The sequence below is a fragment of the Ochotona princeps genome, chromosome 6, assembly GCF_030435755.1.
Source record: "Ochotona princeps isolate mOchPri1 chromosome 6, mOchPri1.hap1, whole genome shotgun sequence".
Lineage (NCBI taxonomy): Eukaryota > Metazoa > Chordata > Mammalia > Lagomorpha > Ochotonidae > Ochotona > Ochotona princeps.
In genome coordinates this window covers 39,596,398-39,740,576 of record NC_080837.1, presented here as the reverse complement: position 1 = coordinate 39,740,576, position 144,179 = coordinate 39,596,398, and the positions used below count along the sequence as shown (strand labels likewise).

Below are 144,179 nucleotides of genomic sequence, written 5' to 3'. Positions count from 1 at the left end.
CTAAGCCAATCTGAAGCCAGGAACCACTAGTTTCTTCCGATTTTCTAGATGGGTGCAGGAGTCCAAGGAAATGACCATCCTCCACTATTTTCCCAGGCAGGGAGCTGGATAGGAAATAGAGCAGCTGGGACCAGAATCGGTGCTCATATGGGATGTTGGCGCCAAGGGTAGAACTTTAGCATAGTACACCATGGCAGTGCCCTGAAATATGCATTTTTTAATGAAGAAAGTAATGAATTGGAATGGAAGATTTTCTGCTTCATCATAAGTGCTAAAGCATCAATATCAGTAGAAAGTGGTATTACATGGCAGTATTGCAATACAAAGAGCAAACATTGAAAAACTATGCAAAACAATGTATGCAAAATCACTATAAATAAGTTAAGCTAGGCGATGAAAGAGAATGAAAACACCTTTGAAAGGCAAAATAAACAAATAGAAAAAACAAATAGAAAATTCATAATGGAAAAATTAGAAACAATTTGACTGTCCTAGAGTGGATGAATTGTTAAATAAACCATGGCACATTCACTCTATAAAAGACTACTGAGCAATCAAAAGGAACACACTGATGATGCTGCACACAACAACTTGGATGAGTCTCCAGGGAAGTTCACTGAATGAAAAAATTAGCCTTAAACAGTTCATACTATTGATTCCATGTCTACATCATTCTTAAAACGATAAAATTATAGAAATGGAGAGCATAGCAGTGGTTCCCAGGAGCCAGGGTGGTGGGTAGACAGGGAGAAAGCTATAAAAGGGTAACATGAGGGAAGCTCATGATGGATTTTGTGTCTTGTATTTTTTGCATCTTGACTACAGTTGTAGCCACACTAACCTACTGAGCATGTGATAAAATGCATAGCTGTAAACACACATATGCTTACACCCCACGTAAGCACCTGCAATTGAGAATATAAACAAGGACTATGGAAAACCAGGAAAAAGGTAGACAGCATCCCTCTGTATTACTTCTTCCATTGCAGGTGAATCTCTAATTACCTCATAATGTAAACTCCACATATATACTTTAACCTTTCTTGGTATATTAACATTCACATTCCCAAAGCATAGGTGTATTCTAATGGCACCAAATGGAGACAATGTCTTTATCCGAAAAAGTACTTCTAATGACTGCTGCTTTTCAACATCTATGATAGACTCAGGGAAAAGATATTTTTATTCAGGCAATGTTCAAATCTCACGACACCGGCAGCTGCCTACTTACTCCACCTACACCATCTTCCTTTGGTAGGTTGAAAATAAAAAAGTCAGTTCTTATTCATGAAGAGTTGTGTTTAACCTTGCCTCTCTTGGTAGCTAGCAGTGTATACATTTTCCTGTGTTGTAGAGTGAATCCTAAACAGAAAACTTTTTTAACTTATTCTTGCTTGAATATGAAAGCAAAAGCCTGTCCCAGAAATGTCTGTCTAGGACCTCAAAGCCTGAGAAATAAACAAGCTGCACTGAAATGGGTGTGTAAAAGTGTCCTCCTTCCCCTCCTCCTTCCGTGTATGGAGGAGTAAAAGCTTTTTTGTTCCTGTTGACAATCAATCAACAAATATTTACAACCTTCTCGGCAAGCTTTTCAACCATTACTAAATCATTAGGGAGGGCTACAACCTCCTTGGCCCTCTAAATGCATTAGAGATTCAGTTTCAGAAACATAAAGCCACACACAGTTAATAGAGTCCCCACTTTGTTCTCATACTTCAACTGCTGGTAGCTCTTAAGAATCAATTTGTGGTTCTGGACAAATGGTCTGTACTAGAATGGGAGCTCACAATAGAAGCAACAAGAAAAAGAGACATGCAATTAACAATTCAAGTTACTGTTAAAATACTGCTCAGTTATAGTAGACCATTTTTAAACTAAAAAATAAAAAAAAAATAAGTTGAACTCCATAGTATACATTTCCCACTATTTGTACTTCTTTTCTGAATGAGTAAAAATGTTCTGCAACTATTACATTTGATCTTTTGCCTTTACCCATGGACCAAGTAATAAATGATATAAAATGCTGATTAATTTCCCTGAATGTGTCTCAGTGGTTCAACAGGTTAGAAATGTGGTGCTCATTTGCAAGATCATGTTTATTCTTCCAAGAGTCTGTGAGTCCCAAAACTGAGTACTTAAAGCCTCTTACTTAGAATGTGGAGGATAGGGTGTACACAGGTACTCTCTCTACAGTCTACTCAATTTTCTGTAAGCCTAGAATTTTTCTTAAAAAATTAAGTTTTGGTGCAGGTGCTGCGGCATATCAGAAAACTGCCTACAGTACCAGTGTAATATGGATACAAGTTCAAGTCCCAGCTGCTCCATTTCTCATCAAGCTCCCTGATAATGCACCAGGAAAAGCAATGGAAGATAATAAGAGTTTGGGCCCCTGCTGTCCACGTTGGAATACCTAAATGTAGCTCCAAGCTGTTGGCTTTGGCCTGGCCCAGCTCTAGTGGTTGTGACCATTTGGGCAGTGACCCAATAGATTTAAGATCTCACTCTCTGTCTCTCTCTCCTCTCTCTCTCTCTCTCTCTCTCTATATATATATATATATATATACACACACATATATAATTTGAATATATATTATTTTAATATATATTCAACATTACTTGAATATATATTCAATGTTATTTGAATATGTATTCAAATAATATATATTTTTTACACTTGATCTTAGCCAAAAGGCCGAGAAGTGATATAATATATATTTTTTCAAATAAACTGATTGATTAAAATTCTATTAATTGAAAAATAAGCAAAAATCTTCACCAGGAAACAAAGTTAAGGCTATAAATACATCTGAACAACTTTCTCTCCTGTGCTGATATACCAGATCCTTTCAAGCAAGGATAATTAAAACTTGCCTTCTTGTGTCCCCCTAAATATGCTACTTCTGTTTTGGAGGACATTTACTGATAGAAAATAAATGGCTGCTGAAGGGAAACTGAGGATTGTCAAGAAGATAAGGGGACAATCCAGGATGTTTGTTTAGAACCTCACTCCAGAGGAGAGCGTGAAGGGACTGGTTGACATAGGACACTGTAGGGAGAGAAGAATTGCTGAGAAAGACTTGGTCAGGCCTGATCCTTGCCTTCCATCATATAAAAATGGCCACATATACAGGAAATGAAGAAGAAAGAAACATTCTGCATTGGCAGGTGGGACCTACAGTCATCAGAGACTAGGTAGACAAGACTGACAAATGGATTTGTGGCCCAAGGCTGGATCAGGAAACACCAGTGTTGCCAGGCCCAGCAATGAAGAAAGGAGAAAATTCTGTGGTTCTCAAGATTCCATCCTTCATGGATTCCCCTCCCTGTCTGAGAAAAGGAAAGAATTGAATTGAGATAGAAGTTCCCACAGGTCATGGGCAAGGGGAGCAGAAAAATCAATTAGTTACAGTAGGGCATCCCAGCTGTATCCCATGACTGGTATGGCCCGAGGGAAATACCTGTTATGTAAGTAATCACTGAACTGATTCACCAAGTCATGCAGTGTTGTCAAATCGCTGCATCCTTTGTCATAAACATCCCCACTCAATTTTTTTTAAGTAAACCTACTTTCAGAGAGTCAGATGATGCAACCCATTTCAAAGAGAGTATAAATGGGATGGTACTACCATGTGGCAGCTTCCTCATTTTCTAATCCTGAAAAGACTTCCCGGGAGCATTAAACCAATTAGAATTGAAATCCTGAGATTTTTGCTTTTTCTACGATATACCCGTTTCTAGTGTTCAGTAAGAGGATTTACTCCTAAGTCTCATCTATATATCCATAAAATGAAGATAGTATCCCCAGAAAAACACCCACATTTCAGCGCAACAGATGACATATTAGCAGCCACATAAATATATGTGTGGCTCCCGGCCATATAGGGTGGAGCTGAGGACATGAGAGACCAATATATAATCTGAAATCTTGAGCTATCAAACTGATTGACACGAACTTCTCAGAAATATCAGATAATTCAATTTCCCCAATCCTAAAATGACTGGAAGGGTATGGTCTTGTAATTTACTATCATGGTTCATTGCAGAGGAAGCAACATTTGGGGGTTTCCACAGTTCTCTTACAAGTCAGGGGAGTGAAGATAACACTGGGATTCCCAGATGAAACCTCAGCAATTGAGCTTCACAGGGTTATATAAGCTATTTCAAATACTTTGTGGAAAAATGGGATAAAAGATAGGTTTATTTTCATGCAAAATAATTCAAAATTTATATATTAAAGGGAGAATCTTCAAAGAAGTTCATGGAAAATGTATATCATGAAAATTTGTATATGGCTTTCAAAAATGCTGCACCAAAATATCTTTTAGATGCATTTTCCACAGACGTTTTTTAGGTGCCCGCATGTGTAAGATATTTGTAGGATGGCCAATGAACCTGTAATGTGAAGAAGAGAGTTGCAGATCAAGTCCAAAGGGCTCATTGTTGTTCTCTATCCTACTTCCCAAGATAAAATTAGGATAACAAAGTCATAGGCCAAATTACAAAGTCAACTCTTCCGAAGGTTCCCTACTATGTCCAACAGATGAATTATGTTTTCCAATAGGTTCTATCCTGTTGCCTTTAAATGAACTCAGTTCATTTACGCAAATGCTAGGAGCACAGGAAACACCCGTCGGCCATAGGCATTCACCTCTGGAATTTGTCTAGACTACTTCCCTTAGAGAGATTAAGAAATTTGCCCAAGATTACACAGCTGGTAACTGGCAAAACTGGGTTTCACACCTAAGTTTGCCTAACTGAAGAGACTTGTGTGAATGATGGCATTGTTCACTCGCTTCCAAGTGCTGCTCCCTTTAGGAGAAAACAACACTACCAGTGGGTTTGACTGGTGACTGGCCCCAAGCTAAGAGCACCTGTGCTTTAAAGGTTAATAATACAACACACAAAGAATCTCAGGCCTGTGCACCTCTTCAATTTTTGAAAGTTGTCATTGTTTTCTCTGCTAGGAGAAAACTGTTCTGCCTATATTTTATATTGTCCAAGTCATTAGTTACTGCATCAGGTCAGCTGTTGTGCAATATGAATTTTTTAGGTTCATGACCATTTTACTGAGAGTTATATGGATTAAAAGAGTAAGAAAATATTTCCTGTTCTCCAGCAACTCAAACCTTGGGGGCCAGGGATGAGAGTGCAAATTGCAAATTCAGACAGTAAGCAAAAACATAGATAAACTGTTATCCACCCAGGGTAAGACAAATGTCATTACAGAAAAAATAAGTCCTAAGGAAGGCTAAGAACTACCAAAGTGATATTTTTTTAGAATGTACCAAGGATCCATTGCCATCAAGTCAACCCTAAGTTTAATTGATAATACTTGTACTTCAGGTCCTTTGTCTCAACAGAAGCTGTCTAAAAAAAGGTCCTGATTTCCTTGTTATTCCCACTAGCCCCTCCCTCTTCTATTTTTATAGCAGAGACGCAGAATTCTCTACTGCTGTGTTGTTTTTTTTCCCTGAGCATTCTTAACATGTTAAGACTTAGTTCAGATCTTTCTGAGAACAGGATAATTGGTAGGAATGTGATCAAGGGTGCTATTCAGTGGGAATGTACACAGGATTTACGTGGCCAAATTGTGTTGGTTTCTGTGGCATATCTCAAGTCATGTAGAAGCAGTTTGAAGATTAATGCACAGACAAAAAATTCTTTTTCAAATTGCTACAGCAATATAGTGAGGTTATTCTCTCTGCTGAGCTTGTGTCAGCATTTCCAAACTAGGCCTGTTTTGTCAAGACTCTAAGACTTGGCTGTGAAGCAGAAATTCAGGAGAGAGTAGTATAGGACCATTTTGATTAGGTGCTTGCAAGTTTTCACGTCTGTGAGCTGTCTACTCATTATTTGATAGTTAACAAAGGTTGCAAAATTTTGGGGGACTGGTGTTTCTAAAAAGAAATGGGATTTCCTGGTTGACAAAGAGGACAGGATAAAGTATTACTACTTATGAGTCAATTCAAGATAAATCACTTTGGGCCCTGCGTGGTAGCCTAGTGGGTAAAGTCCTCACCTTGAATGCGCTGGGATCCCATATGGGTGCCGGTTCTAATCCTGGCAGCTCCACTTCTCATCCAGCTCCCTGCTTGTGTCCTGGGAAAGCAGGACACAATAAAAATAATAAAGATTTATTTAAAGATTTATTTTTATTGGAAAGGCAGATAAACAGAGAGGAGGAGAGACAGAGAGGAAGACCTTCCCTGCGATGGTTCACTCCCCAAGTGGCCGCAACAGCTGGAGCTGAGCCAATCCAAAGCCAAGAGCCAGGAGCTTCTTCCAGGTCTCCCGCATGGGTGCAGAGTCCCAAAGCTTTGGGCCATCCTCGACTGCATTCCCAGGCCTTAGACAGGGAGCTGGATGGGAAGCGGGGCTGCCGGGATTAGAACCGGCACCCATATGGGATCCTGGTGCATTCAAGGTGAGGACTTTAACCACTATGCTATCGTGCCAGGCCCATAATGAATTTTTTTTTAAGTTTAAAAATAAATAAATCACTTTGTTTCCTAATAATTGTATATGAAACACCTTTGGGTTACATAAAAATGGAAAACATGATATTTTAATCTTCATTTTTACAAACTATGTGAAGGTGTTAAATGTCTTGTCTGATATTTACTAGCCTTTATGGACTCAAGCATTAAGCTACTCTCTAAACTCCAGCATTAAAGAAAATTCTGCACACACTTCTCACCTTGAAGCAGTGTATTGCACTCCTGATAATCGATTACTCAGAGGTGAGAGGTACCATGATTTCCAGGCAATTACTCTAAGGCTGGCTTCTATCAAAAGTATGAGGGGAGACACTGTGGTGCAGCAGGTCAAGCAGCTGCTTCAGATGGCTGCATCTCGTGTCCGAGAGCCAGTTGGAGTCCTGGTTACTCCCACGTCTGATCCCAATTTCTGTCCTTGTTCCTGGGAGGCAACAGATGATGACTCAAGTGCCTGGGTCCCTGGCACCAAGTGGCAGACTCAGATGGAGTTCTGGCTTCCTAGCTTCCACCCAAACTTGCCTGGCTTTTACTTGCATTTAGGGAGCAAACCATTGGGTGGAAAAAGTCTGTCTCTCTCCATGTGTCTCTGCCTCAGGTTCTTGGGGCCCTGTACCCACAAAGAAGATGCAGAAGTAGCTCCTGGTTCCTGGCTTTGAATCAGCTCCACTCACTGTTGTTACCATTTGGGGAGTGAACCATAGAACGAATATTTCTCTCTCTCTCTCTCTCTCTCTCTCTCTCTCTAACTTTCAAATACAAATATTATAAATGTTTTTGTTTTAAGTTCAGTATAAATGTAAGGACTGGGAGCCATGGTCTAGCCAAGCTGACACATAAAATTAACCATCATAGGTACCTGTAAGTAAAGTAAATCACTGAGGCTTTTGATGCTTCCAGTCTGGAGAGATCAGATTTCTTTATCCTAAAAACAGTGCATCTACTCCCATAGATTCTCATGGTATCTCTGTTCTGAGACAGCTCCTCAACTGAGATGGTTTCTGAGTAGACAGAACAAATCTTACAGGAGGCACACGTGGGCTCTGTGTTCTCCATGATTCCTGCTTGCCACAGGGTCCGTATATCCCACAACCCAGAGTCAAAGAACAAGATACTCTCTGAGTAGTGGCTGAGAGATTCCTTCCTTGAATGTTTTCCGCCTTGGAAGAATAAGAAAAGAACTGCTTGCCTGTCAAGGAAATTCCCTAAGAGAAACATTAACTCTGGAACTTCAGTTTCAACCAGGAAGTTATAAAAGCCAACATCTGAGAATTGAAATTCCCCCTCTACATTCATTCATTCATGAAAAACGAGGTGCCAATTCATAATTATTCTCAGATACTAGCAATCTTTCTAGAAGTAGAGGGATAGAGAACAGGCAGGCAGAACTCCCTTCCATTGGTGTATTTCCCAAAGAGAAGTAAGAACCGGGACTGAGATCGGCAGAAACCAAGAACTGGTGATTCCATCCAAGTCCTTCCTATACTTAAGCCATCACTGCTGCCTCCCAGGTCAGTGTTAACAGTAAATAGGAACAGGAATAGAGCCAGGACACAGATCTGTGCACTCTGACATAGCATGTTGGCATCCCAACCTGCAGCTTACCCACTGCATCCTGGAAATTCTTTGCTCTTGTTGTTCACATGGAGGCTCTGTTTTTCCTGTTGAAACATGATGGATTAGAAATTAATGTGAGGTCCGTCGTGGTAGCCTAGCGGCTAAAGTCCTGGTCTTGAAAGTGCTGGAATCCCATATGGGCGCCGGTTCAAATCCCGGCAGCTCCACTTCCCATCCAGTTCCCTGCTTGTGGCCTGGGAAAGCAGTCGAGGACGGCCCAATGCATTGGGACCCTGCACCTGTGTGGGAGACCCGGAGGAAGAGGCTCCCGGATCGGCACAGTGCCGGCTGTTGCAGTCACTTGGGGAGTAAATCATTGGACGGAAGATCTTCTTCTCTCTCTTCCTCTCTGTATATCTGACTTTGCAATAAAAATAAAATAATTTTTTTTAAAAAAAAGAAGTTAATGTGAAGTCCCTATCACTCAGGAACAGAGATTGTTATGCACTGAATTGTGCCTTAGCAATAACCATAGATTGAATCCCTGAGAAAGAGTCTGCATAGAGCATAGTGGTTTGGAATGAACACATTTGAATTCTTATTCTTCCCAGCAGTCTCATCTCCAGCCACTTTTTCTGAGCTTCAGTTTTCTTATTTGTGAAATACAGTTAAAGGCAGGAGCTATTTATTCTAATGATTTAATAAAATATAGAGAATTTGGCACAGTACATGGCTCAAGGGAAGCACAGATCAAACAACGCAGATCAAAAAACAAGTTGATTAAGGCTTCCTCTTACCAGTTCACATACCATTGTACAGAGGAAAAACATAACATAAAATGACAGTTGATAATGGGAACAGTTCATAAAGAAGGAAAGCGTATAATAATGGTCTGAAACCCACAACACAACAAAGCATAAATAACTCTTGCATCCAGGCAAGGCAGGTGGCTTGCTATCAGTTATAAGCAGTCTGGTTGATGTGGATAGAGTTACAGGTCTTCATGCCAGCAGAACTAGATGGCTCACTCAGAGTGTCAAAGAGTGATAATGGCTAAAGAAAGCCATTAAAACATGATAAAACATCCCCGGGCTAGCAAAAAAAAAAAAAAAAAGACAATCCTGTTGAGGTCCCAAGAGCAAGACAGAGTAGTTGTGGGAGACCTGCACTGTGGGAAAACGCCCCAAGGGAAGCAGTGGCCTTTACCAGAGTAACACAGCCACCATGACCTGCAGCCTGGCAGGAAGGGGGCAGGGAATTGGCTGATCTACCTCTGTTTCCTGCTGTTCTCTGATTTCTTGCCAGTCCCTCCCATTAGCCAAATCTAAACAGAAACCAGAGACAGGGTTAGCCTCGCTGATTTTTAGTCCATAGTCAACAGCTTCATGAGATCCAGAGTGGAGAAAGGCTGAGTACAATATCTGTAGGGACACACCCAGCACAGAGGGCAATAAATAAATGATAAAAAGAATGTACTGTCCCCTAAAAAATGGGGGATGGAGGGGCTGTGAGAACTCATATTAGAATTAAGATTAGGTCCAACTGTAGACTTATCAAGGCAAAAGCAAGCTAAGAAATCCCTCTGTCTCCTCCAGTTCCTTAATGCAATATCTTTCTCTCTCTCTCTCTCTCTCTCTCTCTCTCTCTCTCTCTCTCTCTCTCTCTCTATATATATATATATATATATATCGATTTTTTTTTGGTTATTGGAAAGGTAGTTTCATAGAGAGAAGGAGACACAGAAAAAAAGATTGTCAGATTGTCTGCTGGTTCATTCCCCAAATGGTAGCAATGTTTGAAGCTGAGCCAATCCGAAGCCAGTAACCAGGAGCTTCTTCAGGGTCTCCTACATTGATGCAGGGTCCCAAGGCTTTGGGCCGTCCTCCTTTGCTTTCCCAGGACACAAGCAGGGAACTGGATGGGAAGTAGAGCAGCTGTGACATGAACCAGTATCCATATGGGATCCTGGCGGTTGCAAGAGGATTTAGCCACTGAGCCATAGCACTGGGCCCCATACATATCTCTCTCTCTCTCTCTCTCTCTCTCTCTCTCTCTCTCTCTCTCTCTTTCTATCTGCTGATTTCCCTCAGGTGCATTTCTGAGTCACTAATACCTGGTTCATGTCTGGGTGGCTGCTCTTTTTCCCTTCAGCTTTCTCAAACTTTAAATCATTTTCTACAAGTTTTACTTCCAAGTGGGATCCAGTGACCTTATTGTACTATCTCTCAGGACAAGTCTGACTTGAACTATCTCAGGATATATAAATACTACTCAGAAAAAGAGAGAAATCTTGTTTCATGTTTAATCTCCCTGAGTGTTCTAATTTCTTTTCTGTGAGAGTTATTGGAGACTAATGGGACATTGATCATTTTCATCTTGGAATGTATTGCAAAGATGTTGACTTTGGGATCCAGTTCCCTGGCCTCCACCCCACTGGATATGCACTCCAAAATCTTGTTGACATTAATGAATAGTTATGTGTGCACAGCACAAGCGTAAGAGAGAAACAACTGAAGGGTCAGAGTAGCAATTTCTTGTTAGAAGAAGCAACAATAAACTTTGACCTACAAAAGAACCAATGGAGTAGCAATGCAGGCTTCTTCTTTGTTGTTATTCTATAGGGAAATATTTAAGTTCTCCTAATTAATAGAATCTTCTGTGCATCACATTCAGAAGAGCTTTTCCCTTTCAAGAAGGAATCCAACAGCACAGCAAACATAGGCATTTTTGGCGGCATTTCAAGCCATATTTATTAACTAAGTGCTAGGGTGGAGGATGATTTTCTTGCCAACAGGATTCACAGGACACAGCCTTGAAAGCACGTCAAGGAATGAACCATTTTTATGACAAGCACAATCACTGCCTGTAACTCCAACTTAGTTGGTGCTGTCAGCACTAACCACATAAACCACAGACTAACTGAAGAACTTCAGGCACCTAAGATTAAACACAGTCTCCCACTATTAGGAGGTTCTGGGCTGATCCCCAGAGCCACTTGAGCCTAGAGAAAATAGCAGCTGGTCAGACAGAGACCATTTCCGACTTCTGCTCACCATTTTGGGCACAGGGATCTTCCTGCAGCTAAACTCCCTTGTATCCTGTTATTGGAAGAGTATCCTATTCGCAATGGCCCTACTTCACTCCACATGTCCTTTGCAAGAGAATATTTCTGGAAGAAATCCATTGACCCAAAGCAGAGAATAAGAAGCAATATGCTAGGTAATGAAGACATAAACACTTTTTTTTTCTGTGCCTCTCTCTCTTCTGCCCCCACTTCAATCCACTTCTCTCTTCCTGCAGAATCAGAACCCTTCTTTCTCTTGGAGACAACAGCTCTGCCACCCTCCAACTGCTCCCTGGTAGCCTGTGATGATGAGGTTGGAGTAAAAGGTAGTTACAAGGTTCATGTAAGGTGACAAAGCTGGCACATGTTAAACACTTAGCATTATACAGCCACCCCTAAGCGTGCTCCAAATCCATCAGTCATCATGGAAAAATTAGAAGCTTTCCTGGATCCCTGCCTTTCCAAGCAGATCTTCTGAGCTCCTAATGGGCTCCATAATTCAGTGTTGAGAATAAAATCCTAGACCAGCAAGACTTCTCTGTAACACACTGTCAGGCAACTTGGAACAGGCAGAGATGAACAAGTCAAAACAATCAGCAATTTCATTATGGGGAAAAGACTAATCTTGAATGGTGCCCAAGTCTGACTCACATTGTCAATTATTATATATGATCTGTATGAGCAGGTCATTTTCTCAGTTCACAGAAACATCTGTGTATTTCAGTGGACTAAGCTGTACCCTGTCCACTACCCTCCAGCTGTTTTTGTTGTGGATTATGTAATTCCAATGAGTGATGCAATAGTAAGAATGCTTTCTACCTGTACATGTCGGTGCTCAATGATTAGTGCAACAGACTGGATGGCTCAGAACCTTGGATTTCAACATCCAATAATTTGCTTTGTGACCTTGAGCTTATTACTTCCTCTCTCCTGGCATCTGCTATAAAAATGGGGAAGTGCAAATATCTTTGCTTCTTTCATCACTGGATCTGAAAATGCATTGTAATTAGCATGAAAACAAGCACTGGCACATGAGAAGGAAGCCAGAGAAATTCAGAGTAAGATTCTTGGAACATAGGCCGTGAGCATTATTAAAAATTCAAATGAAAAGTGCCTTTTTAATTTGCCTTTGCATTTGTCTGTGTGAGAAGATATATTTTTAAAAGGACTTTGGGTCCCAGTGCAGTAGCCTAGTGGCTAAAGTCCTCACCTTGCATGCACCAGGATCCCATATGGGTACCGGTTCTCATCCTGGCTGCTCCAATTCCCATCCAGCTCCCTGCCTGTGACCTGGGAAAGCAGTCGAGCATGGCCCAAAGCCTTGGGACCCTGCACTCGCATGAAAGACCCAGAACAGGCTCCTGGCTCCCGGCTTCAGATCCACTCAGCTCCAGCTGTTGCAGCTACTAGCTAATGAACCAGTGAATGGAAGATCTTTCTCTCAGTATTTCCTTATTTCTCTATATCTGTCTTTCCAATGAAAAATAAAAGAAATCTTTTTTTTTTTTTAAGATTTGTTCATTTTTTATTACAGCCAGATATACACAGAGGAGGAGAGACAGAGAGGAAGATCTTCCATCCGATGATTCACTCCCCAAGTGAGCCGCAACGGGCCGGTGCGCACCGATCCGAAGCCAGGAACCTGGAACCTCTTCCAGGTCTCCCACACGAGTGCAGTGTCCCAATGCACTGGGCCATCCTCGACTGCTTTCCCAGGCCACAGGCAGGGAGCTGGACGGGAAGTGGAGCTGCTGGGATTAGAACGGGCGCCCATATGGGATCCCGGGGCTTTCAAGGCGAGAACCTTAGCCGCTAGGCCACGCCGCCGGGCCCAAGAAATCTTTTTTTAAGAGGGACTTTGAATTTGCCCAGTGATGTGAAAAACAGAAGAAGCAGAAAGAGAAGTCTAGGAGAAAACATTGTATTTTATTGAATGAAAATATATTCAATGTTTATCCTATTCCATAGAATATATTAAGTAGGAATTCATATTTTAAATACAAAAGAATGACACTAGAAAAACACTAGGAAAAAGACTAGTGACCATACAGAGGCTCAAAAAGTTTGTAGAAAATGAAATCAAAGCTGGTTATTTTGGGATCTGCGCCAAGGCATAGTAGACTAAACCACTGTCTGCATATTGACAACTCATGTCCCGGCTGCTTCACGTCGGTTCTAGCTCCCTGTGAATGGCTTGGGAAAGCAGCAGCGGGTACCTCCAGACCCTGGGCCCCAGTGCCCAATATGGGAAACACAGAAGTTCCTCATCCTGGCTTCAACCAGGCATAGCTTCAGCTGTTGCAGCCCTTTGGAGAATGAACTAGGGGATGCAAGATCTCTCTCTCTCTGTCTCTCCTTCCCTCTGTAAATCTGCCTTTGAAATAAAAATAAATGAATTTTTTAAATAAGTTGTTTCTTTTGGTGCAAAGTTTTGAAATCTATGAATATTTTCTTAATATATGAGATGTTCTTTAAAAGTCAATATAGGGCTCGGCAGCGTGGCCTAGTGGCTAAGGTCCTCGCCTTGATCCCATATGGCCGCTGGTTCTAATCCCGGCAGCTCCACTTCCTCTCTCTCTCTCCTCCTCTCAGTATATCTGACTTTGTAATGAAAATAAAATAAATCTTTAAAAAAAAAAAGTCAATATAAAGGGCCTGGTGCCATGGCCTAGTGGCTAAAGTCCTCACCTTGAACATGCCAGAATCCCATATGAATGCCGGTTCTAATCCCAGTAGCCCCGCTTCCCATCCAGCTGGGAAAGCACTTGAGGATGGCCCAAAGCCTTGGGACCCTGCGCCCGTGTGGGAGACCTGGAGAAAAGTTTTAGGCTCCTGTCTTTCGAACGGCACAGCGCCGGCCATTGCGGTCACTTGGGGAGTGAATCATCGGACGGAAGATCTTCCTCTCTGTCTCTCTTCCTCTCTGTATATCTGACTTTGCAATAAAAAAATAAATAAATCTTTTTTTTTTTTTAATTCAATGTAAAAGTCCTGAATACAAAAATGACCAAAGGACATGAATAGGCAGGAAAGATGCAAAAGACCAATCAGCACACAGAAGGATGTTTGGCCATTTTCACAATTTTGTTCTTAAGATCTATTGGAAAGGCAGATGTAGAGAGAGAGAGACAGAGAGGAAGATCTTCCTTCCGATGATTCACTCTCCAAGTGACCGCAATGGCCAGTGTTGTGCCGATCCGGAGCCAGGAGCCAGGAGCCAGGAACTTCTTCTGGGTCTCCCATGTGGGTGCAGGGTCCCAAGGTTTTGGGCCGTCCTTGACTGCTCTCCCAGGCCACAAGCAGGGAGCTGGATGGGAAGTGGAACTGCCAGGATTAGAACTGGCGCCCATATGGGATCCCGGCACGTTTAAGCCGAGGACTTTAACCAATATGCTTGGTCATAGCGCCGGGTCCCCATTTTCATAATTTTGAATATAAACTAAAATAATGTAGTTGTACTGATTTTTTTTTTTTTACTTATCTGAGTGACAAACATTTGAACTCTTCTTACTCCAGTTGATGGAGGATGATTGGCATTCTGTATCCTTAGATATTCTTAGAGGTAAGACTGTAAACTAGCAGAAATCTCACAAATGGTGAAATATATTAAAATTCTATTTATGAATTCAAGGATATTTTGTTTCTAGGATTTTATTCTAAAAGTATACAAAAACTATTCATTCTAACAAAAGACGTATGGAAGCAGCCAGACTGTGCAATAACTTGGACCATTAAAAGTCACAGTTCAGGGCCCCACGTGATAGCCTAGTGGCTAAATCTTTGCCTTGTATCTGCCAGGATCTCATTCATGTCCCTGCTGCTCCATTTCCCATCCAGCTCCCTGCTTGTAGTCTGGGAAAGCAGTAGAGGACAGCCTAAAACCTTCGAATCCTGCGCCCGGGTGGGAGAACCCGAAGAAGCTCCTGGCTCCTGGCTTCGGATCAGCTCAGCTCTGTGCATTGTGACCACTTAAGAGTGAATCAGCTGACAGGCGATCAGGCGATCTTTCTCTGTCTCTCCTTCTCTCTGTACATCTGCCTTTCCAATAAAAGTAAACAAATCTTTTTTTAAAAACGTCACAATGCATATCAATATGTATTGACAATGCAAGCTGCCTAGGATATACTCTCAAGTGAAGAAAACTGTCCTCCCATCTAAGATTAAGAAAGAGAATTACCATAATGTTGAGAAGTATGTGTGTTGCTTAAATGGATTTTTCCTATTGTCTTAGAATCTAAGCTGAGGTTTCAACATTGGCAATAATAGGTGACACATTTCTTCATATTCTAAATAAACTGATATATTACCTGCTGAGAACTCGTGAAAAGGTGAACAGACCTAACACAGTGACTCTTAGGTCATTTCCCTCCTTTGGTTGACCAAGTGGAAGAGAGCAGAGTTTGGTAAAGTGTTACTAGCCTGAGATAGAACTCCATGGATTTGTATGAGAAAATAGGCCAATAGGGTGCCAAGAAAGTTGGAAACAACTTTTTGGAGAAAATAGGAGGAACTCATTAGAGGGATAAAATCATCTCATCTTCAGTTCAACTCTCGCTAATCTGCAAAAATTCAGAAGGCTTGCTCTATGCCACTTGTCAAACAATTTGTTAAGGGAGCCTGGGATGAGTACAACTTTATTTCCCAGAACTTCAAGGCACAAATAAGAGATCCTGCCTCATTCCTGGAAAACAACAAATGCCAGAGTATGGCTGAAATTACTTGTTATGACTTCAAAGAAAAAGGTTGTGGTAAGACTTAGCTGTTCTTCAAGATTTCTGTAGGACAAAGATGCTAACCAATCACCCAGGTAGGTAGCCCAATCAGCACTATCTTAGAGGGGGAGGAAAAAAACCTTGCCCAGGGGCGCTACCTGCTGGGACAAGACCACTGCAGCAGAAATATTTTGTGACAGATGGTGAACTGTAAGAGCATGCTTGAGGCAGAATTCTTACAGGCTAAGCTGGGAGAGTGCCTCCCACAACAAATTTAGAAAACAGTGCAGAATCCCTGATTAGGGTGGGAAAGAGTCACTGCACACAACAGAAGTCTAGTGTTAAGTATCCCCTACCCGTAGAACATAGACGTCTGATTATGCTGCACCTGGTGAGCAAGTCCTTGTACTCCTGCCTCTTATGCCAGCCCCTCACCCAGTCCTGAAGAAGCCAGGCTCAGTGTGGGATCCAGAGGAAAAGCCAGATGCCGTATCTACCTTTCATTTTGCAAGTTTCTGAACCAGAGCCAGTCCTAAACTCAGAGAAGGGGAGTTCTGAACAAATGTGTGAAGGAACTTTGGATTTTCACCATACTGACCTTTTAAACACATTTTAAGAATGAAAGAGTGCTATAACATCTAGATGTGTTTGGAAAATCCACAGGGTTTGCCCAAGATAACATCAAGGGCTGTGCAAGGGGCCTTGCAAGTGGCTTTAAAGGGCTTGGATTAGAAGAGAAAAGCTACTTTTCTGATTTCACCACTCTTAGTCTAGCCTATTTGATATAGAAATTACATGAGGCAAACACTACTGGGGAGATAAACACAAAACTGTGAGCTGTGCTTACTCAAGATGTGTGCTAGGACGCATTAGGAAATGTCTTTATTTTCATCTGTACTTTTTGCATTTTTTATGACAAACATAAATTGCTCTTAAAATTTAAAGGTAGTGAGCTAATGCACATTTTGTAGCCAGATGCATTTATGAAAACTCTGCTTGGAGCACATGTAGCATCTTTCCCAGAATGCCACTGTTCACCTTTCACACAGTTAGCTACTACCTACTTCCCTTTCTTGGCCTAGTTAGCTAGTAGTAGGTGGAGTCCTGTGGCCATCTAACTGGCCCTACAAGACGTCAGAACCCTGTGGCATCTTCCTAGTGAATTGTGCTAGAGAGCAAATAGCCCAGAGAAGACAGCACCAGATGGCCATGGCTATAGCCAATCAGTTTCATCTAACCAGGAGCACCCCGAGGGCATCCCTTTGGTATTAGAAATTTTTGTTTGGCATCCTAACATAAATGGCCTATCAGAAGGAGTTCCCAGTGCAAAGAGGCTCAGACCTGGAAAGTTCTATTTCTTCCATTGGGATGCTCAGTCATCCGCTTATCAGTCATTCCACACATAAAAACCCCCAATTTTAAGATTAGCTACATTTACCACTGTGAGATAGAAAAAAAAATTATTAAGGCATGAGAGGAGAGCAAGTATTATGGTACAGCAGATTAAGCAGCCATTTGGAACACCCATGTGTCCTAAAGGACTGGCAGTTTGCATCCTTGGATCCTTCACTTCCCATCTAGCTTCCTAGTAATGCCCCTGGGAAGGCAGCAGATAATGGCCCAAGTGCTCAGCTTCCTGTCATCACGTGAGAGATCCACATGGAGTCCTGGCTCTTGGCCTTGGCTTGACCCAGCTCTAAGTGTTGCTGGAATGTTTTACTTGAACCAGTGAATGGATAAATCCTCCTCTCTCCCTTTTATACAAATTAATACTTTTTAAAATTCTATAATCGTTTCATATGAAGCCAATGGTGTATATAGTCTATATGTTCATAAACAATATGATATTGGTAAGTTGTTGTTTTCCTAGCTACTCACCTAGTGGCTCCATTGCAGAGAAAAAATGCAGAAAAGCCATCTCTAAGGCTCCAGTCATAGGCAAGCATCTCATATCTTTGAGACAGTAGCAAAAAAGGATAGATTGCTTAGTTTGCAAACCTTTGTCCACCATTTACATAGAAGAAACTATGTAGATCAGTGTCTTGATGCTTTACAAACTATGATGACAGAGCCACATAATCCAGGCCTGGAGGGAGTGTGGAGCAGCTAAGGACCTCTATCCATTTGCTCCAGGAAATGCTGAAGAGACTATGAGGAAAATCAGGGTATGTGTTGCTACCTTGTCAAGCCCCCAGCTGACTGGGTGCCCTTTTGGGCCTAGTATTCTTTCCATTCCAGCACCACTGTAAGGTACCTGCTGGCTTAGAGCTTCTCCGTAGCTGTCTCAGTCCTGCAGGTTACGCATAAAGAACGTCAGAAATCCAAGAAAAGCTGAGAACAAAGGATGAGGAGGACTGTGCATGGGAAACACCTGGAAGTGAAAAGTACAGCGAGAGAAAGGCAAAAATCAGACGTCACTTCTAGTAGTGGCTTCAATCCAGTTCCATAGTCTGAAGTCAGAATGACACAAGTATCAAGTGTGAGATAGTCAAAGGAGATTAGGTGACAAGAAAGAGTAGGTCAAGAAATAGATTCTTTTTAAATTAAGCTTTATGCATTTATTTTTATTTGAAGACCAAAAGCGAGAGAGAGGCCGAGACAGAAACAGAGATTTCTGCCTGCTGGTTCGTGTCCCCAAATGCCCACAATAGAAGTTGGGCCAGACTGAAGTTGGAACCTAGGACACCAGCTGAGCCTCCCATACAGGTGGCAGGGGCTCAAGCACATAAGCCATCGCCTACTGCCTCCCAGAATGCACATTAGCAGGAGGCTGTCAGAAGTTGGGAATCCAGGATTCAAAGTCAGGCACTCCAGCATGGCTTGCAGGTAACCTAGAGGGCTTCTTGGCAACTGTACCAAATACTCATCCCAAGGAGTAGAAGTTTTTAAAAGGAATTTGAAACAGAAGCAACTCTGCTGGATCATGCCACTGAGCCCCATAATAAGTAGCTAAGCTAGAGAAAGGGCTAATGGAATAATTAACCTGGATTTTGCAAAGCATAGATGAAGTTAAAAGTAGATCCTAACATAGGTCTTTCTGGTTGGTTAAGTATCACCAGACTTCTGAGAAAGGAAACTGCACAGACTAAAATTTAACAATTAATTAACAATGCAAAAGAGCATGCTCTGAAAGGTAAGAACAGGAAGCACTCCACAATCCTATAAATTATTCCTGCTTATTGAGTGCTAAAAGCACAAGTTCCAGACACATATAAATAATATATTCAGATAAATAATTGAAAATATAAGGAAAATTACATAAGCAGGAATCAAATCTATACTTAGCAAAGGCCCTGGCTTTTAGAAACCCTGCATGTTATGCTTCTCACTAAGCCCCAGCACCTTCTCCAGGAGAAAAATCAAGATCAGAGATATTTCCCTGTTGTTCATGGACATGGCCATAATATAACATTTCTCAGGTTTTTAATTTCCCCATGGTTGGGGGAGGGCTGAGGAAGAGGAAAATAAATAATCGAGTTTTTTTTTCATTTTTTATTATATTTTTAAAAATCTTTATATAGTTAATTAGGATTAAAAGGTTCAAGGGCTATAAGAAAGTGAGCAAGACTATTATGTCCATATTGTTTCCTTCATGTATCTGAGGTAAAAGGGGATATTGAGGGAGAAGCCCCACCGAGTTTCCCACCCACCCCAAGTCCCTGATGTGGGGCGTGCTCTGAGATACTTCCTCAAGTGGTTTTGATAGTTCACCAGTTATGAATCACTGCCAATTTCTCCTCTCCAAGCACGATGAGGTCATTGAAGAATCCACTGATTGACATAGTCCATCATAGAGTCTCCATTTGCCCAGTATTTCGCTGCCAACATATAGCTAAGGTGGTTGAATGACTTGTTCTGTCTTCTGTCTTTTCTTGGTTAGGGTTCTGAGTCCGGCAGTTCGATTGGGGAGATCCCCAAAGAAACTTTGTCTGAGGTGTTCCCAGTCCAGATTCTTGTATGTACTAGCAAGTACAGGGTCCAGCACAATCCATTGCCCCGATCAGCTGGTGGTTGCAATTGCTGGGTTGGTTCTGTTTTCAGTCCCGACTTCCACTGGAACCAATAGGTGTTGCAATCCAGCCTGGTTCTGCCCAGCACACACTCAGCGCTCGCATAAACCAGGGGGAGCTACAGCCCAGTTGGAACGACCCACAATAACCCCCATCAGGCCCTCCTCTACCCTGGTTTGCCAGTGTGTGTAGCAGACTAGTCCAGTCTGTCCCACATCCCATTTGTCTCTCGTACATGTTAATGGGTATTGAAGCTTTGTTCCATCTAACCAGCTCAACTATCCAGCCCTCACAGATGCTGTTGGATGCCTCTCTGTCTAGCCACCCCAGCCCCTGTCTAGTTTTGTTCCCTCCCGTGGAAGTGGTAACCCAAGAGGGAGGAGCCCACTATTTCCCTCCCAGGTCTCTCTCACTCCCGGATTATGCACTCTCCAGGTGGTGCTGTGGTTTGACTTGACAGAATTAGCCCCCAGTGCCAGCTTCTGCCAGCTAATACTGCGACTAAGCCCCACCAAACCTCTCCCACTCTAAGTTTGGTTTGCACCTGTAGGAACAATCAGCCCAGCCTGGCTCTTCCGTGATCCAGTCCACATGAGGCACACAAGTATTGTAGCCCTGCTTAGTCTGGTCTGCCCCCATCCCAGCTCACACTCTCCAGTGGGAGTAGCTGACCAGCAAGGGAACCATCCCTTATACCCCCTGCCGGCTCTGCCCCCTCCCTTCCTGGTTCTCACGCATACTGGATGGGTGCTGCGGTTACATCCTGTACAGGCAACCTCACCCTGGAATTCCATATTGTGGACTGGTTTTTGTTGCAGCCGAACCTGGCCCAACCCACACTCTGTTCTGGTACTCAGATTTGCCAGTGGATGGCGTGAACTGATTCAGCCTGGTCTGCCCCCGACCCATGCCAAATGTATGCCAGTGGGAAACTTTCCACGGCCTATTCTGGGCTGTTTCCTACCATGCTTCTTGTGCTTACCTGCAGGGTCTGTGTCCTGCCAGAGGAGTTGCCCAGGCTCTTCCATCAGAACCTCTCCCAATGCCAGGTTTCTCGCATACCAGTGGGTCCATGAGCCAGCCCTACTCAGTTCACCTCCTGTCCTAGCAGGAACAGTGGTGTTTCCTGACTGACCTTCAACCCAAGCTGATTCTTGATCTTGGATGTTTCAGCCCAGCCACAGCTCATCCATAAACACATACGGCTCACACATGGTTCAGTATGGGTTGATACCCAGCCTAGTCTGTCCCACATCTACCCTGGTCCTCCAGGACACCAGACGGTGTTGGGGTCCAGTCCGGCTTGGTGCGTCCAGTCCCAGTCCATACTTGTGCCAAGGGAGACTACAACTGTTTCCTGATCAGAACACAGCCCCCATGCCAGCCCCGTGCTCCTTGGTGGGAACCTCAACCCAGCTAGGGTGTCCCCTTAGCTCTCCAACCTGGGCCTGTTCCCAACCACAGATCACGTGTATGCCAGTGGTTGCTCTGACTCGGCTTGATTCAGCCCCTCACCTGTCCCAGCCTCTGCCTTAGACAATGTGTCTTAGCGTCCCTGACTCATGCAGACCAGTAGGTGCAAGAGCCTAGCTCGGCATTAACTGTGCGCTATCCTGATTTCTAGTTTCGCTTGTGGGCTAAGGTTGGCTCAGTCCTGCCCAGTACATCCATTCCATTACCAATCCACACATTGTCCAGCTGTTGGAGCTACTTTGCCCAGCTTGTCCGACCCCCAGGTCTGGACCACATGTTCAACAGTGGGAGCTATGACTCGCGAGGGGAGTTTCCCAAGTCCCTCCACTTGATCCACTCCCGGACCCAGTTCTCATACATGCCATTGGGTTTTAGGCCAGTGCCTGGCACAGTCTGGCCTTCCAATTGGCCTTGTATGTGCTGGTGAATGTTGCAGCCCAGCCCACTCCACACCCTATTCAGGATGCACCTTTGGGTGCTGCTGCCTTGACCAGTCCAGACTGTTGTGGGTTCCTTTACCTGTGATTGATGGCAAGCTCCTTGGTCACACCCCAAGCCTTACTTTTGCATGAACTGGTGTTTGGTGCTCAGCACTGTTAAGTAATTACAAGTTCTTCAGAGGAAGAGTTACTGTCATTGGGAGTCTTTAGGATTGTTTCACATCCCAAAAGCACTGTGGGTTCAACCTGGAGCTACCTCAGCAGCGATTCAAAGAACCAAATCCCCAGAGCTCCCCGGACAGGAGGCCAGCAGGTGGAGTCTTGTGCCAAATGGCGCTCTGGCCGCCTGGGGACAGCTCACCACGTGCATGTAGTGGCTGGAGTCGGGATCCGAGCAAGATGCCCCGTCCTGAGACCCACCAGCAGCTGCTGGAATTTTAAACCCCGAGTTCTATAATTTCTTTCGGTTCTGCCAGATTATCTCCATTAAAAATTCTAGAATATTCATTAATTAAGATTCTATTTTTACCTATATTCTTCAAGATAATTATTTGTTTTAGGCTTCATTTTCAATGTTTATTGCAAAATTCCCCATTATAAAATATTGATTCCTCTGAACATCCTAAACATCTCTGAATTTCAAGATTGTAATGCATGGCTTGGTCTATTTTTTTTCTTTGTTTTTTGGGGGTTTTTTTTTTCATATTTTTGTGTCAAGTTTGGCCTAAGATTAAGCATCATTTCTCCTAGTGATATTGGTAATCTCAGGCTGCCATATTTTAGCAAAAATATACACTGCTTCTACAATCTTCATTCATGAATTAGGTAATTGTTTCTGTCTTCTTGTGAAATCAGCTTGTTGTCTGTCTCATCCACAGGAAGAATTTACATGGTGCCAAAATCTCTGATGTAGATTAAGTAAATGGGCTTTATTTTCTAAGTTGTAGAAAATACAAAGGGGTGTGTATTCTTTCCACTGTCTTCTTTGCTCTAGCAATGTTTACGCGTCATTTAGAGGACAAGTTATCAAGTAGTCATCAGTAGGCTGAGATCATGAGAAAAGGTAAAGCTAGTCTCCCAAAATCTTCTTCCATAACTGCTGTATTTAAAGTCCAAGAAAATAGTTCAATCACAACTATCATTTACTGAATGTGGGTCATGTGACGGGCACATGCACACATTGTCTCTAGTCTCATGAGAATTTGGTAAAGTAGATGTTATCAGGAAATTGAGTCTAAAAGAGAACTCAGTTGCCTGTGGCAAATAAGAGATGGAAAAAAAAGTTCCATCTGGGTCTCATCTGACTCCAAATTCAATGCTCTTTCTGGTATTCTCAGTATCCATCCTGAGATCTTTCTTCGCCAACACATTGCTGTGATTAAGCCCACAGGCCCAAGAAAGCATACAATAGAATCTGAATCTTTGATCTAAAAACTACCAGCTCTGAATCTTACAGAAGATTCTTAGGTTCTTTAAACCTTTGTTTTTGTCACCTGTCAGTAATATTGTACTTACACATATGTTAAATTATGTAATATTCCAATAGCACAAAATATAAAAATAAACGTGTTTCACCATTTTAAAAACAGAATGTATATGTGGACTTTAAAAAGTCTGAAAAGTTTTGCCTTAAGATATCTCTTGAAAAGCAATTCTGTTATCTGCAGTAGAAAAAAATCGCATCTAACCTAAGGTTGATGTTAAAATCATTCTGACTTCAAAAAGTGGATCTAAGTCAAATAAGAGTAGGAAATATGCCTTAAATTATCAACTATCAATCTAACACCGAAAACACTACATTGTTCTTATACTATCTAGAGCTTACCCTTAGTACAGAATTATTTGTAGTGCTGAAAACAAGACCCAAAAGTCGTTGAAATCTCATGCAATAGTAAAAGGATTAAATGTGTCTTTGATGAATGATATGTAAAGAAAAAAAGTCTTTAAAAAGAACCCCCTCTACTCATATCTAACCATCAACCCTAAAAGGCCATCATCGCTGTGATTTCCTGGTCTATGACCTCTTTGTCTCCAACTCCATGCTCCGATTGCAACTGTCACTGAGTCACACAGCCTGCTCTAGGCATGGAGCCAATTTGATTACAACAACTGCTTGTGTGACAGAGAAAGGTAGTTTTAGGGCTCTAGCAAATGGTTCACCCAAGTGTATGACTCTGGGGCATAAATTTTGACTGTCGCAAGATGGGAAACAAATACCCATCTAATCTACTAAGCCCATAACCTGGAGAATATACATGAGCACACAGCTTTGAAGCAGAATGTGGCAGGAATGAGCAGAGTGATCATGCTTGCAGTAATTAGATGCAAGCACAACTATATTCTTCAAAAGCACTGTTCCCATGCACTCAACGTATGTGCAATCATTTCTGTTTTCCACGGTTACAATTGTGGCTTGTTTATTTTTGAATCTCAGGTGTATGTGGTATGTACGTAAAAATACATAATTAGCTGAAGAAGACTGAAAATAACCAAATCAGTAAGATACAGAAAGCTTACTGCTAGGTAACCTTTCTAGCCCCATCCACCCCAAAATCTGCTGATCCAGCAAAGAACAGAGAGCAGGATGCAACTCTAAGTACACTTTCATTTTTAAAATTAAAAAGCTTACTTAATTTTTTGCTTAGTTTAGCTCCATGGAAACCAAACACTATTTAAAAAAAGAAAAAACCTCACTAAACAATACAGTGTTCTACTAACATGGTTAAAACAATCAAAAATTTTGTGTGCAAATAAGGAATCCTGAACATTGTTATCTGTGTAGGACCTCACTTCGAATTTATTTTGCAGGACCTCACTCTTGTGTTTCTCTATTGTCTTCTCTCTTTTTTTTTAATCTGGAATGTAATGTGGCACATTAAAATTTTTCAACTTTTAAAAAGAAGTAAGCTTGTTACTGTAATACACCTTTTTCCCGGACTCATATAGCTTTGTTTCCTTTGTGCAGTTTTCCCAGTCAATCCTTATTAAGCAAGTATATAGTTAGGCACTTGTGGGAGAGAGAAAAAATCATTTAAGAAATAGCAATAGTAGCTGCAATAAAAATGCATGTTTCTAAGTCTTCACTTCAATGTTAGTGTATACACGTACAGTCTCATTTAATGGTTATAGCAAACTTATGTGGGTGTTTTTTGTTGTTATTTCCCACATCACAAATGAGAGAAGTTAGAGAGATTAAGTAATTTATCCCATTATCTGTGTAATAGGTCACAGCCACAGCTCTTCCATCCTAGAGTGTTTTCTTGTTCACACACAGAGGTAACACCAAAGGAAATGTACCTTCTTACTCTATTCATTAATTTGAATGATCAGTGAGATAAGTGTGCCTGAAACAATTTGAATGATTCTTAGGGAATACAGATAAAAAAAAAGTAAGGTGGCCCAGGCAAAAGACCACTGTATAGTGAAAAAAAATTAACCACAAAAACAAAGCAAAATTGAGTAGGCCCCAGGACATAAATCCCATGCCTGGAAGAAGTTGCAATTTCCAGTCACCCCCACACTTCCTCCCTCTAGAATATTCATCTCCTGGCTCAGCCAGATTTTTTTGTGTGTGTGCTTTTGTTTTGCAGCTGTGAATCTTCCCCAGGGCACTCTGTTTTCCATAGATTTCTTGGCCTAGTAGAACTTTCTTCCCTTTTGGTTGAGTCAAAGCTTAAAAAAAAAATCCTGCTAAGAAAAGAGAAGGAGGAAAGGTGAAAGTAAGAAATCAAGACAATAAACAGGTATATTTGAAATTAAGAAAATTGGTGTTCACACATATCACTTGTTTTTTTGTTTTGGTTTAATGTTTTAATTTTTTTGCTCTGTTCTGCTTCCTACTCTTAAGGAAAGCCCTCAGAAATCATCTATTCAGTTTAGGAGCTTTAAAATTCTTTGAAGGTTTCTTTGTGTTGCTTGTGATGCATGATTTTAGTTGATAATGACAAGACAATTGAAGTGCTTTTATCATCAGTCTACTAAGAGGTTTAGAAATAGGGCCCTTGGTTAGTTAGGAGCAGGATCTCCAGCAGGGCTGCCTCTCTCAGATGCCCACCCAGCAACCTTGAAACTGTCCCGTTTCCATCATCCGGAGGCACTTCCTCCCCCCATCAGTCCCCCACAGTCTTTCCTACACTCACAGTTTCTCAGGTAGATGCAGCAAAAGCCTCAGCTCCAGGGCAGCAGGACCAAAAGGAGGTATGTAAGTTACATGGGAATACTTGAGCTGGAATCCTAAGTGACTGACCGCCTGCAGAACGTTGTGACCATAGGCAAGTGCCTCAACTCTTCTGGGAAGAGGTTTTCTCACCTGTGAAATGGTGATGAATAATGGTAACATCACCTTACAGAGTGAGAACTGAGTACATAAATACGGAGGTGAAGCCATTTGAGCCACGACTGGCACATCCATGTGTTACATAACCGTAAGCTGCTGTTATTAGGGAAGTTATTGCGTGCGAAAAAACATGAAATGAAGACTTCACCACGCTTCCTAAAACACAATGCATCAGCACTCATGGAGTCACTTCGTAGTTGATGGGTCAGCTTGGCGTTTGAGACAAAACAATGGTAAACAGCCAAATGTGACAGAAAACTGGAGTGTCCTGAAATTCCCAAAGTCCACATGTTATTGTATTCCCTTTGACGTGATGTGTCACCTGGAAGAAAAGATACCCTGTGTTGGTCATTTTCTAGATATTGCTATGACATTGCGCAAACACAGGGATTATAGGTCAAATTTGCTGGAACAATCTTTAGAGTTGGTTCGTTAAATGTTTTCAGTATCTTATTGTCCAGTCAAGTTCAATGGCTTCTTAGGAAGCCATTGAATGAAGGCAGAGCCCAAGATGCTGGACTCTATGTTTGGTATATGCTTGCAATGAGGGAATCTCAACTGAACTTGAACTGTGGTTATGCAACAAGGTGGAGGACTCCACCATGGATGGAGGGTTTGGGGAGGGGTGGGGAGAATCCCAGTACCTATGAAACTGTGTCACATAATACAATGTTATTAGTGAATAAATTAAAAAAAATGTTTTCAGTATCCTCAATGACAGTCTTTTAACTATCCTTCAGTCCAACAAAGACATTTTGGAAACCCTTTCAGAGAAGGCAGGTTGAAACCTAGTCCTGAAGTGAAGAGCTCAAATGGGCTCTTCTTGGAGGAAACCTTAGGAAATTGTGATATCTACCAACATTGTAAAACACTGGTGTAAATATAATAGAAACATGACATCATTTACTTAATTCATCTCCTTTTCTTGAAGAATTAGGTTTAATCTGTGTCTTCAGCAGTAAAAATTATGATGTGATGACCGTCTTTACAATAGCTACAATTTCTTGTATGTTTTCCATGTGCCAGTCACTATGCTACATCTTTATTTCCTTCAGTCATATTCTTGAGAGCCAGAATTACTAAGATAGCTTTCCTGTGCTTTTAGGACTCCTGACACCCCTTGCCTGGCTGCCACTCCAGAGGTTTGTCCAATGGCTGCTTTTGAGGTTAACTCTGCACTTGGAGATGGGAAACACTGCTGGCTATGTTACATGAAGACTTGCATTTAGCTGCTAGCTCGGTAAGCACCCTCAAACAGTGGCTCATTCAAGAGACAGTAAATATACAACACAATGTCCTGGCTTGTGCATCCTATCTTAGCGGCTATTATTGTTGAATGTAGCATTCCTGAATGGTTGTTTCCAGGAATGTCTATCCAGAATCTAGCCACAGGGCCTGTCTGCTGTTTCTGGGAACTGGCACATTTCACATGCTGTCTCTTTTAAGGGCCCATCAAATCAGAGTTGTCTTTGCGAATCAAGGGAACCCAGAGCAGTGGGGAAATCCTAGGCCCGAAATCAGTTTTGATAGTAGTAAATATGAAAATGTTCTTATGTGAAACAAGCAAGTGAAAAATACACACTAGTCTATGGGCCCAAGTAATCAAGAAATTAAACCAAGCCTAATAAAATTAAGTGGGCATTCTGGAGTCATCCTTTAGAAAGAAAGAGAAATGACTTTTCTTCCCATCCTTCTTTTCTTAGATTTCCATAGAATAAACCATGTAGAAAATTCTGAATAATATGCATGATGCGTTCAAACCATAACTTAGCTATGGGGGAGCAGAGAGCAGAATTCAGGAGAAAAGGGGTGCCATTTCTTCACATAAGACAACTTTGAGATTTTTTTTAGGTACTGATAGAATTTTTTTTAAAGATTTATTTATTTTTATTGGAAAGTCAGATATACATAGAGGAGGAGAGACAGAGAGGAAGGTCTTCCATCCGCTGATTTACTCCCCAAGTGGCCGCAACTGCTGGCAGTGCGCCGATCCGAAGCCAGGAGCCAGGAACCTCCTCCAGGTCTCCCACGTGGGTGCAGGTCCCTAGGCTTTGGGTCGTCCTCAACTGCTTTCCCAGGCCACAAGCAGGGAGCTGGATGGGAAGTAGAGCTGCTGGGATTAGAACCGGAGCCCATATGGGATCCTGGTTCATTCAGGCTGAGGACTTTAGCCGCTAGGCCATGCTACCAGGCCCCTGATAGAATTTTTTTTAAAGATTTATTTATTTTCATTGGAAAGGCAGATATACAGAGAGAAGGAGGTACAGAGAGAAAGATCTTCCATTCCAAGTAGCCACGTTGGCCAGAGCTGAGCTGATCCAAACCCAGGAACAAGGAATCGCCTCTGGATCTCGCATGTGGGTGCAAGGTCCAAGCCCTCTCCTGCTTCCCCAGGCCACAAGCATGGGGCTGCATGGGAGGTAGAACAGCCAGGATACAAGCTAGTACCTATATGGATGCCAGTGCATGCAAGGCAAGGACTTTAGCCACTAGGCTACTGTGCCAGGTCCAGATATTTTTATATGGCAACAGCAACCCATTATAATACCAACATTAGGAAACAAAGCCACCTTATTCCCAAAGAAATGGAGTTAATTTATGAGCATCTCGAAATCATCTGGAATCTGTAAAAAAGTCAGAAACATGGCTATTCACCTCTGGATGAAGCAGAAGGAAACCACCTGCTATCAGGAGAGAATTTTGAAGTGGGGATGGATTTTATATATAGTAATCTTCTCAAATCTTTATAAGAGCATAGAGTAGGCCTTATAAATAATCTCAACAGAGACTGCCTAATCCTCACTATTCTTTTATACATTAAGAAACCAGGCACAGAGACAGTCGTGTTACTTAGCAAGCAAAAGCAAAGTGTAGTGTCTGAACCAGGGATCAATTTAGTGCCCATGTCTTTCTTTTCTTCCCCTGTTGACCTTCCCAAACAACTCTGAAAGAATGCTTAATCTGTACATTGAGATGTTCTTCCCTGAAGACAAAATAGTAAATGGAATATAGTAACTACTGAAGTTTTTTTTTCCTGTTTTCACTTACAGTGTGCCTCTCATGCGATGAAAATATCCTTCTCCTTTCAAAAGTCATGTATTAATTGTATGTCTCACACTGTTGATTCACTACATGGGGATCTTGGAAAAGCTAATGTCAGAATCAACTGGCAAGTGTAGCAAAGCAACAAAGAGAGGAAATGGAAGAATTCTTGAGGTTTTGAGTGAGGAATATTAGGAGAAGTGATAAAACTGCTTAAAAGAAAAGGGGTTGTTATGGCTCAGCACATCAGGCTACAGCTTTGGCCAGCCACATCCCATATCGGAGTGTCTGGGCTCAAGTGCCATCTCTGTAATAGATCCAGTTTTCTGTTCAGGCACCGGTGAGGCAGCAGAAGATGGCCCTAGTGTTTGAGACCCTGCTGCCTGTGTGAGAGACCAGAATGGAGTTGCTGGCTCTTGGCCTCAGCCTGGCCCAGTCCTGGCCTGTGGTGGGCATTTGAGGAGTAAATAGGTAGCTGAAAGATTATTTTGAACTACTGGCTTTGGCACAGCTTAGCTGGGGCTATTGCAGGCATCTGGGGAGATAGCCAAGTGGTAGAAGAAATCTCTGTCCTGTTTTGCCTTTCAAATACATAAACATTTCAGAAAAGAGAAAGAAAAATAAAAGAGCTATTAAGCCAAGAAATTATCTACTAATTGAGGTGAAAAGAGTTACATTCAAAGTATTTTAGCATTCCTTTCATTTATTTTTTTCCTTTTATTTATTTATTTATTTATTTATTTATTATTTTTAATTCATTAATTACATTGTATTATGTGACACAGTTTCATAGGTACTTGGAGTCTCCCCACCCCTCCCCAAACCCTCCATCCATGGTGGATTCCTCCACCTTGTTGCATAACCACAGTTCAAGTTCAGTTGAGATTCCCCCATTGCAAGCATATACCAAACATAGAGTCCAGCATCTTATTGTCCAGTCAAGTTCAACGGCTTGTTAGGTATGCCCTCTCTGGTCTGAAGACAGAGCCAGCAGAGTATCATCCCGATCAATTAAAAGCTCCAACATACCATCAGCAAAAATTTACATCATTATGGAATTAATTGACATAGTAATGAGTAACCAATATGTTAAAAGTAAATGCGAGTTCTTAACCACGAGGATTTGTGTGAAGGCTACAAAAGTGGTCAGATGATAACAGCCTGCATTGACAGGAAGCAGCTCGACCAGAGCCGACTTGAAAACGGAAGACGCTCCACTGGAAGAGCTTCTGCAGCGGGACCAAAGGCCTATTTTCACTCAGGATACCAGAGAATTAAACAAAGGACCATTTTACTCAAATGTGTAGGTAAACCCTGGAGAAAATAGACGGAATGGTCAACACTTCAATAATCCTAGGAAAACTGAGACATAGAAACTTCCTGCTGTTACTTAAAATTTGATATATTTCACATCATGTTTTAATATTCATTTAAAAAGAAGCATTGCATTAACCTACTATTTCTCTTGATTATTGAGCTCCTCTCTACCCTGTCTACATTTTGAACTTGAAGAGCCTCACTTGGGCCAACACTGTGGCGAAGCAAGCTAAACCTCTACCTGCAGGGCCAGAATCCTGTACAGCCAATGGCTGAAGCCCCAACAGCTCCACTTTTGATCTAACTACCTGCTAATGGCCTGGGAGGGCAGTGGAGGATGACCCAAAGCCTTGAGCCCTGCACCCACAAAGGTGACCAAGAACAAGCTCCTGGCTCCTGGTTTGGAACTGGTCTAGCTCTGATTGTTGTGGTCCATTTGGGGACTGAACCGGCAGATGAAAGATCTCTCTGTCTCTTCTGTATAGCTCTGCCTTTCCCATAAAAGTAAATAAATCTTAAAAAACAAACAAAACGGGCCTGGCAGCGTGGCCTAGTGGCTAAAGTCCTCACCTTGAACGCCCCGGGATCCCATACGGATGCCGGTTCTAATGCCGGCAGCTCCACTTCCCATCCAAGCTCCCTGCTTGTGGCCTGGGGAAGCAGTCGAGGATGGCCCAAAGCTTTGGGACCCTGCACCCGTGTGGGAGACCCGGAAGAGGTTCCAGGTTCCCAGCTTCGGATCGGCACAACACCGGCCGTTGCGGCTCATTGGATGGAAGATCTTCGTCTCTGTCTCTCCTCCTTTCTGTATATCCGGCTTTCCAATAATAATAATAAATCTTTAAAAAAAACAAACAAAGCAAAATGAAACAAAACAACAACAACAACAAAACAGCCTCACTCACCTTATTTTAGTCCCCAACCTGACACAAAGCATTAATCTGCACAAGTGGTGAAACCAAGGATATTGGTTAGAAGTAGAATAAGGGCAAATTACAGAAGCTTTAGCAACATGTTAAACCAAATAAACTGAATGGCATATTTATATTTGTCATTCATATTCCCTAGAGTTCCTCACTCGGCAATAGTTGTAACTTTGCATTTTCAGTTTTTTTTATTGAATAATTATGATGGAAGCAGCATTGGAAAGGAATAGAAAGACCATTTCCTTAGGATTGTGAGATGAAGGCCTTTGTAATGGGATGCTGAGAAGGCTTCAGCACCCTGTAGTGGCTCCTCCTTTTTATCTTTATGGACAATGAGGGACCAGAAGCTCCCATCGCCACCCTGCCATAGTGTGTCAGTTTCATGGATGAGAACTCTTAGATTTGCCGACCACCTGTGAAAAGAAAACATCAACTGGTTGTAAAAAAGATGCACAGAGGCTTTTATTTGAGATCTGCCCTTGGGCCTTTACCCTGCGCAGCGGGAAAGAGAAGGGAGAAAGATCTGAGGAACTACAAGGGAATAAAGGCAGGTAGCGGGACATGTGGGAGGGTTTTATACCCCTTCCAACACGGAAGCAGGCACTGTCTCTGTTTAAATCCTCATCATCGGCTGGCTGGAGCCCTGCTAGTCCAGTGACCTGTCTGGCTCCTGTGGCTCTTTCCGGTTCTAGGCTGAGGCCGGGAGTGATGGGTTGGGTCTGAAGTAAGCAGTCTTGAAGAACCATATTCTCCCATCACTGATGTGTCATGTGGTGTTAAGCGTGAATGGCACCTGGGATTGACATCTAATACTGATCAGACAAAAGGTCACTTATTTTTTGTTGTTGAGTTATTTATTAATTTGAAAGGCAGAATTACACACACACACACACACACACACACACACACACACAGATAGAGAGAGATGACCCTCAACAACCAGCTACAGCTAGATTGGTCTGAAGCCAGGAGTTTCTTCCAGGTATTCAACAAGGGTGCAGGGACCCAAAGACTTGGGCTGTCTTCTGCTTTCCCAGGCACATTAACAGGAAGCTGAATAGGGAATGGAGCAGCTGTGACTTGAACTGGTGTTCATATGGGATAATAGTACTTCAAGTGGCAGCTTAACCCATTACACCATAACATTGGCCTCAAGAAGCCACTTCTAATGGAATAGCTGAACAACCATGAGTTATCCAGGTCTCCTGCTCTGCATATACAACAGAGCAGAATTAACTCCTGTGGTTCCAAAGGGGTAGAAGAATCCCAGCAGCCTCATAAAATGATGACCCACCAAGATAAGGTAGAGGGAGAAATGTTAGAAAGAGGGAGAAATATTTGTTTTCACTTATTGTTTATTGCAGTGATTTTAGCATTTTATTTTGAAGTATACTATAAAGAATATCATGTATTAATGCAATGTAATTTTCACCTCGACTTTATTTTGGTTTGTATTCAAAAATTGGCAATAGGGAGGGATATATTTAGTTTATTTTAATAATCATAAGAATAAGAATAATGAAGCTGGCAGAATCTTTTGGGTCAAATAATACATACATTTGGTCAGAATCAGAGTACATTAATTCAAATTCCAGTCTTCTTCTCACTAACTAATATAAACTTAGGAAAATTAACCGTTTTGAGCCTTTAGTTTCTACACCTACTAAATGGGTATACCAGCACATATAAAATAGTGTATATACAGCCGAGCATAAGGTACTTAAAATTTTAACTAGTACATAAATATGAAGCACTATTATAAAAATTGATTTTCTTGGAATCTCTATATAAATATAGAATACTTTATAGAATACTTTATTAGAATATATATATATGAGGCACTATTTAAATCTGTGCATTTTTAAAGATAAAGAATATTCATCGCAGTATTCTAGCCCAATTTGTGGGGGGTGACAATTATTCTTTAGACAATTTCAGTAAAGGGGCTCCTTTCTTTTCTTCTATTATTATTCCAACAATACCTGCTCAGTTTCACCCATGACTTTGTACAGACACCCAAATGCCATTCACAAAACCCTTCTGCAGGATAATCCATGATCAGATGTAGAAAATTCTGGCAAGAAATTGTACCCATATGTACTGGTTTGGTACTTCTGCTTTGCACATTTTAAAAAATGAATGTCTTGGCTTTAGGCCAGACAGGAAGGAGTCAGAAGGAAAAACAAGTTGGCTGGACAGAAAGTTCCACCTGTCCTTGTATCTTTTTTAGGAGTAAGGTCTTGTGTCACAAGGGAAAAGCTATTAACTTTAGCCTGGGTACTATTATCTGCTGGAACAGCACTTCTCAATCTTGGTGTCACTGACATTTTGAACCAGACAATTTGCTTTTACAACTGTCAGTCCTTGGTTATACTCCTGGCCTATGTCCACTGAATGCCATGGACATTCCCTCCCATTCCTCCAGCTGCGACAACTAAAAGTATCTTCTGACATCACCAAATATCTTCGGAAGGAGGTGCAGTCAATGCTGGTTGAGAACCAGTATCATAGGATGGACACCCACTATCTTTGCTCCACATAATAATGAATTAGGAAATTCAAATCCGTATTTTGATTCTTCCAGAATATTTTTAAGGACACAGTTTGCAAGTATTTGGCCATTGGTTTGTATTGATTCTAACAATACGAATCAGATGTTAAATATTGAGCTGATATAACCCTTCTTTTACAATTAACAAATCCCAGAAGTACAGTACATAGTTATGACAGGGTGGCTGGGCTAAGGGCTAGGATGAAGATCAACTTCAGAACGCAGTGCATTTTGTTGGTGCCGATATGCGCATGCTTGTTTAGCTGGTCATTGGACTAGTGGCATGAAGTAAGGATAGAGGGCAATTTTTCCATTTCTTTGTTTCTCAGGTCCTGTTATTCATCCTCCCTTCTGTTTTTCCTCCTTTATTTCTCATGTCTTTTGTTCCCTCATCCATGCCCTTCTTATAGTTTCTTTTCCCCTGTTACTGTTTTAGTCAAACACCAGACGGCCTGGGTTGGAGTCAGAGCTCTGCCACTTCTGGCTGTGAAGCCTACTCAAGCACATTTAACCCCACTGCTTCCATTTCCCAACCACAGAAATGGAGAGGGTTCTGACAGAGGTATCTCTCAGTGAGCTTAGCATCAACACCTGTGAATCATGTGAAACAGAGCCTGGCACATGGAGTAACATCCAATAAATGTTAGCTATTATGTTTTTATTCACTTCCTCTTTCAGGGAAGAGCAGACACCAGACTTTCATACAGAAGAATCCAGCAGCCTTTTCCCACTTGTGTTTACCTTTGTTTCTTAAAGATTTCTTTTATTTATTTGAAAGAGTGACAGAAAGAGGGAGAGACAGAGATCTTCCATCTGCTGGTTCACTCTCCAAACGACTGTAATAGGTAGGGCTTCGACAGGACAAAGCCAGGGTCCAGTAATTGTGTCCTAGTCTCCTATAAGCTCTTTGCCATCTTCTGCTGCCTTCCCAGGCAGAGTAGCAGGGAGCTGAAACAGAAACAGGATAGCTAGGAACTGAACTCCCATATGGGACACTAGTACCATAACCTACTGTGCCTCAAGGCTGTCCCCTCATTTATGTTTATGGACAGAGTTATTCTACATAACTGGCTTGGGAGGGGAGAAAGCCATCCCTTTGATAACTGTTTGGAATGATGCTGCAGTAGCATCTTTGTCCTTGTGAAGCTATACTGGGCAAATGCTAGGAGAATTGTACATCTTTCAGTGATAGAACAGAAGCAGTGCCATTGAATTTCTCTCTGAAGTCAATGTTTCATTATTGTTAGTCTAGAAACAATGTATAGGGAATTTTTGTGTGACTAGGAAAATAGCAAATATTTACATTTTGAAAAGCTTTCCTACACTCTTTAATCTATCACTGTTCTTAGAGAATATGGTGAACCATTGATAAGAGTGTTTAATTTCATTGTGGTTACTTTGCAGCTAAGAAAACTTAAGGCAAAGAAAAATAAATCCAAAACCAGTAAATTAAAGAATTCATTCAAGAAGAAACATGAATGAAATTAAACACAGTGATTAGGTAAATGTAAAATAAGACAATAGTAAGATGCTATTTTGGCAGGACATGACATAACAAAATTTAAGAAATTGTTAATAGCCATATTACACAAGATATAAAGGAGTACTCTCACATATTACTGGTAAAAAAATTGTTTTTAAGTAACAATATCTTTGGAAGATAATTTGGCATCACCTTTCATTATTTAACATGTTCATTTTTTTGACCTAGTAATTTCACTTACATAAACTTTTGTCAGAGAATCTTTGCCTTTGAGTGCAAAGATAAAGGAACCTAAATATCCAATAAATTGTTTCTAGTATGAAAATAAGTGGCCGGGCCCGGCGGCGTGGCCTAGCGGCTAAAGTCCTCGCCTTGAACGCCCTGGGATCCCATATGGGCGCCGGTTCTAATCCCGGCAGCTCCACTTCCCATCCAGCTCCCTGCTTGTGGCCTGGGAAAGCAGTAGAGGACGGCCCAAAGCTTTGGGACCCTGCACCCGCGTGGGAGACCCGGAAGAGGTTCCAGGTTCCCAGCTTTGGATCGGCGCAGCACCGGCCCGTTGCGGCTCACTTGGGGAGTGAATCATCGGACGGAAGATCTTCCTCTCTGTCTCTCCTCCTCTCTATATATCCGGCTTTCCAATAATAATAAATCTTTAAAAAAAAAAAAAAGAAAAGAAAATAAGTGGCTAAAAAGCACCAATAATTGACACTTATTTATAGACAAATAACATATAGTATATTCACATTATACTGTATTACCATTTGAAAGAGTGAACATTGCTATTCAAGTATATATGGCATGTTAAAAAGTAGAATTACATGTAAAATGTGTTATATTATATATGTAAATATGTGGACAAGAATCTGATTACATATTTTAAACTTTAATAGTGGTCAACTTTGAGATAAGTGGCTTTGGAGTCCTCAAGTTTTTCTTCTTTCTTTGTGAGTTAGAGAGACAGGTTAGATTTCTCTTCTGTTGGTTATAACTCAAATACTACCAATAGCCAGGACTAGGCCAGGGTGAAACCAAAAGATGGAAACACAATTTGGGTTTTTCATGCAGGCACCAAGAACCCAAGTACTTGGACCATCATCTGTGGCGCTAATACACTTTCCCGGGTGTGTATTAACAGAAAGCTGGAAGGCAGAGAGAAGCTGGGACTCAAACTGTCATCACTCCAATATAGGATGCAGACATACAGAGCAGTAGGCTAACCATGGTGTCAAATACCCATCTCTGTGCCAGTATATAGTATATATAAATGCATATAATGTATGTGTGTATATATAGCCATCACTGTTGCTTCCCAGGATATGCGTTACCAGAAGCTGGAGTCAGGAACCATTGCCAGGCATTGAATTCAGACACTCCACAGTTAGACCCAAACCCTGCCCCTAGTGCTGAACTGCTACATGGAGTCAAAAGTGATAAAAGAGGCTCCTTGAAAACGACACCTGGATGGATAAAATGAGAAGCAGGACAGTCTTGTGTATTGAGAGTTTATACAAAAGGCAACCACTCCCAGTCCTGGAGCTGAGAATCAAAGCACAGTGCAACGTGCAGAAGACTTTTTCCCTCAGAGTGTTTAGGTTTTCCATGAGGAGAGTGCTGAAGTAAGCTAAAGAGGAAAAGGGTATGCACACGCACATATATTTGAATTATATATGTGTGTATATACATACATATATATATATATGTAATTGAAAACAAAGCAGCTACATAAACACCTTCTGGATCACTGTATGGAATCAGATACACACTCCCAAGACAAAATGAGACAGGCATTGGTGAAATGAAAGTCAGGTGTTGTTGAAGCATCTGTCTTCATCTTCCCTGGGCAAGTAGGAAGAAGGCTGGGGAGTGGCTAGAAGAGCTTCAGGCTATTATTGTGTTCTGGCCTTGTTACTACAGAAATGTATAATTTCCTCAGAAAAATAAAAAATTTACCAAATCTGACTTATTTCTAACTTGTCCTTTGAAAGCTGAAGGTATACAAAGAGACTACCATTAGCATTTTTTTCTATTCTCGTTGCCCTCAAATACATGAAAGAGGCTAATTTTAAAAAAAGATTTATTTTATTGTTATTGCAAAGTCAGATATACAGAGAGGAGGAGAGACAGAGGAAGATCTCCCATCTGTTGATTCACTCCCCAAGTGGCCACAATGGCTGGAGCTGCAACAAACTGAAGCGAGGAGCCAGGAGCCTCCTCCGGGTCTCCCACATGGGTGCAGGTTCCCAACTTGGGCCATCTTTGACTGCTTTCCCAGGCCACAAGCATGGAGCTGGGTGGGAAGCAGGGCCACCGGGATTAGAACCAGCGCCCATGTGGGATCCCAGCATGTGCAAGGTGAGGTTAGCCACGAGGCTACCATGCTGGGCCCAAGGTGAATTTTAAGGATGATTTTTCACGTCACCATTCTTATTTATGTTTCACAATAATGTTTTATGGTGAGTCATTTGCAGTTAGTTCTCTATTTTGTGGAAAGGCAAAATTCAGTTGCTCCTAGAACATTTTATTCAAATAACTCCTATAAAATAAGATACAAAATAAATAAGTCAACGGAGTAATACTTCTGATATAGATTGCTTACAAGAGTTTGAGAGCTGGACCTAAACATCATGCTCTAATGAATTCTAGATGACTCTAACGGTTTTCTGAATGTTGTCTAGGTCCTTTTCAAGTACTTTCAGTTTAATAAAATAAGCATAAATGTCAGAAATGAAATAATGGAAAAGAATGAAAATGAAGAAATAAAAACAAGAAATAACTGCAAAAATCAAGTGAGTTATTTTTTAAGTGATTTTTCAAGGATATTTGACATTTTCAGTATCTGAAAAATAGAAAGAAATTGAGATCAAACATAAAGTTCATAAATTCAGATGAAGGTATATCAGAATTCCAAATCTCCTTTCTACATGTGAATTCACAGTATCTCCAGAGACATAAACTCAAAATACAATCTAAAAGTTGTCCTACTGGAGGAATTAAATTATTATTATTATCACAAAATAAAAAGTGCCTATCATATATCTTGCTTTGTTAGGTATTATAATTTGATACAGGAGTATTGAGATACTATAAAAACTTGGATAAAGTGGATAATATTGACATTGAATAAAGACATAGACTGGTATCACAGAACATATCAAGAATAATTACATTGCTAAGATGGCAGAAAGCTATTTTGTTTTCCTTAATCGAGTCTTACAAGCTCTTTGGCAAGTATCAGGAAAAATACTTACAACAGGCAAGGACAATAAGGCTAGTATAGAAAGGCTGTTCAAAGTACAGGACACAGCTTGGCAGGGGAGCCAGAAGGAAGTCTTCGATGACCCAACAAAGGAAGGAAACTTGAAATAAACAAAGATTGGCTGAAACCCAGGAGGCCATGAGGGTGTGAAGTGTTTTAAGGCTTTTTGATAAAGAGCTTTAGAGCTCAACGTGGTATTTGCTGGTAGGAAGGAAAGACAGTAGCTGGTTAGGATGTTCAATCTTATAGGGAATAAAAAAGCCTCTCTTTCCAGTAAGATAAAGGCTGGCTATATGTCACTGATTGAAGTCTCGGGTCATTAAAGTTTTAAATATGGAAGTTTTCCTTTTGGAAATGATTTTTACTTTATTCTATAAAATGTTAAAAAATAAACCTAGCATTTAAAAAATGGACACATATGGGAATCCTAATAATCCTAATAAGATTATTGTCATCACGAGGTGGATGTCTGGCACAGAGGTTATGATAACTGTCTGCATTCCATATTAGAATGTCTGGTCTTGAGTTCCAGGTGTGCTGCCAATCCAGGTACCTACTCCTAGAGATGCTGGGAGGCAGCAGCTGATGGCTCTAGTCCCTGCGATCCATGTAAGACCTGGACTGAGTTCCTGAATCTCGGCTTCTGCCTAGTCCAATACTAGTTATTGTAGGTTTTGGGGTGTGAACCTACAAATGAAAGACCTCTCTGTTTCTCTTTGCCTTTCAAATAAATAAAACCAAATCTATAAAATTAAAACTAACGTGTCATTAAGGAAAACCAACAGCATTTAATGTTGTCACTTGCCCAGGAGTTAAGTCACACTTCATTTTGTTTTATCTAAATATTTCCTTTTGGTTTTCCACAGCTCCTTAACTAGAAGGGTAAGTTTCTAGAAAGTATGCCTTCTCCTTGAACCTACGTAGTTTTGTGGACTCTACCACCTGCATGAATGAAGATCTTCAAGAGGTTTGTGGAAAGGGGGAATTAGAAGGTAAATATATTTTGGTGTGAGAATTTTAAAAATCCGTGCAGTTTTCTCATACACATTTTTATGAGTTTTTTTCAAGATCCTTTGTATTTGCAGTCATCCTCTTGCCTTTCGATTGTGGTCAGCTCCATGGAAAGTACAATGCAAGTCTTTTAAGAGCCCTTCAGTGGGGATGTACAGAAACACAGGCTGAAGAGGTGTGATGAGGGCCCATGTCAACGGAGATGTTGCTACAAAGCGGTAAGAGGAGGGCAGGTTTGGCGTTGCCTTAAGGACCTTTCTCTTTGGGGAAAAATATTTTAAACATACTGTCATTAGCTAGAATTGCCCTCTTACCAGTCTTTAGTCACTGGAGAAATTCTTCAATTCATAGTTGTAAGGGATGGGAAGTTCTCAATCTTAAATTTCCAAAGCAGGAAAGGCAATCTGTGGGGTAAAGTTCTTGGTGTGTTGAGGGAAAGCCTGGTTTACCTGTGCCTTTCTTGCCTTGTGGGAACTTCCTGCAGTTAACTCTATGATCTCTGTTATTTACCTGTCTGTCTTTCACAGCACTCACAGCACGCAGGCACATGGTAGGTGTTCAGTAAGTCACTGATGGTAAATAAAGAGACAGCAAAACAGAAGGTTTCCAAGAAAGTAGAGAAGTCTGAGAAAAGAAGGAATGGGAAGAACAGTCTCTTAGGGCACAGATTCCCGGTTGGTGGTGCCAAGACTGCAGGGCGCTAAGCGTGAGGCATGGGCTTAATCCAGAGGTGGGTAGAGACAAGGTGCTGAGCGGTCAGCCTCAAAGGAGCATAAACGAAAAACCACCACTCCTGTTGGGCCTGGACAGTGAAAGGGATGGAGATAATGGGACTGGGGACACTGGAGGCTAACCAAGCCTGAAGAACAGCACACTCAGGCAGGATCAAAAAAGGACTCTTTGAAACCTAAGATGATTGAAGCTTTCCTGTGCAGATGAATTGCCCAGGGGACAATTTTTTTTTTCTTTAAAGCAGGTAAGGAGGAGTCTTTGTTAGCTGAACTTGGCGATGGCTGCTCCTGCTGCACACCAGGAACCACTGCCTGGACACTAACATGTGTTTCGACATGCTTTCAGGTACAGCTCTGCAGTTCTGAGTAGCAAGGATTCACAGCGTTAACCTTGAGAATTTAAGGTTTTTCATAAATAAGTCAATGAACTTGTACTTCCCAAAATAGATTTCATCTGTGGGTGTATGGAGGCATTTAGTTCTGAAAGTATCCTCTCTCTTACCCTCAGCTAATAGCAAGGAAGAGGCCATTTGAAATACAGATGGAAGACAGTGGCCCAGTTCAAGGCAGGAATTACATATTGGAGAGCTTAAATGCTGTTACAGGTCTACACTGATCTAGCCTCTGATCTTTAGTTCTTCAGTCTCTTTGTAAGTTGGAGTTAAGTATAATAATACCTGCTAGGCAAGGGTGCTGGGAATTTCTGACAGGCATTACAAATTTTAATTTCCATGTTTGTGGTACAATGGTCTGTGAAGCCATGGTCTGTGATGCCAGCATCCGGTACTGAAGAACTGGGTGGAGGTCCAGCTGCTCCACTTCCGAGCACATCCAGCTTCCTATCAATGCACCTAGGACAGCAGAGGAGGAAGACTAAGTACCTGGGTACCTGTCACCCACATGAGAAACAGGCTGGCACAGCTCTGGTCATAGTGGCTGTTTGGAAAGTGAACCAGTGGAAGAAAGATCTTTTTCTTTCTTTGTCTTTCCCTCTGTTTTTCAAATAAATAAAAATAAATGTTAAAAAAAAAATCGAAGTTCTGTACAGCAGCTAATTATTACTCACTAAAAGACAGGCTAAAAGACAGGTTAGCACCCTACTTCAGATGAACTCCATGGATTGTGTAGAAGTTTCTGTTGCTCTAAATTGGTGGTGCATGCACATGAGACTGGAAATATGCAGTGATGAATATTTCAACCCTTCCTATTTCTTGTAATGAAACATAACCTTTAAAGAATGGGCATGCTGAAGCCATCTGGGAGAATGATGGTCAGGGCGCAGTGCTTTATTTAGCAGTGTGGGGTCTGGTAAGCATCCTCCCTGCTAAGATTATACTGAACATAAAGGAAATCACAGACTGCTCATTTCCCTTGTACTGGTCGTTATCTTGTAGAAACTTCCTGTAAAAGGCAGTTAGAGCATTAAAAGTAAACTGATTTCACACTCTCCGGATACTACCAGACCAACAATTGCAGTCCTTAGGGAGAAAAAGAAAATAGCCTGCCTATTCTTTCTACTTTGTATTAGTTTGGAAGAACATGGAAACTGGAGTGATGGAGAAACAGACTCAAGGCCAGAGGCAAGGAAACTATTTAGAAACATGGTTACCATTTAGTAATTCCATTGAGAGGCAGAGCTCATTAGCAAAGAGCCTGGTTCCACTGAAAAAAAAATTAAACAAAGTATAGTACAGCATGAAAATAGAGTCCTTTGATCTAGGCACGTATTAACTACAGTTTTCAATCAATTTTAAGAACATCTGCTAGGGAGTAATGGCAAACGTAATTTTAGATATAACAGTGTGCACTAGTATAGGTACAATGAGAACCCCAAATCTTGGTATGGCCAACTCTTCTTTCTGGCTGCTTAAGTGTACAAATATCTGCTGAGAGGTGATAGTGCATGCCAGTGTGTGTGAAACAGCAAATTGAAAGAGCATTAAAGTCATAATGGGAAACCACAGGGGAAGCCTGATTCTATCAGAATATCAGTCAATACCCCTTCATTTATATTTATTTGAGAGAGAGAGAGAAGGCTTTGGCATAACATTGCACCTGAAAGTTTTCCATTGCTTAAAACCAATGCCACCGGGGCAGGAATCGTGGTGTGGTTGGCTAACCTGCTGCTTGGGACTCCAGCATCTCCTAATGACCACATCCCTCCTCTGCTTCTGATCCAACTTCCTGCAAATGCACACCTCAGGAGGCAGCAGATAGCAGCTTGGAAGAGTCTTCAATGCAACTGTTGGCCCCTGGCCTTGGTCTGGCCCTACCCTAGCTGTTGCAGGCATCTGAGGAATAAGTTAGTGGACGGAAGAGCTCTTTCTCTCATCCTTTTGAAAGGAGCAGATATATTGGCTCCACTACAGACCAACTGATTGCAATCTCTGGACCGCAGTTTGGGAAACTGCATTTTAAATCAGTGTTCCAACTATATTTAGAAAACTTTATCATGCAACATTTCAAATATATAATGTAATGTGAATAATAATGAGAACATCCTATCGGTTTATAACCAATGTATATTTACCTATATCCCAACCTGCTTCTCCTTACCCTGCTGGATTATTCTGAAGTAAACTGAACTATAATTACCTGAAGACATTTCAACACACAACTCTGAAAGGTAAGAACTTAAAAGCACCACAAACCAACACTTTTAGAAATCCCTCATTTTAACTATTCAGATTTTCTCATATTTGAAAGTGTTCAAATCAGGGAGCACTAAGACAATAGTAGACAGTACAAACTTCTTCAATTCAGTTCTGATTACTTCTGAGTAAAATACTCGGAGCTCTAACTACACAAGTCTCTTTTGTAGACACTTGGTAAGATCTTACACAACTGAAAGAATGACAAACATACTATTACAAAGAAGGGCACCAAAGTGTTCTATGAAAAGCACAGCAAGTACCAGTGATTGACTTGGCATCCCAGCCACGCAGATAGGAACCATCTGAAAAGCAATAATTTGGGCTGTTGACCGTATCTTGCTGCTTTAGGTAAGCAATGTGTGTAAAAGTGGCTCGCACAGGGCCCGGTGTAGTAGCCTTGTGGTTAAATTCCTCTCCTTGCACATGCCGGGATCCCATATGGCACCGGTTCTAATCCTGGCAGTCCGCTTCCCATCCAGATTTCTGATTGTGGCCTGGGAAAGCAGACAAGGTCAGTCCAAGGCCTTGGAACCCTGCATCCACGTGAGAGACCTGGAAGAAGCTCCTGGCTTTGGCTTCAGTTCGGCTCAGTTGTGGCCATTGCAGCTGCTTGGGGAGTGAGTCAGTGGATGGAATATCCTCCTTTCTGTCTCTCCTCCTCTCTGTGTATCTGACTTTCCAATAAAAATAAAGCTTAAAAAAAAAGTGGCCCATATAACACCTGGAACATGACAATCAAGCTGACCTCCACTCCCTTTCCCAAACCTGTATGGGTGATTTCCCTGATGCACTGGAACATCAAACAGCTGTAAATCTTCCAGAGTGAAAGATGTATGTGATAAGTGACCAACTTTCTTTACACACAGTTAATCACGGTTATTGCAGTAGTCATTTGTTCATGGAACACCACGGATCTGGCCATGTGTCAAGCAACGGTAGTACACAGAAGCTAGCCATGGGTGTTGACTGACTGCAGAAGGCGGAATGCTCTGCATGAACCTTCAGAGCAACTGCTGTCACTTCGCCATTGACTTCTTACCATCTCTATTTTATACATCACGGTAAGAGCTACGACTTACTGAGTTTTTACTAGAAATTGTTCATCTCTTTTAAGTGCTTTTTGTGTATATCATCTTATTAGTATCTCAGCTGTATAGTTTCGGTGCTGTGAGCCATCATTTTACACAGGCACAGGGTAACATAACCAGGATCGTGGTTTTTAAGTGATGGGATTCAACCCTACACCTTCAAAGATGTTAATGAAAGTACTGCAAAGCAAAGGTAGTTTCAGTAGTCCCAACCACACGACCTTCACAAGAGCAAAAAAAGGCAGGTTTAGCGGTCCCATCTGACTCTTTATTCCAGATCACTGCAACCATATTGCCCCCCACCCTTTACCCAACACCAACATTGCCCCTTCCTTCCTCTGAATGAGAACGCTATTGCTAAGCCAGTTCCATAAGGAAACCAGCAATCAGCCTGATGGTTTTCGGAGCTAACTGACTTAGCTTTTCCATTCATTCTTCAAACAATCTATGAAGCCCAGCTCCGTGAGAACACTGTTCACAGGCCAGTGCACCCACTCTCCCCAGGGCACGGGCAGATGGGAGCTGCAAGGCAGACTAGGAGTGCTAAGCGTTGGGAAGTTCTTCCCCAGGAATCATTCACCTTCTCAAGACAGGATGGGCAGCAACCTGCACACTCAGATCGCACAGACCTGAGAATGAAGAAAAAGCATTGTGCACTGACTCAGCTAGACTGGCACCGGGGGACATGGGTCGGAAACTTGAGAGCGCTAGGGACTCAGTCGTCCAGGCAGGGTCATGTGTAGGCTGACTTTCTAGGAAGCGAACAGATGATAGAATCTGCACAGCCAGGAGCTCCAAGTTGTCTGGGCAGACATACCTAGGTCCAGCCTACAACTTCAGCAGGTTTCTCTGCAAAAAAAAAAAAGAAAAAACCTTTCGTGATGAATGCGTATATTGTCCTGTAACACTCAATGCAAAGGTGACAGCTGCCAATGCAATAATCTTTCTGCCTCAGCTTGGAGCAGTTCGTGCAACAGAGGCATCGCCGGTGCTCTAGTTATGCAACCTCACTCGCAGCGGGAGTTATTTCCTGTGCTTCTGGCTGCGCCAGATTCCTGTAACACGCCTACCCTGGGCTTCAATGGAAGCCGTTCTCCATTAACAACCATTCCAGCGTTGGGAGATGAATGCCCTGCACAGCATACCCCCTAGCGCAGTAGGAATCCAGGAACACAGTACACACAGACACACACACACACACACACACACGCACACGCACTATGCACTCAGCTAGGGGACTGCAGCAGTGCAATCAGAGGGACAGCAGGAGGAGCTCTCCTTGCAACTCCCTGCCGGCAACCCCCCCCCCCCCCCCGACTAACTAAAGATGAACTCGTGCCAGCTCCATTCTTTACAAGCAAAGCACTCTCACACAAACACAGCAAAGAGTGGCCTCCAGAATTTCCTCCCAGAACACGCTGTGTTTCCAGCCTGGCCGCTCCAGCAACCCGGACAGCACCAGCCGAGGAACGGGGGAGCCGCGCTGCAACAATGCACCCTGGCCCGCAGCTCCCCGTGCAGCTCCCACCCCCGCCCCCCTCCGCGGCGTGCCAAGAGTTTGGAGCGCGCGCACGCACACTGAGCGCGGAGCCTGGCGTATCCCTCCGCCTCCCTCCTCCTCTCCCCGCCCGAGCGGCTCGACATCGATTTGGGAAATGAAGGGAGGAGGGGACTACTTTCCTGAAACTTGCTATGCTGCACACGACTTGGAGTTGCCGTGATTCGCCCGCAGGCCGCAGCTTTCGGTCCCTCCTGGCTGGCCGGGCGCCCCTCCCGGCTGCTCCACCCTGCGGCCCCCCGCGGGCAGCCGGCTGTCGGGGAGAAGTCGCCAGGGACTACTTCGCCTCCCGCTCCCCGCGGGCGCCCCCGGCTCGGGCAGCAGCAGCGGCGGCGGAAGGAGCGGGCGGCGTGAGCGCTTCCGCCGCCCCCCTCGCGGCTCCCCTCCTGCGGGCGTGAGGTGCTGGCCCCGCGGAGCTGCCGCCGCCGGTGGGCACGGGCCGGCGGGGCCCTGCGGCCGCTCTGCTCCCGCTCCTCCCCCTCCCGCTGCGCCTCGGCAGCCTGCCCCGCACGCCCGCCCCCCTCGCCTCACGCGCCCCGCCACCCCTCCTCCCGCTCAGGAGGAGTCCCGGCTGGAGCGTGTCTGGAGGAATCCGCCGCCGCGGGGGCCCCTCGCCCGCTTGTGCTCGTGTGTGTGAGGAGCGACCCGGACGCCGCCGGGGTACGAGCAGCGAGCGGCCCGCGGCGAGGCGGGAGATGGTGGGGTGGGCTCTGGCAGGATCGCGTCGCCTCCGCCGCCGCCGCTGCTGCTGCCCGGAGCCTGGGCTCGGTACCGCCCCGCCGGCCCCCACCGAGCGCAGCCCTGCTTCCTCCTCGCCGCATCCCTGAGGGAAGCGCCGCCTCTGCTCCCGGGTTCTGCTCCTTCCTGGCCAGACCCCGCGGCGCTCCACCCGGGTGGCCGCAGGAGCAGCTCTCCAGGCTGCCGTTGTTGCTGTCTCTCTCCCTCTCCCCCTGCCTTTTCCCCGTCTCCCCACAACCCCCCACCGCCTCGGATCCTTCGGCTGGGCGGCTGAGGCAAAGGGGAAGAGGCTGGGGTCGCCACGGGGAAGGTTGCTGCCGCCACCCCCCTGCGGGGGTGGCCGGGGTTCCCGGCTGGGGGGGCACCGTTCCAGGTGAGGCATCCACCATGGTGAGGCCCCTGAGCCGCTGTCCCCGCGCCCCCCCGGCCGCCGCTGCCTCCTGCCCCTCGGTGCTGCTGCTGCTCCCCCGCCTGCTGTTGCTCCTCCATCTCCAGATCGGATCACGTTGAGGGAAAGATGAGCGAGGAGACGGCGACTTCTGACAACGAGTAAGCGCCTCCTTGATCCTGATTGCTACCCCCCTCCTCCACTCCTTCCTCTGCACTCCCCCCAACCCCCGAAACCCCTCCGAGTCTTCGGGTGTCCGAAAACTTGCGCCCCTCGAGGGTTGGAGTCGGTGCGTCTGCTTCTGGAGATAACTGATTTCTTGAGCCATTTTATTTCATGGAAGCAGTCCTCCGCACGCCCTGTGTATAGTTGCTTGCTGCTGGGGAAGGGGGTGTTAGGTGTTGGGGTGCTCTGGCAGTGGCACCTCCCTGAAATGCAGTTCAGGTGGACGGATCAGGAGAGCAGCGGTGAACCCACCCGTGTGCCTGCTAAATCTTTGGCCTTGTCCTCTTTCGTTTTAGCATCAGCCAGCATATCTCGACAATCCAGTCTGCTTCCTTTCTAGCTGTTTCACTTGGAAACTAATGTGTGGGAGCACCTCCTGCAGCAAACTGCTCTTGAATCTTAATTCGATGAGTCAGTGACTCTTAAATGCCTATTAAGCCTTCACCCCACCCTACCCCCCCTTTTAAACTTATGACCTGTAAGAGTCCTGTAAAGAAAAATCTATAGATACAGATATATGTAGGGAGATGTTGAGCTGTTGTGTTTACCTTTGGGCGTTTTCGACTTGTGTTCATCGAGAACGTCCAAGAAGTCGGAGTTCTAATTTTCACCCTGAGCCTGTGTTAAAACACGCCGGTTCTCGCGGATGGAACAGAATTTAACGTTGTTTAACGTGGGGGTGACTCCATCAACTTCTAGAGCATTTTAGCTGAAGTTTTTAGTTATTTTGGGCTGTCCTCATGTTTTCCAAACGGTTTGCCTTTTAAACGTTGGGCTTTCACGTAGCAGCTGCCTGGAGGAATAATGGTGTTGGGCACAGTTTTCTATTGAGGAGGGGCGTGATTCTCTGCAGGATAGTCACATCTGTTTTCTTTGTAATTCGGTTTAAGTTTTGTTTGTCTTTGGTGGGTTGGAAAGAGTTAACTGAGTCCGGACTCGTCCTTAGAATGCATTCCTCTAAATAAAGTGCATTCCGCAAGTCAGACCTTTTTGTGAAAACTTTAAAAAGTCCAACGCCGAGGTCTGTTTAACATAAAATAGCTAGGAAAATGCCAAGCAACGTCTGCCCCGCAGCCCCTGTTCCAGAGCGCACGCTTCTGCCGGGCGGGCGGGTGTACAGGAGGTGGATTGCTGCAGTGCCAGTGCAGCCTGGAAGCAGAAGTGGCCGCCATGTTCTCTCTCTCTTTTTGTGAATCGCCCTCATTTGCATAGCACACTCTTCATTCATAAAAAAAAAATAATTAAACATCCATCACCTTGGACATCTTGAAAGAATTTCCCAGCCAAAAATTCAAAGCTTGTTTGTTTTCATGTGGGTGTTTGAGTTGAGGAAAGCAGGAGAATTTGAAGTTTCAGATTAAAATTTAAAAACATACGCACACACAAACAACTACCCCTGTTCTGAGAATGTTGACACAGTTATGTGGGAAATATCAGTTCGGGGAGGTGCTGGGATCACGTGACCACCTCCATTCATAAAATACCTGGCTGTCCATTCACAGTGCTGTACACTGTCTCCCTGCCTTCCGCAGATCAGACCTACTTTTAGGGGAGATCAAGAAGTCTAAGATAATACTTGGTTAAGAGAAAAACTGCTGAAAATACTGAACACAGTGACGGTAACTTTTATTAATGGTTTTCAAACAAGTAGCTTGCATCAAAAACTTCAAGTTTTATTTTACAAAGAAGAAAGGATTGATTCTAAGTTTAATTCTAAGTATTTGATGTCTCCTGTGGCTTCAGATAATAGGACAGCAAGTGATGGTATGTGAATCGACAGAGGTGTACATAAGTTCTGAAATGCATCCTTGGCATAGGAAAATTCAGAGTCCAGGTTTTATATGTGGTAATATCAGTGGATGCTGCTGCTGTTCTGTTAGGCTAAAAAGAGAATACCACTGGTTTAATCTCCAAGATGCTGATGTTTAAAACACCAAGTGGTGATTTTTCACTGGGAGGGTTGGTGTTTTTCTGTCGTTGTTGTTTTAAATTCTAGATATATTTAGTGTGGAATAACTTGAAAATTAATTCATCTAGACTTTTATAAAACCTTTTTACAGATTTATCCTGTTAATAAAATGATTCCTTAGGAGCTTTGTAATACTATTAATTTTTGTAGGCTAAGAACAATATTTCTAATATGATATTTTATATGAGATGTTAACTGTATAGCAAAAATGTCTTGGAAATTACACTTAAAAAAGAAACTGCCTTACATTAGACAGTGAAGTGCTCTTTTGATGATCAGTTCTACCAGAGCTGACCTTGTATGCTTGTGCGTTGGCCAGGCTACAAAGAGAGAATTTCTTTAGAATGAAGCTTTAAATCTGATAATTTATATTCCCTATCTTTAGTATATGGAATGATGTTTGGAGTGGAAATTTATTATTTTTAATGTATATTATGAAGAAAAGGACATGGCAGAAATCATAAAAGCCCTGCAATAAGTAGGAATTTATTTGGACTTTATACATATTGATTTTAAATAAAAGATCATTTCTTTGAAAGTCAGAATTAGGAGAGAAAGTGGTATCTTCATCTACTGGCTTAATCCCCAAATGTCTGAAAGGTGGGAGCTGGGCAATCCACATGGATTCAGAGGCCCAAGGACTTGGTCCTTCTTTTGCTGTTTTCCAGGCATATCAGCAGGAAGATTGGAAATGAAGCAGCCAGGACTAGAACCAGCACTCAAATGGTGTTGTTGCCATACTTAACCCATTAAGCCACAGTGCTGGGTCCTCATGTGTGTTTTTCTGGTGTTTCTGTAAGCCACAGTTTGTAGAGATTTTATTGCAGTAGAGGCTGTTAATGCTCTTCAGTTTTTCTTTTCCACCCAATTGCAGTCTTTAAAACAAAAGTCACCAGTTTTTTGGAAACCATTAACCTTATCTGGAGTTATTGCAGTTAAGTCCAGTTAGAGATGTACTAAAGCACATTGTTTGAAATTAGAGAAATAGGTAACACCTAGAGGGTGGATGTGGGTATATATTTAATCAAGAATTAGCAGAGGATCTAATATGTGGAAGGCTTTTAAATCACCAAACCAAGAATGAAAGGAATAGGATGAAATATTTCATACGTTGTTTCAAATTTGCATTTATGAGTCTTTTCAAAAGACAGTAAATAAATGTATTTTATTGCAGAATAAGTGTGTCGTAAATAGGAACTAACCACACCTGTTTTTCTTGTATTAATAGAGTTTTAAACATTTAGAGACATACTATCTTATGTAAGGGTGTTTATCCTTTGAAGTTGAATAAAAGTGACTCTTGATATCCTTTTGCTAATATGGATAAAACACTCAGAGAAGTGAAATGGCTGAAATGTTCAGCATTTTATCTATTATGCTGACATTAGCCCGAAGTACTTGCCATGTCATGAGGAGGCTTTATAATGGCAAATGAAATTATGATACTTTTTAGAGTTAGGTTGGAATTAGTAGATTTATGATAAGCTTGGTGTGGTGTGATCTGGGTCTGAACAGTTTTTTTTTTTTTTTTTGTGATTGTGTCAGGAGTGTATCCAGTGGTGAATTATTCTGAAGGTGTGTATAAATATGTATTTACTTTCAGATGTCATGTCTGTATGCATTATACTAATTTATGGATGCCTGGAAAGTGTTGTGGGAGTGAATGAAAGCATTGGAAAACTCTCTTAACTGTTTATATTGATGTAGTAAATACATAGCAGAGTATTTGCTTATATTTCCCAGTAGATATGTCCTAGATTATATCTGCTTCATATTAATTTCTGTCTGCTTTCCCACTTGAATCTTTAGGACTTTGAATTTTTAAACAAGAGGTTTTTAAAAATATTTTTAAGCTTGTATATTTATTTGAAAGTCAGTTACAGAGAAAGGTTCACTCCTCAGATAGCCAGGACTGGACGAGGCCAAAGCCAGGAGCTTCTTCTGTAGGGTCTCCCATGTGGTTCTGAGGGTCTGAGTACATAGGCCAACTTCTGCGTTACCCAGGGTCTTAGTAGAGAGCTGTATTCCGAAGTGAAGCATGCCAAAGTTGCAGGTGGCAACCTAATTTGCCACACCACAACACAAAAAAATTATTTGAAAGGCAGAGTAACAGGGAAGAGGAGACAAGGAGATATTCCATTCAGTGGTTCATTCCCTAAAGTTGCTGCAATGTCCTGGGCTGAGCCAGGTGAAAGCCAGGAATTTAGAATTCTATCTGGGCCTCCAGTAAGGGTTGCCATTTATTTGTTGCTTTCCAGGTGCGTTAGCAGGGAGTTGGATTGGAGGTATCAGCTAGAACTAGACCTGGGCTCTGATATGGGATGCTAATGTTGCTGGTGGTGTCTTCACTACAATGACAGCCCCTGGAATTTTTATTTCTCTCTATATATCTGTATCTGTATCTATGTATTTGTGAACTTGCATGAGGAAGAGTATTGTTTTTACTGATCAGTCCCGTAAAGTTTGTCCCATAAGTGGTATCGGAGGTAGTTGAGACAGTGAATGTAAAAAGATACCTCAAAAGTTTATGGAAAAGATGAAGATAAATTCAGAGGTAGGTGTTTGACCTGATAGTTAAGACACCATTTGGGATGCCTGTGTTGGAGTGCATGGGTTCGAGTTTCTGTTCTGCTCACAGTTTCGGTTTCCTGTTCATGTGCACCCTGGGGAGTAGCCAGGAGAGATGGCTCAAGTGGCTGGGTTGCTGCCATTCTTGCTGGGGTCCCAAATTGAGATCCTGGCTTACTGCTTCGACCTGCCCTACCCTGGGCTGTTGTAGGCAGTATATTCTCTCTCCATCTCTCTTCAAAAGAGATAACAAAAATTAGATTACTATTTTGCTACCAAAAAATTGATATCTGTATTTTTATAAGGTTTTTCACGAGCTCTTCAAGTTACTTTTTTTTTTAACTTTAAAAATATTTTCATTTTATTTGAAAATTAGAGTGTCTCTCGATCTAAATGTCTGCGGCAGCTAGGGCTGGCCAGGTGGATTCCAGGAACCTAAAGTTCAGTTTGGGTCTCCCCCGCAGGTGGAAGGGACCAAAGTGCCTGTGTCATTGCCTGCTGTCTCTCAAGGTGCAGGTTAGCAGGAAGCAGAGATCAGATGGAGCCGGGACTTGATCCCAGGCACTCCCATCCTGGGTGCAGGCATTTCAAGTAGTGTGTTAACTTGCTTCAGTAAATGCCCTCCATAAACTTCTGGAGGTCCTTCATTTTAGTTTCCTATGGCTTCTATATAAGAGCTCCACTAACAGGGTAGCTTATATCAACAGAAATGTATTTATTGATGTATTTATACCAACAGAAATGCTAATTCTGGAAGCTAGAACTCCAAAATGATGTTGAGTAGGTCCATCTTGTTACCAATCAGACTGAGTTAGGAGTCTACCTTATTTCAGTGTTACCTTAACTGCTGATATTTGCAACAAACTTATCTGCAAGTAAGGTCATGTTGTTAAGTATGGGAGGTTTGGACTTTGACATCTATTTTGGGGGGAGGGCCACAATTCATAATACTGATTTGTAAATTACAGAGCTAATTGCTGTTCAGTTCTTACAGCTCTCTTGAAAATTTAGTGTTTATTACTTTGAGATTATTATAGTAACATCTCTAGAGCTTTTATTGTTGATTGAGGTTCACTAGTATATAATGGGATAAATACTGAAAAATAAGCCAGTATAATTAATTTCTTTTGTAATTTTGTGTATTTTATATTGTGCCTTTCATTTTGTTCTGGGAAAGGGACCCTGGGCTTCACTGGATTTCCAGAAAGGTCCATGAGACCTTTCTGCTGTAGACACAAGAAGGCTAAATTCAATATGGAAATATTAAATAGGAAGACTAAGAAACCTGAGTGTAAAATGAACAACTGATGTTCCAAAGGGTCTACAGTCATACCACCCTGAACGCGCCCGATCTGATGTTCCAAAGGAAGAAGATAGAGATAAATGGAGGACAGGAAATACTGGGAGATAGTGGCTTTGAATTTTAAGTAGCAAATCAAACTTAATTCAGTGAACTAAAATCAAAACAAAACCTCACAGTCATGGGGTTTATCTTTAGATTTCAAGAATGAATCAACATGAGTAAATCAGCTTAGTTTATCACATTTGAAGTTTAATGGAGGAAAAACAATACAATCTTAAATGTCAAAATACAATATTGTTGGTTACTTTCTGCCATTATAGGAATAAAAGTTGGTAAGTACAGATTTTTGTTACTTCTCTGATCAAAAATGAGTGTTGAGTTTAATCAATGTAAGGTTTCTGTTAGCCTAAGTTTAGAATCCTAAATAATTTTTTTTCGCTTTTGAAGCCCACATTCAATGTATCATTTTCTTCATTGTAATTATAGAATAGATTGGTGGAAGCTGCCTTGTATATGAAGTTTTAAATTATCTTGAGGCATTTTCTACAGTGATAGAAAAAAAGTTAGCATTAGTAAAACCAGGAATAATTTAAAACTGAATTTTCTTTAATTGAAAGGTCAGATACACAGAGAGGAGGAAAGACAGAGAAGATCTTTTGTCCGCTGATTTACTCCTCAAGTGGCCACAACAGACAGAGCTGAGCCAAACAGGAGCCAGGAGTTTCCTCCGGGTCTCCCATGCAGGTGCAGGGTTCCAAGAAGTTGGGCCATCCTCGACTGCTTCTCAGCCACAAGCAGGAGTCTGGATGGGAAGTTGAGCAGCTGAGACATAAACCAACGCCCTTATGGGGACCTGGAGCATGTAAGGCAAGGACTTCAGCCACTAGGCTACTGCACCAGGCCCTGAAAACTGAATTTTAATTGGTTTAAAAATTTATCTCTGAATTGTATCTGTATAGCAATAGTAACAGTTTAGCTAAAGAGCAGTATGATTTGGAATGTAATTATTTTCCTAGGAGTGTTTAGTGAAGCTATTGCATGGGATTAGAAACATCTGTCTGAACTTTTTTTAAAAAGATTTTTTAAAGGGTTATTTATTTTTATGAAAAGGCAGATTAGATTTACACACAAAAGGAGAGACAGAGAGGCCAGAGCTGAGCTGATTTGAAGTCAGGTGCCAAGAGTCTTCCTGATCTCCAGTGTGGATTCAGGGTTCCAAAGCTTTAGACCATCGTCTGATGCTTTCCCAGGCTACAAGCAGGGAGCTGGTGGGAAGTGGAGCAGCTGGGACCTGACTCAACACCCATAAGGGATCCTTGGTGTGCAAGGGGAAGATGGAGCTATCGTGTCGGGCCCAATTGTCTGGAGTATCGTATAGTTAGGGATTACTTTCATAAATCCACAGTGTTTGGAATTGATATCCTATAGTATATTACCAGTAATTTGGATGCAGTTTAGTGAATTGTGATTTATTTTGTGAAGTACTGTAACTTTTCAGCATAACAGAATATTCTCTTAACATTAGCCAAATTCGCCATTTTTTATTGTTTTGTTTCGTGAATTTGATATAGTGAAATTGACATTAATGATAAATTCTAGAATTCCTTCAGTATGTAAAAGCATTATTAAACATTTCAGAATTTAAATTGCTGGCTCATATATGTTGATATTATAGATTCAGAACGTATTTCAGTAGATATCAGTAGTAACTTTTTCTTCAAGGATTTCATTTCAGTTCTTTTTTAAAGATTTATTTATTTATATTTGAAAGGCAGATATACAGAGAGAAGAGATACAGAGAAAAAGATCTCCATCTGCTGATTCGCCCTCCAAGTGGCCGTAACAGCCAGAGCTGAGCCGATCTGTAGTCAGAGGCTAAGAGCTTTTTCTGGGTCTCCCACACGGGGAGCAGGGTCCCAAGCTTTGGGATGTCTTCCACGTCTTTTCCCAGACCAAAAGCAGGGAGCTGGATGGGAGGTGGAACAGCCAGGGTATGAACCATTGTCCATATGGGTTCTTGGCGCATGTAAGGCAAGATCTTTTAACCACTAGGCCACTGCACCTGGCCCTCATTTCAGTCTGAGTGCCTGTTTGTCACTGAATTGTTTTCCTAGCTCTGGAGATAAAATAATGAATAAAACTTGATAACTGCTTTGTCTATCCAGCAAGGGAACTATATCTTTCCAAAATATGATGAGTGGTCTGTTTATGAATTTCTTTTGGCAGGATAGAGGTCGTGTTGAGAAGGAAGGCTTCAGCAAACAGGTAGCATTTTAGGAGTCAGTCATGGGTGAGGAGCTAGAAAGAGGAGAACTTTTCAGCTTGAAAAGAGGGGAGGAGAACGTGAGCATGGAAAGAGAACAGGTAAAAGTTTGAAGAAATGTAGGAGCTTTTTGGGTAATGCTTGTTGGGAGGAGTGGTGAGGGAATAAAAAAGTGTCAGGGTACCAGAGTGAGTAGTTTAGACAGTGCTTCCCTGTGAGTCAAGAGGTGGTGATTGTCCTGCAGACCAAGAAGGACAAGATGAATATGGCAGAAGCTCCTGATTTCTTTATAACTTGAGGCAATTTTAACTGGGGAGTAATAGCAGTAGTTCTGAACAGAGCCCCCATTAATTTTTCATGTAAAATGCTTCAGCATTAAAAGAAAATTGTTTCTTGGAACAGCCCTCCTTCCTGACCACAGTTCTTTCAGTGTCTAAGGTTGCTTAATGACGAACACCAGATTTAGTCTTCGTCATGGCAGTCAGTGTGGAGCCATTAGTTTTCAGGGAGTGAGTAATATGTTTCTGTGGAAAGCTGAATATTGGAGCTTATTTGAGCAGGGCAAAGAAATGAATTATAGCTCACTTTTCTGGATTTGAAAATTTGTGATTTGAATTAATACTTCTAAATTTTATCAAATGTAGGATACGTTCTTCCTCCCCTTCCAAGAGACCTAGAATTCTAAATGTGGTAAGACAACAAAAATGTTGCAGGTTGAGCAGAAACTGTAGCTGATTTGAGAGCAATTCAGATGTCTCATAAGGAAGGTACAAGGAAAATATGTAGTGATTCAGTGGTAGAAATTTTAGGATGCTGTGATGTTTCTTCAAATGAAGTGAAAGTAGAGGCAGAATAGATTTTTAATGAGAAATGCCTCGGTTTTTATCTTTTAAAATCTGAGTGCTTACTAGGTGTTGACACCTGGTTGCTTCATAGATGTCCCAAAAGGTGTTCTCAACAAACAGTTCCCAAAGAGAAGGTTGAGAGTAGAGATGATGCCTTCATATGTAGTGGTTGAAGGCTGCAGAATGCTTATGGAGAATATCACATAGCAGTGGAAAGATGACTTGTGGGAAACAGCAGCATCTTTTAGAAAGAGTAGTCGAAAAATCACAAAAGGTGAGTCTTCCAGAGAGAAGGGTTTAGGGAAGAGAGTGTCTTAGAAGTCTCTCCTCCCTCATCCCTTCCCTTCGAATAAATCTTAGAGGGGATATACTGGCATTTCTGCCATCTGCAACACTGGCATCTCATTTCAGCTCTGATTTGAGACTTGGCTACACTGCTTCTGATCCAGCTCCCACCTAGTGTGCTTGGGAATGCAACACATGATGGCCCAAGTGCTTGGGCCATGAAACCCATGAGGGAGACCCAGATGGAGCTCTGGGCTTTTAGCTGGATCGGTCCCAGCCATTGTGGCCATTTGGGTAGTAAACAGGAGGTACTCAACAGTATGCGATATTGTAGAAAGATTTGAATCTCAGCAACTAGAATCTTACAAAAGGGTTTAATGGTTGTCATTAACCTTTGTGGGAGCAGAAATAGATTAGTGGGGGTACAGGGGCTGAAATCAGACTTGCCCATAGGTAGAAGAGAAAATGAATAGTGAATTGGAGAAGACAATGATTAGATCTGCTCATTCATGGAAAAGTTAGGAGTTGAGATTATTTGTTGGCCGAGGTGATGTCAGTAGTGGAGAGGAAGAGAAGAAAGGGGTATAAGGAAAAGTGGGTACTTGATGGAGGAAGGCCCGGGAAGGAGGAGACTTTCAAACTGTTTGTCACAGTTAATACTGGATTTAATTCTTCGAAGGACCCGGTGAATTAAGTATTATCCATAGTTTACAGATAGAGATAGCTGAAACTTGAGGGATTCAGTAACTTGCCCACAATCCACACAAGGGAGTAAGTTGCAAAGTGGGAATTCACATTTTATAGTATTTATATGACACAGTACCACATACACTTAACAGGCAGGCTAGATTGTGAAGAAAAAAACAAGCTTGAAGTGATAGGGCCGCACTGAATTGATAGTTTTGAGGGACTGTCACATTTTGATAAACTTAAAGAGTGAAGATTTGTAAGTGGGAGAAATTGAAGCAGATTCTGATTGGAGAACAGGAATTCTAGACTGATGGCATTTGAGTGAAGAATTAAGGAGGAACAGAGAAACCAAGTAAATTAAAGGAAATCAACAACAGAAGTTTTCTAGTTGCTAGTTTGGTGTTAGGAGTTTAAGTATAATTGTACCCTAAGCCATTGTATAATGTGAGTGTTTAATAAATAATTTCAGGTGAAAGTTTGAATGTAGCCACCTGCTTCTATGATTTAAAGAGGCAGAAGTAAGAATTTTAGAAGTTAATGAAAAGGGTGCTGTGGGAGGATAATAAAAGGGAAAGGCTTAGCTGGAAGAAGTTGAATGATAAGAATGAATATCTCGTGTAATAATAGTCCCATCAAAAATGAAGGATACTAAAAATTGTTAAATATAGGAAAAGACACATAAATAAATAATCCAGAATTTGGTTTTCATTGGAAACTTTCTGGTTTTATAAGAGGCAAAGGTGTAGTCTGACAGTATAGAATTTTAACCAAATATATTTGATAGATTGGGTAATCTTTAGTTACTTAAAAAATTTTTTTAAGATTTTATTTATTTGAAACCAGAGAGACAGACATGGATAGAAGATGTTCCATTTGCTGATTGACTCCCCGGTTGGTTGCACAGACCAGAGCTGAGCCAGGTGGAAGCCAGGAGCTTCATCCAGATCTCACTTGAGGAGCGGGGATCCAAATATTGGACCATTTCTGCTACTTTTCCCAGGCCGTCAACAGGGAGCTGTTTTAGAAATGTAGCAGCAGGAACATCAGCTGGCACCCATATGGGATGCCAGTGTCCCTTTTGTTACTTTTAACATGCCATGCCACAGTGCCAACCCTTAGGTACTTCATTCCTGATACTGTTATAGAGGTCTTTCATTGTATAGAGGTAGCTTATTGAATTTTTGCAATTAGGTTGTTCACAATTAACGTGATCCTGGGGTTACTGTTGACTAGCAGTAAGACTTTGGCAAATTGCATAACCTTTGTGTTTGATGTCCATCTGTGAAAGCAAGATATTATGTCCCTACTTTTGAAGGATGTTAAGATAAATGTATCTCCTCTCCCTGCCCAATAGCATTTTCTTGATTGGAGATACGAGAATATTAAATAGAACTTTTAGTTTACAAAACAGTGGAATTAACTATATTTATCAGTGTTTGTTTTCAGTTAGCCCAAAGGTATTACTTTTAGAATTATTAGTGTTTAAAACCTTATTTTAGCTTGAATGTCATAAAAAAATTAAATTCCAACAAGCAGAACAAGTATAAATCTATATTGTGAATGTTTTTTTTTAATGTTCTGGGCAGAAACCAGATGAAGAGATAGGGAAATATTGGCTAATGTTACACTGGCCAATAATTAAGAATCTAGCTGTTGGCAGTTTTTTTCTTGATTTTTTTTTTTTAAAGATTTATTTCATTTTTATTACAAAGTCAGATATACTGAGAGGAGGAGAGATAGAGAGGAAGTGGAGCTGCCGGGATTAGAACCAGCGGCCATATGGGATCAAGGCGAGGACCTTAGCCACTAGGCCACGCTGCCAAGCCCTTTTTCTTGATTTTTTAAAAAAGATTTATTTATTTTTATTTAAAAGATTTGAGAGAGAAGGAAAATCTTTCATCCTTTGGTTCACTCCCTAGATGGCTGCAACACCTGGAGCTGAGCCGATCTGAAGCCAGGAGCTGCTTCCAGATCTTTCACGTGGGTGTAGGGTCCCAAGGTTGGGACCATCCTGTTTGTTTTCCCAGGCCGTAAGCAGAGAGCTGGATCAGAAGTTGGGCAGCTAGGACATGAACTGGTGCCCAATATGGGGTGCCGGCATTGGCAGGCAGAGGATTAGCCAGTTGAGCTATCACACCAGCCCCTTCAGAATTCTTTGGTTGTGGAAATCTAAGTAGATTTGATGGTTCTGCCTTCATTTTACATGGAAAAAAGTTATTTTTATAACAATTGAATGCAGAAATTTTCAAATATTGTATGGAAGGCATAACTACATTCATTCGAGAGAAGGGAGATAACAGTTTTTTAGCTTTGGGAAATTAAATTATTTAGGATTTAAGCATTTACTGTTTTGCAGGTGCAATCTAATCCTTCTTAGAGTGACCATTCAGATCTGCTAACTAGAGGTTCTTTTTTTTTTTAAAGATTTAATTTTTTACTTGGAAGAAATTGATCTTCCATCTGCTGGTTTGCTTTCTAATGCTGCAATGATCAGGGGTGGGCTAGGCCAAAGTCAGCAGATGGCTCTCATCTAGGTCTCCCACCTGAGTGGCCAGGAACCTCAGTACTTGGGCCATTATCTGCTGCCAGCCAAAAGCATTAGGAGGAAGCTGGATCCGAGGTGTGACAGCTCGGATTGGAACCAGGTACTCTGATGTGAAATGAGGGCATCCCATGCAGGCAGCAGACTCACATACTATCCTATAATACTGGCCCCTGCTCTTTGCTCTTGTAAAATAATACTATGTTGATCAATTTTTGTGTATAACTTCATCTGTCCAATGGATTTCATAACACAACTATGCAAGTTTTTGTTGTAAAGATTTATTTGATTATTTATTTGAAAGGGTTCTTATATTGAAAGGGTTCAAGAAAGAGGAGAGAGAGAGAGAGAGAGATTGATTGATTGATTGATTTCATCTACTGGTTCACTCCCTAAATGACCAGAACTGGACTGGCTTGCAGCTATATGCTGAGAGCTTCTTCTACTGTGAATGTAGTGGCCTGGTCCGTGGAAACCCCCAAAAGTCATTTGGCTGCCTGTCAAATATGCCCTCAGCTGCCACTCCAGTATGTCCCCAGACCCCTTTCCCGAGCAATCTTCAGCATCTCCTCCCTTGCAACCTTCCAACCCTCCCAATCACAACCCGCCTGGAGGCCAAGATGGCATATTCTGGCCCAGTGTTTTCCACCTTTCCTATGTATCTTTAAAACAAAAAAAAAAAAAAAAAAAAAAGGAAAAAAAGATCAGGGAGCTATGCTGTCACACTGATATAACATACCGGTTAACACAAATTTGCATTAACCAGGCCCAGAATGCCCACTAGCCACTAGTTGCTTTTCTCTCAGGCAGTTGCCAGCTGCTCACAACACTTGCCCATGTACAGGGCAACCTAGTCAGTTGTCTATAGCTGGCACCAATCCTTTTTTTAAATGTAGTTTTAAAATTAATTTGAAGTGCTTCAAAGTTAACATGTTTTGACATTGTCTTGTTAAGGATATTTACATTGTGTCTAGATTTTTGCTGTCGTGAACATTCTTGTTTATGTTCTCAATACATACATGTTAGTAGTAAAATAAGATGTGAATTTTCAAGATGACCAAATCATGTAAAATTGTGTCTCAAAAATTTCAAGCCACTTTTGGAAGAGAATTGATATGAAATTGAGCTTTATTATGGTGTTAACTTGTATTTTCTATAATGGATAATGATGTTTACTAAGATTTTCTTGAGTGCTGTTCCATGTCTGATCCTACACCCTGCTAATGGCTTATAGATGGCCCCCAAGTCCTTGAAATCCTACCGTACACCCACATGGGAGAGCTGGAAGAAGCTCCTGACTCTTGGCTTTTGACTGGCCCAGCTCAGCTCTGGCCTTAGCAGCCATTTGAGGAGTAAAGAGTCTCTGTCTCTCAGTAATTCTGACTTTTACATAAAATAAGTCTTTTTAAAGGATTATAAGGCTTAATAAATATCATAAATAAATTTAAGTCCAATTTTTACCTGAAATACAAAGCACTGCTCTGTTGCATATGTATTTTGATTGTCCATTCTAGTGTTCAGGATTTAGTAAGTCCATTGTTTTAAACTTTTTAAAAAATATATATTTTTAATTTTTTTTAAAGATTTATTTATTTGATTACAAAGTCAGATATACAGAGAGGAGGAGAGACAGAGAGGAAGATCTTCCATCCGATGATTCACTCCCCAAGTGAGCTGCAACGACCGGTGCTACGCCGATCCAATGCCGGGAACCTGGAACCTCTTCCGGGTCTCCCACGAGGGTGCAGGAACCCAAAGCATTGGGCCGTCCTCAACTGCTTTCCCAGGCCACAAGCAGAGAGAGCTGGATGGGAAGTGGAGCTGCCGGGATTAGAACCGGCATCCGTATGGGATCCCGGGGCATTCAAGGGGAGGACTTTAGCTGCTAGGCCATGGCGCTGGGCCCAAATAAATATTTTTTATCTTTAAAAACAAACTTTGAAAAGGCAGTTACAGATTAAGAAAGAGAGAGCTCTTCTATTCTTCCGTCTGCTAGTTTATTCCTATGTGGTTGTTACAGCCATGGCTAGACCAAGCTGAGGCCAAGAACCTAGTGCTTCCTTTAGGTCTCCCTTATGGGTGGCAGGGTCCCAAACACATGGAACATCTTTTGCTACTTTCTTAGGAGTATTTGCAGAGAGCTGGGTGGGAAGTGAAGCAACCAGGATTGTAACTGGTTCCAAATGGGATTTCAGCATTGCAGGCAGCAATGTCAAGTGCTACAATACAGCAATAGCAAACATTTTTTGATTGTGTGTGTGTGTGTGTGTGGTTTTTTCTTTTTAAATTTTAAAGATTTATTTCTCTATTTGTAAGGCAGGTTTACAAAGAGTAGGAGAGAGAGAGAGATCTTCCATCTACTGGTTCATTCCGCAAATGGCTTCCATGATTGGAGCTGAGCGGTTTTGAATCCAGGAGCCAGGAACTTTTTCTGGTTCCTGTATTTTGGTGCAAATCCCCAAGGAATTGAACCAACCTCTATCTTTTTCCCAGGGCACTCTTAGGGAACTGGATCAGAAGTGGTGCAGCTGGACTAAGACTGGCGTCCATATGGGATGCCATGCTACAAGATGGAGGAATAGCCTGTTGAGCCTCCAAGCTGGCCCCAACTTGTGTGTTTTGATCCTAATCTTTCTACGTTTATACCTGATTTCTGAAACATGGTATAGAATAGAAAGAGAAAAGATGGCAGAACAGGGGTGAGGGCAAGTTTAAACAGATGGAAAGCCAGGGTAAAGCAGACGGTGTGTAATCCCAGGAAATAGAAGAGGACAAGTGGACAGCAGAGGGACACCTAGGAAACTCATGGACACAGGGAAGCAGTGGAGACAGTGGAGCAGTGTTGCAGTGACCAGATACCACAGCAGCATCAATGATCAAAGTTCCACCAGAGGCCAGCAGCATAATCTGCAACGGCAAAAACATGGAAACATCCCAGATGTCTGTGAAAAGAGGAGTGGATAAAGAAGCTGTGGTACATCTACTCTATTGAAAACCACTCAGCCATTAAAAAGAATTAAATTCTACCATTCGCAACAACATTATTTCACCTAGAGACCATTATGTTCAGTGAAATAAGCCAGTTCCAAAAGGACAAATACGCATTCTTTCTGATATAAGGCAACCTTTGTGCAAACCACAAGTTCAACAGATATATAGGTAAACATGTATAAAAATACATTTATATTCTCATAAATGAGCTGTATAATAGAGACTAGCATACTGGAAAGTGAAGATATGCTGCAGTATGCATCGCTACTTCTGGATGAAAGATGGATTCCCAATTAAACTGTTAAATATATCTTGGCAGTGGGATGTTGGACTCTCTGCCATTGATTGCCCATACCTACGTCAGGATACATTTAAACAGAATGATGGAATTCTATTTTTGAAGGACTATACTATTGTAACAAAATAAGGAAAATCAATGGAGTGATGAGATCTAGAGAAGGGGAAAGGAGATATCCCAGAGCCTGTGGAAAAGCATCATAAAATAAATAAAAAATAATGGGAATTAAGAATTTAAGAAGTAGTATAGTTTATTTCTAAATAATCTTAGTCATTAACTTTTATGGAACGTACTTTTTGATGTAAATTTTTTAAATTATTTTTTAATAATCTTACTTAGTTGATTAGGGAACAAAGTATCAAGGGCTACAGGGTGAAAGTGGGTAATACCATTGTTTCCACATCAATAGCATTTTACCCTGTATCTGGGGTCAGGGAAAAAAACAAAGGGAAAAGCCCCACCCAACCTCCCACCCATCCCAGATCCCCAACGGGAGGCACGCTCTGAGGTTCCTGCTCATACAGTTGTGATAGTTCATCAGTTCTGGATTGCTGCCAGTCTCTCAGTTCCAATCGCAATGAACCCTATTCAGAATCCACTGGCTGACAGTCTCTTCATGGTTGGGGTTCTAAGACCAGCAGTTCAGTTGGAGGGATCTCCAAAGAAACTTCTTCTGAGATGATCCCAGGCCTGATTCTTGCGCAAGTTTGCTAGTACAGAGTCCGACACCGTCCGTCACACCAATCAGCTTATGCACATGCTGGTCGTTGGGATTGCTGGGTTCGTTCTGTTTCCAGCCCTGTCTTCCTCGTGAACCAACGGGTGTTGTAGTCCAGTTCGATCCTGCCCACGTCATACTCGGTCCTCACGCAAACCGGTTGGAGCTCCAGCCTAGTTGGGGCGACTCCCCATAATCCCCACCAGTTCTGCCCCCTACCCTGGTCCCCATGCTTGCCAGTACGCACCACAGGCTTGTCAAGTCTGTCCCACATCCTGTTTAGCTCTCGCATGTGTCGATGGGCATTGAAGCCCAGCTGAACCCAACCAACCTACTATCCAGCCCGCACACCTACTGGCAGGTGCACTTCTGAACAGCCACCCCTGCCCCTGTCCTGGCGTTCATGCTGTCCAATGAGAGTGGTAGCCCCGAAGGAGGTGCCCACTATTTCCCTTCTAGGCCACACTCACTCCCAGGTTATGCACTCTCCAGGTAGTTCTGGCATTTGACTTGACAGAATTAGCTCCAAGTGCCAGCCTCTGGCAGCTAGTACTGCGGCTAGCCCAACCAACCCTCACCCACTCTAGTTTTTGCTTGCACCAGTCAGAACAGTCAGCCCACCGTGGCCTTTCCCTTATCTAGCCCACATGAGGCCCACAGGTGTTACAGCCCTGCCTATTCTGATCTGCCCCCATCCCGACTCATGCTTTCCAATGGAAGTAGTTGTCCAGCAGGGGAGCCCACATTCCCTTGTCAGCTTTGCCTCCTCCCCCTGATTATCACATGTGCTGTTTGGGCGCTGCAACCACATCTGGTACGGCTCATCTCACCTTGGCATTCCTTATTGTGTACTAGTATGTGTCGCAACCGAACCTGGCATGACCCACACTCTGTTCTGGCGCTCGGACTCACCAGCGGGTGATGTGAACAGGTTCAGCCTGGTCTGCCCCCAATCCATGCCATGTGTATACCAGTGGGATAATTTCCATAGCCTGTTCTGGGCTGTTTCCTATTGTGCTTCTTGCGCTAACCTGCAGGGACTGTGTCCTGCCAGAGGAGTTGCAGAGGCTCCTCCATCAGAAACTCTCCCAGTGCCAGATTTCGCGCAAACCAGTGGGTCCATGAGCCAGCCCTGTTCAGTTCACCTCCTGTCCTAGCAGGAACAGTGGTGTTTCCTGACTGTTCTTCAACCCAATCTGGTTCTTATTGTTGGATGTTTCAACCCAGCCATGGCTCTTCCATACCCCCGTACAGCTTACACATGGTTCAGTAGGGGCTGAGACCTAGCATTTACCCTGGTCCTGCAGAGCACCAAATGGTGTTGGAGTCTGGCCCGGCTTGGTGCTTCCATTCCCATTCCACACTTGTGCCAAGTGGGATTACACTCGTATCCTGATCGGAACACACCCCCATTTACAGCCCATGCGCTCATTGGTGGGAAACTCAACCCATCTAGAGTATCCCCTTAGCTGCCCAACTGGGCCTATTCCCAGCCTTAGATCTCGTGAAGGCCAGTGGTTGCTCTGATTCTACTTGGTAGAGCCCCTCTCTTGTCCTGTCCCTGTAGATGCTGTGGCTTAGCATCCCTGTCTTACACAGATAAGTAGGTGCAAGGACCTACTTAGCTTGACCTGTGCTCCAACCTGATTTCTGTTGTTTCTTGTGAGTTAAGGTTTGTTCAGCCCTGCCCATTCTGTCCCCTTCCAGTGGCAGCACGGCCCACCCCACATCCTGTTAAAGGATGCACTTTCATGTGCTGCTTTCTTGACCTGCGCTGACTGTTTTGGGTTCCTCCACCCGTGTGTGATGGCAGGTGGCATGGCCACATCTAGCTTAGTCCATCCCAACCCCAGCTTGCGAGCTAACCAGGGGAACTTGTATTTCCACAGGGTTGGGCCCACACAACCCCATAGAGTCTACCCCCAGGCCAAGTTCTCTCGCTTGCTGGATAGAGTCTTGACCATGCCAAATGTGACCACTCCACCAAACAGTTAGGAAATGGTACCCATCACTGCCAAAGAGGCCCCCATCCATAGCATTGGTGTGGGCTGGTGTGTGATGATCAGTGATGTTCTAGGCAAACAGGCCGTTTCTGTATTCTGAATTGGGTTGGTGTATCTGACTAACCGTAATTGTCTCCTGGGTACTTCCCTCCAACCCATCAGGTCTCAGTGTCCACGCATGCCTAAAACTTCCATGACCCTGTCGCTGGGAATCACCCAAGATTCACTACTCACCTACACTAAAATTGGACTTAGTCATGGGTGAGCTCAGGCAGCAAACATATCTTAACAAACCCCAGAGTTTGCCGCAAGGCGGCCAGCAGGCAAAACCTGGCACCACATGGTGCACTGGCCACCCTGGGTGAGGCCGAGGACTTGTTCACTGCCGTGTGGCAGTGTCTTTGGCGTGAGCCCCCAGCATTGGGTCCGACCCGGCAGGGGCACCCCCCACAGCCGCCACACTGTGAGGAGCAGCACTTGCCCCCAAACCTTAGGCCCGAACTGATGTAGTAAATTTATGTGGATACTAACCAGTATCTACAGAGCAGTAAGATGATCATAAACAGATGAACATAAGTATGTGACATTGATTCTTAATTTTCTTGGTATGTTCTTTTAATATTGGTGAGTGACTAGCAAGAATTCTACCTCTTTACTTTTGTATTTTAAATTTAATTTAATTCTCTGTGTTCAGCAGTTTACCATTTTGGGACCAAGGCCATAATTTATGGAAGCTGTATACCTCTGCAGGGTTTAGTTTTAAGAAATGTAGAGTAGGATTTTTGTTTTCTTAGTTTTACCAAGTGAAGAGATGGAAAGATGAAGATGTGTGCTATTGTGCTGAACAGTACAGTCTTATTCCAGTGACAGTCTTTGAAGCATACTTGTGTAGGGACTTTTAAATTCCTCCTGTTCTGGGTTCACGGCCCAGCTCTGACTTACCAGCTGAACTTGCATGAGCCTTGGGTTCCTTATCCGTACAGTGAGGATAATTTTTCATCACTGTTTTTGGATTCATATTGTGGGGATTAAATATAACCCATAGAAAAGATTGAACCATGTCTGCATGTAGCAGGTGCTCAAGTATCAGTTGTGTGTTAACATTACTAGTGCTGAAAGAGGTAGAGTTTAGTTCATCACAAAGAAATGCTGAAAGCTCTTGTTGAGTAAGCCCTAGTATGTGGCAGTCATTGATGGGGGGGACTATCTTAGTTAACTTTGTAAGTCTTCATAAATTTGGAATGGAAAAGGTTTGACATTGCTTATTTTCTCCCTTACTTTTAACAACCTGAGTACTAAGGCCTAAAGTGATAAAATAACCTACTCAAATGTTATAATTGTGTAAGTTTTGATGGACACTGTTTTCATGAGTGTGAGTTTAGTGTGGCCCATGTCAATTTTTTCCTATAATGTGTCCATGGTGACCTCAGTTAAGGGAACTTACTCATTTGTGGAAGTTATCTTTTATCTTTCTTCTTAAGGGTAAGTTAGCATGATTTTCTGAAATTTTTCCTTTTTTAAGATGATGTGTTTTTATTTGGAAGGCAGATTTACAGGGAAAAGGAGAGAAAGAGAAAGAAGGATCTTCCATTCACAGTTCACTTCCCAAATGGTTGCAATGGCCAGAACTGAGCCAATTTGAAGCCAAGGGTCAGCAGCTTTTTCTGAGTCTCACATAGGGAGCAGGGGCCCAAGGACCTGGACCATCCTCCATTGCTTTTTTATGCAAAAAAAGCATAAAAAGGGAGTTGGATGGGAAGTGTGGAGCAGTCAGGATATGAACCAGCACCCATTTTGAATGCTGGAGCTTGCAGGTGGAGAATTAACCCATTGAGCCACTGCACCACTCCCTTCCTCCCCTCGACCCCCACACTGATTCTTAAATTTATGTGCATTTGAGAGGCAGAGACAAAGAAGAGTCAATCCACTGATTTATTTCCTAAATTCCTGCAGCAGCCAGGACTTGGACAGGCCTACACTTGAAACTGGCAACTGAGTACCGATTTACCTACGTGAGTGACCTGGACCCACATTAGCAGTCTGAGGCCCAGGGCACATATTAACAATAAAGTGAAATTGGGAGTGGAGCTGGTATTCCCTTCTATGATGTGAACATCTCAACCGCTATTCCAGATGCCTAGTCCAGCACTGCCTCTTTGTTGTTGTTGTTGTTCTTTCTGATTTATTTCTTTATTTGAAATGCAATGTTACAAAGTGGGCTGGTGAGACGGAGATGGAGAGAAATCCTTGCCATCTTCTGGTTTGCTCCTCAAATGGGTGCAATAGCTGGGTATGGGCTTGGCCAAACCTAGGATACTGGAACTCCATCTCCATCTCCCACATGAGTGTGAGAGGCCCAAACACTTGGGCCCTCTTTACCTGTTATTTTCAGGCTCATTAGCAGGGAACGGAATGGAAGCAGCTGGGACTCTAATCACTGTGCATATGGGATGTTCTCTTCCCAGGTGATAGCCCAGCCCTCTGTACCACAATGCTTGTTGGTTTGTCATTTGAAAGGCAGAATTACAGAGACAAGAGGGAGAGAGGGACGCACATCTTCCATCTACTAGTTCACTCTCCAAATCCCTGCAGTCCCTTGCAAGCTCAAGCCAAGTGTGCCTGGAGCTTCTGCTTCTCGCAGGTGCGGGCAGGGACAGCAAATCGGGCCATTCTCTGCTGCTTTTCCAGGCACATTAGCAAGGAACTAGATCAGAATGGAGCAGCCAAGACACAACCGTCACCCATATGTGATGCTGGTGCCTTAGGCGGTGGCTTTATTCACTGTACTACACTAAGCTGGGCCCCAACACTGAGTTTTAAGTTATAGGACATAATAGTTGGAAAAAAAATACCTGAATTTCCTTGTTAGGAGGATGTAATAGTTTACTAGTTCGTTTTTAATCGGAATCCCTTCATTAATCTTTGTAGTAGGTAAATGGAAAAAATTTTTAATTTATCTATTTGGAAGTGTCATGGGGTGAGGGAGAGAAGCATCCTGCACTTGCTAGTTCACTCCTCAAATGACTGCAGTGCTGGAGTTTGTCCAGGGCGAAACCAGAAGCATAGAGCTCCTTCCTGCTCACTGACATTGGTGGCAGGGGGTCAAGATACTTGGGCCTTCCTCCACAACCTACCAGGCACATTGACAAGTACGTGGTTTGGAAGCAGAGCAACCATGACTCCCTGTGCTCTTGATAGAAAATACTGACCTCTGGAAGAAGTCTAAGCTTAGCTTTTTGCACCACAACACTGACTCTGTAAAGAACTTCTCAGAAAGCAATATTCAGATTCTTGTGATAGCCTCGGGATTTGGCAGGAAATAAATTGATAATTTAGCTTTTGAGTGAGTTGCTTTCTATTTTTAATTTATTAAAACTGTTCGTAATATTTGAAAAGTAGAGAGACTGAGAAAGATTGCCCATCTATTGGTTTACTTCCCAAATGCCACAACATCAGCACAGAACCATGCCAACGCAGGAACCTGGTATTGCATCTGGGCTTGTTGAATAGGTGCCAGGGACCCAGATACATGAGACATCATCTGCCTCAAAGGATGTGTATTTGTGGAAAACTGCACCAGAAATCAGGTAGTCTAGTTTAAGCCAGGCATTCTGATACAGGATATGGGTGTCCCAAGCTGTGGCTTAAGCTGCTGCTGTACCAAATGCCTCCTCTTTTTTTGTTTTTGTGGATGTTGGCAAAAGCAAATTGCATAGAAGATAATAGTTGGGGCCAGCCTGGTGGTATAAAAGGTTAAGCTGTTGCCTCTGATGCTGGAATCTAGTGTGGATACCAGTTTAAGTCCTGCTTGCTCCACTTCTGTTCTAGCACTCTGCTCACATACCTGGGAAAGCTGAAGATGACCTAAGTACTTGGGCCCTTGCATCAACATGGGAGATTGGGCCGAAGCTCCTGGTTTCAGCCTGGCCTAGCCCCAGCCGTTGTGGCCATTTGGGCATGAACCAGTGGATGGAAGATCTCCATTTTTTTCCATCTCTCTATCTGTAGATCTGCCTTTCATGTACATAAACCTTTTTTTTTTTTTAAAGATTTATTTATTTTATTACAGTCAGATATACGGAGAGGAGGAGAGACAGAGAGGGAAGATCTTCCGTCTGATCATTCACTCCCCAAGTGAGCCGCAATGGCCGGTGCTGCGCCGATCTGAAGCCGGGAACCAGGAACCTCTTCCAGGTCTCCCACATGGGTGCAGGAACCCAAAGCATTGGGCCGTCCTCGACTGCTTTCCCAGGCCACAAGCATGGAGCTGGATGGGAAGTGGAGCTGCCGGGATTGGAACAGGCGCCCATATGGGATCCCGGGGTGTTCAAGGCGAGGACTTTAGCCACTAGGTCATGGCGCCGGGCCCCATGTACATAAACCTTTAAAAAGATAATACTCGTATGTCTTTATTTTTAAGATTTATTCACTTGGAAGACAGAATTATAGAGAAGGGAAGACAAACAGATCTTTGATTGTCTGGCTCACTTCCCGAATGGCCTCAGAACCAGTAATGGACCATGCCAAAGCCAGGAATCTGGAGCTGCTTTTGTGTTTCTCTGATGCTCACATCTGTTTCAGGTCATTGGCAGGGAGCTGGATAGGAAGTGGAACAGCCCTGACTCAAACTGGCCCTGGTATATGGAACGCTGGTGCTGCAGGCACCACTACACCCCTTGTTTTCAAAATTAATCACTGTTCTCATCTTTGTCCCCTCCAAAAATCATTTTGTGAGGATGATTACATTCAATTAAGGTGCAAATCTGTCTTATTTAAAGATAAGCGATAAGAAGTGGTGTGATAGTAGCTGAGGGTATTCAGGACACGTGGTTAAGAATGTAGCTTTTGAAGTTAGTGAGTCTGTAGTAGAAACAGCAAACTAAATTTTCTTCTTTTTTGACTAACACGAAAATTTACATGATCCAACTCTCACATCACGTCATAGCCAAACAGGTCCTTTTGGAGAAGGGAATATGGATTTCTTTGCTAAACACTCAATATTATTCTCTTTCCAAGACTTCTAATGTGATTATACTACTTTCTTGAATTGCCACCATTCCAATATTCTGTTGTCTGCTATTTGCCATTTCCACACATTCATGCATGATCAGATTCATAGAGATCAAATCCTTGCAGTATTCCCTGAACATGTCTCCCACTTTTTAATTTTTTTAAAAAAAATTTCTACTATTTTTTTTAAGATTTACTTATTTTTCTTGAAGGTCAGATTTACAGAGGGAGAGACAGAAAGATCTTCCATATGCTGGTTAACTCCTCAAGTGGCCGCAACGGCCAGAGCTGAGCCGATCCGAACACAGGAGCTTCTACCAGGTCTCCCATGTGGGTGCAGGGTCCCAAGGCTTTGGGCCATCCTCTACTGCTTTCTCAGGATACAAGCAGGAATTTGGATAGGAAGTGGAGCAGCCAGGATATGAACTGGCTCCCATATGGGATCCTGGTGTATGTAAGGTGAGGACTGTAGCCACTAGATTAAATTAGGCGTTTTTCAGAATGGATTTCTGCTGTTTTTAATTTAGTTAGAGTATTGATACCTGTGAATCTTTTCAAAAGGAATGCATTGTGGAATTTTTGTGTGTGTTTTTAAATTAGGTACTGTGAGCTTACATTAGACTTAGAAAAAATGTTTAAAAATGTGATTGATAGAATGTTTATCTCTAGAATGTTTATCTCAAATATTGTTATTTTTACACAAATGAATCTGAGGATAAAGAGAGGCTTTTTTCCCTTTCCAGTCACAGCTACTTAAGTTGCAGAGCAGCTTTCAGACAGTAGGGATTTAAATCTTGCTCAGTCCTTCACAATGTGTTGTGATCTATTCAAGTCACTTGCCATAGGGAAATTTCAGTTTCCTTGTGTGTATTGTGAAGAAACCACTGTTCTGCGGAGTTACTGTCAGAATTGAGAAGATAATGTTTTAATCAAATATCCAAGGAAAGTAGACAGCTAATGAGAGCTGTATAAATCTTTGCTGTTTATTAGAATTCAGATTGATGTAATTTCTTACCTTGTTAATTGCATTTTATTAATAAGATAGATCGTACAATTTTTATTTCTTATTTGTTATGTTTATATTTTTTCACTTGGGGAATAAACCAGCAGGTGCAAGATCTTTTTGTCTCTCCTCCTTTTTGTAAATCTGCCTTTCCAGTAAAAAGAAAATTGTTAAAAAAGAATGTTTATCTTTTATCTGTGTCTCCCGTCCCGCGGACGAAATCACCTGATACTGGAGGACGTTTCAGAGGCACTTTTATTCCAACCTTCAGTTCCTTCTTTGGGGCAGAAGCCCCTGGCTTATATATCCCTCCTGTCCGTTAAATCCGTTACCCAGAAGCCTTCAGTGAAGTCAGTTAATTCCGTTATTTCCGTTACACAGAGAACCTCCTCACCCCTCCCCCAAGGTCCCTGGCTATCTCTCAATCCTCCAATCAGCTTACACGCCTGAGGCAAGCAGTAAAGGACCAATCACAGGGCACTTCCTGAAACCTGTCTCCAAGAGGAAGTAGGGTCCAGGTGCCATCTTAGGGCAGGGCACACGTGCAGTGCTCCCAACAATCTTTGGCATATATTTCCTCCCACAGTTTGTTATTTGTCTTTTAATATTCTTTTAATATTCTGATGTTGTAAGCCATGCAGATAGCTCTCGTTTTTATGCACTTGGATTTAGCAATTTTCCCTTTTGTAATTTGTGACTTTGGTGTTAATGAAAGTATTCTACTCCAAAATGGCAAAAATAATTCACCTAATAATTGTACAGTTTTGGTTTTGGCATTACTTAGTTTATCAAGCTTTAGTTTTTTTAAGATGACCAACCTTTTACCCTATGGTTTCTACAGATTGTTCCTTATTGCTAGCAATATTTACATGCATGTAACAAATGTTTATATACATTTGGGTATTTTCTGGACTTTATTCCTGTGTTTTTCAGCCTATATTGTACCCAAATGTCACTTTATCTTTTAAAAATTTGGGCCTTGCTCCGTTTAAAATAACTTCCCCCCTACTTTTTTTGCTTCTCCCTTTTCTCTCTGACTTATAGAATCAATTGTGCCTCTTGTACCTTTTCTCTCTTTTCAGCACCATTTTTACGTTGCATTTGGCTAATGGCTAGGAAAAATGGATCTCCTTCCTCCATTAGAATGTTGTCTTAACAGACTGTTGTAGTTTAAGAATCTGTTTGGAGACTTACAAATAGGAGATGGTGTGAGAAGGATCGCAGAAAATAGCAATGGAATCAGTATATGTAACCTGTAATATTATAGTTGCACAGCACATCTCAGTGAGACAGTGACATTGAGCAAAGCAGGTGAGAGTGGATTGGCGTGACCTGTGAAGAACTTAGGCCTAGTGTGCGACTGCTGTGAAGGCCCTCAATGGGAGTGTGCTTGGCACCTGTGAAGAAGTGAGTTACTGGAAGAGGAATGAGAAATGAGACCCAAAGCTAACAGGAGCCAAGAAGGGCAGGATCTTTCAGAGGTGAATTCCTCCCATAGGTAAATTTGTGCAGTTTTGAAAACAAGTTAAATGATCTACACATGATCAGAATCATGTTTAGAAGATCATTCACATGTTACTGGCTTCAAAGCATATTTATGATTCATTTTTCTCAACACCTTCCAAAAATCATTGGAATTTTAAATTGAATTTTCAATAAATGAGCGAACAATTTGGATAGAAATGATGTTTTTGGTCATATTGACTTTTACTTCTAGGAAACAAAAGATTTTTTATACATTCAGATTCCTTATATCCTTTGTTGAAATTTGCAAATTTATTTTGTATTTTTAATTTTTCTTTATTTGAAAGAAAGATGGAGATTTCCTACCCATTGACTCCCCAGATGCCTCCAATGGCTAGGGCTGATCCAGGCTGAAGCTGAAGCGCAGTCTCAGCCCATTTCTCCAACACTAGTGGCGGGGCTCAGCACTGTGGCCACATGGGATACAGGGGTCTAGGTGGCTGCTTCAATAAGTCAGACAACTTACCCCAGAGATTTAATCAAAATTGGTCTTACTTGTATTGTCCTACACAGTTTTATATTTCTTTTACTGTTTTAATGGGCTTGTGATTCATTGATAAATAGGTCAATGGAATTAATTTTTTGTTATTTTTTTTAGTCAGTGTCTGCTGTTGACCCCCACTGCCTGTACTTTTCTTCAACCCTGCTAAGCAGTATAGCCCTTTTTTTTTTTTTAAGATTTATTTATTTTTTATTGGAAGGTCAGATTTACATAGAGGAGAGACAGAGGGAAATAAAGATCTTCCATCCGCTGGTTAGTTCTACAAGTGGCCACAATGGCCAGAGCTGAGCCAGTCCTAAGCCAGGAGCTTCTTCTGGGTCTCCTATGTGGGTGCAGGGTCCCAAGGCTTTGGGTCATCCTTGACTGCTTCCCCAGGCCACAACCAGGGAGCTGGATGAGAAGCAGGGCCTCCAGGACATGAACTGGCACCCACATGGGATCGTGGAACTTTAGCTGCTAGGCTACCGCACCAGGCCCAGTTTTTAAGTGCAGGTAGGTAGTAGTGGCCAGCATTGTGGCATATTGAATACAACAGTGGCATCCCATTTTGGTGCAGGTTCAAGTCCCAGCTCCTTCGCTTCTGCTCCAGCTCCCTGCTGATACGCCTAGGAGAACAGTGGAAGATGGCTCAAGTACTTGGACTCCTGCCACTCTTGTCAAGACCCTAAAAGAAGCTCCTGGCTTTGTTGAGCTCCTTTGAGTATTGAAAATACAGATGGACGAGCTCTTTGTTTCTCCCCTTCTCTTTGTAATTCTTCCTTTCAAATAAGTTAATATCTTTTTAAGAGTCTGAGTAATACATTCTTTTCTCTCTTCAAAATTCTTTTTTCCCCCCTAGTATGATCCTGCATGACCTGCTATATTTATCTATTGTGTTCCCTTCCTCCTCCTCAACCTTCAAAAACGGTCTCTAGATCTCGTGGTGTGTTATTTTTTCTAATGCTTTTTCTTGCCTTGTGGCCTTTGCGTATACTGGTATCCTTTCTGCTTATTGTACTTTGCTTGCTTTTAATTTTCCTGCAGTCATTCTTCAGCTCTGTAGGATGCAGAGTATACCTGGTTCCTTGAAAGACTCGAATCACTGAGATGTGAGGTGTTCTTCCCTGAATGACACCTCATGGAGAAGTCCTGTGTCTTAAGATTTTTGCTACAATTGTAGGAATTTGTGTGCTTGAATTTGTTCTAGGAGTTTTCATATTTTATATATCATAAGTCAAAATTAACTGACCCCAAGGGTACAGCATAGGAGGAATGTGAAAGAGGCTGGAATACTGAAATCTTTCTTCAGTTTTGTTTTTTACTAAGACTTCATAATACAGTATTTTCATAGATACCCGTGCATATTTCATGTTACTAAATGGAGAGGAAGTTTGAGGGTTCGACTCTATTCATTCCCCAGTTCCATTTGGAGCACATACTGTCTACTAGATGACATGCTGTTAGAGACAGTAATGAACAAGGAAAATAAGTGCTGCTGCTCCCATGGAATATAAGTCTTATTCATGGGAGACAGACAATAAATACTTAAAAAGGGCATAATTAAATAAAATTGCAGATAGTCATAAGTATTATGAGAAAAGTAAAACCAGGGAAAGAAATAGAGTATTGATGTAATAGCTTGAAGGTTGGTACAGATGCTACTCTGACGAGGATTCCTCAAGGCTGATGCTTAAGAAGAAAACAACTAGTAGCATATCCTAGAGGAGTGTCTAAGTAAAGAAAATAGCAAAAATCGAGGCCCTGGAATAGAAGAGAACTATTACAGGAATAGAAAGCATATGGTTACATTTGGAGTATTTGTGAAATAGTTTAGATTAATAAGCTAACTTAAAACAATCATATTAGCATTGAGTATTGGATTAATGCTTTACCTTTGTGCTCAGGTTTTTTTGGTTGTTGTTTTGTTTTGTTTTGCTATAGTGATTGTTGCTATTCCTGAAGTGATAGGAAATAAATTATTCTGAATAGAAGTTTATACTGAAAAATTTCCTGTTGTTCAAAATTCAGATTAGTCTTCGGAAGGCTTATGGTCTGATAGCATTATGAATAAGTAGTTATTGCCAAACGTTGCATCAAAACGACTTTGGAAATTTATTTTTTATAAGATTGATTTGAAAGGCAGCAGAGCATCCGCTCAACTGGCACTCAAATATGGGGTGCTCGCCTCACCAGTGCTGCTTAACTGCTGAGCCACAGCAGCAGCTCCTAGTTCAGAATGTAAGTTACAGGCATCTTAAGCCTCAGATAGTAGGGGTCGGCTAGTAGACCTTGGAAATTTTTTTTTTTAAGATTTATTTATTTTTATTACAAAGTCAGATATACAGACAGGAGGAGAGACAGAGAGGGAAGATCTTCCGTCTGATGATTCACTCCCCAAGTGAGCCGCAACAGCCAGTGTGCGCCAATCCAAAGCCAGGAACCAGGAACCTCTTCCAGGTCTCCCACACGGGTGCAGGGTCCCAAGGCTTTGGGCCATCCTCGACTGCTTTCCCAGGCCACAAGCAGGGAGCTGGATGGGAAGTGGAGCTGCCGGGATTAGAACCGGCGCCCATATGGGATCCCGGAGCGTTCAAGGCGAGGACTTTAGCCACTAGGCCACACCGCCAGGCCCGACCTTGGGAATTTTTTAAAAGTTGTGCAGATTCTCAGATACGAGTTTAGGCAATACTGAACCAATGGAATTTTCCTCTAGAATAGTTTTTTCTGTTTTTCTTAGTTGTTATTGTAGTCATTACTTGTTGTTAGGACTTTACAAATTTTGTGTTTTATTGTTAAGATAAGCAAAGTATATTCAATACTTTCAAGTAGAAAATGCTGTCAGGTGCATATGCTGTAAGTAATCAAGGATAGAATACAAATTGGTTGCTTGTTCCTTGCATTGTGTGGTAAGTTCCCAAACATGCTCTGTTTCTTTGTATATTTGTGTTTTTTTTAAGATGTATTTATTTGGAACGATCACAGAGAGGAGGAGGAGGGACACACACACACACACACATGATCTTCCATCTGCTGGTTCACTCCCCAATGTCTACAAGTGGCTGGAGCTGGTCCTGACTGAGGCTGGGAGTCTAGGTTTTTTCCAGGACTCCCGTATGGGTACAGGGACCCAAAGAGTTAAGCCATCCTCCACTGCTCTCCAGTCAGCAGGGAGAGTGATCAGAAGTAAAGCAGCTAGGATTCTAGCTGGCATCCATTGGGGTGCTGCCACTACAGGTGGAAGATTAACATACTATGCCACAGCGTGGACTCTTATTTGTATAGTTTTTATTGTATAGTACCCTAGTTTAAAAAAAAAATAAATGCAGTGTAGAAATGATAAAAAATTATTTAAATTTCTGCTTGGTTACAAAGTTGTTACTTATTAAGACAGATGATAACAACTGGATATAAAGGTAATCCACATATAAATAAGCTAACATTTGTAAGTTTTAACTTATTTCAGCCTCTGTGAAGTGATCAAACCATTCTTAACACTTAGCTTGTGTTGCTACAAAGCAGCTACTTGAGTCAAGCATTGATGTTTCCTTTGGATGGCCACAGCTCCTACCACATCAAGCATTATAACCACTTTAAGCTGCCTACTTTGCTCATTTACACGTGTTTTTGACCTCTGCTGTAAGATCTATGTACGGTACTGCACAGCTATCAGTGTAGCCTGATATGATAAAATGAGGAGAGATGGAAAGTTGAAACATTTGTTTATAGTTATTACTTTCTAAAAGGCTGACTGTCACTTAAAATGAATTGTTGTAGCAGAAATACATTAAAAGCTTAAATTTGCAACTTTCAGTTTTTGTTACTGAAGAAATATTGTTCTACAATTATTGTGCCATTGTGTTTGTGCTTTGCTTTCAGAGCACCTCTCACCCCCCACACACAAGGAAAACCAAGATTCTCTTTTCCTGTTTTCACACTAACCCGTTTTCTTAGCTTTCATTAATTTTTACTCTTCATGTTTCCTCCTTCCATCACTAGCTCTCCTTCCTGAAAATAAGTGTTGTTTCTGAAACTTAGTTTCACTTTTGTATTCTGTTACTTTTCAGAGCTTTCATTAAATAATGATTCCTCTGAGTTTTGATGGCAATTTGTGAAAATTATTCAGTCAGGTTAGTAATATTGTTATGAATGCTTTAATTGTGAAAAACAAGCTGTTTTGTTCCTTTTTCTGTTTAATGTTTTGTTTGGTTTATAAAAAACTTTTTGTACATTCATCCATGTATCGGTCTCTTTTTAAAAATCAGGTATCTAACTGTAACTCTACTGAAACGATTCTTTACAAGCTTGTAATCTTAGGTCCTCTTGGAGTCTTACCTTTTTTTTTTTTTTGCATTCTCCTTTTTCTTATTCCCATGGTCTTTATTTTATGCATTTTCAGAAGAATCTTAGATTCTGCCTCAAGTGCATCTATAAGGATCCTGTTGTATTTGCAGGCTTCATTATAGAAATAACATGTGGGTTCAAAGGCATCTTCCTAGATGCTTTTGTAGTTCTGTTTCCTGGCTATTTCAGACTTTCCTTATCCTCTTTTTTAGTGTAATTATTACCGATTTAGTGTAATTGATACTGATTTAATCATTTCTCTCCCTCCAGTATAGAAATCTAGAATTTTCTTTTTTTAAAATATGGAAGACCTTTGACCAATAGGATTCTTAATTTGGTCTTTTTTTTTTTTTTTGTACTTAGAGATTTTCTAAGAGTCAGTATTTTTATATATGTAGTGCTTGTGCATATTCTTGTATCTTCTCTCATGGTGTGTCACCCAATTTAAACTTTGTGGGGTTTTTTTAACCTTTTTTTTTCCATCCATGAAGTTATTACCTCCTTTAGTTTTGCAGTACTCATCTGTTGTTTTAGTTTGCTGAACATGATCTTTTAACAGCTCCTTGATTTGTTTTGAGAAACCATCATTTCACTTCCAGATCTTTTTGCTGGGCTAAGTATAACATTGCTTCAGGGATCAAAGCCAGGTGGAAACTTTCTTTCTGAACTTGGGTTCTGTTTGGTGTCTACATGTTGGTGTTTCAAATTCCCGAGTATATTGAGCCCATTTCTCTTGAGCTTCTCTCTTAATGGTTTTTGTACATGTATTATTGGCCTTAACTGTAATGTTTTACCCCCATGGTAACAGCTGGTTGTTCATTTATCTTGCCTTACATGTGTTGGAGAATTGATGTCCTAACATTCTTCCTAGTCAAAGTTTGACATGATTTTCAAGACTAAGTTTTACCTGCTCTGTTTGAAGTTGTGGGCAGGCTCCCAGACTGAGTATGTGAACCGCCTTCTTTATCAGCAATGCCAAGGAAGGGTGGGAGGGTTGAGAAGTGGTCAGATTACCTTTTTTTGAATTGAGCATTTCTTGAACAGTGCAACCTTAAATTATTTTCTAGAGTTCCCACAAGTTGATTCTGACATATTTTTAAGTCTTTGCATGTTCTGTGAAAGGATAGGCCTTTGGAGCTATGTACCTACCCACTATTTTCCCTGTAATCCTCTTTGTATTTAATGTGGCTTACCTTGTATTTCCAATGGACAGTGTTGCTGTACGATTTTAAGTTTCTGAGAAAATCAAATCATTTTATGTAACATTTGGAAGGAAGGAATGTCCAAAAAGTTCAAAGGTACCACAATTGCATAGTTGAATTGGAGTTAGAATGAGCTATTTGCAGTTATGAAAGTACTTAAAAAGTGGTATAGAGTGCGCATTGTCTTTCAATATCATTTTCTGCCAACCTTTTGAGGTACTCTGTTGCTTGTGTGCCTTCTGCATGATGGAGTGTTAATAAACATTTTGTAATTATGTATATGTACAACTGGAAGCTCTTTGACTGAATTATCATTAGAGTAAATGTATAATTCACGTTGTGCTATCTGCTTTCCAAAACTATTCTTGGTAGTTTGTCAAGAGCAGAGCATTTTCCATGCTCTTCATCAGTTTTTTTTCCCTATTAGTTCTAGGTTCTGTTATATATGTATTAATTGAGTGCTTATTTTTTGGAGTACTTCTAGAGCTTCCTAGAATGCCATATCCAGAGCACTCAGATATTGATAAATTTTGATACCATTTGTAGAGATAATTACTTTTTCTGTTGGTTAATCTAGATGCCTGCCACTGATTCCTTTTAGTCCCTCAGTTTGCTTGTCTGACCCCTAAAGAATTGGCATCCTAACTATTGAGTTGTCCACATTTTCTGGTTATTTCTCAGGTCTCTGCCTTTAAATGCAGAGTAATATATACTGTCAGTTTAGGTGAGACTGCACCCAGTTGCTGCTTCCAGGTATATTTGGAAAGTGAGAGTTCTTTACTTGCATTAAATGAGGTTACATGTACAGAGCCATAGGGAAGTTGATATTGTATTCAGAATTCTGAGTACCAAATACAATGCATTCTGCTGCTTCCTTATTGACAACCATCTTCAGTTTGAACAATGAAGAATTTCATCTTTGGGAAGGTCTCCTGAATCCCTCTGTATGGACAGAATGATGTCTAGTCAAATGCTTTTTTTTTTTTTAAGATTAATTTTTATTGGAAAAGCAAATCAGACTTACAAAAATAAAGAGAAACAGAAAGATCTTCCATCCACTGATTCACTCCTCAAATGGTCGTGTGGCTGGAGCTGAGCCGATCTGAAGCCAGGAGCTTCTTTAAGGTCTCCCATGTGGGTGCAGGATCCCAAGGCTTTGGGCCATCTGCTACTGCTTTCCCAGTTCATGAACAGGGAGCTGGATGGGAAGTGGACAGCCAGGCCAGGACTAATGCCCATATGAGACCCATGCACATGCACGGTGATGATTTAGCCACTGAGCACAGGGCCCTGATCAAATGAGGGAGAATATTATTTTGTCTTATGTAAGATCAAAAATGTTCTTAATGTCTAGGAGCCCAGATGAGATTGGGCAATGTAATTTTAAAAAGATTTTTACTTGTGTTTGAAAGACAGATTTTAGAGAAAGAGAGTCTCTCCCATTCACTGGTTTACTCTCTAAATACCTGCAATATCTGGAACTAAGCTGATCTGAAACCGAGAGCTAGGAGCCAGGAGCTTGTAATGGGTCTCTTACGTGGGTGTAGGGTCCCAACCACTTGAGCCATCCTCTCCTGCTTTCCCACGCCGTAAGCAGAGAGCTGGATTAGAAGTGAGCAGCCAGGGCATGAACTGGCATTTGTGTGGAATGCTGGCGCCATGATGGAAAATTAGCTTGCTCTGTCACCCTAGGCAATGTAATTTTAGTGAAGATTGGGAGAATTGTAGAACAATAAAGGATAACAGTAAAATAGTAAAGAGTAATAGATGCCCGGAGGGCTGCGGGAGAGGACGTCTAGCTCGGATCCCGAACCCAGTCCGCCATGTGCCCATGGCTCATGGCGGGCTGGGCCCGGACATGCCTGGGTGCGGCCTGCTTCCTTCTGGGGTGAGTACGCCGAGGGGGGAGGCCTCCGTGACTGGGCATGTCCGGGACCCACCCAACACCCTCATTGGGTGGTGGGTGAACGGGATTGGGGAGGGGCGCAACCTCGGGCCTGCAGGATTTAACTTCCGGCTGCCAGAGGCGAGCCGAGGGCTGCGGGAGAGGACGTCTAGCTCGGATCCCGAACCCAGTCCGCCATGTGCCCATGGCTCATGGCGGGCTGGGCCAGGGCGGCCAGTGCGCCATTTGGCGCCAGGCTGTGCCTACTGGCCGCCCGGCCGGGGAGCTCTGGGGTATTGGACATCTGAATCGCTGCTGAGATAGCTCTAGAGTGACCCCACTGTTTCTGGGATCTGAGTCAATCCTAAAGATTCCCAATGCCAGTAACTCTTCCTTTGAAGAACTTCCAATCCCTTAACAATGCTGAGCTTTGAACACCTATCAAGTAAAAGATAAGCTCCGGCTTGTGTAGCAGGCTGGCACCTAATGGTCCTCGGAGCAACCACGTGCAGGTGCGTGATTTACAGCTAGGAACGGTCCCAATCTGGGATGCCACAGCTGGGATGAGGTTCCCACCAAGGGGTGTATGTGCTGGAATGGGGGCTGCGTTCTATCTAGGAAACAGTTGCAGTCACCCGAGGCACTAGTGTGGGCTGGGATTGGATGCACCAGGCCGGTTCAGATCCCAGCACCATCTGGTGTTATGGAGAAACAGGGTAGATGTGGGACTGACTAGGCTGGGTCTCAATCCCCTTCTGAGCCATGTGTGAGCTGTATGTGGGTATGGACGAGCCATGGCTGGGCTGAAACATCCAACAACAAGAGTCAGAATGGGGTGAAAGCCAGCCAGGAAAAGCCACTGTTCCTGCTAGGACAGGAGGTGAACTGAGTAGGGTTGGCTCAAGAACCCCCTGGCAAGCGCAAAATCTGGCATTGGGAGGGGTTCTGATGGAGGAGCCTGGGCAACTCCTCTGGCAGGACACAGTCCCTGCAGGTAAGCGCGAGAAGCATGATTGGAAACAGCCCAGAATAGGCCATGGAAAGTTTCCCACTGGCATGCATTCGGCATGGGTCAGGAGCAGGCCAGGCTGAATCAGTTCATGTCATCCTCTGGCAAATCCGATCACCAGAACAGAGTGTGGAATGGGCCGGGTTTGGTTGCGACAAAACCAGTACACATTCTGGAACGCCAGGGCGTGGTTGCCTGTACTGGATATGAATGCAACACCCATCCAGCACACGTGAGATCCAGGAAGGGAGGGGCAGAGCTGGCGGGGGGGTTAAGGGGCTGGTCCCCTCGCTGGACAACCACTCCCACTGGAGAGTGTTGGCTGGGATAGAGACAGACACGACTAAGCAAGGCTACAACACCTGTGCGCTGCATGTGGACAAGATCAGGGCCACAGCATCAGCTGGCAGAAGCTGGCACTGGGGACTAATTCTGTCGAGTCAAATCACAGGACCACCTAAAGAGTGCATAAACCGGGACAGAGAGACCTGGGAGGGAAAAAGTGGGTTCCCCCTTCTTGGGTCACTATTCCCGTGGGAGGGCATGAAAACTAGGACGGGGGCTGGGATGGCTAGACAGAGGCACTCAACAACATCTGTGAGGGCTGGATGGTTGAGTCGATTAGATAGAACTAAGCTTTAATACCCATTGACAAGTACCAGAGCCAAATGGGATGGGGGACAGACTGGTCTTCTGCTACACAAATTGGCAAACCAGGGTAGGGGGCAGGCTTGGTGGGGGTTATTGTGGGTCGCCCCGACTAGGCTGCAGCTCCCACTGGTTGATGTAAGGGCCGAACCAGACTGGACTGCAACACCCATTGGTTCCAGTGCAACTCGGGACTGAAAACAGAACCAACACAGCAATTGCAACCACCAGCTGATCAGGGTGATGGACTGTGCCGGGCCCTGTGCTTGCTAGAACATACAAGAATCTGGTCTGGGAATACCTCAAAGTATCTTTGGAGATCTCCCCACTTGAACTGCTGGACTCAGAATTCTAACCAAGAAAAGACAGAAGACAGAATAGGACAATCATTCATCTCAGCTACATGTTGGCAGCGAAATATGGGACAAATGGAGACTTCATGATGGACCATATCATTCAGTGGACCACCTCATCGAGCGGAACTGGCAGTGACTCATAACTGGAGAACTATTAACTCCACTTGAGCACATATCTCAGAGCATGCCCCACATATGGGACTTGGGGTGGGCGGGAAACCGGGTGGGGCTTCTCCCTCAATACCCCCTTTTACCTCAGATACATGATGGAAACAATATGGACATAATAGCATTACCCACCTCCCTATCCCCCTGAACCTTTTTTTTTTTTTTTACCTTCTCTTTCTTGATTTTCCTTCAACTATAGTTAACTATGTAAAGATTGTCAACAACAATACAATAAAATGGATTATATATAAAAAAAAAAAAAAAAAGAGTAATAGATGCCCATGAAACTTTCTTGGAAAAAAAGGAACTTCTTATGCAAGTATTATGGTACACATACAATGTCACATACCTAATTATCAAAGTATCAAATGCCAATTTACCTGGGTCTTTCATTCAAACTTCATGTGATGGAAACATTTACAGAGATATCTAATCTACTCCCAAGCATCAGGGCAGACTACATAAAGAGGAAGAAGTACAATCAGATAATAAATTATAAGCTAGAGATTATCTGAGATCACCCTGAAATCCATGTATCTCTAAAGCCTGTTTTCAAAGGATAGAAGTCATGTTTTTTTCTGCTACTTAAGAACCTCTCTGCAGCATGTCTTTTCTTCTTGAAATTGAAGTTTAGATATAATAGGAATTTGTACTTTCCTTGTCTGTGTGCTGAGTTCACATCTGTTTTGGCATGGCTGTTAGTGTTTTGGTTTGGTTTGGTTTGGTTTGGTATGGTTTTTGTTATTCCAAGATGAGGCATCTTTTCTTTAGGGAAAAATCTGCATTTTCTGTCTGCTCAGTAGTTTCCATGGTGATTTATGGGACATGCAGGGGAGAATTTGGAAGGATGGGAAGCATGTTAGCTACATTTGAGCAAGTCAGTTTGACTGGGGAGAACTGGGGGTTGCTAGCTCTTTTCAGATTGATGTAAGAACTGCATTGTACAGAGTACAACAGGTTTTGACATAAAGGAGGGTTCAGGACTGTTTAATCTGTATACTAATAAAAGATCACTATTGTATTTCTTTTTTTTTTTTTTGTTTTAAGATTTTATTGTTATTGGAAAGCCGGATATACAGAGAGGAGGAGAGACAGAGAGGAAGATCTTCCATCTGATGTTTCACTCCCCAAGTGAGCCACAACGGGCCGGTACGCGCCAATCCGATGCAGGGAACCAGGAACCTCTTCCGGGTCTCCCACGTGGGTGCAGGGTCCCAAAGCTTTGGGCTGTCCTCTCCTGCTTTCCCAGGCCACAAGCAGAGAGCTGGATGGGAAGTGGAGCAGCCGGGATAGGAACCGGTGCCCATATGGGATCCCGGAGCGTTCAAGGCGAGGACTTGAGCTGCTAGGCCATGCCGCCGGGCCCGATCACTATTGTATTTCAAAGGAGAGGTGTACAGAATCGCTAATACTTGTTACAGAAGATCTGTGTGTGTGAGAGTGCTTAAGAACTTTGTGAATGTGGGGCTGCCACAGTGGCAGCACTGGCATGCAATATGGGTTCCTGTTCGAGTTCCTGCTGTCCCACTTACAATGCAGCTCTCCGCTTACTGCCTTAGAAAGCATTGGAGGATGGCTCATGTCCTTGGGTCCCCCGCACCCACCTGGAAGACTCAGAAGAAGCTCCAGCCTCCTGGCTTTGAACTGGCCCAGCTGATTCCAGAGTGAATCAGCTATTGAAAGATCTCTTGTGCTATGTCTTCTCTCGGTGACTGTCCTTTGATAAAAGGTCAATCTTTTAAAAAATAATTTAGTGGGGCCCAGCTTGGTAGCCCAGTGACTCAAGTCCTCACTTTGCATGTGCCTGGATCCCATACAGGCACCAGTTTGTATCCCGACTGCTGCACTTCCCATCCAGCTCCCTGCTTGTGGCCTGGGAAAGCAGTCGAGGACGGCCCAAAGCCTTGGGACTCTGCACCCATGTGGGAGACCTAGAAGAAGTGCCTGGCTCCTGGCTTCAGATTGACACAGCTCCAGCCATTGTGATCACTTGGGGAGTAAAATAGCGGACAGACCCTTCTCTCTGTTTCCCCTTCTCTCTGTGAATCTGCCTTTTGTAAAAATTAATCTTCAAAAATAGTAATTTAGTGAATAGACTTTTGAATAGGTGCTGCATACACATGGTAACATTTTTTAGAAGTGTGAAAATGTTTAATAAAAATTACCTCTGTAACTGTCTGATTTTCTCTCCCTGGAGACATATTTACCATATTTACCATTTTTATGTCAAGATTTTGTTCCTAGGTGTATTAACAAGTGAATGGGTATATGTATTTTCACCTATAACTTGTATATTAAACATATTTATCCATCTTTTTCTGGAGCAAAAAGGAAACTATGAATTAAGTTAAAATTTATACATTTTTCTAAAAGATTTACTTATTTTTTTATCAGGAAGGCAGATACAGAGAGAAGCAGAGACAGAAAGATCTTCCATTCTTTGGTTCATTCCCCAAGTGGTCGCAACAGCTGGAGCTAAGCCATCTTAAGCCAGGAGCTGGGAGTTTCATTTGGGTCTCCCATGCAGGTGCAGGGTCCTGAGGTTTGGGCCATCCTCTGCTGCTTTCCCAGGCCACAGGCAGGGAGCTGGATGGGAGGTGGAGCAGCTGGTACATTAACGGCACCTATCGGGATACTGGTGCGTGAAAAGCAAGGATTTAGCCACTGAGCCATTGCATACTGCCTTAAAAATGTTTTTAATTTATTTTGTGGCATTTATATTTTTCTTCTGTGAATTTTATTCATGGACCTATTTTTGGTGTTTGTATTTTTTGTATTTTTAAATTTTTTCTTTTCTATGACTTTTGGAAATATTTTAAAGGAAAAAGTTTTTTTCTATTACGTGTTGTTAGTAGATGAAGCAGTGTGCTTTCCATCCCCTCAAGGACAACCTTGATCTAATTCCGAACTCTGAAAATATTCTAGGATTTTGTAAGTGTTGCTATGGTTATGAAGTTTGATATGGGGAGATTATCTGGATAGGTCCAGTGTTGTCTTATGAGTTCTTAATAGTGGAAAGGTTTTCTTGATTGTGAGACTATGGTCAAATTAACATGTGACTACAAACAAAAGCAGAATTTTGCCTTTGAAGGCAGTAGAAGAGCATGAGCCATTGCCATGGGCCTAAACCCAATTATGTTAAACATATTCCTGCATAGTGCAAATACTAAACAACAGATAATAAATCAACAGAAAAAGGTATTTACTTGTTTTAGTGTACTGATGGCTTCTAATACGTGGAGAGGCAAAGAAAGTGATTCTCTTCTAGAATTTGTTGTAAGGCAGTAGTGTTGACTCTGTGATTTTAGTCCACAAAAACTCTTTGAGCTTCCAGTTTAATAGAGCTATATAAACTTTTGTTGTTTTCAGCCACTGGTATCTGGCAGTCATGGTGTAAATAAAAAAACTGAATATGTACATACTCTGCTTTTTTGTTTTACTAAGACTTTATGGTGTTTCTTGCTGGTTTAGGAGTGCATTGAACCTGATTGAGTTTATTTTGTGTTTTAATGACCTTTGGATCTTGGGTCCTTTTCCTGCTTTAAGAGTTACTTTTAAATTTCTTGCATTTCATTCTAACCTTTTTCTTGTCCTGAACTTTTATTAGTTCTGTTGACTGTGATCTTCTCATCTCTCTCTGTCTTTTAAAGAGTCATTTATTAGAAAGGTAGAGTGAAAAGAGATGAGAGATCTTCAATCCACTAGTTTAGTCCCCAGATGGTCACATTGGCCAGGACTAGTCCAGATCAAATCCAGGAGCTTATTCCCAGTCTCCTGCATGAATGCTAGGGACCCAAGCACTCTTTGTTTTGTGTGTCAAGGAATTCCCCAGTGAATGGTTAGAGAGGAAAATTTCTCTAAGGAGCTTCACTGCAAAACTTTTAGGATTTTTAAAAATTTGAACTTTGCAGTCTCTGTATTGAGTCTCTTGGCTCTTCTACCAAAAAAATCATGTCATCTGCGTATAGTGAAAGCTTGACTTCTTCGTGTCCCATTTGGATTCCTCTGATTTCTTTTTCTTGTCTTATGGCCTCAGCGAGTACCTCTAGGACTATGTTGAATAGTAGTGGAGAAAGTGGACATCCCTGTCTTGTTCCAGATCTCAGTGGGAAGGGTTCCAGTTTTTCTCCATTCAGTATGATGCTGGCGTTGGGTTTTTCATATATTGCTTTGATTATGTTGTGGATTTTTCCATCTATGCCTACCTTGGTTAGGGTTTTTAGCAGGAAGTGGTGTTGGATTTTGTCAAAAGCTTTTTCTGCGTCTATTGATACTATCATGTAATTCTTGTTTTTCAGTTTTTGGATGTGGTGTATCACATTTATGGATTTCTGGATGTTGAACCATCCCTGCATTCCAGGGATGAATCCTACTTGATCTGGATGAATGATCTGTCTGATGTGTTTTTGAATTCTGTTGGCTAGGATTTTGTTGAGAATCTTAGCATCAATGTTCATCAAAGAGATAGGTCTGTAGTTTTCCTTCTGTGTTGGTTCTCTGGTTTTGGGGTAAAGGTAATGTTGGCTTCATAGAATGAGTTTGGAAGGTTTGCTTCCTTTTCTATTGTTTTGAAGAGTTTGTAGAGGATTGGGGTTAAAGATTTATTTATTTTTATTGGAGAGTCAGCTATGCAGAGAGTAGGAGAGACAGAGAAAAAAATCTTCCATCTGCTGATTCACTCCCCAAGCAGTTGAAATGGCCTGAGCTAGGCTGATTCAAAGCCCGGAACCCAGATCCTCTTCCGGGTCTCCCCACACAGGTACAGGCTTTGGACTGTCTTTGACTGCTTTCCCATGCTACAACCAAGGAGCTGGATGGGAAGTGGGGCTGTAGGGGTTAGAACCAGCACCCATGTGGGATCCTGGCATGTGTAAGGTGTGGACTTTACCTGCTAGGCTACCACGCCAGGTCTAAATTTGACCTTTTTTTGTTAAATGAGCATGATAAGCAGGAAATGGTTAACAAATTTTCTAAACCTGGACATTCAACTTAAATATCAAATGGGTATGTGTGTAATATATTTGACATTCACAAATCAAGAGAGTTCTACAAGAGATAAATGAGACAGAAGACCCCTTTAGGCCAAGTGCACTTCGAATTTCATGTTGGTTAAAGCCATTAGGGCCCATAAGAATTTCTAACCTGTCTTTTAATGATGAACTACTTTGAGCAGTTGACAAGTTTGAATATGCATCCATCACACACACTCATCTATAAAAATATGATAGTATAACTTTTCAGTTTGTTCTTTTACATAAATAGTATTATTATTTTGAAAGAAACTACATGGATCGGTACAGCTGAGGCAAAATTTATTTTTTGTATTTGGTCATTTTCCTTGGCTGTGTAGCTGTTGAAATGCCTGTTAAAATTTATAGAAAACGATGCTCATGGTTACTTTAATTTTACGTAATATGGAACACTTGCCTTATAGGTACAGTCTCATCAGCAATACTTCTCACTTGTCCCTCAAGAAATGTGCCAGATCAGTAGTCCTGAGTATATTATTATTGTCTAGTCCATCCCATTGTTACTCTTACCTGGACTTCTACATCAGTAATTACTGTGGTTTCAGAATTCTTGTTCCCTCACAATCATTTTGAAATTTAATCCTCATTGCAGCAATGTTGGGAGGAGGTATGGCATTTTAGACTTGAGATGATTGTGGCAGAACCCCTACCAATTCTTGAGTAACTGTTATAAAAGGCTTGGCAGAGGAAAAGAGTGTCTCTTTCTGCCTCCTGCAATAAGAGGGCACAGTGCTGTTAAAAAGAAGATAAACAAATAGCTGGTGAGCTCATGCAAAGATGTATGGCATCATGTATCATCAGAGAACTATTATTTAAAACCACAGTGAAATATCACCACTTACCTGTGGTAACCAGAAACATTAAGTGCTAACAGGTTTGTAGAATAACTGAAGCTGTCATGGTGTACTGATGGAAATGTGTGGCAATAAAACTACTTTGAGGAACAGTTTCTTACATAGTTGATATTTTCCTATCCAATGACCCCTCCTAAGAGAAGTGAAAACATAATGTCTATAAAGAGAATTAATTGTGTGAAAATGATTATGACAGTAGCCAACAGTTAGGATACTCATCAACATAATCAATAAATTGAGATGAATGTTTTTCAGTTGGAGGAGTATGGTTTTTAAGAGAGGAAAGCTTTTGATATTCAGGATGACAAAGTATATGGAAAAAGAGAGCACAAGTGGTGGTTCTGTTTGATTGTGTTTGTATGAGGGCCCAAACAAAACTAACCTATGTATTAAAAATCAGCAAATTTAGGGCCCAGCTTGGTGCCTCAATGGCTAAATCCTCACCTTGCAAACACCAGGATTCCAGATGGGTGCTGGTTCCTGCCCTGGCTATTCCCCTTAAAATCCAGCTCCCTGCTCGCGGCCTAGAAAAGCAGAGGAGGATGACCTCAAAGCCTTAGGACCCTGCACACATATGGGAGACCTGAAAGAAGCTCCTGGCTCCTGGCTTTGATTTGACTCAGTTCCAGCAGTTGAAGCCATTTGAAGTCCTTCTCTCTGTAAATCGGATTTCTGTATTTCCAATAAAAATAAATCTTCTTAAAAGAATCAGTGAATTTCTGATAAGAAAGGCATAAGGGGATTTTCTTAAGTGATGAAATTATTCTGTATCCTATTTATTATGTTGGTTATATCTTATTTATATGTATGATATCTTATTTATGTGTCTTAGTGCATCTGGGCTACTCTGATAAAGTAGTACAAGCAGGAGAGCTGGTAAACAGTAGAAATTTATTTCTTACAGTTTTGAACTTTGGAAATCCAGTGTCTGAAGTGTTAGTAGAGGTGGGGCCTTTTAGAACGATTTATATTCCCAGTTGGTAGGGGTAAAAAAGTGGTGTCTCATCTAAGTATACTTATTTCAGTGATTTATTTATTCCTGAACTGTTAGAACTTACAGATGCCTCACTTAAGCATACTAAAATACAGGAGCAGTTATAATAGTGCAACAACACTAACTGACAGGTTTGGCGGTGACGTCTGTAGTTTGATCATTTTTGTCTTTGGGTTCTTTGACAACTCATTTGCTGGTAGTTAGATGTGCTTGAACTCCTGAGAACATGAATTGAAGTAAAAGGTCTGTAATCTTTTATTTTGAGATTAATCATCAAAATAAAACATAGCCCGTAGGTTTATTAGTTTATGGGTTTTTATGTCTTTCAGGTAGATTGCTTTCTGTGTACTATCATAAAAGTAGTAAACACTTTAATGCTGTATGTAACTAATACTGGTCTTTGGTTTCTCAACACTGATAATTTCATGTTTTTGTTTATGGAAAATTAACTCATGATCTTTTTATCTGTTTTAGTAATAGTTATGCACGAGTGCGAGCTGTGGTGATGACCCGAGATGACTCGAGTGGTGGCTGGTTACCACTGGGAGGGAGTGGACTAAGCAGCGTCAGTGTCTACCGAGTCCCTCAGCAGGAAGAGAATGGCTGTGCTGACTTTGTTATCCGTGGAGAACGACTCAGGGACAAAATGGTAATGAATTACATGTCTATTGCTATAATTTTGGGATACTTTATATGATGTAGATTACCTGTTTGAAATTGTTTATGTGTGTTTTTCTTTATGAGAATTATTTTTGCCCATGAATTAGTAATTTTACTTTTAAAGTTATTTTATGTTAAAGATAGTGAAATATAGTAATTTTTTTTCAGTATGGGGCCTCTGAGGGTTGAGAAGTTTGCTTCTTTTTCATTTATTCTTTGTTTATTTTGTAAAGAATTATTTTTTATTTGAAAGGCAGAGTTTACACAGAGAAAAGGGAGAGACAAAGAGAGGTTCGTTCTCCAGATGACTGCATTGGCCAGGGCTAAGACAGGCCAAAGCCAGGAGTTTCTTCCAAGTCTCCCACGTGGATACACGGGCCCAAGCCCTTGGTCCATCTTCCACTGATTTCCTAGGTACATCAACAGGGAGCTGGATCGAAAGTGGAGCGCAGCCAGAAGTTGAAGCAGAACCTAGCAGGTTAACCACAGTAACACAGTGCCAGACCTTCTGTTAGGTTTAATGTGGGAGCATTGGTTAATGGTCACTCAACTGTATCTGCTTGTCTTCTCCCACTATTCCTTAGGCTAGGATTGTAATCTGTAGGCCAAACTCAGGTTTGCCAGTGAGCTGTGAATGGTTTTTATATTTTAAATGATTGAAAAAGTTTTGACACATAAAAGTTATAATGTAATACAAATCGAAATATGAAAATTTATAATAAAATATAAATTGCAGTGTTTATTAGTAAAATTTTATCGGAACCTAGCCAAGGGCGTTTATTTATGTTTTGGTCTATGTCTGCTGTCTCACTGTTGTGATAGAATTGAAACAGTCGCAACAGAGATGGGAAGTATTTGGCCTCTGAAAGATGGAGCCCTGTCTGAGACTTCTATGCTGTCAAGTTCTCTTGTGTTCAGTTTTCATACTGTACTACTTACTGTAGGACTGTAAGCCTACCAAGTGACAAATTAATCTGGACACATCTTCTAATACTGTTAGTTATTTGTTTCTTTCATTTAGTTTGAAAAATTCTTTCTTCTTTAAATAATTGAACCCAAAATAACTGTCACAACTGAAGAGCTAAATTGCATTTACAAGCAAAATAAAAATCTGTAAGACCCTTGAAAATAAGTAAGTTCCTTTAAATGCTTATTTCTGGAACTGTTTATGAACCTATTTAACATTTATTTTATTTATCTTAGAAATATGTTTTAAATTTTTCATTTTATTTGTAATATTGTTGCGCAATGGAGAGGAATGCATGTTCATGTGGACCTCGTTCTAGGCTGTGGAGGGTTGAGGTGTAGAGGAAGCCGAATGGGGCAAATGTAATAGTTCTTTTTTTTTTTTCTCTGTCCGCTGGGAGGAAGGGGAAGGGGGTGTTTTAAATTCTGAATAATTCTTTTGATGTGAATATTTTGGGTACAACTTTCTTTATTTTAAAAAAAAAGATGTTATTTATTTATTTATTATTTGAAAGATGGAGATGCTGTTCCACCTGTTGGCTTGCTTCCCAGAGTTCCATGACAGCTAGTCCTGCTCAGTCTGAAGCCAGTAGGCAAGAACTCCTTCTGGGTCTCCCATGTGGGTGATGGGAACCTAAGTATTTGGGCTGTCATCTACTGCCTTCCAGGCATATCAGCAGAAAGGGAGATTAAAAGTAGAGCCAGTGGTACTTGAACTGGCATTGTGACTAGGGAAGTGGCCGTCGTAAGACATGACTTACCACTGCCACAGTGCTGCCTGCGCTACTTTAGTGTTTGGTCTTGGTTACTTGTTTCTTTTAAGCTAGTAACTAATTTCAGAGAATTTTTTAGGCTTTAAACTTTTTTTTGGTTACAATTTTTAAAATTATTTGTATCAAGTGGACTGATTTCATCTCTATCCTAATACAGATTTAGGAGCTTATTGATGCTTCTGTGCATCCTTCCTTACTTCCTGCAGTTCCCACCAAAATTTTGAATTTAGTTATTTGGAAAGCAGAGTGACAGGGAGAGATAGAGAGATTAAGAAAACGATCTTTCATCTGCTTGCTGTGCCACAGATAGAGGCACCAGCCATGCATGTGCCAGTGTGAAGTGAGCATCCCTGTACTCTGAGTCTCCCAGGTGGGTGACAGGGATCAAAGTGTACCACCTGCAGCCTCCTAGGATATGCTGGAGTAGGACACTGGTTACAGGGCCCCTGACGTCAGATACAGACATCTTAACTGCTGAGCCACATGCTTATCCCCATTTCAGTTATTACAGTTATCTCTGTCCCCATTTCTTCCTCACCCAAAAGGAGAGCTATCCCAAATCAGCTGAAAAGCTTTTAGCTCTAGTGTTGTTCTTATTTTTTTAATTGGAAAGTCAGATATATAGAGAGGAGGAGAGACATAAAGAGGAAGATCTTCCATCTGTTGATTCACTCCCCAAGCAGCTGCAACAGCCGGATTGTACTGATCGAAAGCCAGGAGCCTGAAGATTCTGTGTCTCCCACATGAATGCAGGGTCCCAAGGCTTTGGGTTGTCCTCAGCTGCTCTCACAGGTCACAAGCAGGGAGCTGGATGGGAAGCAGGGCTGCCAAGACTTTAACTGGCGCCCATATGGGAATCCCAGCATGTACAAGGTAAAGACTTTAGCCACTAGGCTATTGCACCTGGCCCAGTTCTAATGTTTTGTGAGTGTTATTCACTCCTGTGTTGCACACATTGTACCGTGTATATCAGTTAACTAGAATGCGCTTTTTAGTATTGTGGGAAACCCCAGTTTAAGTAAAATATAAATTTAACATGTCATTCTTAAAAAAATAAAAACATTTAAAGGCGGCTGTGGCTTTCATCAAAATGCTCTCTGGCATATACTAAAGTTTGGAGACATCTGAAAAAGGGTCTTTGGTGACTTTCCTGTAATCTAATGCTTTAAGATAATAAGAACTAGAGTGGTTTTGTTGAAGAAGAAGTTGTAGATTGTAGAAACTGAATAAAAAATCTAAGATGTTAATAGTGACACTTCTTTTTAGTAGTAAAAATAGAAAAGGAGAAGAAAGAAGTCACTTGTTGAGTAAATGTTGGATAAAAATGCTTACTAAAAAAGTAAGAATAAGACAGGGATGTTCCTGATGTGAAACGCAGGGGGAAATAATCATTAAATAAGATATTGAATAAATTAATACATTGACAGTTTGCTTAAAGTTGGAGTAAGGCAGGCCAGAAGCTCAGGGTAGTCCATTAGATGACTATTCCAAATGTGACTTCACCGTAATGCACCGGAAGTAAACTTGCAATTCAGAAGAGCACAAATGTAATCCCTGCAGCAAGGTGTCAAATCATGATATGGGAAAAGGAAGTGCCTCTGATTAGATGTATGGATCAGGAGTCAGAACATCTTTGCTTTAAGTTCTCCTTGTAGAAGCTTAGCAGGGACACACAAAGCATTATGGTGTAAGCTTAAAGAAGAATTTCTGTATTTCTTAGAGGATTTAGCATTGTAGTAAAACATTCTAGATTGTGGGCATTTGTATGATCAAAGTTAGAGGATATCATTGGAAAATGATACAGCGATACTGAACCAAGCAAATTCATTCATATGGGTAATAGATTTTGGAGCAAGTCTAATTCTGAAGAAGATAGTATTAGAATTGAAATGTATGTGTTCTTTCTGAACTTTAGACCCATTAATGTACATTTTCATAGGTATTCTTACCGACTATTTTTCAATCCATTTTTTTTCAAGTTTCCAATTTCTTGTTTTTTGTTTTTTGGGGTTTTTTTTGTTTGTTTGTTTGTTTTTGAGAAAGATAAATCCGAAGTCTTAACAATTGAGTGCTAGGTTTCTTTTAACTGCTGACTCTGTATAATAGTTAAATGTAGATGATAGTTGCTAAAAATTCCTATAGCTATTTTGGTTGTGGATCACATTTTAGAATTTCCTTCTTAATTCCAGAAGTAGTGTGATTTTTGTCTCTCATATCATACCTTGTGGATAAACTTGTAGAACTGCCTTTTTTTTTTTTTTTTTTTTTTCATTTGAGAGAGTGTGAGCAAGCCAGCTCTCATTTCCTGATGCACTCTTAAATGCTTGCAGTGACAGTGACTGTGCAGGGTGGTGCCAGGCTGATGCCAGAAGTCAAGGACTCCATCCAGATCTTTGGCAGGGATTTACCTAGATGATTGCTGCTTCCCAAGGCCTGCATTAGCAAGCAGCTGAAGTCAGGAACCAGAGTTAGTGGTAGACTCAGGCATCATAAACAGTTTAATAATTTGGCCAAGTGCCCACTCCTGTCTGTTAAATAATATGTAGAGTAAGAAGATACATGTAGGCCATTTGTGTGGCAGATGAAGAATACTGGACAATATTTTAAGTGATATTTACAAGTCCCAATACTGATAACAGTGAAGAAAAGTGGCTTTTCTTTATGATGAGGGAAACACTTTGGCAATAGAATTTAGTAGCCTTGACTTAGAGTCGTCTTCACCAAAAATAAGTTTTGTTACATATCCAATGAGTTATATATACTCAGCCCTCCATTAGAGTGCCTTCCACATCTACTGATTATATCAGCAGGGATTCAAAGTGTTCCAAAAATGTAGGTGTGTAGAAGCATGTACAGACCATTTCTCTTGTTATTAACCCTAAACAATACAAATGACAGCTTACGTGTGTAAGATACTATGAGTGATCCATAGATGATCTTTTTGGTTTTTTTTTTCATTTGTTTGTTTTTTTTTTAAGATTTATTCATTTTATTACAGCCAGATATACACAGAGGAGGAGAGACAGAGAGGAAGATCTTCCGTCCGATGATTCACTCCCCAAGTGAGCCGCAATGGGCCGATGCGCGCCGATCCAAAGCCGGGAACCTGGAACCTCTTCCGGGTCTCCCACGCGGGTGCAGTGTCCCAAAGCATTGGGCCGTCCTCAACTGCTTTCCCAGGCCACAAGCAGGGAGCTGGATGGGAAGTGGAGCTGCCGGGATTAGAACCGGCGCCCATATGGGATCCCGGGGCTTTCAAGGCGAGGACTTTAGCCGCTAGACCACGCCGCCGGGCCCCATAGATGATCTTTGTAAGGGACTTGAACATCCTTGAATTTTGTTAGACATGAATGTCCCTGCAAACAGTCCTCAGATAGTAAGAGATGTCTGTATCTCTCTGTTGATTTCTTGTTTTGAAGTGAGAAACAGGGCACAGAGAGTCCAGGACTTTTATAAGGCATTAGTTTGAATAATTAGGTCCATTATTCATTCATTCGTTCTCTTAATACAGGTGATCAAAAATGGCTATTTCCAGACTGATGAAGTCATGACTGTTTATGAGGGACTATACTATTGTAGTAACGTGGGGAAAATCAGTCTGGGGGTGGGATATTGTGCGGATGGAATCCCAGTCTCTACAAATTGTAGCATAAAATTCAAAATATTTAACAACAACTGAAAAAGTTATTTCCTACGATGCTTGCCTATAAAGTGCTGCTCTTTGTGATATCTGCAGTGGAGAGGAGAGTTTTATTTCCTGCCTTAACAGTATGCTACCCCAAGTTAGACTCCCAACCTTTTTTGCCCTGAATGGGTTAAGGTATTGGGAGCTTCCAGATTAGTTGCTTTGTAAAATGTTCTTTGTCTGTGTGTGCCTGAGGAAAAAAGGTTGGGAACATAATTGGCTTTCATGGTTTATTCGTGATAGAGGAAGAATTTGAAACACTGGGCTTTGGTGTTATAGCCCGAGAAAATGAAAGTACTGCCTTCCTGCAGGCACTTTGGGTCCTTGTCAAGAGTGTAAGAACAAGACGGGGATGGTCTTGGAGAACAATTCTTAGAACAAGCTTGTTTTATCCATTTCCTTCAGTATGTTTATAAGCTCTGAATTTTTTTTTTCCTTCAGACTTTTCACACAAATAGTTTGTCCTTGTAGCACATTTTTTTCCTAAGGTTTATTTATTTATTTGGAAGTCAGAGAGATCATCCATCTGTTACTTTATTCCCCAGATAACCTTAAAGGATGGGGAGGGGTTAGCCCATAGCCATCAACCAGGAGCTTCATCCTAATTTCCCATGTGGTGCAGGGACCCTCAACCTCCTTTGCTCTCCCAGGCACATTAACAGGGAGCTGAATGGGATGTGGAGCAGTCGGGACTGCTTAGCACACAACAGAACAACCAGTACACCACATTGCTGTCCCCAAAGAACACGTGTTTTAAAGAATTTTTTATGAAAGTTTTACTAATTTGATTTAGTTTTGATTCAGTTTGATTTACACTACATTTAGTAAAATTTCATTCTTGCTAAAATTTAATTGCTTTGTATAAATAGGTAGTCTTTACACAGAATTTACATATCCCTCACAGTATAAACTTTCTCTTTTACATATTGTTTTCATCAGAAACAGTAATCTTATGTGTAAATGTAATACTGCTTCTTTTTTTAAAGATTTATTTATTTTTTTTTTGCAAAGTCGGATATACAGAGAGAAGGAGAGACAGAGAGAAAGATCTTCTGTCCAATGATTCATTCCCCAAGTGAGCGCAACAGCCGGTACTGTGCAGATCTGAAGCCAGGAGCCAGGAGCTCTTCTAGGTCTTCCACGCGGGTGCAGGGTCCCAAGGCTTTGGGCCGTCCTCGACTGCTTTCCCAGGCCACAAGCAGGGAGCTGGATGGGAAATGGGGCCGCCAGGATTAGAACTGATGACCTGACCATATGGGATCCCAGCGTGTTGAAGGCAAGGACTTTAGCCACTAGGCCACTGCGCCGGGCCCTAAATGTAATACTTCTATCTTGTATTTTATCAAATTAAAGCATATGTATAGATTGTGTTGTTTGTTTTGTCTGTTTTGTATGTAATATGTAAATTCACAATATTAACATATACCTTTAGTTTCTAAACAAGTACCTGAATTGCAAATATTTATTTACTTCCAAACAATTTTTGTCATAAAGATGTAAGATAATTCTTCTTAGACGTATTTAGTAGATGATAAATACTGTAAATTTACAAGTTTAATTAAAATTGTGCTCTTTAAGAGCATGTTCTTTATGAGATGATAAAAGATGGAGGAGACCAAATAGGAAGACATGAAGGATTGTTTCAAGACACCTGAGTTACTTAAGATGCTCCATGTCAACGAGAGAAAGTAGGCTTATAATATAACTACCATTCTAAACTTAGAGTGAAAAGGGGTGATTTTGAAATGAAGAAAGAAGAAGCAGGAAACTTCCAGTTGAGAAAGTTGCCGGAGCAGGCATGCTGTAGCTGGTTAAGCCACCTGTTAGGATGCTGTCAGCCAGTAGGAGAGTACCAGGCTCTGACCCCTCCTGCTTCTGCTCTGAATTCAGCTTCCTGTTAATGCTGTTTGGAAGAAGCACATAGTGACCCAAACACTGCCCGTGTGGAAAACCGAGATGGAATTCCTGGCCTTGCCTTTGCTGGCATTTGGGAAGTAAACCAGCAGATAGAAGTCTCTTTGTCTTTCGTACCTGTAACTCTACCTTATAATTAATACTTTAAAAAAGATAAAATATTGCTATTCTAAAGGCTGAGAGAATGTGAGAAAAGAAATACATTTTTAAAATTGGATTTCCTGGGCCTGGCGTTATGCCATAATGGATAAAGCCACTACCAGCAATGCTGACATTCTATATAAGTGCTGGGTCTTGTCCTGGCTGCTCCACTTTCAATTCAGCAGTTTGCTAATGGTCTGGGAAAAGCAGTCGAGTGCCCTAAGTTCTTAATCCCCTTCTGCCCATGTGGGAGACCTAGAAGAAGCTTGCTCCTGGATTTGATGTAGCCCACTCCAGCCATTTCATCCATCTGAGGAGCAAACCAACAATTAGAAGACCTTTCTTTTTCTGTAACTCTTTAAAATACTAAATAAATCTTTTTTTAAAAAGGAGAAGAAAAGAGATAAATGGGGCTTCCAAAACAAAATTAGGATTTTTTTTCTTTTTCATAATATTTATATATTTAAAAGGCAGAGTTACAGAGGCAGAGGCAGACACATCTCCATCCACTGGCTAACTCCCCAAATGTCTGTAACAGTCAGGGCTGGGCTACACAGAAGCTAAGAGCCAGTAGTTCATCCTGGTCTCCTTTGTGAGTGCAGGCCCCAAGGACTTGGACTGTCATCCACTGCTTTCCCCAGGTACATTGAAAGGAAGCTAGATTGGAAATGGTGCAGCCAGGACTCTAGCCAGTGCCCATATGGAATACTGGTGCTGCATACTGTGGCTTAAGCCATTGTGCTGCAATGCGGACCCCAGAATATGTATTTTCTGGGTGAATAAGTCATATTATACATGCTATATATAAATCATGCCATTATGAAGCCTCAGTTCTGCTGCGGAAGTATTCCTGCACTGAAAAACCTAATTGTTTTAACCAGTTTTTACAGATTAAGCCCCCCCACCCTCATTGCCTCATAATTTTGCCTCCTGCAAGTTACTAGTTCTACTCACCAGAATATTACGAAGTTAGGAAGAGAGTAAGTAGAGGTAAAGATAGTTAAACAGCGTTTTGATTGTTCCTGTTTCCCTTATAGACTATTAAACTGTTACCCACATACATTAAATCTGTGTATTGATACTGTGTTCTGGTCACATTAACGTGCTGTAACTTTCATTTTCAGCTGTTGGCTTGAGCAACTTTTCTACATCTGAATTTCATCAACATTGTTGGTTACTTTTCCCTGGAGTCTTGACCTTTTGGTTATCATTTCAGAAGACTGCTTCCCTAGATGTGGTTGTTACCCAAAACAGTTCCATTTAAAACATTTTACAGTTTCCTGCTGTTTCTTACATTCCTGTCTACTACTCTGTAAATATCATGCCTTCCCTAGTACTTTGTGTCTCCAGTTTCCTCCTAATTTCAGTAGATTCTGACTGGATTTAGTACCTTTATCATTACTATTTTTAATTTGTCCTAGATCTTCCCTGCTTCTTTGACAAGTTTCTCATTTATGTTTTAGCAGAAGACATGTGGCTGAATTTTTGTTTTGCTTTATACTAAAGCAATGTAATTGCATCTTGCAACATTTCCTTTTAATACTCCCTTTTAAAGTGAGTCTACTGTTATTTGTGATTCTTCAATTCATTCAAGAAAATCACTTTGATTCTTGATTTTATTCATTCTTTTCATTTCTACCCCTCTCTATTCTTACCTGAAATATGCCTCCTAATTTATTTATTTATTTATTTCATTGCATTATATGACACATTTTTTATTTTATGCACTGGACTTCCCCCCGCCTCTCCCCAAACCCTCCACCCCCCCACGGCAGATTGCTCCCCCTTGTTGCATTTCCATAGTTCAAATTCAGTTGAGATTCTTTCATTGGAGGTTTTGACAATCATAAAGTCCAGCATCTTATTGTCCTGGTAAGTTCAATGGCTTCTTGGTGAGACCATCTCTGGTCTGAAGGTAGAACCAGCAGAGTATCATCCCAATCAAGTAAAAAACCCAACATAATATTTACAACCGTTTACAACATTATGGCATTAATTGGCGTGGTATTGATTAACCAGTATGTTACTAGGGAAATGCAGGTTCTCGACTGAAACCTGTGACTTCCTCATAGACATTTCAATTTTGGTTTATATTCAACCATGTTCCATATACCTTAAAATGGCTATAGATTGCTATTCAGCTGTCTCTTGTCTATTTCAGTGTTAGTATTTAGCATTTTATAGCATTGAAACATGATTTTGCTAAACCTGGTTGTTATTCGGGTAGTCTAACTCTATAACTTTAACAGGACCAATGTCAACAGTTTAGGTGAACGTTTTTGGGAGGGGTGCAGAGAAATCCTCAACACCCTAGAGAGGAGTAACTGATCTTTGTGTCCCACCCAGTGAGTTATAAGTGCATCCCAGCTGGCTGCTTCCTGTCTGTTTCTAAGCATTCCTAATTGTTCTCTGTCTATTCTAGTTTGTTTGTTCATATGTTTGTTTGTTATGAGGGGTTTCTAGAGCGATCCTGATGGTCCTTACAAAAGAGGGTGGGGACCCAAAATTGGAAGCAGGCAAGGGCCAGAGAAAGCTCCTCTTCCTAGTTCTGAAGGAAGTTTACTGTTCTGTTTCTGCGGGCTGCTCAGGGATCCTGGTTGTCGTTCTGATGACCCTGGATCCTGCAAGGCACGAATTGGGCTTCTTCCATCCCACATTGTAGGTCCAAATGGGGATGGGTGACCTCAGAGTTCTTGGCCTCTGACCTCCCCCGTGGTCTCCTTGCAGTAGGGATGTAGTCCTCAGTGGTCGTACTGAAAGTCCTTGGTGAGGATCTAGGAGTCTTCAGGGTTGGGATACAAGCCTCCTCCTGTCCCCCTGCTCCACTCTGGGGTCCCCCACTGCTCTATGCGTATGACCTCCTGTTAAGAGGTTGTTAGGATTGCTCCTGATTCCCCCCACATGTCTTTGTAGTTTTGCTATTGTCTAATGCTGACTCGAGTCTGCTATCCATGAGTTACCAGTTATGATCCTGATGGGTTATCCTTCTCCCGTCTTCCTCACTCCTACTGGGGTGGTGCAAGATTTCTCTGCTCTCCCTCCCCATTTCCAAGTATCATAGGGCCTTACAAGTTTATTAGGTTTTACATTTCTTAATGTAGATCATAAGCAATCTGACTCATATCGATTGTTGGTTCATTGGTTACTTCACAATGTCTTATTACATGAGATACAGGCTGTTTGGGGTTGAAATAATATTACTGTTTTCTGGATTGACATCAGTTCATAACAGCCACATCAATCACAACAACAACAACAACATCAACAACAGAGTATAGCACCCTGATAAAATAATGCGCCTCTGAGTAACCAACACATGCTTAATTAAAAGGAAACACAGAAGTCTTTTGGGAAAAATGATGCCATCGTCTGCTTCATGAGCACGCGATGAATTCTACTAGTGGAAAGAGATTATTTGGGAGCAATCAGACTGACATAAAAACATTACCGCAGTCTTGTTCAGTCTGTCCCACCTCTCATGAAACTCTGGAAATTATTGATGCATTTTGAAGCCCAACTCGACCCGACCAGCCCCCTACCCAGCCCAGATAAATACTGGCATATGCGTTTCTGTTTAGCAATCCCACCCCTATCTTGGTTTCGTGTTCATCAGAGGGGTAGTTACCTAGGAGGAAGATGCCCACTATTTCCCTACTAGGCCACTGGAGCTTCTGGGTTTTGGTTTGGTTGGTAACTCAATCTGGTTCTAATAGTTCTTATGGGTACTCTCATTCAAACCTTCATGTCTCAGTCCCACTCTTGCCCTAGTGTTTATGTTTACTATTGCTGGGAATCACCAGAAATTCATCTCTGACCTACACAAAGGCTGGCCTTATTCAAGAGTGTCCCTGGACAGCTTTTTCTGATCGTAAAAACTCCGTAGCTCCAGAGCCTGGCACCATTTGGTGCAAAGGCCGCCCAAAGCCAGGGACCCCCTCACTGCCTTTTGGCGGTGGTCTTGGCATGCTGGGTCCTCGTTCTCAGGTCTGGCCTGGCTGGGCCGCTCCCCCAGGGCTGTATGCCTCCTAAATTTTGCATTGCCCAGTTTTACCTAATATCTCCTTTCTGTGTCAGCCGTAAGAAACTTTGTAAGTTTTGAGTCTGCTATTTCTTTAAAATTCTGCAGTTGGAGCCCATGTTATAGTGCAGCATATTAGGCCTGTGATGCTGGCATACCGTCTGAGTGATGCATACCATATCAAACTACCAGTTCAAATCCCAGCCGCTCCACTTCAGGTGCAGTTCCTTGCTTAATAGCAAAGGATGGTCCAAGTGTTTGGCCCCTTGCCACCCACAAGAAAGACCCAGATGGAGTTCAGATTCTTGGGTTGGGCTTACCCTAGTCCAGAAGTTGGAACCATTTGGGAAATGAACCAGTGAATGAAGGTTCTCTTTTACTTTCTCTGTACTCTGCCTTTTAAATATTAATAGGTCTGGAAGTTCCCCAGTCATTTCCTAAAGACAATTAAATATCCTCCTCTCAACACAGAAAGGAGTATGATCTGGCCTCTAACCTTGTTCATCTTTATCTTTTTGTCTTTGTTTCATACTAAATTACCACTCTGATGATTCATCAAAAGCACCGTACATTGATCTAAGGAAATACTCTTTGCTTTTGCATGAATGAAAATGGAGCTATAAAGGCAGCACATTATGAGTTTATTGGGGTAGATTACATAGCTAAGACAGTTTGATAGTTCCAAGGAAACAATGACACGAATAGTTTTTCTTTTTATTGTCACAGGTAAGTCAGAGATAGAAAAATTGTAAAATTTGACTAGAGAAGGTAGTTTGGATCAGAGCAATGTTAGTGTGAAGAATTGGCATTGGGAGAAATGCTAAACATAAAAATGTTCAGTCACTCCAAAATCGCCTGGATTAGTCAGTTACAAAGATAGCAGATTTGCTGTTAGTGTGTTTCTGTTTGACAAAGTTTGTGATTTTCTCCCAAAAGTTGTTTTACAACAAAGTTAGTTGTTTAACATTGCCAACATTCCTTGGGAAAAAATCCTGTCTATTAACAGTTTTTGGAGCCTTGTGGAAATTGGTTTATAATAATGAAGATTTAGCAGATACCTTCTTGATGACCTTTATTTCTTGTTTTCAGGTATCTTCAACTTAACGCTTTGGCTTTTCTTCAGCATTTCCTTTGTGATTGCGTTTCCTCATCACTGAATTATTTTTTTTTTCAACTAATGCCATTCCATTTGTGACTGAGTTAATACTTTATACTGGTTTATATTGCTGTGTACAGGTTCATTGTGGCTTCATTTTATTCTTTTATATCTTACAGTGTTATGTTTTATAATATATTTCCCATCCTTTCCATTATATTCCAGTACCTGTTAAACTGTCAAGGTTAAATGAAAATCCATACTCTTTGACCTTCAGTTATTGATAGGATTCTAAATATTCTCTCACCACTTTTATTTTATTAGAATCTAAGTTAGAATTTGAATACGCAGTGTTTTCAGTTGATTGGCTTGCAGTTGGAGTATATTCTATGTACTAGATTTTCTGATTTGGTCTGCCGTGGCTTCCTTAACAAAATTTAAGGAATTTAGAATTTTTAGAATACAGACGGAAGAATCTTCTCACTCTTCTGCAAGCTGGGAAATGCAAGATCAAGGTGTTGGTGTTTCTGTTTTGATACAGGATCCCTCCCTGGCTTGCAGAGTGCTCTCATGTGGCCCTCAGAGGGAGCTCTGATGTCTCCTTCTCTTTAGGGCACCAGCCATAAAGATAGTGCTCCATCTTTATGACCTTTTCACTTTCTCATAGAACTGATCTGCAAATATGGTCATTTGGGGTTAGAGCTTTTGACATTATTGTAAATGTTGATGGTAGAAATTATCATGCAGTCCACAGCATTTCCTGTTCAGTTCATAGATGAAACTGTTGAAATTATTGTGACTTTTATGTAGCATTTAATATCTGCTAGCACTAGCTATCACTTATTTCTGCAATTACTTTTAATGTTTTTAGGAAGGAGTGTTTTTCCACTTATTGTTATAGAAAAACAATTTCTCTTCCTTAGTTTCTACCATAGAAGTATATTAATTAAATTCCTTCTGATTCCCCATTTTACTTGCCCTCATTTTTACATATATTTACATCTTTGCAGTGTCATATATATCTACTGCCAGAGTCAAAATATGAAAACAGTTCAATGACCTCAAGACTCTGTACCTCCTATTGTTCTTTTGGAACCATATTTAATTCCTTTTCATTGGACAGCCACTAATCTGTTCTGTTGACTATTTCTGAAATTTTTTTCATTTCAAAAATGTAAAAGTAGAATCATAAATAAGTCATGTTTTAAGATGACTTCTTTCATTCAGTGTACTTTCCTGAGGGAGCATCCAGGTTGTTGAGCATTTCAGATTTCTTCATTTTTATTATTGATAGCAGTTTGTCATAGGTGTGTACGACAGTTTGGTTAACTGTTGACTCGTTGAAGCTCATAACATCTATTTGTCTCTAATACATGGCTATGAGAAATAAAGCTGCCATGAACATGCATGTTTTCTCTACTCATGAATTTTATTTATTGGAGAGCAAAGGTCCAATATGCACTTGCTGGGTTTTATGGTAATACTGTGTCTAGTTTTCTAAGAAACTGACTTACATTCATAGTGGTTAAACCACATTACCTTGCTGCTCTCATTATATGAATAATCACTTTCATAATTGCCCTGAAAGTATTCCATATAGTTACTATTTTATAATTTAATCATGCTGATTGGTGTGTAAGGATGCATCTGGGTGGTTTTTTAGAAAGTTTTATTTTATATGAGAGACTGAAATCTTCCAGTGCATGGTTGGCTTCCCAGATGCCCTCAACATCCAGGGTTGGATGAGGCCAAAGCCAGGAACCTGGAGATCTATCTGATCTGTCGGGGTGGTGGGGACCCGAATACTCCAGCCAATATTTGCTGTTTCTCAGAATGTGCACCACCCAAAGGCACTCCTAAATGGAGTGAGAACATCTGAAGCAGCTACCACACCACGTTTTCATACTCTTATCTTCTACAGAACAGTTGTCAATTTTGATAAAGTGTGATTAATCAGTTTACATTGCATGCATCATACTTTTATTACTAATCTGAAAACTCCTTTTGCATAGTTGTTGATTTTTGAAGGGTTTTTTCCTCTGAAACTTGTCTAGTTTTATGTTTTATATTTAATCCTATGAATGTGCGATTTTTCTAGCACCATTTATTGAAAAGTTCATCATTCCCTCTTGAATTAACTTTATGCTCTTATTAAAAGTTATTTAAACATGTTTGGCTAGGTTCTCTATTTTGGTCCATTGCTCTACTAATGTTACACACACTGCCCTACTGTAGTTATAATAATAAGCCCTAATACTAGGTAGAGTGTTTTTCTTGTACTTTCTCAAAGCTGTTTTAGCTCTACTAGTACCTTGCCTTTCCGTATATGTTTGTCTGTGTCCAATAAAAATTAGCTTACTGAGATTTTGATAGGAATTGTATTTAACACAAAGATGGCTTTTCTAATTCATGAATATACTGGGTCTGTATTAGGTCTTTTAACTCTTTTATTAGCATTTGTAGTCTTCAGCATATATATCCTAAATGTTGTATTACCCTCAGTATCAGTATGCCTAATGTTACATTTTTCTCTGGATCAGTTTCACCTTATTATGTTTTTAATTTTGGTTACTGTGTGCATGTAGAAATGCAATTATTTTTGTGTTGATTTTGTACCTGTTACTTTGTTGTACTACCGTGGTTTGTTTTTTGAGATTTTGGGAGAGACAAAGATCTTCTATCTGTAGGTTCTCTCTCCGAGTAGCTTGGATGGCCAGGATTGGATTAAGACAGGTCAAAGCCAGGAGCCAGGAGCTTCATGTGAGTCTCTCACAAGGGTGACACCTCCAAAGTAGTTGGGCCATCATCCTCTGCTGCTTTCCTAGGCAATTAGCAGGGACCTAGATTGGAAGTGGAGCAGGACTCAGACTGGTGCTCATATGAAATACTGGCATCGCAGGTGGCAGCTTTACCCAGTGCGACATAAAGCTGGCCAAAGGATTTTTGTTTTTGTCAATTACCTAGTATTTTAATTTAAGATTTATTTATTTTTATTTGAAAGATTTAAAGAAAAGAGAGAGAAACGTTCGATCCAGATGGCTGCAATGGCTGGAGCCAAGCCAGTCAGAAGCCAGGATCTTCTCCCAGTCCCCCACACAGGTGCCCAAGGAATTGAGCCATTGTCTACGACTTTCCCAGGCCATAACTAGGGAGCTGGATTGGAAGTAGAGTACCCAGGGCACAAGTAGCACCTATGTGGGAGGCCATCACCACAGGTGGAGTGTAACGCTACTGTGATGGTCCCTAGGATTGTTTTTTTCTTTTTTAATATAGACTCGTGTCACCTACAAATACTAGTATGTTTAGTTCTTCATTTTCAGTATGAATGTCTTTTCTTTTTCTTCCCTTCAGTGGTTACAGTATTTAATTCTATGTTGAATGGTCTATTTCCAACTTGTAGTAAGTTTTTTTTATCATGATAGGATTGAAATTTGTTAAGCATTTTTTCTGTGTTGGTATGAGTATGTCTTTGGCCATTAATGCAGTATGTTGTGTTTCTTGAGTTTTTTTTTTTTTTTTTTTTTTGTAATGGTGAACCAGCCTTATATACCCAAAGCAAGTCCCTTTAGGTCATGGTGTGTAAGTTTGTCCATATTGTAGAATTGATTTGCCAATTTTTTGCATTTAAGGTTACAAGAGATACTGGTCTGTAATTTGCTTTTTTTTTTTTTTTTTAAAAAAGATTTGTTTATTTTTATTGGAAAGGCGGATATACAGAGGAGAGATAGAGAGGAAGATCTTCCATCCATTGGTTCGTTCCCTAAGCTGCTGCAACAGCTGGAACTGAGCCAACCTGATCCAGGAGCTTCTTCCGGGTCTTCCATGCAGGTGCAGGGTCCCAAAGCCTTGGGCTGTCCTTGACTGCATTCCTAGGCCACAGGCAGGGAGCTGGATGGGAAGCGGGGCTGCTGGGATTAGAACCAGCGCCCATATGGGATCCTGGTGCATTCAAGGTGAGGAGTTTAGCTGCTCCACTATCACGCCGGGCCCTGTAATTTGCTTTTATACATACCCACACTTACTCTGTGTTCTGTAAGAGATTTGTAAATGGTAAAATTCTTTAGTGAAACCCATCTCCATATACAGAACTCATTTCAGAAAATTTAAAATTCCAAATTAATTTTTAATGATGATAACATCTTGGTTGAGTTACGACAAGTTGATTTTTTTTTTTGAATAATTGGTCCGTTTTATCTCAGTTGTATAATTTTTGAGTGTAAAGGTTTTTTTTTAATATTCATTGTTTTTATTGAAAAGGCAGATTAACAGAGAGAAGAGATAAAGAGAAAAATCTTCCCTCTGTTGGTTTACTCTGTGGCCGCAGTGAGACAAATGGGAGCCCAGAGCCTTCTCCTCTCCCACCCATGCGGGTGCAGGGTCCCAAGACTTTGGACTGTCCCTGCTGCCTTCCCAGGCCAGAAGCAGGAAGCTGGATGGGAAGTGGATCAGCCAGGACATTAACCGGCGCCTCTATAGGATCCTGGGCATGCAAGGCTAGGACTTTAGCCACTAAGCTATCATGTTGGGCTCAGGTGTAAAGTTAATAATTTAATTATTCCCTTTAAGGCTACAGGATATTTAACAGTATCCTTTACTTTGTTCTTGTCATTGGTGATTTGTTTGGTTTTTTTTAAAAGATCTATTTGTTTTATTACAAAGTCAGATATACAGAGAGGAGGAGAGACAGAGAGGAAGATCCTCCGTCCAATGATTCACTCCCCAAGTGAGCGCAATGGCCGGTGCTGTGCCGATCTGAAGCCAGGAACCAGGAACCTCCTCTAGGTCTTCCACGCGGGTGCAGGGTCCCAAGGCTTTGGGCCGTCCTCCACTGCTTTTCAAGGCCACAAGCAGGGAGCTGGATGGGAAGTGGAGCTGCCGGGACCAGAACCTGTGCCCCTATGGGATCCCGGGGCTTTCAAGCTGAGGACTTTAGCTGCTAGGCCACACCACCCAGCCCTATTTTTTGGGTGATATTTCTGAATAGTGTTCCTAGATGATTTTTCTTTTGTAGATATTGTGTATAAATTTTGTCATAAAGATTGATGGCTGCTAAAGCATTGATTCATTGAGATTGATTCTATCAAAATTGTATGGGCCTCCCCAGAGTACATATACCTCCAGTTTTTAAAAAAAAAATATTTAAGCTTATTTTTATTCTGGCGGTTCTGAAATCTTGCAGCCTGTGGGGACTTGGGAAAAGTAATATTCCTGTACCCAAGAATTTTTGGTGGTTCTTCAGTGTGACCATCAGGAGTAAGGAAAGTAACCTAAATAGGAATCCGTTTTGATAGTATCCTCTATTTGCTGCTCAGGATACCCTACAGTCTGTGCGGGCTGACTTGGTGCCTAGGCCCTAATGTGTTTGATTTGTTTCTAAATCTTTCCATGTACAGATTGATGGAATTGTAATGTATCTCTCGTCCCTTTTCTCTTCTCCTTTAATTCTTGCTTTCTCCATGTCAGCTTCTTTTATGATAATGGATCTCTAATTTCTGTCTCACTTTTCTTTTTTCGTAAACATGTTTTTTTTTTGCTAGAAAATTAATGATTTCAGATTACTTTCAGAGAGCCAAAGTTTTGCATTAAATTTTTCATTACTCTTTAAATCTTTGCTATACTGTCAATTTTGTTCCTCTTTTTATTTCTAAAATAATTCATGGGTTTTCCCCCTCCCCCCCCCCCCGCTTTTGACAAGAATAGTATCAAGAACTCAGTTCTCCAATTTTAACCATTTGCCACATTGGTTTTTCTGATTCTTAATGTCACTAATGTAGAATTAATTTTTAAATAATCACAGAGCATTAAAACTATTTGTATATATACGTACTAATTTCCACAAATTTGATGTTTTTCTCTTTGGGTCTGGATTATTCCACTTAGTGTGGTGTTCGGCTGCAATCATTCAGTTGTCAGTGGCAGGCCGTTTTTTGTTGTTCATGGCTTAGTAACAATCTATCATAATTGTTTATACTCCTTGCCTATATTCCTGTTGTGCTATGGTCATTTTTACTTGTTAACCTCTTTTTAATGGAGAATTGAGTCTTTCATTATAATATGAATTAAAAATGTGTTATCTGTAAAATTTAAAAAGGAAGGAAGTGTGAGTGAGAGAATTGTTATCGTGTTAGAATTTGTATCTATGAGTTATATCTAATGAGTTTCATTGATCTCTTTGTATTAATATTACAGTAACATTGATTGTCATGCATGTGCTGTACAGTTAGTATATTAGGATCTAATATACTGATAATTCTTTAAAAAAAAAACCCAATTACTTAAAAAAAAAGAATCTAGATGCATTTATCTCCTAAGTGCACATTAAACGTTTTTGCCTGAGAGTTTATTTAGTGTGATTGTCGCCTTCAGGATCTGCCATCACTTGAATGCTGTCAGGTTACTTTCCAGGTATATGCTTTTTTAGATCCCTGATGTCATATGTCTGGGCCTCTGTCAGTTTCTGCATATTTTAATTTTTATATCTTGGACACGTGTGTGTACTATGGTTTTTCATGCGTTGTTTCTATAGAGACTAAGTAGGAGTGGGTGTTACTGGAGTTTATAGACAGATAGATACTTTTGTTCTAGTTACTGTCTTTTCTGAATGAAGTAAAAGATGTGTCTGTCAAATATGTGTTGCCTTTTTTAACTCACTGTTTTGTGTGATCTGTTTAGTTATACAAAAAATAATATGGATTAAACAATGTACCATTATTGCAAAAATGTGATTCCGATTTCCTCCTCTTTTCTTTCCTCCCTTTTGAAGTAGCTCTACTGTTTTTGTATGAGAATCAATGCTATTGTTGCCTTTTTTAGCTTTTAAAAATATTCTAAAATTGTAGTTGTTTTCTAACACTGTGGAACCTTCTTCATAAATGAATAATCACTGAAAATATGAATTTGATAATTTCATATTTCATAGGGTGCCTTAGTGCCTTTCACAAAAAGTATGAATTTAGCATGTAGAACCTGTTTTGATGCCATTAACTAACTTTGATTTTCAAGTAATTTAACTTGAATTTGTAATTTAGTTTAAACAATGAAGTGATTTTTTTCATTGAATTAAAAATTACTGAAAATTTTTATGTGTAGTTACTAGCTACTACTTCAGTAATACTGTTCGTAGACATGTAATTAACTTCTTGTAAGGTGGTAACTATAATAAAGTACATAGTAGTTTTAAAGTATATGTTTAATTTTACTCTCTTCTCCAAAATTATTAGTTATTAGTGAAGTAAAAATACACTCATACCTGTTTTTGGCTTGCTCTATTTTAAATGCTTCTAGCAAATAGCACAGCAATCTTGTGATTGAAGTTTTGCTCTATATTTCCCAAAATAACTTGAAATACGTTTCAGAAGTGTTACTTACTTGTTGACTGCAGTTCCCCCAGCTTTTTTTCCTCTTGCAAATTCTTACCCTAAAATTTCTTTCTGATGAAGGAATAACAGTGGATACTGAAGTATTTTTGCTGTCTTTAGAATCCATTAACAATCTTTTCACAAATTATATTCTTTTAAGTTGTATACCTGTATTTATCACTTTAGATTCTTCCTCATAAATTATAAAAAAAGTCTCCTTTTTTTTAAAGATTTATTTATTTTTTAGTACAAAGTCAGATATACAGAGAGGAGGAGAGACAGAGAGGAAGATCTTCCATCCTTTGATTCACTCCCCAAGTGAGTCGCAACGGCCGGTGGTGCGCCGATCCAAAGCCAGGAACCAGGAACCTCTTCCAGGTCTCCCACACGGGTGCAGGGTCCCAAAGCATTGGGCAGTCCTCGACTGCTTTCCCAGGCCACAAGCAGGGAGCTGGATGGGAAGTGGAGCTGTCGGGATTAGAACCGGCGCCCATATGGGATCCTGGTGCGTTCAAGTCGAGGACTTTAGCTGCTAGGCCACGGCGCCGGGCCAATAAAAGTCTCTTACAAGGAATAATCCCCTGGGCCAGTGTGATAGCTCCGCTGACTAATACTCCACCTGCAATTGCCATCATTCCACATGGGCAGCAGTTGATATTCCAGCTGCTCCACTTCCCATCCACCTCCCTGCTTATGGCCTGAGGAAGCAGTGCAGGATGGCCCAAAGCATTAACATCCTGCATCTGTGTGCAAGACCCAGAAGTTCTGGCTTCGGATTCACTCAGCTCCAGTCATTGTGGCCATTTGGGAAGTGAACCAGCTGATGGAAGACCTCTCTGTCTCTACTTCCCTCTGTAAACAAGCAAACAAAACAAATAATAACCTCCTCATGTCTGATGTCAGCTAAGCTATCATGAGCCAGTATATCAAAAAGTAACCAACACTATCTATCACAACCAATATTTACAAAGGTTACTCTGTGCAGGGTACTATTTTGAGTGCTTTAGGTATCACTTTAGTCAGTTCTCTCAAGTAAGTTGGATAGAAAGTGGTAGAGACTCAATGAGACCCAGCTGGTGTTAGCTGCAAAACCCATGAGCTTAACTGATTATTACCCCAAATTCTTGCACAGGATTAACATTTTCTTCTTGGGAAGTATGTGTGTCTTGTTTCCTGCCTCTTCTGTTTTTCATAACTTAATCATTTTGGTTCTTGTCACTTCACACGTACAAATATTAATTGTCACCCTGTTTCTTCTCCCCCACCCACCGCCTTTAACTTTTAGCCTACTGGTATAGGGAAAGCATTTGTCTTCCTCTTCTTTCACCTGTGTCAGATTTTAATAAATTTATTCTGCCACTTCCTTATATGTTAAATATCATCTATGCATATGTAATTTTAAAATTTGAAATCCATTTAATCGTAAGAAAGATTAAAACACAAGAAATGTTTGTTTTTTTTGTTACCAGTGGTTGAAAAGATGTTTAAAATCTTTAAATGGCTGTGGTTCTGAAAATAATTTAGCTAGAAAAGAATTTAGATTTAAGTAATAATCAACTTTGGTCTGTGTTGCAATCCAAAGCTGTTTTACCACATACACCGACGTAATTGAAGGTATTTTTTTCCTTTTTATTAGTGTAGTCATCTTCCTGAAGGTGCTTCTAACCAAGTCTATTTGCAACAATTACGTTTCTCTCAAACCTGGTCAGATTTCTTCGCGTACAGAAATCTGATGTCTGTTTCCATTCTTATTTCTTTTTCTTTTGTATAGTCAGTCAGAAACGTATGTGTTTTTGAGCTTTTGTAGCTTTTTCTCGTTTAAACTGTTGTCACAGAGCCAGCATGGTAGTACGTGGAGTAAGCTGCTGCCTGCAAAAGCAGCATCACCTATCAGAGTGCTGGTTTAGGTTCCTGTTGCTCTGCTTCCAGTCCTGCCTGGAACTCTGTTCCAGGCTCCTGGCTTCAGCCTGGCCTGGCCTTGGCCATTTGGGCATTGAACCAGTACGTATCAGATCCCTGTCTGTCTCTCCCTCTCTCTGTGTCTCTTTGTCTTCCAGATAAATAAATCTTTAAAAAATTTTTTTTCAGTATACATTTTTTAGTATGAGTCTTTTAGTTTGTTCTTTAATTACTGATTTTCTTAATGAATCCATAATCTTTATTGGCAACCTATTCTACGTTGTATTCTTATGCATTGAATCTCACACTTGATATTTATTTTATAATAGCTGTTTGAATGCTTGTTTATGTTTAATATAAACTTTTAAAGACTATTTTTATTGGAAAGACAGATTTCTAAGAGAAGGAGAGACAAAGAGAAAGATCTTTCATCTTGTGGCTGGCTTTCCAGTTAGCCACAACAACCAAAGCTAAGCCAATCCAAAGCCAGGAAGGAGCATGGAGCTTTTGGTCTCCCGTGTGGGTGCAGGTCCCAAGGCTTTGGGCCATCCTTGACTGCTTTCCCAGGCCACAAGCAGGGAGCTGAATGAGAAGTGGAGCAGATGGGCCATAAACCAGCTTTTGAATGGAAATAGGGATCAGGAGATTGATGTACTTACACATTTTATTGAAATAATTAGTTATTATTATTATTACTTTATTTGAAATGGAGATTTTACAGAGATTTCTGGCACCTCAGGGGGAAGCTTAGTCTACCAGTAAGTTGACCCCTTAAACGGGATTTTAAACAATTTGTTTGAAGGTAGGGAAGGAGGAAAATATGGAAATAGAAGTAATCTCTCATCCTGTGGTTCACTCTTTGATAGTCTGCAGTAACCCAAACTAGACAAAATTGAAATTAAAGTTCAGAAACTCTGTCTCGGTGTCCTACATGGCTGCGATGAATCTAAATTGAGCTGTCACCTAATACCTAATATGCATTCTTAGGAATCTTAGACTCTGAGACAAAGCCAGGACTTAACCTAGGCACTCTGTTCGAGGATGTAAGTGTCCCAAGCCAAGCAACATTTTAACTACTGCGCCAAATGCCTGTCTCTTCTTAGTGCATTGTAAAGCTCATTTAAGAGAGAGAGAGAGGGAGAGTGTATGTGTGTGTGTGTGTGTGTGTGTGTGTGTGTGTGTGTGTGTGTAAAATTTCATAGCACAGAGACACAGAGAGAGATCTTTCACCCACTTGCTCATTTCCCAAATAGCCACAGCAGTCAGAGCTGGGACAGTCCAAAACCAGGAACTTTGTATGAATCTCCTACATGGGTGCCTGGAGCCCAAGTATTTTGTTGGTCTTTTGCTGCATTCTAAGGCATATTAACAGGAATGCTGGATGGGATACAAAGAAGTCAGCACTTAAACTGTCACTCAGGTATAAGTTGCTAGCATCACAGAAACCGGCCTAACCTGATAAGACATAGCACTGGCCTCTTTTTTAAACCTCATTTTAAAAATTTATTAGTTTTGTGATCCTCTAAAATCATGTATTATTTCAGAATAAGATTATGTTGAAGCTTCAGCACAAAATTGGGGAAATTTAAGAGGAGCTAATTGAGTAACATTTTGATGTAATAATTAATTTTTATTCCAGTTTTTCTAGCAATTTCAATGTAGCATCATTTTTAAAATAGTATTTTCTGCTGTTTATGATTATAATAAAAGTTACAGCAGTTAAAACTGTCAATATTATGTTTTCTCATCTTTGAATTCTCATCTTTTAAATTCTCATCTTAATCATAATAGTTTCTTGTTGATGTAGCTGGAAATGGTTGTATTATAATTACTGAGTGTGTAAAATGCCTAAGTAAAGTACAGATCTACAAAAGCCCTGGATATAGTCCTTCTTCTTAATTTTTTTTCTTTAAGGAATTAGGAGTATTCATGCACTTCATGCTGCTGCTGTTGTTCTTTTTCCCTTTTTTTTTTAATTTTTGATGATCTGTACATAGTTAACTAGGGCACAAAGGTTCAAGGGCTACAGGAAAGTGTGTAAGACTATTATTTCCAGGTCTTTTTTCCTGTTTCTGGGGTAAAGGGGAAGATAAAGGGAGAAACCCCACCCAATCTCCACCCATCCCAGTTCCCCAATATGAGGCATGCTCCGAGGGTCTTGCTCAAGTGGTTTTGATAGTTCAACAGTTATGGATTGCTGCCAGTCTCGCCGCTCCAAGCACAATGGAGATGCTGCAGAATCCACTGATGGATATAGTCCACCTTAGAATCTCCATTTGCTCAGTTTTTCACTGATTATGCTGTCCACTGTTCCATTTGAGCCTCTGAGGAGGCTTGGCTCTGACATTTGTACTCCATGGCAGACCATGGAACCTGCACTTCTCTTCATGGTAGGGGTTCTGAGTCCGGCAGTTCGATTGGGGAGATCTCCAAAGAAACTTTGTCTGAGGTGATCCCAGACCAGATTCTTGTGTGTACTTGCCAGTACAGGGCCCGGCACAGTCCATTGCCCCAGTCAGCTGGTGGTTGCAATTGCTGGGTTGGTTCTGTTTCCAGCCCTGTCTTCCACTGGAACCAATGGGTGTTGCAGTCCAGCCTGGTTCTGCCCAGCACACACTTGGCCCTCATAAATGAGTAGGAGCTTCAGCTTAGAGTGACCCACAGTAACCCCCACCAGGCCTGACCCCTGCCCTGGTTCCCATGCTTGCCAGTATGTGCAGCAGACTAGTCTAGTCTGTCCCGCATTCCATTTGGCTCTCATCCCTGTCAATGGGGATTGAAGCCTAGTTCAATCCAACCAGCTCCACTATCCAGCCGCTGTTGTTTTTTAAAGACTTTTTTCTTTTTTTTCTTTTTTTAATCGGAAAGGCAGATTTACAGAGAGAAGGAGAGACAGAGAAAAAAAATCTTCTATCCATTAATTTACTCCCCAAGTGGCCGCAATGGCCAGAGCTGAGCCAGTCCTAAGCTGGGAGCTTCTTCCATGTCTCCAACATGGTTACAGGGACCCAAGGCCTTGGACCATTACTCTACTGCTTTCCCAGGCCGTAAGCAGGGAGCTGCATGGGCAGTGGAGCTGCTAAAACATGAGCTGGCACTACATGGGATGTCTGTGCTTGAAAGTGGAGGATTAACCAGTTGAGACATTGCGCTGGTCCTATGCATACTTTCCTTCTTTTCTAATACATGTAGTATCATGAAAGTATGAGAGACAAAATTCCAGACATTTGTTACCTTGCTTCTATAGACATAACTGGATCTTACTTAATTTCTTAGTTGGTTATTTTTTTTAATTACTAAGACTATTTTCAGGTATCTGTGTTTCTGCTTTCAAATGGAATACAAGATGGTAATTTATAGCATTTACAGTCTCCCACGTTAGTTTTTATTGTAGTCAAAATAACATTGGGTGTGGTGTTCAAAAGAAAAAATTAGTAATACAATATTCAGCAGTATTTCTATCAAATAGAAATATATAAAGTACTTTAAGAACATTGATAATTATAAAATACAGCATAATGATTGGGAAACAGCAATTATATAATATATCTCTTAATAATGCCTTGTAAAGCGCTCGCTTCGGCAGCACATATACTAAAATTAGAACGATACAGAGAAGATTAGCATGACCCCTGCGCAAGGATGACACACAAATTCGTGAAGCGTTCCATATTTTTGAAGAATTATATGTTAGTAATGATATAGAGGAACTAGGTGGGGGGAAAGAATTGGGGAGGGGATAAGGGAATATGGAACTGCATCATAAAATTATAGCAATAATAATAAAATGTAAAAAAAAATAATACCTTGTAAAATTGCCCAAAAATTATCTTCTGGCTCTTGTGGACCAGTAGAAGCAGGCTCCAGTATACCAGTGCTTACACTAAATCTAGATCATTAGTGAAGTATAAATCAGATTTCTAAACCATGACCCATGGATGAGTTTCTGGATTATTACAAAAAGCTTAAAACTTTATTCAAAAAAATTGTACATAGGTACATTTTTCTGAGATGCACTCACTGAGAACCTAATATATGATGTACCACAGAGGTGTAAAAATAGAGAATACCATGATAACCAGATACAACACAGTCTCTGCTCTCTGGGGAAGAAAGGCAATAAATCACCATATTTAAAATTATAAGTTCATATAATAATATGTATCTTATTCAAAGACACAGGAATGGTTCATGTCCACAAGATTTTTTTTTAAAGATTGCTACTCCACCTGCAGAGTAATAAAGTTATCTGAAATAGCTTTTCATTACTATAGCTAAAAGATTTACTGTACAGTTCTGGAGGCTGAGATACTAAACAGTGTGATGGAAAATAACAAGGGCATACAGGGGACAAATCACATGCCAAACTGAGGGAGCAGACACAGTGGGTTGCCCTAACTCAAGGCTTTGTAACAACTGTCAGAGAATCCAGCAGTTATATGAGGATTACCTTCCAGAAACATATCCAGTTACCGAAAGACCTCCCACTAAGGCCCTGCATCCTGAAAGTTCTAACACCTCCAGTGCATGCCACCTTGAGGGGCAAACTTTTAATACAAGGGCCTTTGGAGGTCATTGAATATCAAAACCATAGAACTGAGACAATTATCGGATGGAAGAGGCATGCAAGCAATGATGCCATTGTAGTAGAGTGGATTAAAGAGATACTCATGCACAAGTCCCAAGTTCCTACTCAAAGAAGCATTTACAGTTTAGTTGTTTTTTAACAGTATGCTATGAATGTCATGAAAAACAAAGGCTGAAGGCTATTGTAAGCTAAGAAAGATTGGGGTAACACTGTAATGTAGGATCCTAGAATGGATCCTGCACTGGAAATTTTTTTTAAATGTTGTAGAAGTTCTTATTAGTACAATGGCCAAAATTAGCTCATGGACTGTATTTTAAACTTTGTATGTGTTTTGTGTTTGCTGAATTTGAGCACTATGCATTGATTGCTTAAAAAACAGCATTGTTAGAAAATACATTAAAGTATTGAAGAACAGTGTGACATAATATGTAACTATGTAACTTTTCTTGAAATAGTTCAGAATAAAATAAACATATATATATACAATAATACATGCAGACAGATTATTAGCCATTTTTAAAAAAAAGGATTTAGTGTTTATTATTTTTATTGGAAAGCCAGATATACACAGAGGGGGAGACACAGGAAGATCTTCTGTCCAATGATTCACTCCCCAATGGACCGCAATGGCCAGAAATGAGAGGATCTGAAGCCAGAGCCAGTAACTTCTCCAGGTCTCCTACGCGGGTGCAGGGTTCCAAGGCTTTGGGCCATTCCTCTACTGCTTTCCCAGGCCAGAAGCAGGGAGCTGGATGGGAAGTGGAGTCACCAGGATTAGAACCAGTGCCCATATGGGATCCAGTTGCTTGCGAAACAAGGACTTAGTTGCCAGCCTATCACACCATACCTTATATTAGCCTTTTTTAAAAGTAATAGCTCTTTACTCACATTTAAGAGTTAACCCTGGATTCGTATGACCTATGTGTATTAACTTTGACATTTGGTTTTTGGCAGGTGGTTTTGGAGTGTATGCTTAAAAAAGACCTCATTTATAATAAGGTCACTCCAACATTTCACCACTGGAAGATCGATGACAAGAAGTTTGGCCTTACCTTTCAAAGTCCTGCTGATGCGAGGGCTTTTGATAGAGGCATTAGAAGAGCCTTAGAGGATATTTCTCAAGGTGATTTTCTTGACTATTTTGTTTGTATCTATAATTGAGGTGGGTTTTTTGTTTTATTTTTAAGTTTTCAGAAGGAAGTTCTTGTACTTCAATCAAGTCAGTGTTTGTGCCATACAACCAGGCTTTGAAAAACCACAATAGGTGAATGCAAAATCAGAGAACTCCTTAGTCCATTTTATGTTTGTCAAATCACAGTCTATTATTATTATTATTTTAAGTTTTATTTTACTGTTTATTAGAATGTCAGATGTACAGAGAGGAAGAGAGACAAAGATCTTCTGTCTGCTGATTTACTGCCCAAGTGGCTGCATTGGCCAGGACTGCGCCATTCCAAAGCCAGGAGCCAGGAACCTCCTGTAGGTCTTCCATGTGGGTGCAGGTTCCCAAGGCTTTGTGCTGTCCTTGACTGCTTCCCAGGCCACAAACGGAGCTGGATGGGAAGTGGGGCCGCTGGCATTAAATCCAGTGCACATAGGAGATGCTGGTGCATACAAGGCAAGGATTTTAGCTACCATTCTGTGGCCTGTATTAATAATTTAAGATTTATTTCGTTTTATTGGAAAATCAGAGAGGAGGAGAGACAGAGAGGAAGGTCTTCTATGCGATGATTGACTCCCCACATAGCGGCAGTGGCTGGCGCTGAGCCTATCCGAAGCCAGGAGCCTGGAAGCAGGAACCTCCTGCTGGTCTCCAGTGTGGGTGCAAGGTCCCAAGGTTTTAGGCTGTCCTTGAATGCTTTCCCTGGCCACAGGAAGGGAGTTGGATGAGAAACAGGCTTGCTAGGATTCGAACTGGCATCCCTATGGGATCCCAGTGCTTGTAAGGCAAGGACTTTAGCCACTAGGCTACCTTGACAAGCCCAATCTGTATTATTTTGAATAATTCACAAAAATAAGAGCCTGAAGGAATGGACACCATGAAAATTAGTGTGGAGACTTTGATGCGCAAAAGTCAGTAGTGGCAATTGGCTGTTGGTTATCAGTAGTGAATAAGACTCATTTCTTTACTTAATGAACCAAGGCTGCTAAAATCCTGGCTCTGAATACTAAGTATCGTTTCCTTAGATTATTTACAAAAATTGATACCACTGAATAGCCTAAAGAATGTGATGCTTAATTATCTAACCAGTATTTTGAGTATTTGTGAGAAATCAACATAGGGCTTACCAGAATGTAAATATCTCTTCAGTAATTAGCTGAAAATTTAACTCTAGAGTGAATTAGTCATGCTCTTTTTCTTATACAGGGGCGGGAACAAATAGTCAATATTTGACTGGTTGCCAGAAACATCAGAACAATCTATTATGGCAATAATTAGTTATTGGCTGTTAATACTAAAATCTGAGAGCAAGTGAATATTCTGGCTTTATTAACTTTTACCTGTTCTTTCTTAGGATGCCCAGCATCAAAAATTGAAGCTGAAGAAGCTGAAGATGACTTACAAGTAAGTAGTTTTGATACAAAACACCTTCTAAATATATAAACGGTTTGTAAATTATCTTGAAAAATTTCTAAAATGTTATTACTAGGTTTCTTCAGAGAATCAGAACCAATGTAGAGTATTTTTGTGTGTTAGTTGTTATGGAATTGCTTGTAAGATTGTGAAGGTTGACAAATCTCAAATGCACAGGACAGACATTCATGCTAGAAATACACACAATTGATAGTAGAATTTTGAACTGCATTTCAGGCAAATTACAGTCATTTTTTTCCTTCTAAAAACCTCCACGTGGTTGATTGGAACAGGGTGCTGCCATTATAGAGGGAGGAATCTGCTTAACTAAATAGGAACTGATTGAAGTGCTAGTGATCTCTAAAAAATTTCTTCATAGAAGCTAGACTGACTTTGACCAAACAGCTAGGCACCATAACCTACTATATAGATAAATAAAATTAACTATCTCAGACACCCCCAACTCTCTCCCCAAATTAGGGAAGGCATTTGTGTAAAAACTTCACATAGGGTTGGGCCCAGCGGAGTGGCCTAGCGGCTAAAGTCCTCGCCTTGAAAGCCCCGGGATCCCATATGGGCGGCGGTTCCTATCCCGGCAGCTCCACTTCCCATCCAGCTCTCTCTGCTTGTGGCCTGGGAAAGCAGTCAAGGACGACCCAAAGCTTTGGGACCCTGCACCCGCGTGGGAGACACAGAAGAGGTTCCTGGTTCCTGGCTTTGGATCGGCGCGCATCGGCTCGTTGCGGCTCACTTGGGGAGTGAAACATCAGATGGAAGATCTTCCTCTCTGTCTCTCCTCCTCTCTGTATATCCGGCTTTCCAATAATAATAAAAAATCTTAAAAAAAAAAAAAAACTTCACATAGGGTCCAGTGCGATATCGTAGCAGTTGAAGTCTTCTCCTTGAACGCACCAGAATCCTATATGGGCACCAGTTCTAATCTTGGCAGTTCCACTTCCCATTCAGCTCTCTGCCTGTGGCCTGGGAATACGGTCTGGGACAGCCCAAAGCCTTGGGGCCCTGCGCCCGCCTGAGAGACCTGGAGGAGGCTCCTGTCTCCTGGCTCCAGATTGGCTCAGTTCTGGCCATGGCAGCCACTTGGAGAGTGAATCAGCAGACAGAAGATCTTCTCTGTCTCTCCTCCTCTGTGTATATCTGATTTTCCAAATAAAATAAATCTTTTAAAAAAAATTTAAAATGCTCATGCCTGTTCTTGTGATTAAATTTCAGATCATTTGTACCAAGGAAGTAGAGATACATTAATTTTTATACTTAGATTTAGGAATGTATTGGGTGAAACAAGGTAAAAATTGAAGACTAAAAAACTAACAGGCAGTTGATGAAGTTGATGCAATTTACTTACATCTATTTAGTAAATGAATTTATGTATATCTGTTGAACAAAAAATATACAGCTATTGAACAAAAAAACCCACAAAATGATATAATGTTAGTTTTGTTACTCAGCCCGAAGAATGTGGTATTCTGAGACGTACATCTTTCCCTCAAATGCTTTTCTATATTTTTCACATTTGCTATAATAAATATTAGTATTCAGTGGTAAAAACAGAAGGACCCAAATTGTTAAGCTTGTTTGTTAGCATTCCAGTGTCATTGTAACCTGAAGACATAGAAAATGTTTTGTGTAGATAGTTGCTTTTTAATCCTTTTTAAGTCAGATGTAAATCTTTTATTTTAGAAAATTTAAGATAAGTAGCAGAATTTAAAGGAAGAATATAAATGTGTTATAATCCATAGTGACTTCCACACATATTATAAAATATGCCCTTCACTGTTTTTCTTCTGTGCACAGCCACACAGAGAGGTAATAGCGGTGTCTTACTATAAACCACATTTTTCATATAAAAATATGCTCTCTGGGTTTTTTAATAACTTTAAAATTTATAACAGTGTTTCCATTATGCTTTATTTTTAGTGGGTATATCCTGTTTACCCATTTTCTGCTTTATATCTGAGAATTTTATATATACATATGAATGCATTATTTTTGATGGCTTATTTTAAAATTATTTATTAAGTGAAGAAGAGATACATTAGATTCTAGACATGCATACTACAATAAAATATGTTTTTCTTGGTTAAATGTTTTCCAAGGGAAAACATTTTCAGAACTTGCCTTATGATTACTTAAAATTCCATTAATTTTCACATGTGGAAGATGTACCATTTATTAATAGCTATTTAAGTTGAAGGTCTTCTGATTTGGTTATCTTTAGTTATATCTATATATAATATATGTAAAAATAAACTTCAAAGTGTTATTGTAAGGCATGCTTATAGCAATCAGATTTTATAAAACCATTGCTCTTATATCATGGTTACTACTTTTACTGCATATGTCAAGATTTGCCAGAGTTAAAGCATAGAGGCAAAAGATAAGTCTGTCACAGAGGAAGAGAAAATAATGAATGTCATCAAGTGGAAGGATAGATTAGTAGAGAAGATTTTTGTCAACAAAGGAAACAAGAGTAAATTATTCAGGAGCAGGCAATGTGGTACAGGAAGTCAAGCAACTGACTAATATGTCCGCTGTTTGAAGGGTTTCATTTATTACCATAGATATCTGCATAGGGTTGCTTGAATGTTTTCACAACCAGGTAGCTAGACATCCTCTTGAATCAGTAACCCGTGAGGCAGAAAGCCAAGCAAAAGCTGCAATGTCTTTCATGATCTACCCTTGGAAGTCACACTTTGTTATTTCTATGACACTCTAAGAGAACAGCTTATTTGGGGGCAAGAGAGTTAACATTCCTCATACTTTAAAAAAAATTGAAACCTGACATAGAATAGCATCTTTTACAGAAGATACTTTTTTTTTTTAACATGGAAACCTATTATTAAGGTCTCCAGTGCAACTGCATATTTTTTATTTTTATGATCTACATTAAAACTAAGCAAGTACTTTCATGTTTAACAAACCAAAGACATAAATCACACCTTTTGGGAAGTATGTGTATACACTGATGGGCTGCGGACACTGGAGACACCTTACAGTGATGCACAATTGCCAAGAAGTTGAGAACAGAATACTTTTTTTTTAAAGATTTATTTATTTAGGGCCCGGCGCGATGGCATAGTGGTTAAGGTCCTAGCCTTGCATGCACCGGGATCCCATATGGGCACCAGTTCTAATCCCGGCAGCTCCACTTCCCATCCAGCTCCCTGCCTGTGGCCTGGGAAAGCAGTTGAGGACGGCCCAAAGCTTTGGGACCCTGCACCAGCGTGGGAGACCCGGAAGAGGCTCCTGGCTTCAGATCGGCTCACCTCCAGCTGTTGTGGCCGCTTGTGGAACGAATCATTGGACGGAAGATCTTTCTCTCTGTCTCTCCTCCCTGTATATCTGACTTTGTAATAAAAAAAATAGTAAAAAAAAAAAAAAAAGATTTTATTGATTTAGTTGAAAAGCAGAGTTACAGACTGGGAAGTGGGGAATGGGCAGGAGAAAAAGGTAAAAAGGGAATCCTTATTAGCTCAAATTTTGCAACAATGCCACCTGCAGTGCTGTGGGTGCAGGGCACAAGACTTTGGGCCATCCTGCACTGCCTTCCCAGGCGGAGAGGTGGATCAGAAGTGGAGTTGCCAGGACACAAACCAGCACCCCATGGGATGCTGGTGCCACCGGGCAGAGAATAGTGTGCTGTGCCACCGCACCAGCCTCTGCTTTCAGTGGCTTAACGAAAATTCTGTTACTGTGTTTAGAAAAAGCTCCCAGATTAAACACAAAAACCTCAGGAGTTAGTTAACATTCTGAGATAAAAAGTAGTTAAAGAAATCTAGCAAACAGAATAGGGGATAGTTGTGGACAAATGTAAATTGAAATGCTACTGGAAACTTACACCAAGGTGCTGATAACCATTTCATTAGATATTTGAAAATAGGAATAGTTTTCCCCCTTTTACCATGCTGTTTAAATTGGCATAATTTTATCATGATATTTTAAATAGCAAAAGAAAAAATTACTATGGTAGTATTTTTAACTTGTGTAATACTAGAATATAAGGATTTTGTGCCCAAAAGTGTATTTAAATTCTGTGATTTAATGAACAAATAACATAATTAGAACTTTCTCTTGTTGGATACAGCCCCAGTCATGTTTTTCAAATCTTTGATTAGTGGTATATAGCTATGGTAGTGGAGTTCATGGACAGAATGTTGACAGTGATCTTATTTTACTTAATTATTCATTGGAAATAGTGTATTTTTAAATGTTTCCGAACACTGTATTTTTTCTGTCTCAAAATTAGTAATAAAATAAGAGTCAAAGGGAGAAGAGAAACAGAATCATTATTGCTTCCTCTGTAGCTGTCCTCTAGTCTCACACTCCAGCAGAGCTCCATGCGGAGTCACTGTTTTGCTTTACCCTGTATCCTTTTGTCTCTACTTAAAAATGATGATAATTGTGAGAAAGAAAAAACTAAACAATCTTCTAGGAAAAATAAGTGGATAGTTATACCAGCAGCTGAGAGTAAGATAGATTTGCATTGTGCGTTAAATATTGGCATGGGTTGCTTGATATATAATACTAACAACTTTATAGATATGCTAACGGTCTTTGTACATACCATATGTTAGACGCTGCATTTGAGGAAATTTTTTTGATGTTTCCTACCATCTAACTTTTGTAGATCCCTATAACAAGCCATAAAACACTAATGGTGTTAGAATTATCTTGTAATTGACAAAACTGAGTGCCAATCAAAGTAAGACAAGGCTACTTGATCCTGGAGCAGTAACTAACATTTCTGTTTAAGGAAATTTTAAATCTTTTGCATTTTATGATTTTACTAGTTAATTCTTTTAGTAAATGTCACCAACATTTTTTGAATCTTGAAACAGTGTAGCCAATTAAGTCACTGCCTGGGAGCCAGCATCCTGTATGAGCACAGGTTCAAGTCCCAGCTACTCTACCACTGATCCAGCTCCCTGCTAATGTGACTGGGAAAAGTAACAGAAGATGGCCCTAGTATTTAGGCCTCTGCCACTATGTAGGATGCTCAGGTGAAGTTCCTGGCTCCTGGTTCCCACCTAACCCAGCCATTTGCAGGAGGAGGAATAGGTGCAAGACACTTCTCTTTATTTCTCTCTCTCCCAAGCTCCCTTTTTCTCTTTGCAGCACAGCCTTTTAATTAAATAAATCTTTTTAGGGCCAGGCGTGGTAGCCACTAAAATCCTTGCCTTGCATGTGCCAGGCTCTCATTTGGGTGCCGGTTCATGTTCTGGTGGCCCTGCTTCCATCCAGCCTTCCTGCTTGTAGCCTGGGAAACTAGTCGAGGACGGTCCAAAGCCTTGGGACCCTGCACCTGCGTGGGAGACCTGGAAGAAGCTCCTGGCTCCTGGCTTCAGATCAGCGCAGCTCTGGCCATTGTGGTCACTTGGGAAGTGAATCAGTGGATGGAAGATCTTCCTCTTTTTCTTCTTTTCTGTGTATATCTGACTCTCCAATAAAAAAAAAATATTTAAAAAGGAATAAATTTTTTTTTAAAAGAAAGTTGAAGATAAACAGAACTCTCTGATCCACTAGTTCACTCCCCAAATGCCAGTGTTGGGAGCCACTTCCTTGTGAGTATACAGGAATATGGCTGAGTCATGGCTCTGCACCCTGCCTGCCAGGAACTGCATTAGTGGGAATTGCAGATTGGGAGACACAACTTAAAAGAGCGCTGTGGTGTGGAATATAGACATCCTGAATGTTGTCTTAATCTGTAGGCCAAATGCTAAACCCTAAATTTTTTTTTTAAATGAGACAGAGTTCTTTCCATCCATGGCTTCAGTCTGCAAATGCTGACAAAGCCAAGCTAAAGTCAGGAACCCAGAATGCAATCTGTCTCCCCAAAGGGTGGCAGATACCAAGTACTTGAGCCAGCATCTATTTCCTCCTGGGGTATGCAGTAGCAGGAAAGCTAGATCAGAATCCACGTGGCTGGGACTTGAACTATGCAGTCTCATCTGGAATGCTGGTTCCCAGTGCATCAATCACTATGCCACTGCCTACTCCTTTAAGTAATTTTTCAATTAAAGAAGAGAAATTCATATAAGGATTTGAACTTTAAAATGCTACCCTACCCCTTGGGCCCAGGGACGTGGCCTAACGGCTTAAGTCCTCGCCTTAAACACGCCAGGATCCCGTATGGGCGCCAGTTCTAATCCTGGCCCACCTGCTTCCCATCCTTCTCCCTGCTTGTGGCCTTGAAAAGCAGCCGAGGATGGCGCAATGCTTTGGGACCCTGCACCCGCGTGGGAGACCTGGGAGAAGTTCCTGGCTCCTGGCTCCGGATCGACACAACACCAGCCGTTGTGCTCACTTGGGGAGTGAATCATCGGACGGAAGATCTTCCTCTCTGTCTCTCCTCCTCTCTGTATATCTGACTTTGTAATAAAAAATAAAATAAATCTTAAAAGAAATGCTACCACTTTAGTGATTATTTTAGAAATGAGCCAGCAAAATTCTGTTGTTTTTATTTAGATCTGTCTATTTCTTCTTAAATATATACAATAATGGAGAAAGTATTAGCTGTCTCATTTCTCCACTGCTTTCTCGGGCCATTAGCTGGAAGCTGGATTAGAACTGCAGCAGCTGAGACTCAAAGTAGTTCCCATATGGGATGATGCTGCCTTAGGTGGCATCTCAGCTTACTGTGCCACTGCACTGGCCCCTGTAAGTATGATATTTTAAAGACATGTCTTTAGTGACTTTCATTGTTCGAGCATATTCCTTGAGTTGATTCTTTTGGTGTATGATAGAAATCCATCTAAGTAATCATTTCCTTTAGAAGCTCAATACTGTTTTGTTCTTTCAATAAGATCATGAGCTTCTGTTATCCTCCTCCTTTCCGTCATTCCATTGTATCAGCTCAGTTCTTGGTACATAGTTTTTTCACTTGCAGAATAAGGCTAGTATTAATTTTAATTTTCCTCTAGTAACTTCTTCAGTTTGCCTAAATATAGATCACTTTGATATAGTTGAGTTTTATTATAACTAGGTATCTCTTCAACATTGGATAATAATCTCCCACTTCTAAATGGCATTCAATAAAATACCTATTTAGGAAAAAAATTTTTTTTCTAACTTTAAATATGGCTTATACATTTCATATTGGAGATCACTGTTCACGGTGATATTGGTGGCATATACTTACTGATGTGCTTATAGTTTTTAAAGTATTTTGTTTTTGTTTTAAGTATCTGTCACCTAATGAGTTGAGGAATATTCACATTGTAGGCAGCTGAAGAGGACACTTCCAGTTCTCTTGTGAAAGAGCACCTTTTCCAGCAAGATACCGTCATTACCAGTGAGCCTTACCGAAGCTCGACTGTCAGAACTTCTCCTTTTGAGGATCTCAATGCCAGAAGAGTCTACTTGCAAAGCCAAGCCAATCAGGTAAGAAGATGTTTTTTCAGTGTGTGGTGTGTGTGTGTGTATGTATATATACTTATATGTGTGTATATATGTCTCACACACACATTTGAGTGTGTGAGAGATATTAGACCATGTGTCCTGTACCAGACAAATAAGAAAGACACCTGGGAGCATATCATTTTCAGTGAATCAGATCCAGCGTAAGACAGCAGTCATCTAGACCATAAACCCTGTACTGCTGTAGTAATTGAGCTGGACTTCACGCAAAGGCGAGAATGGGAAGTATGTCACTTGTACTTTTGCTATTGAGAAGGCTTTTGGAAAGCAAAAATCTCCTTAAACATTCGTTTATAAGACATTTCTCTGATTGGAAATATTACAAAATTGCCCTTGGCACATGTATTTGTGATAAATGCACTGGATAGCTTCATACTGTTGCTTCCAGTAGCTTACCTCAAAAGCCTGTGATGCTGCAGATTAAGCTGCCACTTGGGGTGTGTGGGTCCTATAGGAAGATTGCTGAGCACTCTTCATGCTTTTATCCAAGCTCCTAAACTGATTTGGCAGGGAGGAAGCCAGTGATGACTCAAGTTGTTGTTGAGTTCCTGTCACCCCGTGAAGGCAGTTCTGGGCTCCTGGCTTTGGCCTTGCCCAGCCTCAGCAGTTGCAGACGTTTCAGGAGTGAATTAGCAGATGAAAGATCTCCTCTTTCTCTGTCATTCTCCCTTTCAAATAAAGCTGAAAGCAAAACTGGGAATGAACTCCTAACAGAAAGCTTTTCCACTGTGGCAGTTAAGCCAATGACTGCAACATCAGCATTTTAAATGTGGGTGTCAGTGAAGTCCTGACTATCCTTCTTCTAATGCACCTGGGCAGATGGCATAGCCGCTTCGGCCCTGGCACCCATGTGGAAGACCTGGAAGAAACTCCTGGTTTCTGGCTTCTGTCTGGGCCAGCCCTGGTTGTGGAGGCCATTTGGAGAATGAACCCGCAGATTAAAGATATTTCTCCTCCTTTCCCTCCCTCTCTCTCTCTCCCTGTCCCTCCCTTCCTCTATAACTTTGTCTATCTCTCAATAACAGGGAGGGGGGTTTCCATAGGGCACTCTGTATGCAATGTTCAGATGATTCCAGCAAAAAGGATTAAAAAATAAATAAATAAAACCTTGGTGATAGGAAAAAGGACCAAAAATGGTAACCTTGGTGACCTTACATAATTTACCAAATCTGTCAGACCATTCTTCGTTTTGTTTTTTTTTTTAACCAATTTTTATTTGAAAAGCAAATTTACAGAGAGAAAAAGAGACAGATCTTCTGTTTTCTGATTGACTTCTCAAATGACTGCACTGGCTGGATCTGAGCCCATCCGAAGGCAGGAGCCAGCAGCCTCTTCCAGGTCTCCCATGCAGGTGCAGGGTCCCAAGGCTTTGTGCCATTGATTGCTTTCCCAGGCCACACAAACAGTGAGCTGGGTCGAGAGTGGAGCAGCTAGGATATGAACCGTCACCCATATGGAATCCCAGGAGTTCAAGGCAAGGATTTATAGTCACTGAGCCATGGCGTTAGACCCTTTGTTTTTTTGTTTGTTTGTTTGTTTTTAAGAATTATTTGTTTTTATTGGAATGGCAGATTTACAGAGAGAATGAATAATATTTAAAATGTTACATGGATGAGAATTTAAATAAAGTCAATACCATCAGCCTCCCTGTCAGATTCTGTACCCCTAGTTGGAACCAATGACAGATCAAAAATATTCAGGGACTAAAATATGTCTTCATTAGTTATGTGAAGTCTTTTTATCATTACTCCTTAGATATTACAGTCTAACAACTATTTACATAATATTTTCACTGTATTAGATAGTAAAAGTCTGTAGACATGATTGTACAGATGCTCTTTAACTTGAGCTATAAGCCTGGCTTGCCAAATAACATAGATAAGGCTAGCTTGTCTTAATTTTTCAGAATAGTTTTATTAACCTATTCTGAGTCAAAGTACTGTAACACAAAGCTTATTATCAAATATTAAGTATTTGATGAACTGATTGAATGGTTATGTGGGTACAGATAGGCATTTTGTAGGCTGCAAAATGTGACTGCAGAACTGACCAGAGAAGCAATAGAAAAAAAAAACTGACAACACAGTGCCCTGGTGGTGTGTTTGTCATTGTTTCTGATAGTAGGATAGGAGCTGACTGCAGCTCACTGCCACAAGCCCAGTCATAGGCCAAAATCAGTCTAATTTCTACTAAATGTGTATTATTTTCAAGCTGTTGTAGAGAAAAGCAGCCGTTAGGACAGGGACTAATGGACCGTCTCCATGTGAAGGATGGGAAGGTGTGCATAAGCCGTGCAAGTACAGTGCTGCTTTGTTTCAGGCACTCGAGCTGCTTGAATGTTGATGTCTCGGGCCCTTGGCACCATTCCCTTTCAAATGCCAAGTGATGCTTACGTCACATCTGTTTCTAATGTGTTCTGAAATCTCTTATTACCATACTTCTTTCTCAATTTGTTATTTTTTACTATCAATTTCAAGTTATTTCTGAAAAGTCTTTATTTCTCAGTTGTGAAGGTTATTTTGCTTATTTTTTTATTTCTAGGTTTTAATTTTCTTTTATCAACTTGAATGATGTAATACCATTTTATTTTAGATTCCTGCATTTCTGTTAAGAAGTTATGGCTTTATTTTTGTTTTGTTTTGCTATGCCTAGACACAATGTTACGTATCTTGATGAAAATTGAGTTTTATAGATTTCTCATCCATTATTTCTTTAAATTTTGTCATTGAATATATACGCGCATTTACAAATCATTACCCAATGAGGGAAATTAAAATTAGGATGGTAGTTAGAATTGTTTTTGGAAGACTATATATAGAATAAGAAGGATGTCTAAGAACAGTCGCTGCAGATCACTGAATAATGTGAATAGGGAGTTAAAGTATAGTCACATGGGTATGAGAGCCAGGGAGGGAGTGTCTCAGAAGCTAGGGAGAGGAGAGTTTATGGTAGGTGAAGGGATAGCAGGTTAATATCTTGTAGTAAAGCACTTGACTAAAATTTGAATTCATTTCTGTGAAGGTATTTCATAACCTTACCAATATGACAGAACAGTGTTTTACTGGAGCCTCTCTAGAGGCTTGATTATATAGGCCTTCCTCAGAGAGTAGATGGAGCTGGGCAAGGCAGGGTTAAGGACCAAATATGTTCACAAGGTAGCAGCAGTGAAGAAGTTAATGATTCACAACACAGAAAAATTGATAATGCAGAGACACATTAGAGATGATCAAAGACACAGGTAGAGAAATTGCCTGATAAGAGGGAGAACTGCATTATGCTGCAAGATGGAAGGGAGGTTTAGGTAAAGCTGTAGATTTGTCCCAAAGGTAGAAACATCAGGGAAATTCAGATTTGACCAGTTAGCGTTACACATGTTTTGTTTTGTTTTTTTGGTAAGCCTAAACTTTGCTTTATTTTTGTTCTAAAGATTTAAGAAAGGAGATGGGTGATAGAGAAAAGAAAAAGTTTGTAGATCATCAAAGGAGCTTTCTTCCAGCAACTGTCAGCACAACTGTACCATAGCAAATAGAAGTGCTTTGAAATATCAAGCTAGTCACAGATGGTTAAAGGCTCCAGGCTCCCTGCAGCTTTCCAGTGGTTGAGCTCCCTTGTCTGCAAATACAGAATGCTCCAGAACCTGAGGCCTTTTGAGCACTGACATGATACCAAAAATGGAAAATTGCACACTGGAAAGACATGATGACCAGTCACAGTCAAAACACAGCTGCACTAAAAATACTGTATACAATTGCCTTCTGGCTATTTGTATAAAAGATGTGTATGAAACATAAGTGAATTTCATGTTAGGGCTTGACTCCAGCCTGTAAGGCAGTGTTATTATGTATATGTGAATACTTCAAACTCTTCTGAAAGATCAAAAACTTCTGGTCCCAAGCATTTTGGTAAGGGATACTCTAACTGTATTTCAATAAATGTTTTCATTACGGTTTGTTTGTGGTGAGTACTGGTTAAGTGCTTTACTTATACAGCTCATTTTAACCCTCATAATAACTACTGTGACAGCCTGCTTCATTTTAGTGATAGGAATTATGTATAGCTTGTTGGTATGGTACAGTTTATTGAGATTGTATAAGAAAGTAAAGAAAATACTAAAATTGATCTATGGTAAAACATTATAAGCTGGTTTTAATTTTAGCAAAAGAGTTATAATAATAAAAATGAAAAGTACTTTGGATACTTTCTGTAGTGTTTGGGGCTATCCGAGCAGCCCACGAAGAATTGTATTTTCTCAAAGGAGTTGAATATGGAGATACCAAGCTTAATAATTTAAAATAGAGCGTGTGTTCCATCATCTTTGTGGAGGAGAGCGTGAGGATCCATTCAGCCTGAGCTAGGTCGCTTGACTGCTGTATTTGAGCAAGGAGAGAATGTAAATATAACACAAAAGTTGTTATTGGACTGTTATTTCTTATTCTAGCCTCTGGGAATGTATTTGACGCACTATTGTTTGAGAGAACTGTAAACTTAAAATTAAAAGATCTTTGGAATGATGGTAGAAAAGATCTGATCTCTTCTCCGAAAATGGCACTGTTAGTATTGATGGGGTAGCCAAAGAATATAGAAATCCGTTAGAAAATATATAATGGTACGAAATAGTGCCAAAGGACTGCAGAGGACTAAGTGGATACTAAGTGCCAGATAGGTATTAGTCTTGTAATTAGGGATATGGGCTCTGGAGGTGGAACATCTTAATTTAAATTCAAACTTCATAACTACCCTTGAGGTCTTGGACAAATTATTTAACCCTTTTGCATTTTAGTAACCATACCTGTGTTTTAGAATATCAGTATCTACCTTCTTATATTGCCGCGGTTGAATGTGATTTATAAATCACTTGGGGAAAATGCTCTGTTAGATTTTAAAAATGCAGTACTTCTCATCTCTTATGAATACTACTACTTCTCTCCAAGATTGGTGGGATGAAAAAAAAGTATGTTTGTCTCTTTTGTCTTGCTGTAACAGAATGCCAGGGCCTGGGTTATTAGGAAGATAAATTTATTTTTCATGGTTCCATCTGAAGATAGGGAAGTTCATTATCAAGGTGCTGCTATCTTTTAAGGACCTTCCTCCTGTCATATAGCATGGGGGAAGATGAGGTGGGAGAGGAAGGAGGCCACACACTCTTATTTGGAGCCCACTGCTTTGAAAATAGTATTAATCCATTCCTGGGGGCATGGCCTAATACTCTGTAAATGTCACACCTTTCAACATTGCTGCATTGGGACTAAGAGTACAGCATGGGGACTTTGGAGAACACATTGATACCATAAAAGTTGTATGAATTTATGTAACTAGAAGCTTAACCATATGTTTACTAATCTTGAAGTAGATGAACTTCTCAGTTTAATAGGAATTAAGGGCCCAGCACAGTAGCCTAGTGGCTAAAGTCCTCATCTTGCATGCGCCAGGATCCCATTTGGGTGTCGGTTCTAATCCCAGCAGCCCCACTTCCCATCCACCTCCCTGCTTGTGGCCTGGGAAAGCAGTTGAGTATGGCCTAAAGCCTTGGGACCCTGCACCCATGTGGGTGACCTGGAAGAGGATCCCAGCTCCTGGCTTCAGATCCGTTCAGCTCCAGCTGTGGCAGCCATTTGAGAAGTGAATCAATGGACGGAAGATCTTTCTCTTTTGTCTCTTCTCCTCTCTGTATATCTGACTTTCCAATAAAAATAAATAAAGTTTTAAAAAATATTTAGGAATTAAAATGAGTTGGGTTTTTTAACCATTATAGTGGACATTAGAGGTTTCTTAACGGGAGTAAAGAACATATGTATTCAGCACAGAACTGTTAAAGATTGTATCATTTGGCTATTTGGATGTGACCCAAAATAATTCAAAATAAATTTGCCATTGCACAGAACCAGATTCTTACCTTGTAGATTTTTTTCAGGATATTAAACCTAAAATCAGGCTTCAGAGATTCAAATATTTGAGCTTAAGAAAGTAATATGTGGGGCCCAATACGATAGCCTAGGAGCTGAATTCTTGCCTTGCATGCACCAGGATCCCATACAGGTAGGGGTTCTAATCCCAGCAGCTCCACTTGCCATCCAGCTTCTTACTTGTAGCCTGGGAGGGTAGCCAAGGATGGCCCAAAGCCTTGGGACTCTGCACCCATGTGGGAGATCCAGAAGAGGCTCTGGGCTCCTGGCTTCAATTTAGCTCAGCTCCGACTGTTGTGACCACTTGGGGAGTGAACCAGTGAACAAAAGATCTTTCTCTCAGTATCTTCTCTCTATATCTGCCTTTCCAATAAAAATAAGCAGAAAATGAAACTCCATGTAAATCATCATGGGGACCTTAGTATTAATAATAGCTTGTTTTGTACATTTTCTAAAATGTCTTTTCCACATTCTTTATTTATCATCACAAAAACTGCCTTAGGGAGTATAAATACTCAGTAATTATGTGCTTGACGTGTAAGTACATTGAAGTAGGGTTGCTGGATGATAGATCCTTTTCTGCAACAGAGGAACTGCCCTGCCGGACAAGTTAACCTGCCAGTTTTATGAATGCTGCCAGGAGACATAAGACTGCTGGGTCAGAAACAAAAGTTTGTTACTTGTCATGCAGTATATGGCATGAACTTCATGCTCCTCCAAGCCCTGTGAGGATGGTGCTCAGGAAGATGCATACAGTGGGTTTCTGTCACAGCACCAGGACCCTGAGTCTAGAGAAGAAACTCTTTTTCTAATAGGCGGTGACCCTGCCTGAATTGCTGTGGGAGGAGATACTGTCTTTAATATACGTGGTACTTGGGCGCCTGCACAGCACAGTTGCTCAGTTGGCTAATCTCTGCATGCAAGCACCGACATCCCACGCGGGTTTAATAAGTGGAAAAAGTCTACCTTGTCCATTTGTCTTTTCAATTAAGGATCGTGTGAGAGGACAGTTGTTTATAGACTCTTGCTTAACTCAGGCAGTTTTCAGAACGTATTTGTAGCCTTTTTCTGAGAAGTTGAAATTAAGGTGATAAGTGAGAAAGTGAATGCTTTCATGTTTAAATACATCTCAGGAATATGATTTGAATTATTTTAGTCTATTTAAAAAAAAACTTCGTTTTTCCGTAATGCTCTTTGTCTTTTAACTGGGCCAAACATTTAGTTCATTCTGTTCATTTCAGTTCTCGTTTTCTTCATGAAGCTTCCCTGAATCATTTGTTCATCGTGCTCTCTGTTAATTTCTGAATTCATAGTAGTCCCCCTATAAACATAGAAAAATATTCACGATGTACATGCAGCACAGAAGGCAAATCATAACACAAAGGTTCTGTGGCAAAATCTCACATTTATGAATATGTCTTGTGACAGTTACATGAAAGAATGAGGTCTAAAAGGGATGGGAAGTTTTACTACATGTGCTTCTATACTGTTTGAAAATTGTGCTGTGTGCAGAATCTTTTTTTAATTTTCAGGGCAGGAATTTTATTAAGTAGAGCAGTGAAATTTTGCTAACAGTGTTCTAGGGAACTATTGAATAACAAGATGAATTAAATATTGATAATTCTTTTTTCCTTAAGATTTATTTTTATTAGAAAGTCAGATATACAGAGAGGGGGAAGAGAAAGCGGAAGATCTTCCATCTGTTAATTCACTGTCCAAGTCCATGGATCTATCACCTCTTTTTATGTGTTAGTGGGTAGATATTTGTGTCGTCTCTAATTTGGGGGAATTGTATGTTACTGATTCATTCTAAATGTTAAAAGATGTATTAAAAAATAGTGAAGGTAAGGTGTCTAGATTTTTAATTGAAACCACTTACCAATCAGATATAAAGTTTTAGAGTGTACATTATATATATGGCTTACATAAAGGTGAGAAGTTAATTTGTCAGTTAAGTAGAAATTGTTTGTGTTTTAGATGACATTTGGTCAGCCAGGCCTAGACATTCAGAGTCGAAGTATGGAATATGTGCAGCGGCAAATATCCAAGGAATGTGGAAATCTAAAGCCCCCAAATAGGGTAAGTAATAAGCAATACAATAAATTAGCATAGTTAAAATTTTTTCATTCTCTCTAATCCTCCTTATTTGTCCTGTGTAAATTTGCCATATATGCACCTGTGCATCCTGTTACTTGAAACTCTATCCGTACTTCCTGTGTGAGTCGGAAAGATTGCCATATTGTATTTTCAAGAGAGAGGACCAGCGGAAGTTGTACATTGTTAGCTTAGTGGACTGTGCCCATCACTGCACCTTTCGCCCAGACCTTCTTTCAGCCTCAGTTCCAAATGTCTAAGGAATAGTAGTTTGCCCCAACCTGATACAGAAGTTCACTTGTAGACTAGTCACCATGTACAGGGACAAGAACTAGAGACAGATACAAATTTGACTACTTAGAAACATACCTTTTTAGGTTATGGGAAGGATCGACAGATTTAATTTTATTCGTTGTTTCAAAAAGCCACTCTACTCAAGAGTTAAAGGGGAGAGGGTAAGCCAGTGGTTCAGGAGGAGATGGAAGATAACAGACTTGGAGACAGATGTGTATTTAGGTTATTTTTCATCCCTGCAGCCAAGGTGTGAACCTGTATGGCCATATATTATTTTTGCTGGGTGACTGAAACAAAAATTTTCTTTCCAACCATTTTGGTTGCTAGAAGTCAAAGATCAAGTTGTCAAGTTTAGTTTCTGAAGCCTTTCCCTTGACTTACAGATAACCACTTTTCTCATGGCATCTCAGTTGTTCTTTCGACTGCACACACACACACCCCTTGGCTCTCTCTTCTTATGCCCCCGTTTCCTCTTCTGGCAAGGACTCCAGCCAGATTGGTTTAAGGAGCCTCATTTTAACTTACTTAGTCACCTCTTTAAGTGACGATAGACCCATTTCAACAAAAGCTTTCAGATCCACATTTTTTCTCCTCCGTCTCACTCAGGTGTGAATGAGACTCAAAGTATGATTCTTCCTGGTGTAAATTCTCCATTCGTGTTCCTGTGAAATCAGATTTAAACTTGCCACTTCTAAATACAGTGGTAGGAAATAAAAAGTATACGTACTTCATTCAGTTCCAGAAGTGGCAAATTGATATGAAGAAAGATGTCATGGGTTCCAGGCATATTCAAACATGGCAAGGAAATGCCATCAAATGTTTAAGATGACAATAGCCCTCTGATTTGATGCTTCGTTCTCTGGGTGGCCTGCCGTCTGCCTGTGGTCTGCCGTAAAGCGAAAGTGATGGTATCACCCTCGAGGCCCTGGATTTCTCCAATATAACTCACTGAATCTGGGAAGCTGGCCCCACACTCTGGAAATAAGAAGACAGCCGTTTATTCAGAGTCATTCTTACGTTTTCTACATAAGGCTGTAGAATTCTGGAGCTCTAATAGCCTGTATTCATTATTTCCTGCCTTGTAGTGCCATGTTGAAAGCATTTTATAGTGTGTGGTTATCTAATCATCCATACCTTTGTTGTTCTCTGCAAAACACACATTCTCATTTCTTAAAATGAGACTCTGTTGTTATCAAATACTGGCAAGGATGTTAGGGAAAATGTGCCCTAATCCACTGTTGGTTGGATTGCAAACTGTTGCAACCATTGTGGAAGACAGTATGGAGATTAGTCAGATATCTGAAAATAGATCTACCTTGTAACGTACCCATCCCATTCCTGGAAATTTATCCAAATGAAATGAAATCAGTATACAGGAGAGTTTTCTGTGTCACCATATTTATAACAACTGAGTTCACAAAAGCTAAGATACGGAATCAACCTAGATCCCTGTCAACTTAGAACTAGAGAAAGAAAATGTGATGTGTATACAGTGTAGAATGATACTCAGGCATTTTTTTTAAAAGAATGAAATCTTCTGTCTACAACTAAATGCATGTGTTTGGAAACCATTATGCTTAGTGAAATCAGCCAATCCCCAAAAGACAAAATCTTTTCCTTGATTCTGTGGTAACTTACTTGTTATCACAAAATACAAAAATGTAATATAGGTATGAGAGTGACATCTTGGGATTTGGTTATTGCTTACAGCCTTTTTTCTGTACTTTTGAAGAGTATTGTAAGTTGTGTATTTTTTTCCTACTTGGTATTTGTTTATATCATTACCTAATGAAGTATTAAGCCTGTGATTGCAAAGTGAAATAAAAACATGACATAGTAAAAAGTTAGGGGGAAAATACGGGAATAGTGGGTGGGGAATGGAGGGGAAAGTAGGAGGGATCACCACGCTTCTAAAATCTCTCTCTTTTGAATTTATTGTAAGCAACGGGGAGAACTAGCTACATCTTAAGCACTTGCTTAGGAATCTGCCCTGCCAAATATCCATGCTAAATATCCATTATCACTACTGGAAACACAATATAGACAAGTTGTTTGTGAGTTAATAGCAAGAATTGCCTTTCCTGTAGTATCCAATAACGTACTGTATTATTTCCATCTGAAGCCTCATCAGAAGCACCTTTAAACAGTGACCTCTTGGATGCTGTTTCCAACACATGTTGCAGAACTCTTGAACCTCTGCCTATTGCTCAGTTCCAAACGTACATTTCTGGATATTATAGTTACATCTCACTTCCTGGAACCAATAGGATGTATAGATAGTTTTATTTTAATGAGTTGGCTCACAGAGTAGAGGAGGTACAAATCTAAAAATCTTCAGGACAGGCTGACAAACTGGGGATCAAGGGAAGAGCTGCAGTCTGAATCCAGAGGCAGTCTACTGCAGAATTGCTTCCTGTAGGAAAGAACAATCTTTGTTCTATTGGGACCTTCAGCTAATTAGATAAGGTCCACCAACATCATGGAATATTGCTGCCCTCCATTCATCATCTTTCAATTGAAATGTTGATCTCATCCAAAAAAATCACATCTCGGATTGAACTTTGTAGAAGCCATCTGGGCACTGACTCCACCAAGATGGAATGCAATCTTGCCATCATAGTCCTTACAGCAGCTCATATCTCCTTCCTTTTTAGGTGCCCTTGAAGTCAATCAGACACGTCAGCTTTCAAGATGAAGATGAGATTGTTAGAATAAATCCTCGAGATATCTTAATACGTCGCTATGCAGATTACAGACATCCCGACATGTGGAAAAATGACTTGGAGAGAGACGATACTGACTCCAATATTCACTTTTCTAAACCAGAGAATAAGAAATCAGACTATCTGTACTCTTGCGGGGATGAGACTAAGTTAAGTTCACTCAAAGACTCCGTGGTATTTAAGACACAGCCTTCCTCATTAAAAGTTAAGAAATCAAAACGAAGAAAAGAGGATGGTGAACGTTCTCGCTGCGTATACTGCCAGGAAAGGTTTAATCATGAAGAAAATAGCAGAGGAAAATGTCAGGATGCTCCAGATCCTATTAAACGATGTATCTATCAAGTTAGTTGCATGCTCTGTGCAGAGAGCATGTTGTATCATTGTATGTCAGACTCAGAGGGAGATTTTACTGATCCCTGTTCATGTGACACTAGCGATGACAAGTTCTGCTTACGGTGGCTAGCCCTGGTAGCTTTGTCTTTCATTGTACCTTGTATGTGCTGCTACGTCCCTCTGAGAATGTGCCATCGCTGTGGTGAGGCATGTGGGTGCTGTGGTGGGAAGCATAAAGCTGCTGGATGAAGTAATCCAGTGCCAGAATGAGCTTACAATCTTTGTTTCCAGGGATTAGCTAACTTGGATTTGTGGAAGCTTTTGGCAAGCAGTATGGAATCTTGCCTGGTATCATGTGGGCCACATGTGGAGGAAGCAGAACTCATCCGTTCCTGGCATTTCACTAATGCTAGCCGTGCCTAACTTTTCCCTTGAGTGCATGGCATGTTTTGTTACAGGTTGTAGAGTATTTACAGAAGGAAATCGTTTCTGAGTATTGGCTATAAAAGCATAAACTATCCAACTGCAAGGGATTAATTTTGGCATTTTTGTATATTTATGCAGTAGGTGATGGGATTTCTGGGTTTGAATTCATTAGGATACAAACTAAAAAGTGCACTAGCAGGCAGTTGATTTCAACCTAAGAAAAGTTAACACTTGGGAATTATAAGAAGTAAAAACAAGTGCAACTAAATCATTTCTTAGTTGTTTTTTGAAAGCAGTTTTATGTATAAATAACAAATGTTTATATTTAACTAATGTAAGGTACGAATTATTACATATTAAACTTTCCTTCCCCTTCCTAGTTTGGAAGTAGATAACACATTTGTCTACTGTCACATTCCATATATTTTGAATATTTAACTCATCTAGTTAATAATGTTTTTATTCCATGTAAATGATTTGGTATTTCCATCCTCATTTCACTTTGGCTACAGTTTATATTGAGTTATATCTATACATTCTCAAAAACCCTTAAAAATATTCTAATAGCCTTGAGTGACCAACCCTTTTTTTTTAAGCACAGATGTAATTGTCTAATGTTCTGATGGGAATGTAACACTTATTTTTATATAAAAAAGAGACTTGAGTAAACATTATTAAAAAAAGTGAAGTTTTTTTAGTCATTTTGTTTTATATGGTATTCAACCAGCAAGTTGTTTTCTTTCAGAGCTTCATCCTTCAGAAAAATTACATATCGCATTTACAAACATTTTACAAGGCAAAAAATGTAACTGGATAGTAGACATAAAACAGTTTTGATATCTCCTTTGATTCTGCTAAAACAGCATGTTCAGCTGTGTTATTGTTTAATAATTCTCAATGCTCACTATTCACATAACTGATCATTTTGCTCAGTTATGTTTTATTTTTATTTAAATGGGCCAAAAGCAAAATTATGTTAAAATGTGTGCTAACTACCCCGGAAAGTGTTAATCCAGCATTGTGAACGAAATGTTTTGTACATATCCGTTTGTTTTGCAGGCTGTTGTCTTACTGGATGTTTAATTTGCAGCATTAGTTGGATACATGTTACAACAAACTGTTTAAATATCATGGGATCAGATTTTTTTTTTTAATATTACGTTAAAACTCTAACCAAGCAAGGGGTTCTGTAAGAACATTCCCTTAGAGGGAAAAGTTGAGAAGCGTGCCTTTTTATCAATGGCTTAACATTTCAAACGTGATAAAAATTAAAATCACACTACCATTTAAAGCTCATTTTCTATGCAGGATTTTTAATGTCATTTACGTATCATTCTTTTTTACATATCGTACTTCAGCTTGTGTTAGCTTTTTTCTTTTGCTCCAGATCAAACTGAACAATGTATATATAACACTATCTGTCTGTAAAATACTTTTTTTAAGAAAGCATTTATATTTATATGACAGCTTGAACTGACAATATTGTGTATATAGATCATCTTGAGGTATTATTTCACATTGAAAAGAAGAAAATATATTGATAACTATAGATGTTATGAAGAAGAGGTTATTTCTAGTTTTGTACTAAAAATCAATTGGATGAGCTAAGTCCAAACCATGACACCGTAGCAGCAGTTTTAAGTCTTATTTTTACTGTTTATATATTTGGATGCTGCTGCATCAGATGATCTTCATCCCTGAAGTTTTCAGCTAAACTTGGTTTTCTAGAATAGACTGTTAACTTTCAAAATTAAAATTACTTTTTACTGGTGATATGGAAATTCTGATTTTCCTTGTGAATGAGTTTTCATATTTGTAAGTGCTGAGTTTATAATTCAGGTTTGAGCAAGGTGTGAATTACTGAAGAAAATAACTTGCTGGCTATAGGAAAATGCTGTGGAAATTAACCGTGTACATACTTGTGGGAAGAACAGATTTAATCATTTTTTTCCTGTTAAGCACTAATCAGTGTAGTGCAACTCCTGGTTCTGTACTGTATTTTATATGCAACATATATGCTTTAATATTTTAATGTTTGTGCATTAATATTTTCAATTTGTTTAACCACTTTGCTGCTAAGATTTTGCCATCCCCATTTTTCTTTTTACGATTTTAAACAAGTTTCTTCATTAAAAACTACGGTGATGAAATGGTTTTTAATTCAGCTTGGGTCTTTATAAAAAACATACCCTGTTTCTGAATCAGTCTAGAAGTCTGACTAAATAATATTGTCATCTGAATCCACTAAGTGGAAAATTTCTCCCATGAGTTACAATTCCTGTGTGAAAACAAATGGATAGTATAAATCTCTGATTCTTAAAATGTGTACAGATATATTTGAGGTGTCCTGTTTTCTATAGATTTGCCAATGCCAATTGGCTTTTCCTCTAAAACTTTGTTTTTAATATGACTTTATGAGCAGATGACTCAGCAAAACTGCTTTTTAAGTGTTAGTAAATATTGAAAACAAAAAACGTAAATGGCATGACAGGATTTTGATAAACTTGTTCAGAATTGATCATTCATCATTGATACTAATGACTTGAAATGAGATGCACAGTGTGGAGCCTCAGCGCCCCCTGCTGGGTGATTTCCAGACCAGGACATGAGATGGCCATAGGGATCTGGAGAGTTCATGGCCACTAGCAACAGGGATGTCTAAATGGTGGCCACCTCCTGGTGGGAAACCAGGAGTAAGAAGTATCTCGAACAACTGTAAGATTCTTTTCCCTAATGCGTCTTGTTGGTCACAAGAGATTTTAAGCACTTTTTTCTTACATATTCTGTTTAAAAATATTTATTGATATTGGGAACTGCTAGTCAAAGTTAGTAGATAAGCTGAGGCATTTTTTGAACCAGTTCCTTTTACTTGTAAAAGCCATACCAAAACGGTATTCTTATTTTTCCTCCCATTACCAGTCAGGGAGAATTTGAAATAGAATAAGACAATAACAACAACAAACCCTAGTCATTTCATCATGACAATTACAGAGAATGTGTGTGTATGTTTCTGAGATGGTGGCTGGGCAGGGCTTTATATTTAAAGGGAAAAACTTGAAACTACCTACTTTCATTGGTTATTCAGCAGTGCCTAAAATGAACTTTTAAAGTAAAATAAATGCACTTTCAATTCATGTATGTAGTGCCATCTGGTATTTTAGGTAAGTCTTGGTTTCTTTCTTTCTCCTCTTCCTCCCTTCCTGAATGGCACACGATGTTTCTTCTTGTCCATGAGGTCTACAGAGTGCGGGAAGCAGGTATTTTCCTTCACATAGGCAAGAGAAAGGATTTTAAGGATGTTTCTCTAGGAAGTTTACTAAACATCTTGTCTTTACCCTTGAAAATGTATGTTGAAGACTGGGTTTTTAATAACCCAAAGATGCATTAAACAAGTGTGACAACATTTTTCTACATGAACCCTTGAAAATTTTTGTTACTGAAAAACATATTCTTCACTAAATATTACTCTCATTCTTGATTTGACCTCCATGATCACCTTTCTAAATATGAGGGAAAGCACTAGAAACTTGCACTACTGTTGCACTTAAAATTAGTTCCGTAAATCACAATAGCACTGTTAAGGTGCTTTGTGATTACTCCGATAATAATAAAAAAAAAAATTAACAAAACACAACCAGAGGTGATTTATGTAAACCAAAAAAAGGGCTTTAAGGTATTAAGATACTGTTTGCCTAGCAGCCAGGTGGTTATAAAATTTTCATGTGCTTTGGTACACTGATAAATGTTAGTCATTGTTCCTGAAAGCTTCTTTAATGGCATAAGTTGTTAACTTTAACTTTTTTCAAAGATAACCTAGTTGAAAAGCCTTTGTATTAAAGATACACATAGATTTTTGTGAACTTTTCCAGTGTGTAGTCTCACTTGCTTTCTATTCTTGACCTCAAAAGTGCCTCACTTGTATATTATTTCCATTAAAAGCTTGACTGAATTCTTTCTAAAAAGTAATGAAAAATGGTTTTAACTCATGTCATAATGTATCTCCTCATATATAGTTGAGTAGTTTAATAGTTTTGAGTATATAATGTAAATATGCATATATAAGTTTGTAACCTTTTTTGTTACATCATATCCATGTAATTGGACATATCAGATGATATCATAAGAATTTGTTTTAATGGTTTTTCCCCTCTTTGGAATTACCTAATTAAATCTATCATGAAATATAAAAGGACTTCTTTTACTCTTTTAGAGCATATCAAATTATCATATGAAATAATGATAAAGAGAAAACAGTGGTAAAAAAAAGTTTTCATTCTGTGAAGGTATTTTTTAAAAAACTGGAAGTTCACTCATAGTCCATCTTAATGAGTAATTTGATGGTATCCAGGTTTTTTCTAGTCTGTTGCACAATACACTTATTGATTTAGGAACATACTGCAGCTAAATCTCGATTGACTGCCTTGAATGTTATGTGGCAATTGTTTAACCCAGAACTGCAACTAGGTTTTTGTGTGTATGTGATAGACATTTTCACTTAATGAAAAATAACTGTACTATTTTCTAAAATAATAATTTAAAAAGTTATTAGGTAGTGCTCTACGTTTTTAAAAAAGTGGTATATCTTAATACAAGAATGTGTTTTGATTATTACATTACAGATGTACTTATTTGAAAAATCAAGAACGAAGTATAGTCTCATGTGCTTAATGACAGGTTTTCAGAAATTTGCTCCATCGTCTCCCTATCAAAGTAGAACCTGCAAGTAAGTGGATTGTTTTTACATTAGAAAAAATGAAATTAGGTTCTGGGAACCATCCGTTCTTAAAAAAACATGAGCATAGATAGTACAAAAGCCAGGGTCAGTTCCTTTAAAATGAACGGCTTAAAGATCTGCAGTTTCAGAGAGATTTTATTTCAAATGGTGATTCATAGAATGCATTCAGAATAAAAACTTTAACAAAGTCATTGTTGAAATGTTTTGTCATTATTTGTTACGTGATTTATTCTATGTGTTTTCCGTTTTCATCCTCAGATAAACCTATGACATAATCATTATCTCTTCTTACTGAGAAGGGGATACAGGCTTCAAAAGGTTACATCAGTATTCCCACAATCATGAGAGACAGCAGAACCCGAGGCAGATGAGCTCTGAAGCCCAGGCGTGGCGGCCCAGTGCGGGTTTGTGTTTCTGTTAGAGCAGTTACATATTTGCTTCATAGAGTAACCATATTGTTCTATTAAAATGAAATCCTGATTATTGTTTTAAGCTGAAATAATGTAATTAGACAACGGGTTATTTGG

General features: G+C 40.7%; 1 protein-coding gene and 1 non-coding gene across 2 annotated transcripts; both read left to right on the top strand.

The window, feature by feature from the left end:
• The first annotated feature begins 46,367 nt into the window (after window positions 1-46,367).
• SPRED1 (sprouty related EVH1 domain containing 1) lies at window positions 46,368-143,106 on the top strand. Its single transcript, XM_058666095.1, has 7 exons — window positions 46,368-46,993; window positions 90,512-90,686; window positions 118,090-118,258; window positions 119,652-119,705; window positions 126,954-127,108; window positions 135,025-135,126; window positions 138,090-143,106. The coding sequence occupies exons 1-7, from the start codon at window positions 46,962-46,964 to the stop codon at window positions 138,738-138,740; spliced, it is 1,338 nt and encodes a 445-aa protein (XP_058522078.1). The 5' UTR covers window positions 46,368-46,961; the 3' UTR covers window positions 138,741-143,106.
• On the top strand, window positions 116,118-116,224 carry LOC118759259 (U6 spliceosomal RNA). The gene has a single exon (XR_004996063.2). It is a non-coding gene; the product is annotated as a U6 spliceosomal RNA (small nuclear RNA).
• Window positions 143,107-144,179: the final 1,073 nt, after the last annotated feature.

What these genes read in the sequence shown, in the direction of transcription:
- SPRED1 (XM_058666095.1), top strand. Translation starts at nt 46,962, where the DNA reads ATGAGCGAGGAGACGGCGACTTCTGACAACGA. An exon ending in ACGGCGACTTCTGACAACGA is followed by an intron (nt 46,994 to 90,511) that starts GTAAGCGCCTCC and finishes TATCTGTTTTAG; the next exon opens with TAATAGTTATGCACGAGTGC. An exon ending in AACGACTCAGGGACAAAATG is followed by an intron (nt 90,687 to 118,089) that starts GTAATGAATTAC and finishes GGTTTTTGGCAG; the next exon opens with GTGGTTTTGGAGTGTATGCT.